Source organism: Scyliorhinus canicula, chromosome 1 (genome assembly GCF_902713615.1).
Source record: "Scyliorhinus canicula chromosome 1, sScyCan1.1, whole genome shotgun sequence".
NCBI lineage: Eukaryota > Metazoa > Chordata > Chondrichthyes > Carcharhiniformes > Scyliorhinidae > Scyliorhinus > Scyliorhinus canicula.
The window spans coordinates 50,446,939-50,570,831 of NC_052146.1; the positions used below are offsets into that span (position 1 = coordinate 50,446,939).

General features: G+C 46.7%; 1 protein-coding gene and 1 long non-coding RNA gene across 8 annotated transcripts; one reads left to right on the plus strand and one right to left on the minus strand.

Annotated features, from left to right (window-relative positions):
* The first annotated feature begins 499 nt into the window (after window positions 1-499).
* On the plus strand, window positions 500-41,167 carry sdsl (serine dehydratase-like). 7 transcript variants are annotated; one of them, XM_038790647.1, is made up of 9 exons: window positions 500-694; window positions 1,145-1,209; window positions 6,753-6,914; window positions 7,015-7,054; window positions 13,548-13,687; window positions 24,667-24,755; window positions 30,361-30,588; window positions 36,814-36,938; window positions 39,476-41,167. In XM_038790647.1, the coding sequence occupies exons 3-9, from the start codon at window positions 6,756-6,758 to the stop codon at window positions 39,667-39,669; spliced, it is 975 nt and encodes a 324-aa protein (XP_038646575.1). In that variant the 5' UTR covers window positions 500-694; window positions 1,145-1,209; window positions 6,753-6,755; the 3' UTR covers window positions 39,670-41,167. The 7 variants fall into 7 exon arrangements, with proteins under 7 accessions (XP_038646575.1, XP_038646584.1, XP_038646601.1 ...); XM_038790656.1 differs by having other exon boundaries at window positions 500-668; XM_038790673.1 differs by having other exon boundaries at window positions 500-647.
* Window positions 34,335-113,179, minus strand: LOC119962722. The gene is made up of 2 exons (XR_005459941.1): window positions 113,039-113,179; window positions 34,335-34,612 (listed from the first exon to the last, which is right to left on the minus strand). It is a non-coding gene; the product is annotated as an uncharacterized LOC119962722 (long non-coding RNA).
* Between the last annotated feature and the right edge of the window lie 10,714 nt (window positions 113,180-123,893).

Genomic DNA, 123,893 nt, shown 5'->3' on the forward strand with positions numbered 1-123,893 from the left:
CAGAAACTTCTTTACTCAGGGAGGTTGAGAGGAACAGGTTCAAATGAAAAGGTAGATAAAGTTGGGTAAGAGGAGTCTCAGGTAGAACATAAACACTTGTGCAGATCAGTTGGACAGAATAACCTGTTTTTGTGCCACCTTGGGTGACTGCGTGGAGTTCCTCCCTGTGTCTGTGTGGGTTTCCTCCGGGTGCTCCGGTTTCCTCCCACAGTCCAAAGATGTGCGGGCTAGGTGGATTGGCCATGATAAATTGCCCCTTTGTGTCCAAAATGCTGGGCGGGGTAACGGGGATAGGGGCAGGAGAGCGGGCCAAGGTCGAGTGCTCTTTCAGAGGGTCGGTGCAGACTCGATGGGCCAAATGGCCTCCTTCTGCACTGCAGAGATCCTATGATTTTGTGTGTGCTGCAGACATCCCATTGGAGTCAGCATTACTTTTATTCAGCAAGTGCACAATACACTTGTGCCAGACACTTGCACAGCTCACATCCAGTTAGAACCAGTCTTCTGCAACGGCGGAGTGCAGCTTGATAAGACCCTGGGAAAATGTCAACCTTCAGTCTGCCGGGAGCTGTGAGGCGCATCGTCACCAGCAGCTAATGCTGACAGAAACAAATAATATTTAAAAATTTACTGACTGGGCAGAGGTGGTGAGATGCCAAAAATATATTGTACGAACGGTGGATCCGCGATCAGTGCAAGTAGCTTTTTTTAAGCACTTGGTTTGAACATTTTTAACAATTCCACTTAATCTTTTCCAACCTTGCTTTTTAATAAAAATCAACGGAGGTCAGTGCTATGGGGGGGCGGGGGGGAGGGGGGTCGCGCAGTGTGGCTGCTGAGGGAAGCAGCTGTCTGTGTGACGCTTGTCCCAGGAAAGCAACGTGGCTCCGGGATGTCACCCAGCGCGGGGCGGGGGGAGTGCCGGGTCTGGGGGGAGGGGGCTGCCGGGGTCTGGGGATGGGGCTGCCGGGATCTGGGGGGACGGACGCCCGGGCCTGGGGGGAGGGGCAGAGACTCAGCGGCTAAAGGTCTCGCCCATGTTAACTCAGACAGACTTTAATCTGGACCTTGAGCTCAACTCAGTTTAACATCGATCGTCACACTTTAACCGGCTTTTTCTTAAAGATCTCTCTCCATTCCACAGGTTCCTCAGACTTCAGTAAGTTAGAAGTGAGCCGATCTTCCGTGGGATAAGTCCCCAAGCTGGAGGTAGGTATTTTACTGAAAACGCAACATTTACTTTTTTTTTGTGTTAACCCAGCCTTGAGCAAGTAACGAATTGCACCCGGGCAGCTCACGGGTTGTGGGATTGTCTGGTGCGCATTTCTATTCTAGTGACCAGCCCCCTTGCTGCCAAACGTCTGAAATGGAGCAGTTTTGGATATTCCGGGGCTGACCAGAGCTCCCCACGGCACCCAGGGAGAGGAGCTCAGCCATCTTCTCCTGAACCCTTTGGCGATGCAGCAGGTACCCTGGGCAGCCTGACACCCAGAGCTGCAAATTAGCAGAAACCTGGTAAGGAGGTCGAGGACCCACACCTCAAACTGCTGTATGCGTACAACCTCAAACCACTGGGGGGTGGGGATGGGGGGTGAAACAGGACAAGAAATCCGAATGCAGAATAATGAGGGACCCTGTGATCCCCACCTCATACTCAAAGCTTAACTACATGCAGCTTGACTGCAGACCAGGGGTCGATTTTTCATCAGTGAAGTTCATACGAGACTTTTGGAGGGCCGTTGCAGTCTCGACGGGCCAAATGGCCTCCTGCACTGTAGGGATTCCATGGTTCAATGACTTCATGCAACTTTCTTCTTTGTTTAAAATCAACCTGCGTAGAAACTGCACCTAGAAATGTGCTGTATTCATGCATTAACTTTGCTGTGATGTTCAAAAAAATTGAAGTTTTATTTTAAAAGTTGTAATTAATGTCATTTTTTTCTCTCCTACATTTTCTCAAGTTTCTCTCTGCACCTTCCAGCCACATGCTGCAATCTGGGCAAGAGGGTAGGAAGCCATCCTGATAATTGGAGGTGTATTGGGACAATCCAGGGAGCCATATTATTTTTGAATATCCCATGGTTTTTTGCCATCCATTTGCAGCATGAGATTACAAATGTTCTGCAAAGTCATCAAGCCATTCCTGACAACTGCAGCTTTGAGAACAGGAGCATTATGAATTGGTGCCTCTGAGTTATGATATTGTGCATTCAAGCCTCACTCCAGAGACCTGGGCACAAGCTTAGGTGGATGTAAAAGAACCCATGACACTTCCTCAAAGAACGGCAACAATATTAGTAGCATACACTATATTGTTAAAGAAATTAGCAAATTGACAAACATTTACTCTTCACTTTAGGTCTTGTCTAGGCATTTAATGTGAATTAGATATATAAATGGTCAAGATGTTCAACATTAAATTCTCAGTGCACTAATAAATTGTACACATGACATTGCATTTGAGCTTCAATCAACCAACCTCCTTTTGTGATTACTAGCTTTGAAGTGTCTGTAATAGTTTGTAATTATGTTGTTTATTGCAATTGCATTATCTTATCTCACTCATTTAGTCTTAATTGTTCATTTTGTAAAACAAAATGAAGAATTGGATTGTTCACCATTGATGAATTGATTGAAGGTGGATCAGGGCTTGAGAATCTTCATCCCAGAGTACTTAGGACAGTGGCCGTAGAAATAGTAGATCCATTGGTGGTTATTTTCCAAAATTCTTTGGAATCTGGAATGATTTCTACAGATTGGAGGGTAGCTAATATAATCTCGCTATTTAAAAAGGGATGTCAAGAGAAAACATGGAACTATAGACCAGTGAGCCTAATGTCGGTGGTAGGGAAGTTGATAGAATCCATTATCAAGGATTTCATAGCACAGCAATTGGGAAGCAGTGCTTTAATCGGACAAAATCAGCATGGATTTATGAAAAGGAAATCCCGCATGACAAATTTACTAGAATTCTTTGAAGATTTTTGAAGGGCAGCACGGTAGCATGGTGGTTAGCATAAATGCTTCACAGCTCCAGGGTCCCAGCTGGGTCACTGTCTGTGCGGAGTCTGCACGTCCTCCCCGTGTGTGCGTGGGTTTCCTCCGGGTGCTCCGGTTTCCTCCCACAGTCCAAAGATGTGCGGGTTAGGTGGATTGGCCATGCTAAATTGCCCGTAGTGTCCTAAAAAGTAAGGTTAAGGGGGGGGTTGTTGGGTTACGGGTATAGGGTGGATACGTGTGTTTGAGTAGGGTGATCATTGCTCGGCACAACATCGAGAGCCGAAGGGCCTGTTCTGTGCTGTACTATTCTATGTTCTATTTAACTAGTAGAGTTGACGAGGGAGAACTGGTAGGTACGGTTTATTTAGACTTTGACAAGGTCTCACATAGCAGATTACCATGTAAAGTTAAAATGCATGGGATTGCGGGTAGTGTCTTGAGATGGAAAGAAAGCTGGTTAGCAGACAGGAAGCAAAAAGTTGGAATAAATGGGTCTTTTCCCGATTAGCAGGCAGTGACTCGTGGGGTACCGCAGGGATCTGCTAGGACTCCATCTGTTCACATTATATATTAATGATTTGAATGAGGGAACTAAATGTATGGGGCGGTATTCTCCCCCCCCCCCCATGCTGGGTGGGAGAATCGTCGGGGCCGCGCGAATCGTGCCACGCCGCCCTGAACCCCGCACGTGATTCTCCCACCCCCCTGAAACCAGCGCCGCGCGAGTGGCGCCGGGCCACTCGGAGAATCACGGCGAACGGCGATTCTCCGGCCCGAATGGGCCGAGTGGCTGCGCGTAAACCGCCGAGACCCGCCGGCGCCGTCCACACCTGGTCGCTTCCGGCGGGTACTCGTCGCGAAGGCTTGGGGGGCAGCCTGTGGGGGTGGGGGGGGGGGGGGGGGAAGAGAGAGGCTCCATTCCCGGGGGGGGGGGGGCCTCCGGAGTGGCCTGGTACGCGATCGGGACCAAGCGATCGGCGGGCTGGCCTCACTGTCGGCGGGCCTCCTTTCTTCCGCCGGCGAGCCTGGATCCATCCACCATGTTTGTGCGGGGCGGCCTGGGGGAGGACGGCCACCGCACATGCGCTAGTTGGTGCCGGCTGAACTGCGCCTCGTCTTTTGCACGCCGCCGGGTCTCTGATGCCGCGCCGAGGCCCCGCCCCCATAAATCACGCGACGCACCTGCTAGCTCCATGGAGGGGGGACAATAGGGGTCTGGGAACGGCGCCGACGCCGGAGTAAAACACTCCGGTTTTTGCTCCGGTGTTGGCACATAGACTCCCGTTGGGAGAATCCCGCCCATGATCTCCAAATTTGCAGATGATACAAAGTTGGATGGGAGGGTGAGCTGTAAGGAAGATGAAGAGATGCTTCAGCAGGATTTGGACAGGCTGTGTGAGTGGGCATATGCATGGCAGATGCAGCATAATGTGGATAAATGTGAGGTTATCCACTTCAGTCGCAAAAATAGGATGGCAGATTAATTGAATGGGCGTAAATAAAGAGACGTGGATACGCAACCTTGGTGTCCTCATGCATCAGTCACAAAGTAAGCGCGCAGGTACAGCAGGCTGTAAAGACTATGTTGGCCTTCACAGTGAGAGGATTTGAGTATAGGAATAGAGATATTTTACTGCAATTGTATCTGGACTGGTGAGGCCACACCTGGAGTATTGTGTGCAGTTTTGGTGTTCTTTTTTTAAAAAATATTTTTGTTCTCCTTTTTCACACTTTCTCCCAAATTTACACTCAACAACAATAAACATTAAGCAGTAACGAATACAATGTCAATGGGCACAGGGTGGCGAGGTTGCTCTCCATCCCAACAGGATCCGTCTTCGGGCGATCAATGAGGCGAAGGGTACAACATCTGCTTCCGCACCTGTTTCCAACCCCGGCTGGTCCGACACCCCGAATATGGCGTCCCGAGGGCCCGGGGTCAGTTTCCCGTGCACCACTTTAGCGATTACCCTATAAACCTCCTTCCAGTAATCCTCCAGCTTTGGGCAGGATCAAAACATATGAATGTGATTCGCGCCCCTCCCCCCCCCGCAACGTTCACACACATCTTCTACTCCCTCAAAGAGGCGGCTCATCCTCGCCCTTGTAAGGTGTGCTCTATATACCACCTTCAGCTGTATCAGCCCCAACCTCGCGCACGAGGTGGAGGAGTTCACTCTCCGGGGCATCTCACACCAGAACCTGTCCTCCATACTCTCTCCCAACTCTTCCACTTTGCTTTGATCCCTTCCAGTGGTGCCTTTTCCTCTTCCAAAATAGCCCCGTAAACCGCCGATACTACCCCCTTCTCCAGTCCCTCTGTCGTCAGCACATCCTCCAGCAATGTGGAGGCCAGTTCCACCGGGAAGCTCTGTATCTCCTTCCTCGCAAAATCTCGAACCTGGATGTATCTAAACATTTCTCCCTGCTCCAGCCCACACTTCGCTCCCAGCTCCTTCAATCCTGCAAACTGACCCGCAAGAAACAAATCTTTTAGTGTCTTAATCCCCTTCTCCTCCCATTTCCGAAAATCCCTGGCTCAAATCTGTGGTCCCCCCGAATCGGCATTTCCCTTGGCCCTGCCCCCCCAACTCGAGGTGTTGGCGAAACTGCCTCCAAATTCTCAATGAAGCTATTATTACTGGACTCCCTGAGTATTTCCCCGGGGCCATCGGGAGCGGTGCTGTTGCTAGCGCCTTCAATCCCGACGCCCTAAGCAAACTCTAGTTTTGGTGTTCTTATCTGAGGAAGGATGTTCTTGCTATGGAGGGAGTGCAGCGAAGGTTTACCGTGCTGATTTGGGGATGGCAGGACTGTCACATGAGGAGAGACTAAGTCGGTTAGGATTGTATTAATTGGAGTTTAGAAGAGTGAGAGGGGATCTCATAGAAACTTACAAAATTCTGACAGGATGAGACAGGGTAGATTCAGAAAGAATGTTCCCGATGGTGAGGCAGTCCAGAACTGGGGGTCATAGTTTGAGAATAAGATGTAAACCTTTTAGGACTGAGGTGAGGAGAAATTTCTTCACCCAGAGAGTGGTGAATCTATGGAATTCATTGCCACAGAAAGTAGTAGGGGCTGGTTTAGCACAATGGGCTAAACAGCTGGCTTGCAATGCAGAACAATGCCAGCATCGCCGGTTCAATTCCCGTACCGGCCTCCCCGAACAGGTGCCGGAATGTGGCGACTAGGGGCTTTTCACAGTAACTTCATTGAAGCCTACTCGTGACAATAAGTGATTGTTATCATTAGTTGAGGCCAAAATGTGTAATTTCAAGAAGGAGTTAGATATAGCTATTGGGGTTAAAGGGATATGGGGGGAGGGAAGACTGGATCAGGGTATTGAATTTGCTGATCAGCCATGATCAAAATGAATGGTGGAGCAGGCTCAAAGGGCCGAATGTCTCCCTGTATGTCTCATCTGGTGTACAGCTCATGTACCTTTGAGGATGCACATGTACTAAAGCCACGTACCGTTCCAAGATTGTACATGGACTGCAGCCATGTACCTTTATATGGATGCACATGGACTGCAGCCATGTACCTATATGAGAATGCCCAGTCAATTCTTGTGCCAGATATTGGGGAGGAATGTGTAACTCTTTCTCTTGCCCTTGCAATGGAAAGAAGATATACAAAAAACACAGGACGAAGATTTAATTAGAAAGGTGGAAGAATAAAAAATTCAATCAGGTACATTTGTTTGAAGAAGTCAAATTGATTAATTAATTTTAATCTTTAATTGATAGACAATGGCAATGTCAGATCAGAAGTGCTTCCATATCTGCACACCACTTCATGAAAGTCTGCCACTCTCTAAGGTGGCAGGAACAACAGTCTACATCAAGCTTGACAATGTGCAGCCAACTGGCTCCTATAAGATAAGAGGAATAGGGCATTTCTGTCAAAAGGTAAGCAGCAAGAAAATATGCAGATTAATGTCTGCTTCACGTTGGAATTTATATTCATGTCTGACATGCAAATATAAAAATCTGTACATCACTTTTTTAGGCTGCAGAGAAAGACTGCAAACATTTTGTATGCTCCTCAGGTAAGTAATAACTTACTGGTGAGTACTTCACTCTGTGTAATTGTACGAAGGCCTGTTAACATGATCAAAGCTGAATTGAATATATTCTGATTTCAGAATGTATTTAACATATGTTGTGTAGGTGTTGTTGATTAGCAGGATTCAAACTGAATACCAATGGACATGTTTAATATTTATTTAGGGTCGTGGCTCTTGGAATCAGCTTGAGAGAATTGGAAGCGTAAAGCAAAAGCAATTTACCAATTCCGCGGTACATTCACTAATAGTGACAAGTATGTGAAATAATATCCTTAAACCAGGCACTGGCTGAAATTCTTATGCCCCCAATTTCGCACTGTGGGTGGGGAGGACATTGAATTAAAATGAGTTAATCCAGAGCCAAATTTACAGTGGAGTCTGAAGTGCGATTAATAGTTATTCTACAATCGTTATCACTGGGGAATCCCTGAAAGAGAAACATTTGTGATGGAGTAAATTTGAGATTACGTTAACCTCAGCTGTCTGCATCCTAACTTGTACTAACTCCTGTCCACCCATCACGCCTGTGCTCGTTGACGTACATTGACTCCAGTTTAAGCATTGCCTTGATTTAAAAATTATTCTCTTCTTGCTTTCAAATCCTGTCATGGTCTTGCCACTCTCTGCAATCTCCTGCACCATCACAGCCCTCGCGGGATTCTCCGTCCTGCCAGTCCCGTTCTCCGGCGCAGCACACCCCCGTCGACAGTGGGACCGTCCGATCCAGCAGCCGGTCAATGGGGTTTCCTATTGTGGCCATCCCACGCTATCGGCAAACCCGCGGGCATGGGTGCACTGCCGGCAAAGCGAAGGATCTAGCCGATGGAAAATCCCATAGCTGTGCTTCTCTAATACTAGCCATTTGAGCATCCCTGAGTTTAATCAATCCACCATTAGGAGCTGTTTCTTCAACTGTCCAGGCCCTGAGCTCTGAAATTCTCTCACTAAACCTCTAACTCTTCTGGGGAGACGGTGGCATTGTGTAATGGCACTGGGCTAGTAATCTAGATGGCCAGGCTAATGTCCTAGAGGCATGGATTCAAATCACACCATGAGTAGCTGGTGAAATTTAAAATCAATTAATAAATTTGGAATTGCAAGTGGTGACCATGTTGAATATTGATTGTTCTCATCTGATTCACTAATGCCCTTTAGGGAAGGAAATCTGGCATCCGTACCTGGTTTGACCCACAGCAATATGGTTGACTGTTAACTGCCCTCTGAAATGGCCTAGCAAGCCATTCTGTTCAAGGGAAATTATGGATGGGGAACAAATGTTGCCCCATGAAAATTTTTTTTTAACTACTTTGACAAAGAGTCATCCAGACTCGAAACCTTAGCTCCCTTTTCTCTCCACAGATGCTGTCGGACCTGCTGAGATTGTGCAGTATTTTCTGTTTTTGTTTCAGATTCCAGCATCTGCAGTAATTTGCTTTTTTTTAAAAACTACTGCTTTTTGCTCAAATGTATCCTTATCAGGCATACTGCTCAATGTTGCTTTATAATGATCCTGTGTAGCACCATGAGATGTTTAATTACATTAAAGGCACTATATAAATACAAGTTGTTGGCACAATGAAGAATTCAACTTTTAATCTAGAATTAGTTAATCCAGTGTAAATTAGAAAGTGAAAAGTCCTGTCATTTGGATACTCCTCTGATCGCTGATACTATATTGTAATACTGGTGACCTGGGGTGTGATTGAACTAATTGGGAGCACAGCAAGCACATTTAGCCGCTTGTTTCCCAGCGCTCACAGTGCCTAGAAAATCATAGCTATACAACACGAGTCGCATTGTATAGGAGGCCTCAGTGGGGAACGCTTGGTGCAGTGCCAGCTGGCACTGCCACCTGGGCACCCAGAATGCCATTTTGGCACTGCCAGGGTGCCCAGGTGGCACCTGGAACCACCAGGGCACCACCCTGCCCAAAGGACTTGCAGCTGGGGGTGTCCAATCCCCTGAGAGATCCCCATGTGTGCTGTTCTGTCTGATTCCCTATTTGTGAAGACCAGTACCAAACGGCGTTTGCCCAAGGTCTCCGAGGCAATGGGGATGAATCCCAAAGCCTCAGGTACCTCGGGAATCTGCGCAGTAGACTGAGACCTGCTGTCTCCCTCTAATATGCAGATTTGGCAAAAAGTGATTCCGCCCATTCATTGCAATGTCTTGCAAGATGGCGTTGGATCTCGCGAAGCGTTGTGAGCCAGATAGATCCCTGGCACTGGGTCTCCTGGCTTCTATCGCGCATGCTGCACCACGGCGAGCTGCTTCAGGACACGGCCATTGGATTGCGCCCGAAGTGTCATTTTAAGCGAGTTTGGTGGGGTGTTTCCTGCTGCCTTCTCGGGTGAGATCCAAACCTGGAATCACTCATACTTAGTTGTTTCTTTGGGTCTTGGGGAGATTCTCCCCAGTCTAGCTGAGGTAGCTGAACTCACCAGCGAGACCAGCTCCTCCGAGATCGAGGTGCTATTTTGAAAGGGTGCGCCGATCTCGAAGTGAGCTTGAGCATCCCCCACACTCCCCACCTATGGACCATACCACCCACCACAGACATGAGCATTACCCTCTCCCCAAGTGAGGACACCACCTATGGGGTCACTGAGGGCCCCGCCTTTCAGGCTCAACCCCCTATTGGGATTCCACCAACCTTTATGAAGCTCCTAACTCCCCTTCACCTCCCACCTTCATCTCTCCTTTCATTGGCATGGTCCCACTCAGGCCCCGATCCTTGGCATTGCCACCTTGGAATACAGGTTCCGTGGCACTGCCAGCTTGGCATCCCGTGCTCCTGGCAGTGTCAACCAGGTACCTTGGAAATGTCAGGTTGGCACTGCCAGGGTGCTAGGTTGGCACTGCCAGCATGCCTGGTTGCCAGGATTCTGCCCTGCCCTCTCCCCACCACCCAGGGGCTCTAATGGCCTCTGAGAATCCCGAGTAACCATCAAGCCTGGTCTCTGCTTGTGGAGAACCGCACTAATTGGCGGCCAGTGACTCCCGGGCGCTGGGTGACAGCGGCCTCAAGAAGGCTGCGCATATTTAAATGAGCCTAATAAGAACATAGGATTTGGGAGCAAAAATTGGCAATTCAGCCTTTCGAGCCTGCTCCTCCATTCAATCAGATCATGGCCATGCGGCACGGTGATGCAGTGGTTAGCACTGCTGCCTCATGGCGCTGAGGACCCGGGTTCGATCCCGACCCTGGGTCACTGTCAGTGTGGAGTTTGCACATTCTCCCCGTGTTTGCGTGGGTCTCACCCCCACAACCCAAAGATGTGCAAGGTAGGTGTATTGGCCACACTAAATTGCCCCTTAAATGGAAAACAAATGTAAAACAAAAATCAGATCATGGCCGATCTCTTTCTGGTCTCAAATCCACCTCCCTACCTTTTCCCCATATCCCTTTAACCCGTTTTAAAATCAAAAATATATCTTTCTCCTTCATGAAACCATTTAATGATTCAGATTCCGACACGCTGTGAGAAGTAGTTCCTCCTCATTTCAGTTCTAAATCTACTGACTCTCAATCTATATATGTGACCGCTCATTCTAGATTGCCCTACTAGGAGGAACATTTGGTCCATGCTTACTTTGTCAATTCCTTTTAGTGTTTTACTTGTGGTCAGCTGTGCTTGATGTGGAGTCGCGTCCCTCAAGCTTTCAGCCCCCAGCCCCCCAAGGGCGACAGTGGTTAGTACTGTTGCCTCACGGCACCGAGGACCCAGATTCGATCCTGGGCCTGGGTGACTGTCCGTGTGGAGGTTTCACATTCTCCCCGTGCCTGCGTGGGTCTTACCCCCACAACCTAATCATGTGCAGGGGAGGTGGATTGGCCGTGCTAATTTGCCCCTTAATTGGAAATTTAAATAAAAATGATAAGCCCCCGGCGACAGACCAGCAAACCGTCCCAGGAATTTCTAGCTATGGAAACAGTGCACCATGAGGTGCAAGAAGAGGATGGAATTGAAATAGAAATACACAGACTTGCTCTGATAGCTTACTTGCTAAGGGCTCTATGCTGTATGATATTTGAATTGTACAGACTTGGCAGGGTTTAATTGCTTGCTGGTTGAATAGTGGCAGGGGAACATTACAGGTGGTCTCAGCCCCATTGTCACTTAACTGCAGCACACTTTCCAACAGGAATCATTTTGACTGTGCCTTGCAGTGAAAAGCCAGAGTGTTTTCTTTTCGGTCTCCTCCCTAAGCATGTGAGACAATTTAAGTGCTGAGAGACACTCTCGAACTTGGGGGTCATAGCCTCAGGATAAGGGATTGACCATTTGGAAATGAGGACTGGAGACACTTTTACATTCAGGGGCTTGCGAGTCTATGAAATTCTCTACCCCATAAGGATGTTCAGTCATTGAGCATATTCATGGCTGAGACCAATAAAAGTTTTGGGATGGAACGGAAAAGTGGAGTTGATGTAAAAGATCAGTCATGACTTTACTGAGTGGCAGTGCCTGTGCTGCTGACCCCTACTCTTATTATCCGCGGATGACGTCATCACGCATATGCGTCAAACCCGTGAATGCGCGGGCCGCCATGCCCCTCAGCCGCCCCGCGGACTGATCCTGCGGGGCGGCGGAGGAACAAATAGTGCGCGGGTATCGGACCCGCTGCCCGCGATCGGTGCCCACCGATCGCATGCCCATGCCACCCTTGGCACGGCCACACCACGGCCGTGCCAATCGGTGCCACGGTTGTCTGGGACGGCACTTTGCGGCCGTTTTCACGAACGGTGAGAGCAGGTGAGTTTGCGTTCGTGAAAACGGCCGTAAAGGCCTGGGAATTCGGCCCATCGGCCCGGCGAGCAGCGATTCGTGTCGTGGGGCGGCCATGGGTGGGGGAGAATAGCGGGAGGTCGTGAAAAATGTCGGGAAGGCCCTGCCGCTATTCTCCGACCTGTCGTGGGCAGCGGAGAATCGCGCCCACTGTTCTTTAGGGTAGAGAATTCCAAAGATTCTCAAACTTCTGAATGAAGAAATTTCTCCCCATCTCAGCCCCTTATTCTGAGATTAGGGACAGGATTCTCCCAGTGCTACGAAAGCTAGTGATTCCAAACAAATCTGTTTGATTTTAACCTGGCGTTGTAAGACTTCTTACTGTGCCCACTCCAGTCCAACGTTGGCATCTCCACATCACATCAGAGAATATAGGCCCAATCTACTTGACATTTTCTCACAGGATAACACTCTCAACCCAGGAATTGATCTCACCAACCTTCTCTATCCTTCCTTAAGTACGGAGACCAAAACTGAACTTTGGATATGGTCTTACCTCGGTTCTGTACAATTTCAGCAAGCCTATATTCTTGAACTTCAACATTCTTGCAATAAAGGCTGACGTACCATTTGCTTTCTCAATTCCTTGCTGTACCGGCATGTTATATTTTCCGTGTTTTCTGCACAAGGGCACCCAAATCCACCTGAACACCAACATTTAATAGTACATGATTTTTCTAATCGCCCTACTAAAATGAGTAACCTCACATTTCCACACATTATATTCCATCTGCCACCTTGTTGCCCACCTATTTAGCCAGTTTGTATCCTTTTGCAGACTCGTGACCACCTCATACCTTACTTTCCCACCTAACTCTTACTTTCAGAACTCCATAGGTCCCTCCCTGACTGTGTTCAGTGCCTGTTAATTTGAACTAAATTCTATTCTATTTTGCTACACGGCATGTGAGCATTGCTGACTGGGCCAGCTTTTATTGTTCACCCCAATTGCCCTTGAGGAGATGGTGATGAGCAGCAGAAAAGTCGACTCTGGTCCGAGAAATTTGGTGCTCCTGTAAATGCATGAATGCTTCATGATTTCACGGAATAGAATAACCTTTTTACTAGTTCAATCAATAAAAAAATGGGAAACAGTGCAAAGTTCATACCAGTTAGAAGGAAATCCGTGGATGCTTTTAAGGGTTGGTGACAATTTTCTTTCCTCTCCTGAAGGTACTGACTCTATGAGAGCTGCTATTGCGGTATCTCTAGTTGCCCTGAAAATGCAGTAATATTGAACGGCTGAACTCCCGTAGGGAATGGTGCTCCGATGTTGTTGTTGGATAGGGAACATCCAGTGATGATGATGAAGACGTGGTATCAACATATGTCCAAGTCAGGTTGATGTTGTGTGACTCAAAGGGGGAACTTGAAGCTGCTCCTATCCTTGCTGGTGGAGGTGATGTTGAGTCATTTTAGCATCGTTACTGCCAACCCAGCTAGCCCAGCGTATGTAGGGGAAGGAGTGTGCAAACCTGGTCTGGATGGTTCAGTTCCTGGCTAGGCAAGGACATTTATCAACTGAATCTGAATCACCTTTTCCCCCCAAATGGTTACACCCTACTGATCTTCAATAGTTTGGAGTTTAAAACATGTTTGGACTCTGTACATGAAAAATTACAATGTGGCAATACTCATCAGTTGCCAATATTATTCTAATAGCTGGAGGTGTTTTGACCTTTCAGGAGGGAATGCTGGCCTGGCTGCTGCCTTTGCTGCTCAGAAGCTCCAGATTCCTGCCACCATTCTGGTTCCTAGTAGCACACCAGCGTTTACCATTCAGAAATTGAAAGAACATGGAGCCTTTGTGGAGGTTGTTGGGAAGGTATGTATGTCCTTGCCAGAACATTTTATAGGGCTCCATCCAATTGAGGGGCCTTCCTTAGTCGAGTTGCAATGTGGGAGGATGCAGGGGGAACAATGGGGCACCTTGGAGAAGTTGCTTTATTTCCAATTAATTTTTGTTGTCATTTTGTCAACATTGGGCCTGCCGGTAAGCATTGTACACATTGGAATGCTGCTCTGTCAGGCATGGCCTAGTTGCGAGCACTCTTGTGCCTGAGTCTGAAGGTTGTAGGTTCAATCTCAACTTCAGGTCTTGAGCACAAAAATGGAAGCTGCTGCTTCAATGCAATGCTGAGGGAGTGCTGCACTGTCAGAGGTGCCATCTTTCAGGTGAGATGTTAAACTGAGACCCTGTCCGTCCTCTTGGGCGACATAAAAGATCCCAGGGCCCTATTTCAAAGAAGTGCACGGACATTATTCCCAGTGCCCTGGCCAATATTTATCTCTCCAACAATATCATGTTTGTGGGAACTTCCTGTGTGAAAATTGGCTGCCATGTTTGCTACATTATAAAAGTGACAATACAGCAAAAATAATGCATTGGCTGGAAAGTACTTTAGGGTGCTTGTCTTGAATGTATAAGACCAGGATTTTACTGCCCCGCTAATGTGTGTCTCTCTCTCTCTCTTCCCCCCCCCCCCCCCCCCCCCCCGGCCTCACCCCCCACCCACCCAGCTGTCACATCCCCACCTTGACCCTTGGCCCCCTCCTCCCTGGTGGATGTGATTGGCCATTTAAATAGCCATTTACATCAGTGGGACGGTAATATTGCGCCGGCCAGGAGAGGCCGTAAAATCATAACCTAAGTATTTCTTTATAGGCCTGGTAATTTGAAACAAAAGCCCTAGAAGCCAGAAACATCCAACTTGTTGCATAAGTAACATGATGTGTGCAGCGTCTAATGTCAATGTTGCAGTGGGTTATTTGTGCCAGATCAGGGGCAAACCTGGTGAACAGGAATAGCTGCCCCATCTCTTGCTCTGCTTCAAAATGATTTGGCTGAGTAAAGTAGATTGTACATTCTGCAAGTGTGGCCCTGTACCATTTGTTTTCCTCCTAATAGGAGCTCTTCAGTGTTTGAATGCAAAAGTAACTGAAAGATGAATGAAATGAATATGTAATGTTCTAATTCTCTGCAGACACTGGAACAACCAGTGTTTTTTATTTTGTTCCGTACATTGCTCTTGGAAGTTTAGCTTAACAGCTGTGCCAGCAGTCTGAGGCATTTCAAAAGCACTCGAAAGTTAGTGGCTTGAAACAGCCAGCTTCAGATTCATTGAGCCTGCTGTTAAATCTGCTGAGACCTGCTGTTAGTAACAATTCCAATTCAGGCACTGCTCAGCATTGGTTCACAGGAGCCCAGCCCACTGTATTCATTGGCTTTTCCTGTCTTTGCCTATCCATTTGGTTGACTTTGAATTTTCTGGCTCGTTGAACTGAATGAACCTTACAAGTCACTCAAAGTTTTGTCTGGTTGAGGCAGATATTAACTTCTTTCTCTGTTCCCATGATATTATGTAAGAAAACTTTCACGCGAATGAGAATCGCTGCAGTAGAATAAAAATGAATGAAAAAGTGACACTTGGGTAGGAATGGACATGGAAAGTGTTGACAAGAAGAAAAAAGCTTTCTAAAAAGCAAATGAGAATATAGTGACTGTCACTCTTTCATTTGCTTCAATTTATTTTTAGTACAGCCCGCGAGGATTCAGTACTGAGTTGTCTCTGTCCATCTGTTTGCCGTTGTGTTTGAAATAGTTTCAAGGAGCTGGCCTATTTAGTAAGGAATTGGCATAAAGCTTGCCTCGGAGAATACAGAATCCCTGTCGGCCTTGATGTTAGCTGTTCTCTGTCATTGTTAGCACACTAGCTGCAAGAGCAGTAAGTAGAGATTTTTGTGACATCCCAATACTGTCTGGATTAATAAGCAGATCTACAGGTCACCCGGATAGGCCTGATTGAATGGGAAGGGAGTGTGAATGCGAGGAAGAACAAAAGAATAAAGAACAATACACAGGAACAGGCCCTTTGGCCCTCCAAGCCTGTACCGGTCATGATACCAACCTTTGCCAAAACCCTCAGCACTTGTGCCGTATCCCTCCAAACCCATCCTATCCATGTGTTTGTCAAGATGCCTTTTGAACGCCGTTAATGTATCTGCTTCCACAACCTCCCCAGGCAATGCGTTCCAGGCACTCACCACCTTCTGCGTAAAAACACCTGCCTCGCTCATCATAAACTTTGCCCCATGAACCTTAAACCTATGACCCCAGGTGACTGACCCTCCACCCTGGGAAAGAGTGCCTGCCCATCCACTCTATCCATGCCCCTCAATCTTGTGGACAAAGAAGGGAACATCACCTTGGGAAAACCTGTTTAATCCAGAGTTAGACTTTTGAAATATTTCCCTTCAAACTGGTAACACTAATAAAGACAATGTTAGTTTATAGAATCATCACCTACATTACAAATATAATTGTTAGCATTAAGACAGCCAAATAGATAGTAAAATAAGAAAAAATTGAATAGCACATAATGGTGGATTTTGAGAGTCAGTGGGCAGGATTCTCCGACCCCCCACCGGGTTGGAGAATCCTCGGGGGGGGCGGCGTGAATCCCACCCCGACGCCGGCTGTCGTATTCTTCCGCACCGGCCCCTGTAGGGCTCCACCATGGCCGGCGCGGAGAAGAGAACCCCCTGCGCATGCGACAAAATACGCCAGCCCGTCTGCAGGACCATGCCGGTGGTTCTGTGCATGCGCGAGATCACGCTGGCCGTTCGGCGCATGCGCGAACTAACGCCGTCTGTTCGGCCCTGGCTGTGAGTGGTGCCAACCCCTCTTCCGTCCACCTAGCCCCCGAAAGTTTGGAGAATTCCGCACTTTCGGGGGCTGTTGACGCAGGAGTTGTTGCCGCCGGTTCTCCCGCCGGTGTGGGGACTTAGTCCCCAGAAGTGAGAATCCGGGTCGCTCTGCAGCAAGGCATCACTTCCAGTGCCCCATGTGTGCATTGCAAAATCTTGGACCCATTGTTCATGGTTAGTTACTTCATGTATGCCATGTGCAAGGATCAGAAAGTCCACCCTAACATATCATCTCTAGTTTTGTAAGGTTATAAACACCTTCAGGAAAACCGATCTACATTCAGGGATCCAAAATACACAGAAATAAAAACAGAAAGTGCTGGAAAAACTCAGGAGCTCTGGTGGCAGCTGTGAAGAGAGAAGCAGAGTTACTATTTCAAGTCCAATATGACTTCTTCGGAACCAATGCCATCAGACATGTGGGCGCGATTCTCCGCAAATCCGGCGTGCCGTGAAGGCTGGCGTGAAACTGGCCGTGTTTCACGCCAGCCTCGGAGCTCCGTCCCGGGACCCGATTCTCCCCCCCGGGCAGGGCTAGTATCGGGGCCGGGGGAATCACGGCGACGCGGAGTTAGCGAACGTCGCTAGCTCCGCCCGCCAAGAGTCACGGCGGCTGACGCGCACAATGGCGTCAGCCGCGCATGCGCGGGTCGGACGGCTCCAACCCGCGCATGCGCGGATGACGTCATCACGCAGACGCGTCAAACCCGCGCATGCACGGGTCGTCATGCCCCTCAGCCGTCCCGCGGACTGATCCTGCGGGGCGGCGGAAGAACAAATAGTGCGCGGGTATCGGACCCGCTGCCCGCGATCGGTGCCCACTGATCGCAGGCCCATGCCACCCTTGGCACGGCCGTGGTGCAGCCGTGCCAATCGGTGCCATGGTTGTCCGGGACGGGCACTTTGCGGCCGTTTTCACGAACGCTGAAAGCAGGTGTGATCGCGGCCATGAAAACGGCCGTAAACTCCCCGGTATTCGGCCTGCGGAGAATCGCTGTTTGCCGTAAAAAACGGCGAGCAGAGGGGAAGGTGTCTGACATCTATAAGGTAATGCAGGAGGTGGAGGAGTCGTCAGTGGAGGAGCTGAAGGCTAAATGGGAGGAGGAACTCGGGGAGCAGATAGAGGACGGGACTTGGGCGGATGCCTTGGACAGAGTCAACTCTTCCTCCTCATGTGCGAGGCTTAGTCTCATCCAATTTAAGGTGCTGCACCGGGCCCACATGTCCGGGACTAGGATGAGTAGGTTCTTCGGGGGTGAGGACAGGTGCACCAGATGTTCGGGGAGTCCTGCGAACCACGCCCATATGTTCTGGGCATGCCCAGCACTGGAAGAATTCTGGAAGGGGGTGGCGGGGACGGTATCGAGGGTGGTTGGATCCAGGGTCAAACCAGGGTGGGGACTCGCGATTTTTGGAGTTGCGGTAGAGCCGGGAGTGCAGGAGGCGAAAGAGGCCGGTGTCCTGGCCTTTGCGTCCCTAGTAGCCCGTCGAAGGATTCTGTTACAATGGAAGGATGCAAGGCCCCCAAGTGTGGAGACCTGGATCAGTGACATGGCGGGATTTATAAAATTGGAAAAGGTCAAATTTGCCCTGAGAGGATCAATACAAGGGTTCTATAAACGATGGCAGCCTTTTTTGGACTTCCTGGCTCAGAGATAGGTAACTGGGTCAATAGCAGCAGCAACCCGGGGGGGGGGGGGGGGGGGGGGGGTGGGGGTGCATTATTGTAGTGTTTATTCTGTAACTTTATAGTGTGTTAATATGCGTTGTTGTTAAAATGCTGGGTTGTTCATGGGGATGGGGGGAATGTATCTGATTGTTAATATTATTGTTATTTTCGGTATTTTACTAAGGTGCGTCAATGTTGTATAAAATCAAAATTTCTCAATAAAAATGGTTAAAAAAAACAAAACGGCGAGCAGCGATTCGTGTCGGGGGGGGGGGGGGGGGGGGCGGAGGGGGGGGGGGGAGAATAGCGGGAGGCCGTGAAAATTGTCGGGAAGGCCCTCCCGCTATTCTCCGACCCGTCGTGGGCAGCGGAGAATCGCGCACTTCTTGGGCTGTATTTTGCCCCACCTCCTGTGGGATTCCCACCAAAATCGATGGTGGTTTGAACAGCTTGCCATACTTTACGGCCGTGCCTCCACCTCGACAGGACGGTAAAATTCCGCCTTGTGTTTTTATTTCAGACCTTCAGCACCTGTACAATTTGCTTTTATCAAAATAGGCAAACGTTAATAGTCAAATAATATTGGGTTTGAATTGTTTCTTTGCTCCTGGTACTACATAATTTGCAAATCACAACTTTGACTCATTTCTGGTTGCCAGGCAGTCCCTGATGGACGGAGAAGAGCCAGGGAGTATGGAATTCCATTAGGAGGTTGAATGCAAGTGGCAAGGCTGCCATGGTCCTGTTGCTTTTCCAATTGCAAACCTCTCAGCCAGGCTGCCCTTTCAACTTTGCTCCCTCTTCGACCTTGTACTCAGTGACACTGGAGGTGGTTACTCCACCTAATTTAACCTCCACTACTGCCACTGCCTTTGGTAGTGGGGCTGTGAACAAATGCACCGGTGGTTTCAGCTGATTTGTGTGAAGTTTCTAGTTCAAGGTCAAGTTTTAACCCTTTCACTGTGTCTCTTCCAGTTCCTGAAGCACAACCATCTGTGGCTTTTTTCCATGCTGCAGATGTTTCATCACTTTGAATGTTGAGACCAACATAACAGGCCGCATATTTGCATATCAATGCACCTAATTTCCATGACAACAAATCATAGTTACCTAAAGGTCCTCTCATTTATTTGCAAACTGCCGCATTTTGTTGCAAGTGAATTATATCCAAAGTAATAACAGCATTAAAGGACACATTAAATCATGGACTAAATGTGACTTCAGTTGCATGTAGGATATCATTTTATTCAAGTGTTTAACATTGTTAGAAGTAATCATTTTGGTTACACCGTATCATTGACAACCATGGGTATCATCTGTGAAACTTCTCCATGATAAAAATTTGGAAGGGAGATGGAGTGCAATGGAGAACAAAACTAACATGTTTGAGCTTTGTTTATCTGTGCCAAAATCGTGTTTGAGATAGGATGAAGAATCCACTTGTCTCTCAGCTACTGTTGCTGAGGCAGGGAGCCATTTCCTTCCTAATTATAAGAGCTAAAGAGGCTACCGAGCAATTGATTGATTGGCCACAGCATAGCTGGAATATGGCCATATACGCCAGTTTACAAGACAATCTAATCTCAATTTGGACTGGATGGTTTAGGGAGAGAACAATGTTTACTTGGCTTGTCAAATGAGGATAATTCTACCCGCCAGGATTTGAAGCCAAGACCTGCGTTAGAAAAAGCTGAATGGTTGGCGAAGGTGTCAGTTAATACTGATGTTTACATTTTCTTTCACCCTACCTTTCTTAATAATAATAATCTTTATTATTGCCGCAAGTAGGCTTACATTAATACTGCAATGACATTACTGGGAAAGTCCCCTAGTCGCCACACTCCAGTGCCACAGAGGGAGAATTCAGAATGTCCAATTCACCTAACATTATGGGCGAGATCCTCCGCAAATGCGGAGAATCGTAAAGGCTGCCGTGGTACAGGCCGTGACCCACGGCAGCCTTCACGCCCACTTCCGGGGCTGATTCTTCCCCCCCCCGGGCGGGGCTAGGAGCGTGGCCCCGTGCGTCACGGCGGTTGTTAAGGCCGCACGTCGAGCGTCACGCCGGCTGACGCGGCCGATGACGTCAGCTGCGTATGCGCAGGTTGGACAACGCCAACCCGCGCATGCGCAGTTGGCGTCTTTTCCCTCAGCCGCCCCGCAAGACGTAGCGGCTTGATCTTGCGGGGCGGCGGAGGGAAAAGAGTGCGTCCATTACGGACGCACGGCCCGCGATCGGTACCCACCGATTGCGGGCCTATGCCCCCCTTGGCACGGCCGTGGTACTGCCGTGCCAATCGGGTCCTCAGATGCCCCAAACGGGCATCTGCCGCCCGTTTCATGACGGCAGTGAGCAGGTGTGTTTGCTGCCGTGTTGAAACGTGAAGGCCCGGCCGCTTGGCCCATCGGCCTCGGAGAATTGTCTTGCCGTAAAAAACAGCGAGCGGCGATTCGTGGCGTGGGTCGGGCGTGGGGGGGGGGGGCGGGAGAATAGCGGGAGGGCGTGAAAAATGTCGTGAGGCCCTCCCGCTATTCTCCCACCCGGCGTGGGGGGCGGAGAATCGCGCCCTACGTCTTTCGGGACTTGTGGGAGGAAACGGGAGCATCAGGAAGAAACCCACACAGCCACGGGGAGAACGTACACACTCCACACAGACAGTGACCTAAGACGGGAATTGAAACTGGGACCCTGGCGCCGGGAAGCAACAGTGCTAACCACTGTGCTACTGTGTCACCCATTAAAGATTTTTCCCTCTGCTGGGCTATGGTTGGACGAGTGTTGGCGGCTTCGTGTTCATCTTGTTCTTCTCACCCAGCAGATGTTGGTTATACATGAATCTGGCAAGTGATCATCAGCATTTACCTCCCTTGTAGCAACAAAGCTGAATCTGGCTTCACTCTCATTCGCCGCCCCTTTGTAGAATCTGTAATGAGAAAAGCCCTTGTGGCCAGCAAGCCCACTCCATCCAGGGTTCATGTTGGAACCTTGATCTTATTATGGTTCTCAACTGTTTCCGTCAGAAGTGACGGGAAAGCAGAACCCTGGCTGAAATAAAGCAACCAGTGGCTTTGACTCCAAAGTGCATCATTTGGGGGTTGCTTTTAAGGAATTGTGTTATGGTGTCCATCCATTTCCCTACAGTTGTTTCCGAGCAAGATGTTAACTTGTGTACAAACACTGCTTGTTTGTCAAACGAGGAATTTGGAACCCCTGGGGAGATGTACCTGAACCACAGTCTTGATTAAGAACTAAAGAGGAGTTTATGCCTTTAGTAATTAATTATTTTATCGAAAGGACCAAATGGACCGATGTGTTTACTGAAATTTAATTTTGGTCCAGAATTGATACCATGATGGAGAACTGGGTATTGAAGAAGGTAGGTCACACACAACTTTAATTTCTGGGACCTTGGGTTCACATCAGGATGGAACATAAATCTCTGATAGAAACTGAATTCTACGTGAGCAGAGGTCAGCAACGTAAAAATGCCTGCAATTTGTCACTCTCGCTATGAGTAATGGCTTTGTGTGCAAAAGGGAAGACTTGGTGCTGGAGCAGGAGGAGCAATGCTGGTCAGGTAGGGGTTAGGGTAGATTGTGGAACAGAACAAAGGGATTGCTGTCAAAGTGCAAATGATGTTTTTTTTTTTAAATTAATTTCTTTCAAAAAACAATTGTAGAAATCCTCAATACATTTTTTTTTAAAGTATTGGCTTCACCACTACAGTTGGCCCTCATTAGCTTACGTTCCGGTACCGAACTCCCCGAACAGGCGCCAGAGTGTGGCGACTAGGGGATTTTCACAGTAACTTCATTGAAGCCTACTTGTGAAAATAAGCGATTATTATTATTACTATTATTAAGTTCAGTTTTGAGATTGAACAGTGGGACAACACTGACATCAGGGCAACTCTCGATCAAGAATTCCCCAATCTCAGGTAGAACGTCATGATGAGCAAGGTTTAGTGGCTTCCCCTTGGTGAACATGTCAGCTGTTCCCACTTTACCATCGCAAAGGAGTACTGGCAGCTGGGTGGTGGGGGCAGATCATGCCTCCTTTGGCCAGGGAATGGTTGATAGAAAACAGAGGCTGATTTGAACCATCAGTGGAGATGGAGACAGACTCTGCCCGTGTCTTCTTGCTTCGGTGAGAGTGGGCCATTGAAACAACTAAGCCTTATTTTCATTTTACTGGTGAGCTACAGAGACAGCTTTCTGCTGGTGAATGCATTTCAGTTCCGATGAGGTCAGTTGCATTTTAATCCAAGAACCTGGTGACATTAGTGGAAAATCACACATTTTGCTTAAAAAGTACCCTGTTGTTTGAAGTTCAACATTGGAAAAGGACCATGGCCTTGATTTTGTGATTCTGGTCCAATCTGTGCCAGAAATGGGTAGATGGTAATGCAAAACCAGCCAAAAGTGATTTGAGCTCATTGTCCTGAGTTTTGCACAATCAAGCCATTTGAATGATAAGTAGTTGTGAAGGATTTTATATAGATGCAAGTTCTTCCTGTATGAAAACTGCTTTGTTATTGAGGCACAATGGAAATGTTAAAACATGAATGTTTTAAAGCAAGTAGGTAAATTAAAATTACAGAGGGCAGTTGAATCAGCAACAACTTTCACTAATACGGGAACAATCTGGATTTCATGTGCTATGTGTAGCTTCAAAAACCCTGAGATTAAATTCATGCCTTCACCATGGCACCAGCTGTTTGTTGTTCTCTTAATGTGTGCTTTATTTTTTTTCTTAGCTTGGACAGTATGCGTGGGCAGGTTGTTCAAACAGGGAACCTGACAGCTGACCTGATTCTGAGCTAACAATTTTATGCCAGGTGGCATTGGATGATAATATATTCAAAATATCTTAAAGTACTTCAACCCAAGCGCATTGAATGTTCTGAGCAAGTGGTCTAACCTATAGAATGTCTACAGTGCAGAATGTGGCCAATTAGCCCGTCAGGCCTGCACCGATTCTCTGAAATAGCGCCCTACCTAGGCCCACTCCTCCGCCCTATCCCCGTAACCATACCTAATCTGCACTGATTAGGGGACAATTTAGCATGGCCAATCCACCTAACCAGCACATCTTTGGACTGTGGGGGGGGGGGGAAACTGGAGCACCCGGAGGAAACCCATGCAAACATGGGGAGAATGCACAAGCTCCACCCAGACAGTCACACAAGGTCAGAATTGAACCCGGGCCCATGGCGCTGTGAGGCAGCAGTGCTAACCACTGTTCACCGTGCCGACCCCTAGCTGAGCTGAGCGTCTAGCTGAGCTTCTTCAATCCCAATCCTTAGATTGAGGCCACTGAAGCTAATTATGGTACTTTTGTTACGATGAAGGGATTGAACATTGAACCTTGTTGCGGAGGCAGTGGCGTAGTGATATTGTCGCTGGACTAGTAATCCAGAGACCCAGATCCAGAGCTCCTGGGTTATGCTCTGGAGACCCGGGTTCAAATCCCACCATGGCAGACGGTGACATTTGAATTCAATGAAAGAAAATCATTAAGTCTAAAGCTGACAATTATTGATTGTTGTAAAAACGCATTTGATTCACTGATGTCCTTTAGGGGAGGAAACCTATCATCCTTACCTGGTCTGGCCTACATGTGACTCCAGATTCACTGCAATGGTGACTCTTAAATGCCCTCAGAGATGGGCAATAAATGCTGGCCCAATCAACGATGCCCACATCCCATAAATGAATTTTAAAAAAATTGTCTGGTACAGTGCCACACCAGCGCAGCATGGTAGCACAGTGGTTAGCACAGTTGATTCACATCTCAGTGGTCCCAAGTTCGATTCCCGGCTTGGGTCACTGTCTATGTGGAGTTTACACGTTCTCCCCTTGTCTACATGGGTTTCCTCCGGGTGCTCCGATATCCTCCCACAGTCCAAAGATGTGCAGGTTATGTGGATTGGCCATGCTAAATTGCCCTTAGTGTCCAAAAAAATGTTAGGTGGGGTTGCGGGGTTAAGGGATAGGTGGCCTTAAATTGGGTGCTCTTTCCAAGGGCCGGTGCAGACTTGATGGGCCGAATGGCCTCCTTGTGCACTGTAAATTCTATGAAAGCAGCTGAGCCATTGGGTAGTTCAGCTGGTTTCCTTTTCATTTCTTTCATAACTTCAATTCTTTACCTTTGAAGAGTGCTTGATGAAAGATTATTGGAACGCTCAACTGTTCAAATGTTTTTGTGTGACATCCAAATATTTGCCTCTGTTTTGAGACTGTTCGAGGCTTCCTTTGACACTCTGGAGCTGAGGATATCTTCGCTGTGCAGTCTGTCATGCACAGTGGATATTAGATATGGTATAGGAAAGAGGCAAACCTTGCTAGTACTTTGATTAAAGCACGATAGAGAATTATTTGATAAATAATAATCAACACTAATAAATCTTCTCAAACTGTTTTGCTAGGTTTGGGATGATGCCAATGAGCGAGCATTAAAACTGTCTGAAAATGACGGCTGGGTGTACGTTTCGCCCTTCAACCACCCATGGGTTTGGTAAGGATTCATCAAAGAATCAGAAAATTCAATTCAGTTAATTGATAAGAAAGGTGATGGAAAATGTCAAAACAGCATTAGTTCATTTCTTTATATTGTTCTGTTGAATGACACATCGTAGTTCAAAAGCTATTGAAGAATGTGTACTTACAGTTGAGGATGATTTATTTTGACAGCATTTTACTTATGGAGTTAAAGAGAGGTACAAATGTTAATTTTAACAGTCTTAAATCCTTGTATCTGAGAATTTTGGAAAATTAGATGTGATTGTTGGTGTCAGAAATGTTACATTGAATGCAGTGAAGTGCTACATTGCAAGGAATCTTGTATGGTGAGAGACACGTGGCCAAGAATTGGCTGCGGAGAGGGTGACGCAAAGTGCTATAAATAACGTAACATGTAGTCTGCAGTCAGTTACAATGACTGACAATAGTCATGAGACATTTGAAAGGGAATTACGCACAGTCAGAACAGTCAAATTGCCTGAGTCTGCTTTTCTGAAGTATACAGATCAAACTTTTTAAGCCCATCTGTGAATTGTTCGTGTCGCCCTCTTCAGAAAATCCTCAATATCTCCCATCGTCTATATAACTGGGCTCTGTATATTAAATGAGACCTAAGCAAGCTCGTGATGACTGGAATAACATATGTGTTCAAGGATCAGCTGCAGGGAATGATGCTATCAGAATGCTGTAGAGAGTGACTCTTAGTCGTGAGTTGGTTTCAGGAAGGGGTGGGAATGATCCATGAGCGTGGCACACCATCAAAATCTCAGGCAGGAAATTATACTGCTTTTCATTGCTCCATGTCATAAACACTTCCTTTCCACCCCATTTCAATTGTGCGTGTGATTGACAGATTACACATGTCAACTCGGACGACAATATTAAATTATACTATCAGGCAGTGGGCTGGATTCGCCATTGGCGGGCTCCTCCGGTTCCCCAGCAGTGCACTCACACCCATGGATTTCCCGACGGCGTGCGGATACCCACAATGGGAAACCCCACTGACTGGCTGCCGGGACGGAGAATCCCGCCCAGTATGTTTACCACTGTATCGTAACCATATGTGGATTAGCACATAGAAAAGAGGCTAGTTCTCCCACCACAACCTTTCCTTTAAATGGAGCCCATGAATCCAGAGTGCAAGTGCATTTTAGAGGGTGATAGCTTCATCTTTCTAAATAAGCTGCTAGATGCAAATGGTGCTCTTTAAGCACCTCAACATAGCTATGCTAAAAAGATTTGGTGGATTTATGATCTGTCATGTTGGCCATTATTGATCCTGCAGGTTAGTTAATTCCTGGATTTCTTACTTGAAAGCCAGATGTTTAAAGCAAGAAAACGCTTTGAAACCCACTCAGTGTGCTTGGCTGCAAAATGACACGGGTGCGATTTTTGCAAGGGATCTGCACACATTGGATTCTCCTAATGTTTCTCGCAATATTTTTGTGCTGTGTAATGTGCACTGCTGCAACTCCTGCTGTGTGATGTAATCAATCATCCACTTGGCAGATCTTGGTCTCCAGTATTTGCTTACTCACCCAGTGAAGACAAACACCATTGATGATCGATTGTCGTACACAAACTGACTGCAGTCCATTAACTTCTCTTTCCATTCAGGGTTTGATCAATTACTCCCACTGTCTGCTTTGCTGTTGAATTGCAGCACATAGACTCCTAAGTAAACATAACAAATTCAACCTAATTGAGACCCCTCCTTTTTTAATTATTATTATACCCAGTGTGACAGCCACCTCACCTGATGCAATGCTTGTTATTGCTGATCTTTCTTCGAAAACCTACTGGGTGGCACATCTGTGCATTTGGCACCAAACACCTGTTCTGATTCGCACGTGCTTTTTCACCATTCTATTTTTTACCCATGAATGCAGAGAAGCTACAGCTAAAGACTTTTCAGTGTGCATTCCAAAATGAAAAATTATAGAGTTCAACCAAAGGTTTGCACAGTGAAGTTGGTACGCTAATTCTAAATTTTTAAAAAAGCGAATATTTGTAAATTGAACTGACAAATTTTCAATTTTGATATTCCTGGTGTTTACCAGAACCTGCTGCAAGACAGAACCTGCTGCAAGACACATGCCAGTGGCTTCATCTTAAAGTCGTGTGCATGAAGATGCAACTATTGTTCTCTTCATTCATGCCAGACTGGTGCCAGAATGTTGTTTAGGTCAGAAATGCCCAGGCGAAGGTAGGTGGAGCAGGCAGTTATAACGTCCGTTTAACTCTGGGTTATTGGTTGGATCCAGGCCAGGCGGATTGAACAAAGTCTCTCTTCAGCTACAACTGTTCTGTGGGCAGGACTCTCCAGCCACGTCCGTCTGGAGAATCCTGCCCGAGGTCAATAGACTTCTCCATTGTCCGCATCTCGCCCGTGGCGATCTAGTGGCGGGCGGGGCGGAAGAATCCAGCCCCAAGTTATTTGAGTTGGATAGTCTCAACCCAGTTTCAATGAGCAAAATACAGAGTGACAAAATCTCTGAAAGTCATTGAAAAGATTTAAAAGGTATCTCAGCTGATTCACAATCTCACAGTTTAAGGGCAAGGGGTCTGAACAAGCCACAGACAAAACTGAACTGTGGGAAGATCGCAGGTACAGACATGAATCTGCAGGCGGGTGCTGGAGGAGTGTGGCACTGGACTCCAGGCTTTAGAGCAGCTCTATTGGAGGTGGCAATGTTTGAGGTGATTACAAGGAGGGTCACACTCTGTATCACACTGTTGCCCATCTAGATGGATAGGGAGATGGCCTTGCCGCCAGAATTTCAGTGGCTATGTTGCATTTTAAATTGGACAACTGGTATTAATAGTTTAGGTTAAGAGCACTCCTTGTGAGTCATTCAAGAGAATAATGAGCCAGCTGTTGACTCTTGTGTTGCAAACACATTTATGGACTGCCCCATTTCAGATTATGCGACAGAAAATTGCAGGAGGTAGGAAGCTTCTGGCAACATTGGAAGCTGGCAACTGGAATCTTGGGGCAGAATTTCCCGGCTCCTCTGGCCTGTGCGATTTTCCATTCCTGCTGAAGTAGGTTAGGTTTTGAATGATCTTCTGCATTTTACAGTCCTGCCCGCACTAGGATGGTGATGTCAAATTTCACCCTTGGATCTTCTTGAATAAATTCTGAATCTACACCCAAAGAATTCAACTGATCTAAAACATACCGAAATGAATCAAGTCCCTCTTAAATCATAAGTACAGTGATTAAAATGATTACTGCTTAAAAAACATTGTGTAGGATTTCAACGAGAGTAAGTGATTGGCCCCCGCCATCCTCAGAGTCGGCGCATAACTCCCACTGCCATTTAACGCTGCCATTGAGCGTTGATTGGCAGTGGGCAGTACTGCTGTCTGCCCTTGGAAAGAAGTACCACCCGATTGACTGTCAGCTCTTCAGCCCGGCCATGCACAGTGCTGCAGTTGCCATAAGCAGTACTGGAACTAGGTCTCAGAGGCCGATGGTAGGGGGCACCCTCGGAGGTCGGGAGGGGTGGGGGGACGATCACGGCATTGCAGGGTAGGCCAGGGTGGGTCCCAAAGCTCCAACATCCCGGAGGGGAGGGCAACTCTGACCTCTCCCCCCTCCCCCACCTCCCACCTGAAATGAGGAAAAGCTTTAGTGTCGCTTGACCGCGCTACCCATACTTGCTCCCGCCAGCCTAAAGATTGAGGCTGAGCAGGATAAGGCTCTTAAGTGGCCATTTAAGGGCCTTAATACGTGAAAGGGTGGGCTTCCCGCTTAAGGCTCTGCCCATCCAAGTGTGAAATTGCGCCGGAAGTGCGGGTTCCCGGGAGAATCCCATCCATTCAGTTTTATGCTCAGTGCGATCTGCCAGTTGTAATCTATGGATCTGGGTTCAACTCGAACTTACACTAATTAATGTCTCTGTCCTTTAGTTCTCGTATGCCTTGAACTTAGGAAGCCTGACACTGGCCCCTTTGTTTAAATCCATCCTTAATGGACATAACTGAAATCTAATTCAAGTGAGTTCACAGGGTGAAAGACAATGAAAATAGAAAACTTCACATTAGGACATAATAATCTGAGGTTAGGGCATGCTGTTCTGATTTTATAAACCTTGGTAGTTTTATGCAGTTTACAATCTTACTTGTGCCGTGCTCGAGAATACTTAACCATCAACATGCAAGGAGCTGCTGGTAGGTGCTTATTTCAGCCTTGCTGCTTATAAACCTGATACACCAAATGAGCTGACAGCTTCAATAAAGAAGTTTAAAGCGTGATTTATAAAATGATCAGTGGAGACAGGAAAAACTTGAGGGTTTGAAACTTCCAGCTCGCATGACTTGTGCTTTTAGATTCATCATTGTGGAAGCGATCTAGAAATGAAAGTTGATTCTGGGCGGATGAAATCTGAGTTAATTTTACTTGTACGGTTACTTGAGGCATTTCTCCAAAGCCACCTTTTACAGCTTTTGATTACTCAAATCTTACCCAACTAGATCATTTGTATTTTATCAATGGCCCCTTCTGGGGTCTTTACCAACTCTTTGTGGGGAAAGTTGTTGGCTGTGCTTCTTACTGAACCTACAAAAAATGTAGAAAGCACGTGGTGCAGGTAAATTTGCGGCAAGATGAGTGGATGAGAAATAACATTACGTAGTCTTTAACACCATACATGCCTCACTATAAGACTTTGAGTTTCAGCTGTACCAAGGAACATGGGTGATAGTTGCCACCACTGTGACCACCTACCAGATAAACGTCCGAATCCGATCTTAAACATTTTCCCTGGCAGATCAATGTCAACAATGTAGCTGACAGATTTTGCCGCATATTGAAGCTGCACTACATTTTTGTCATGACTCGGTTAAAATCCTCAGTGCACTCGGTGAAAATAATTGTAAGCATGTATTGTAGATAAATCATCCCTCAGAGTTAGCACTCTTGGGAGATTTATTTCACCTCAGCATTTTTAGCACATGCCAAGATACCTGATTGGAAAGATGCCCACACGCAGCACATGATTTACCATCCTCTAAATTCTAAATGTATGCCAAGGAAAATCCCTCCTCAATACTTTGTCGGTAGCGTTTCAACTCAAGCCAAGGAAAATCCCTCCTCAATACTTTGTCGGTAGCATTTCAGCTTTTTCTTTAGATTTCAGTCAGTGATTGTACAAGGGTCACGAAATAACAGATTTCTCTTCCATGTAACTGTCCTTAGAATCCCAACAGTGCAGAAGGAGGCCATTCAGCCCATTTAGTCTGCACCGACCCTCTGAAAGAGCACCCCATCTAGGCCCACTCCCCCACCTAACCTACACATCTTTGGCCACTAAGGGGCACTTTAGCATGGCCAATCCATCTAACCTGCACATCATTTGGACTGTGGGAGTAAACTGGAGCACACAGAGGGAACCCACGCAGACATGGGGAGAACATGCAAACTCCACACAGTCACCCAAGGCCGAAATCGAACTCGGAGACTCCTGGGGCTATGAGACAGTAGTGCTAACCACCTCTGTGCAGCATTATATTACAGCACAAAGTCATGATGTTTCTTGCTGAGCTTGGATATGATAGCTAAATACATTTTTTCTTCAAATTTCAATCCTAAGGGAAGGACATGCCAGCGTTGTGAAGGAACTGTGGGAGGCACTGCAGAACAAACCTGGGGCTATTATTCTGTCAGTTGGAGGTGGTGGCCTTCTCTGTGGCGTGGTAGAAGGGCTGAAGAAAGTAGGTTGGTGTGACGTGCCTATAATTGCCATGGAGACAAAAGGTGCTGAAAGTCTGAATGCAGCAGTGAAGGCTGGAAAGTTAGTCACACTCCCCGATATTACAAGGTATGGTGAAAATATTTACTGATTAAAACGGCATACATCCGTGCTTTAACTTCTTTGCCACGAGGATAAAGATATAATGGTAAATTTGCCAATCGTGTGGGGGCTGGGAGTGGCATGCTCACTCAAGGAAATGCAGGTCAGAGAATGCCTGTAACACTATAATGTTGATCTTCTGACCCGTACTCCCTTTGAGCGCAGCTCCCTGTTGACACTGAGGGCTGAGGGAATGGTGGATTTCACCCCGTCCTCCCTAAGTGATGCACAAATTAGAACACAAGTGATTCTACAGAGACAGAAACCCAGAGAAAAATATCACCTCCCGGCAACCAGTAGCAGTCACATTGATGGAATCTGGTCCTTCTCTTCAGGATTATTCACCTGAAAGGACGTTTTTGTATAGCTTGGTGCACTGATTGATATTTCAGATCAATTAAAACACTCCACAACATGGAAGCTCCTTAATCAACTTATTTGCGGAGCAATTACAAGTTGTCCAATAGTTTGTACTGCAAAATTGTGTTTATATTGTTTGACAGGAAAACTCCGCATGGACTGCTGCAAAAGTAAAAAAGGTGATTCCTAATCAACGTGTGGCTGTTCAGCTTGTTAGAAAAGGCGTTGCAGATCAATACGTCCCCGGACAGCCTCGTTACCTTTGGTCCACAAACTGTTGAAATTAGTTCCATTAGCTCCTGTATATTTCAGACAGATGATCAAAATCCCTTGTGGACTTGGATAAAAAGTGGCCATAGGCCACGTGCCCTCAGAAACACAAGGCCATACTACAGTATAACCGCGGGATTGTACTGTCAGCATTATAAAAGATAAATGGGATAAAATATCATTGTTAACTGCATTGCCTCTTTTAACAAAATGGTAGCAGAGAGATACAATAGGTGACACCTTACAAGTGTCGGCAATGTTAGTTAAAAGCAAGAAATTCTGACTACATGCATTCTCGGGAGCTGAAGGCTCATTATTCCTACATACTGCAAGTGCCATCTTACCTTGGAAGGTGTGCCAATTGCATGGGGTAGATTTCCAAAATGCTGAGTGGAATTCTCCGCTCCTTGCCGGGAATTCCAATCAGCTGGAGAATTCTGGATGGCCCAAAAATGGATTTGCGCCAGGCTGTGTATCTGTCCCGTCTTCAGTACCGCCTCGCTGGCCATAGCAGGTTTCCCGCCTGCATCAGCAGGAACATGCAAGCTGCTCCTTTGCATTCATTTGAATGTGATTAATGGATTGGAAGCCCGAATCTCCACCCACAGCCCTCCGTTATGCTCCGACCCCTCCAACAGGAACTCCACCAGGCAGGCTTTGTTGCAAGAATTGACACAAAAAGCACTGTCCTGGCACAATGGACCCTGATGGGGAAGGGTCAATGAGGTTAGTCCATTGCTCATGTGCTCGTTTGCTGCTGCCAGGCTTCAAAGGGAGGGTCCTCCAAGGGTCATAAGGGTTGGGTGGGCTCGGACTATGGGTAAGGTGTTGACCCTGGGGCCCTCTCCCGGGATGGGAGTCCCATTTCTGGACTGCCCCTTCCAGCACTGGGCAATCTGAAGATCACTCTTGGCATGGTGATCTCAGGTAGCCCTCTGTTCAAAATCATAATCCTTCTCTGACCTGTTTAAACGTTGAAGTGGCCTTCTCACTCTGAATTCCCTGCCTGACAGCTGATGAACTGATCAGACAATTCATTGAAGATGTGAGCCAGTAAGACGTTTCAGTCCTGTGTTTTTAAAACTGTTACTCTTTAAAGTGTCTGAGCCTTCCGAGAAAGCCCATTATACCGTAAAAGCCTTGCCATCCCTGCGATTCAAGGAAATGCTTAATATTCATTCAATTTCATGGTGTAGTACCTTTAATTTGCCTTTGATTGGCAGCTTAATGGTTTAAACGCTTTACCTTCGTGCTTCAATGCATCTGAAGTACCCTCCATTGATCCGAATCACAATATTTATAAACAACCTTGTTCTGATTGACAGCTGTTGGCCACTTCAACAATGCTAAGTGCTTTCTGCAGTCAGAAAAGAGGAAGTGAAAACGCTTGGTATTTTTGAAATGGTCAACCCTTTACCCACAGTGAGCCCACTCAATTCCCAGGGGTGGCACAGTGGTTATCACTGCTGCCTCACAGCACCAGGAACCAGAGTTCGATTCTGACCTTGGGTGACTGTGTGGAGTTTGCACATTCTCCCCATGCCTGTGTGGGTTTCCTCCAGGTGCTCCGGTTTCCAGAGTCCAAAGATGTGTAGCTTTGGTGGATTGGCCATGCTAAATTGCCCCTTAGTGACCAGGGATATGCAGGTTAACTGAGGTTATGGGGATAGGGTGGGGGAGTGGGCCCAGGAGAGTGCTTTGTTGGAGGGTTGGTGCAAACTTAATGGGCTGAGTGGTCTCTGCAGTATAGGGATTCTATGGACCCTTGGGGAACCCTTCCTCTACAGCCTAGCAGTGACAGAGGGGCAAATTGGCTAACCTCCTTGACTCCCTTCAGGGTCCAGCACGCCAGTCTAGGGTGTCACTGCCAGGGGGCAGTGCAATGTTGGCAGTGTCAGGAGGCAGGGACTGAAATGGAGGGCCTGAGCGGGGGGCTGGCAGTAACTGAGGATGGTGTGGGTGGTGTGGGCCGGGTCACTGTCGGGGGGGGGGGGGGGGGGGGGGGGGGGGGAGTGGGGTGATTTGTTATTCCTGTTGTGGGTGGGAGGATGTCCATTCTTGAGTGGTTGGGTGTGCTCCCTTTGTCAACGGGACGGCAACATTTGCACTGTGAGGGGGAGGGAGGCTTGTCTCGGGATGCTGGGATCGGGGCGCCCGTTTAATATGGCAGGGAAACCAGTGTGTTCGCTGCTATGCATAATTTAGCATAGCGAAGGTATGTAAATACCACCTTGGCGATGCTCCTAGTGCTAGTAGGACACAGTCCCGATTGTCCAATGGTAGGAGCACTGTGTCTGTGAACCAGAGAACCCGCCCAGTGTCTGGCATAAAGCCATCAATGCTGCTATAGAAACAACCCAATTTTCATTTCTAATTATTATCCGTTCGATTAAAATGTGCTTTTCATAATTAGAAAAGTTAATGCTTTTGGATCATTTGCCCTTAACCTGCAATTGTGCGGTCAGCCTTTCTGGTCTGGTGCTGGAAGCTGAAGCAGAGCAAGTACAGTACACCTTCTTAGAAAATGTCCTCAGCAGTCCTAACACTGTAAGAACTCAGCCGACTCTGAGACGAGACTAACCGTCATGGCTGACTGGGTCAGAATTATGCCTTTTGCGATGAAGCTCAGTGTTTCATGATGTTGCGACTTGCGACACCGAGCTTGGTTAATAGGTCAGTGATGTCAATAATCTGACACCATTGGATGTCAGTAAATTCCTGATGGTAAGTGAGAAAGCAAATGGACATCATGCGGAGAGATAGATTGTACAACTTCAGGTTAATCAATGCTGAAGGGCCATATTGGCTGGAATTCTCCGGCCGTTGGGATTCTCTTTTCCCACTGGCAGCGCATCCCCACCCACAGGTTTCTCGGCTGCGTGGGGTGGCTCCAATGAGAATTCCCATTGACAAGCGGCGGGAAGCGATAATCCTGCTGTCAGCGAACGGCGCGCCCCCTTGGCTGGGGGAACGGAACATCCTACCCATTGCCCAGATTTATATGCCAGTAATCCATGTGTTCTGAGTTTATTGCTACTCAGTGATAATACAGGATTTTAAAGAGATGTTTTGGCACCTTGCAGTTTCTGTAAACTTCTCATAACTTTAATGATCTTAAATTTTCTATAACATGAAATCATAGAAAAACGAATACCATTAACATTATTCAGTTGAGTAACAACGAACAGAATAAGAAACGAAATAGATGATAAACATTGTGGTCGATACAGGTCGATTCTAGTTGTTGACTTTTGATGGTGAATGGTTGATTCTTCGGTTCAGGTACTCTTGTTTGATCGAGAGATTTGAGTTATTTTTCCAGCTGCGGTCCTTTTCACTTCATTGCAGCGTTAATGTAAGCCTACTTGTGACAATAACAAAGATTATTATTATTGTTCTGTTGCCTGATCGACTTTCACAGTCGGAGAGAAAGTTTTAGATGATCCTGCAAAATCTGGCTATTCTGTGGGGGGTCCTACCTCGGTTACATTATCACAGTGAGTGGGGCAAGCTTCCAGCTGCTTTTCTCACAGCACAGACACACACACACAAACACACATACAAACAGACAGACCAACGTACGGGCAGTTCTCTCGGCTAGCTTTTAACTCATGTCTTTATGTATTTGAATTGGAGTTTATTTGTTGGTCTAGGCTATTATTCCTAGGGTCTTTGGATGAGATAGCCATAATGTTCCGTTGTCTTTACCAGAGATGGTAATCTTTGGATTATTTTAGAATTACCTTATGTGGGAGGGGAGGGTTTTCACTGTTCCTTCGAGAAAAACCCTGCCTGTGGTTAGCGGTACATTCTCAGCCATCTTTGGGGTCTGTGTTCAGGGTCGGTGCAAACACAGTGGGCCAAATGGCCTTCTTCTGCACCGTAACAATTCTGTGAAAACTTTGGTCTTTTTAAAGTCCAAATGTTTTGTGTGTAGTTCCAGAGGCACCCCACCGCCGACCCCCCTCCCGCAAATCATCACAACAACCCTTTACTAAAACCCATTAATTATGATAAACATGTGATTTAAAGTAGAATTTTAGGTTTGAATAACTAAATGTAGGGCGGCACGGTGGCTCAGTGGTTAGCACTGCTACCTCATAGCACCGAGGACCAATCCCACCCTGGGTCACTGTCCGTGTGGACAAAGATCAAAGAAAAGTACAGCACAGGAATAGACCCTTCAGCCCTCCAAGCCTGTGCCGACCATGCTGCCCGTCTAAATTAAAATCTTTTACACTTCCGGGGTCCGTATCCCTCTATTCCCATCCTATTCATGTATTTGTCAAGATGCCCCTTAAATGTCACTATCGTCCCTACTTCCACCACCTCCTCCGGCAGCGAGTTCCAGGCACCCACTACCCTCTGTGTGAAAAACTTGCCTCGTACATCTCCTCTAAACCTTGCCCCTCGCACCGTAAACCTATGTCCCCTAGTAATTGATCCCTCTACCCTGAGAAAAGGTCCCTGACATGCACTCTGTCTATGCTCCTCATAATTTTGTAGACCTCTTATCAGGTCACCGCTCAACCTCCCTTGTTCCAGTGAGAACAACCAAGTTTATTCAACCTCTCCTCATAGCTAATGTCCTCCATACCAGGCAACATCCTGGAGTTTGAAGATTCTCCCCATGTCTGATGTGCAGGGTAAGTGGATTGGCCACACTAAATTGGCCCTTCATTGGAAAATTTAAAAAAAAAGAATATCTAAATGTATTTTTTAAAATGTGGTAACTCAATTTGCCACAGAGTAAACACAATCAATTTGTGACAAATTTAATTTGCTTATGGAAACTGATCAGGCCATGAGAAAAAATTTATGAGAGAAAGCTTGAACCATGTACAGCAGGGTACCCATCAGAATGGCAACCTGGACTTTATTTCCAATGCTTGCAGAGTGTTTCTGGCATTTTCAGTTTTTATTTCAGCTTTCCAGTGTTCACTTTTACTTGTCATTATTGCTGAATTTGGTTTGTTCAGTTGCCTTTTATTGGAGGTTTCTGAGAATAATCAAACTTGGACTCCCTGATCCTCATGATTTGTGTGTGTGTGTACCTTGTGTAACCCCACTTCTTTGGTCCTACCATTGGCAGCTGTGCCTTCAGCTGTTTCTTTTTTTTAAATTTAAAGTACCCAATTCATTTTTTCCAATTAAGTGGCAATTTAGCGTGATCAATCCACCGACCCTGCACATCTTTGAGTTGTGGGGGCGAAATCCACGCAAACACGGGGAGAATGTGCAAACTCCACACGGACAGTGACCCAGAGTCGAGATCGAACCTGGGACCTCGGCGCTGTGAGCCAGCAGTGCCAACAACTGCGCCACCGTGCTGCCCGCCTTCAGCTGTTTCAGCCCGGAGTGCAGGAATGCCATCCATCAACCTCTCAACTTCTATCTTTTCCTTTTAATGATCTTCTTGAATTTGATGAGCATTTGCTCTTAATATCTGTCCCTTTTGTGTAGCATCTGTGAGTATCTCTATGTGTAGTAGTGTCTGCTGGTGTGTACATGCGTGCATGCGTATGAACTATTTCTTCTAACCTGCTGTTTTCTTCATAATAGTGTTGCTAAAACCCTGGGAGCTAAAACTGTGTGCGAGATGGCACTTCAGAATGCGCTGGAGCACAATGTTCTCTCTGAGGTAATCAGTGACCAGGAGGCTGTGCAAGCAGTAGAGAGATTCCTAGGTAAGACTTTATTTTCACATACACAGCAGGCTTCGTTCCACTTGCAGATAAAGCTGTTTTGTTTTAATTTGTAAAATAAGAATTCTGCTCTGCGATATGATCAGTAATGGATTAAGATTTGAATTGTCTCCTTGCACATCCCATTTTGAAGCAGAAACCTTCCTTGCAGTACATTCTGATTAAATGAAGGCATCAAATGTCAAATTAAATCAGTTTCTTTTCCCAGAATCTGGTGAATTGGTCCTGAGAGTTTCCTATTGCAATAATGAGAGCTGCTTTTTTCCAATGTGGGAAATTGATGCAATTTCCTTTAAACAAAATCCTCTTATTGTTATAAATGTCAACCACATTTCTTTTTGGTGAGGTGGTGGGGTGGGGGGGGGGGGGGGGGTGTTGATGTTAAATAGAAAGAATACTTGACACCCAAACTGGATTGATACTTGTGCCAGGTTTTATACTTCTGTTAAATTGTGATATTATTTTCAGTGTTTTATTGTAGAATAGGAGCACCACAAAATCGCACAAGCTGCGTGTTGCTCCTCTGTGGAAACAAATGTTTCCTCACCATCCAGCTATGCATTCCTTCCCAGTGTAAAAATGCAGAATCACAAAGGAGACAAATGTTCCTTTGTTAATTCTGACCTCACTAATCTAAAAGTTTTGAGTGAGCAAAACTAACTATTTATTCCTGGATGGCACAGCCAGAACGAGGATCTTTTCTTCGTCACACGGTTATCAAAAAGGTCACGCTGGATCCCAAAACCAAGATTTCACAATTCTGAAAAATAAATTCTGTATTTTAAGGAAGTGCTTCCTGTCCTCCTTTCACCCCACAGTGACTATTTTATTTTTAAAACATCTTTCAATAATTTTATCTCAAAAGCAGTTGTCCGTTTTCTGGGGGATTTTGGTAAGGTTGCATGAGTAGGTTATTGGAGAAACATTGATGAATAGCGCTTTTGATACTATCCGTTGTGGCTCTATTAAGCTTTAATACTCAATGATAAGTGTAGCCTTTGTAAACACAAAACACCCAAAAATCACTGATTCATCCTCACAAACATTGGGCGGGATTCTCCGGTACCCCGGCTGTGTGTTTCTCGGTGGCACGCCGTTTGTTGGCAGCGGGATTCTCTATTCCCGCTGCCTGTGAATGGGATTTCCCATCGAAGCCACCTCACACCGCTGGGAAACTTGCAGGAGGGGGTGCGCTGCCAGCAGGAACAGAGAATCACAATGGCCCAAAGAATTCCTGCCATTGTTTTGCTGTGTTTTGCTATAACCACCAACCGAAGCAATGAGAGAAACCAGGGCCAGGAGTGAGAAAGAGGTATGAAATAAAAAGGGGTGGTGGCAATAAGAGAGACAGAGGCAATTAGAGAATGGGAGCGTATGAAAGATAAAGGGAAAAAGACAATTAGCTGGGATTCTTTGGCCCTGTCGTGGCAGGACCCGCCACGGGGGATGCGACAGGCCAGCCAAAGGTCTATTGACTACCGGCGCGACTGGACGATCCCGGTGGCAGGCGGGGCCAGAAAATCCTGAGTGAAAGAATTAAAGATACTGAGGAAAGGAATAACATGGAGAATCAGTTACGGATAAGGATAAATGAATGAGAGGGAAAATGAGCAGGGCTCTAATCATAAAATCGTAGAATTCCAACAGTGCTGAAGGAGGCCATTCGGCCCATCAAGTCTGCACTGACCCTCTGAAAGTGCAGTCGAACCAGATCCACTCTCCCGTCCTACCCGCCCTATCCCCGTAACCTAACTTACACATCCCTAGACGCGTGGCAATTGAGCATGGCCATTCCACCTAACTCACGCATCTTTGGAGGAAACCGGAGCACCCGGAGGAAACCCATGCAGACATGGGGAGAAAGTGCAAACTCCACACAGACAGCCACCATGTCGTGGAAAGTAAGAATTAGAAAATACAGTTTAGATTTTAAGTAAAAGTAACAAAACAGAGTAAAAGTCATGGTGATGAATCACATTTTGTAATTTCATGTATAATATGCTTTATGATTGGAAATACCAGTGAGTATACCAGTACACTTCTGGCTCTCTGGTCAATGTATAGTATCACTATTCGCATATTGAACTTGAATACATTGGTCACCCTAATTGTAAATATTGTGTGCTCTTTGGATTTCAGTCAGCTACTACCTTCTGTCCAGTCCACAACCAGGAAAGAGACATAATAGGGGCAGTGGGTGGGAACACAGTTTGCATTTTAATGCCTGTTTGCTGATGCTGCAAGTTCTTTGACAGCTGATGAAAATGATTCTTCATGCTGTAATGCAAAATCAAGTGGAAGAAGTGGATTTTTGTTTTAAAAATCACAGTTTTGATATTGGTTTATATACTTTTTAAAGACAGTTCAGGACGTTATTCAATAGCCAGAAGGTCCACACTGAATATGATGCTGAATGTGATGCTGTCTTTGAGGCTTGTTCTCACACTAGGCCAGTGGCCTGAGATGATCGTTAAATCAGAGCTTGTGACCTGATTGTGAACAATTGGTTCTTTTTGCAGATGATGAAAGGTTTTTGGTTGAACCAGCCTGTGGCGCATCATTAGCTGCCATTTACAGTGGAGTAATACAGCGACTACAGAAGGAGAGATGGTTGGCACAGGACCTACAGTCAATAGTAGTCATTGTCTGTGGTGGAAGCAGCATCACAATGGCTCAGCTGAATGAATATAAAACACAACTGGGGGAAAGCTAAATAAGCCATTTTTCGGAACGTGACACTTTTATAAACTATTTCTGTCTGCCAGGCAGTAATCACGTGAAATCATAATTGTTGGCATGCAGAGGTACTTGATGAACTGACTGCATAGCAAGGTTCCCATGTCCTATTTTTCGTCCACTCTCTTCTCACCTATGTTTGTGATGCTTTCAACACTCTCCGTCACTTTAACAATTGCCAGTTTTGTGGTCCTGACTGTCTCCTTTTCACCATGGATATTCAATCTCTCCAAACTTCCACCCCGACACCTTCCCTCCACGTTTGTCTCCACTTCCTCTATGAACGGAGGCCCAACCAGTCTCCACCCACCCCCAGCCTAATCCGCCTGGCTCAATTTGTTTTCATATTGAACACCATTTTCTTTGACTTCATTCACTTCCTACAAATAATAAGTGTCACGATGGATGAATACCTATATGGGTCCTAGCTATGCCTGCCTTTTGGCTACGTGGAATAGTCCAGTCCTCCTCATCCGTTGCCTCTTTTTCTAGTACATTGGCTGTACCAGTGACGTTTCCTGCTCTTGTCCTGAAATGGAAAATTTCATTGACTTTGTTTCTAATTTCCATACTTCCCTCACCTTCACATGGACCATTGTTGGTTCAGCTCTTCCCTTCCTCAACTTCTCTGATGTGTTTGTGGGGATAGGCTATTAACCAATATTCACTATAAGCCCACTGAATCTCACAGTTTCGTCGACTGTACTTCCTCCCACCTTCTTCCTGCCAGAACATTGGCCGGGCTCCTCTATTCTGGAGGCTACGTGCTCCCACCAGCGGTTCGAGACTGGTCTCTGCAGGCGCTGGGAGTGGGGCCCAGGCATGTGTCTCTCTCCTTAACAATGCAAATGTGTGCATCGTAGAGAGCTTGCCGGACTTTTGTTAGAATCCTGGTATCGAGCTACCATTTGGAGAGGATGGCTTGGTCCTGTGATCCGTTGGCAGGCCTCCCCCACCCCCCACTACACTAATCCTGTTCTCCCCCCTCCCTCCCACTGGAGAGGCGGGGCATCCTCCCATGGGCCCCGCCCCCGCAGGAATAACAGGTCCGCCCCCACAGCATGCACACATGAGGGTGACCTGATACACACCCCCCCCCCCCAACAAAACCCCGTAAGACACCCCATCAGAGACCTCCTCCCCCCTCCAATCAGTCACCAAATCCCACCCCGACGAAGTTCAATTTAAGCTCAGGAAACAGAAATTCATCTTTTAATCAGGCACTATATGAACTCCACACCGAGTTCAACAATTTTATATCATAACCTCTGTCCCAATTTTTCAGACAGCAGATATTGGTAATGATTCTGTTTGACCCATTTGCATTTGGACCCATCTTTCTTGTTCCATTACCATCTTCTTTAGCTTTGCACCATCATCCTATTTGTCGTTTAATCTCTCGCCATCGACCCTATGACTGTCCTTTCCTTCTCTTTTCTCTCTTACCCTTTTTCCTGCATCAGTACTTGCCTAAAACCTGTTTCATTCCTTTTTTTTTTTTTTTTTTTATAAATGTTTTTATTCAGTTTTCGTATTTTATATTGAACAAATTACAAATTGTTAGGAGAGAGAAAAAAAAAACAAACAAAAACAAACACGCAAAAATTAACACACATATTTACAGGTAAGCATCTTCGTAGTAGTAACTGCGCGCCCCCCCCCCCCCTCCCCCCCTCAACATGTTTATTTAGCTTGGTTTTGGGCCTTAGCTAGCCATCGAACCCCCGTAACGAACCTGTAGCCCCCCCCCCCTCCCGCTACCTTCCCCCGACTATTCTTCCTCTTGTACATTGGCCACAAATAGGTCCCGGAACAGTCGCATGAATGGCTCCCACGTTCTGTGGAAGCCGTCGTCCGACCCTCGGATGGCAAATTTGATTTTCTCCATTTGGAGAGATTCCGAGAGGTCGGACAGCCAGTCCGCAGCTCTGGGCGGTGCTGCTGACCGCCAGCCAAACAGGATTCTACGGCGGGCGATCAGGGAGGCAAAGGCAAGGGCATCCGCCCTCCTCCCCAGGAATAGATCTGGCTGTTCTGAAACCCCGAAGACCGCCACTATCGGGCATGGCTCCACCCTCACTCCCACCACTTTGGACATTACCTCGAAGAAGGCTGTCCAGTACTCCACGAGTCTGGGGCAGGACCAGAACATGTGGGCGTGGTTGGCCGGGCCTCTTTGGCACCGTTCACATCTGTCTTCCACCTCCGGGAAGAACCTACTCATACGGGTTCTTGTTAAGTGGGCTCTATGTACCACTTTTAGTTGCGTCAGGCTGAGCCTTGCGCACGTGGAGGTGGAGTTGACCCTATGCAGTGCTTCGCTCCAGAGTCCCCACCCGATCTCCATCCCCAGGTCGTCCTCCCATTTCCTCCTTGTTGCGTCCAGTACGGTGTCGTCCCTATCTACCAGTCGGTCATACATGTCACTACAGTTCCCTTTCTCTAGGATACTTGCGTCCAGTAGGTCTTCCAGTAGTGTCTGTCGTGGCGGTTGTGGGTACGTCCTTGTCTCCTTTCGTAGGAAGTTTTTGAGCTGCAGGTACCGTAGCTCGTTCCCCCCAGCTAGCTGAAATTTCTCTGTCAGTTCGTCCAGTGTTGCGATCCTGTCGTCCGTGTATAGGTCCCTGACTGTCAGTGTCCCCCGTCCTGCCTCCACCTTTTGAAGGTGGCGTCGGTCAGTGCTGGTTTGAACCTATGGTTGTTGCAGATGGGAGCCCTGTTCGACATTTTGGTCAGGCCAAGTTGCTGCCGCAGTTGGTTCCAGGATTGGAGGGTGGCTGTCACCACTGGGCTGCTGGAGTGTTTTTTGGGTGGGGATGGGAGTGCTGCCGTGGCGAGGGCCCGGAGGGAGGTTCCCATGCAGGAGGCCTCCTCCGCACGCACCCACTCAGCTTCTGGCTCCTGGATCCATCCCCTTACTCGCTCGGCTGTTGCTGCCCAGTGGTAGAATTGTAGATTCGGGAGGGCTAACCCTCCCCTGGTTTTTGTTTTTTGTAAGACCTTCTTTGGGATCCTAGCATTTTTACCCCCCCATACGAACGCCATGATGAGTTTGTCCAGCGCTTTGAAAAAGGCCTTGGGGATGTAGATCGGAATGGATCTAAACAGGAAGAGGAACCTGGGCAGTACGTTCATTTTGATCGTCTGAACTCTCCCCGCGAGGGAGAGCGGGAGTGTGTTCCATCTTTGCAGGTCCTTTTTAACTTCCTCCGTCAGGCTGGTGAGGTTCCATTTGTGGATCCCTTTCCAGTCATGGGCTATTTGGATCCCCAGGTAGCGGAATTTATGTCGGGCTTGTTTGAACGGCAGCCCCTTTAGTGCTGCCCCCCCCCCCCCTTGCGGGTGTAATGGGAAGATCTCACTTTTGCTCATGTTGAGTTTGTAGCCCGAGAAGGCTCCAAACTCTTTCAGGAGCGCGATGATTCCGTCCATGCTGCTTTGTGGGTCCGAGATATAGAGGAGCAGATCATCCGCATAGAGTGAGACTCTGTGCTCTCTACCTCCCCTTCGGATCCCCCTCCAATTTTTTGCTGCCCTGAGCGCGATTGCTAGCGGTTCGATTGCTAGTGCGAACAGCAGCGGGGACAGTGGGCATCCTTGTCTGGTGCCCCTGTGCAGCTGGAAGTATTGGGAGTTGGTATTGTTGGTCTGTACACTCGCCATGGGAGCGTTGTACAGGACCTTTACCCAAGCGGTGAACCCTGTTCCAAGCCCGAACCGCTCCAGTACCTCTATGAGGTATTTCCATTCGACTCTGTCGAAGGCCTTTTCTGCGTCCAGGGAGACGATCACCTCTTGTGTTCTCTCCCCGGAGGGGGTCATTATCACGTTCAGCAGGCGCCTGATGTTCGCGGTCAGCTGTCTACCTTTGACAAAGCCCGTCTGGTCCTCTGTGACCACCTCAGGTACACAGTCTTCTAGCCTTTTGGCTAGGATTTTGGCCAGTATTTTGGCGTCTGCGTTCAGCAGAGATATGGGTCTGTATGACCCACATTCCGTTGGGTCTTTGTCTTTCTTAGGTATCAGCGAGATTGAGGCCTGTGCTAACGTGGGTGGCAACGTGCCCCTAGCTAGCGAGTCTGTGAACATCTCCCGCATGTGCGGGGCCAGCGCTGTCGCAAATTTTTTGTAGAAGTCCGCCGGGAATCCGTCCGGTCCCGGCGCCTTCCCCGCCTGCATGGAGCTAATGCTGTCCATGATCTCTCCCAGTGCTAGTGGTGCTTCCAGATCCCGTTTTCTGCCCTCTCCCACAACTGGTATGTTCAGTCCGTCAAGAAACCGGTTCATCCCAGCCTTCCCCGTTGGGGGCTCTGAGGTGTACAGCTCTTGGTAGAAGGCCTTGAAGGTTTTGTTAATCTTCTCTGGTTCTGTTTCCAACGTGCCTCTGGTATCTCTGATTTGCGCGATTTCTCTGCTGGCTGCCTGCTTTCTCAGCTGGTGGGCCAACAGGCGGCTGGCTTTGTCTCCGTGTTCGTATAGGGCCCCGCGTGCCTGGCGGAGTTGGTGTACTGCTTTCCTGGTGGAGAGCAGGTCAAAGTTCCTTTGTAATTCTTTTCTCTCCGCCAGGAGTTCTACAGTCGGGGCCTCGGAGTATTTATGGTCTACCTCCAGTATGGAGTCGACCAGCTTCTGCCTAGCCACCCTTTCCTCCCTATCTCTTTGCGCTTTGTAGGCTATGATTTCCCCTCTTAGTACGGCCTTAAGCGCTTCCCAGAACGTGGAGGGTGAGACCTCCCCGTTTTGGTTGATCTCAGTGTACTCCGCTATGGCCTGCGCTATCCTTTCGCTGAAGGCCTTGTCAGCTAGTAAGGCACCGTCCAACCTCCATTTGGGGCGCTGGGCCCTTCCCGTCTCTAGCCGCACATCCATGTAGTGTGGAGCGTGGTCTGATATCACAATTGCGGAGTATTCCACCTTGTCTATCTCTGGAAGCACCGTTTTCCCCACCACAAAGAAGTCAATTCTGGTGTACACGTTGTGTACTGGGGAGAAGAAAGAGAATTCTTTCTCCCCCGGGTGGGCGAATCTCCAGGGGTCTACTGCTCCCATCTGCTCCATATAGTGGCTGAGTTCCCTTGCCATGTTTGAGGTTTTCCCCGTTCTGGGGTTTGATCTGTCCGTCGTTGGGTCCTGTACACAGTTGAAGTCCCCCCCCATGATTAGTCGGTGCGTCGCTATGTCCGGGATTTCTGCCATGGTCTTTTGGATGAAGCTCGTGTCGTCCCAGTTGGGCGCGTACACGTTAACTAGAACTACCGGCGCCCCATCCAGGGCCCCGCTGACCATGACATACCGTCCCCCTGGGTCCGTAACCGTCTTTGTCGCCCTAAACATTGTCCTCTTGCCAATCAGGATCGCCACCCCCCCTGGCCCTTGCCCCATAACAGGAATGATAGGTTTGTCCCACCCAGCCCTTTCTTACCCGCAGTTGGTCCCGCTCCCTCAAGTGCGTCTCTTGGAGGAAGACTATGTCGGCCCTCATGTTTCTAAGGTGGGTGAGGACTCTAGATCTCTTCACTGGGCCGTTAAGTCCCCTTACGTTCCAGGTGACTATTCTGGTGGGGGGCTTCTGCCCCCTTGCTCCTGTGGGGTTAACCATATTTGTCCGGTGGACGCGCCCCTGCCCTCTGGGGTTTCCCTATGTTAGGGGGCCGTCCAGGATGTCCACTATCACTGCTCTCCCCATGCGGTCGGGTCCCTGCGCTCCGGGGTTCCCCCTTGTCCCGGGGACACCCGCCATGGCCGTCCACTTTGTGTCCGCCACGCGGGTAGTCCCCTGCACTCCGGGGGGCCCCTTCACCCACAGACCGTACTGGGTGGGTGCTTGCAGCAGTTCCCTGTTTCGAGCCCTTGCCTGTGGCACTTTGTGGCCCTATTCCCTTACTGGCCTCTTTTGTCCCTTCGTCCCTGCGTTTCCCCTCCCTGGTCTCTCGCCCCCCGGGTGCCCCCCCCCCCCCGCTCTATCCCTTTCGGGGATACCCCTGTGTACCCCTCCATTGCCCCTCTCTCCCCCATTCCTGTCCCCATTTGCTCTCCCACCTTTGATGGGTGATCCCCCCCCTCCCCTGCCTGGCGCCTTCCCCCCTGTTGGGGGTGCGCTGCGGCCCTGCTCTGTTGCGCGCCCCCTTCGCTAGCTTTCCTGCTAGCACGGTGGCTCCCCTCTCGGAGGTTGCTGTCCCGCTTCCCCTCTCCCCTCTCCAGTACTCCCGTTCCCTCGTGCCGGGGCCTGGCCTCCCACCTGGAGCGGGCCCTAGGGCATTGGGTTGTTTTCCGTTCTGGGTGTTTCTGCCAGGGGGGAGGGGGCTGGCTTTGCCTCGCCCCTCCCCACCCCCCCGTCGGCATGACGTGTCTCCTTGCCATGGGCCCCTCGTCCCTACTTACCTGTTTCATTCCTAACGGTATTGATCGACCTGAAATATGAACTGTTTCTCTCTCTCCACAGATGCTGCCTGGGATGTTGATGAGTATTTCTGGCATTTTCTGTTTTCATCCCATATACTAGTTGGGATTTTACTACATTATTCCTCCATGCTACCATGCAGCTTTTAAAGATTTCAAATATTATCAAATCCATCCGTGACAGTGTGCATTTTCTCACCGTCCCCTGGCCCCCCTCTCTCTTTTCTCACTGTGATTTACCTCTTGTGCTTTCCTCCAACTGTGACCTTACCCAGACAGAGGGAGATTGTGGCATAATGTAATTGTAAAATACTCTGGGGATGTAGGTTCAAATCTCAGCATTGCAACTCGGGAATTTAAGTTTAATTAATTTGGAAAAAAAAATGGAATTGAAAATAGTTGTAGTAATGGCATTTATGTCATAAAAATGCATCTGGTTCATTAATGCACTTTCAGGAAGGCATCCTTTCGGAAAGGAATTCTGGCCTACAAATGACCCCAGGCCATGGAAATGTGGTTGACTCTTAACTGCCCGCTGAAATAGGCTCGCAAGCCAGTCATTTCAAAGAGTATTAGGGATGGACAACAAATGTCTCCCGGTGATCGTCACATCCCATGAATCATAGAATCATGGAACAGAATCATAGAATCCCAACAGTGCAGAAGGAGGCCATTCAGCCCTTCAAGTCTGCACCGACTACCTGAAAAAACACTCTACCTAGGTCCACTCCCCCGCCCTATCTCCATAACTGTAACCTAACCTACACATCCCTGGACACTTAAGGGGCAATTTTTGCATGGCCAATCCACCTAACCTGCACATCTTTGGACTGTGGGAGGAAACCAGTGCACCTGAAGGAAACCCACGCAGACACTGGGAGAATGTGCAAACTCCACACAGTCACCCAAGGTCGGAATCAAACCCGGTTCCCTGGCGCTGTGATGCAGAAGTGCTTACCAATGTGAAAGGAGAAACAAATGTGTTCCCTCCTCTTAAAATTAAAACTAATCAGAAAAGAAAGACATTTTTGTTTTGGCTCTGCAGGCTCTCTTGAATGAAATAAGCACCAGCGTATACAAATTGGAAATTCTACGCATAAAATGCCTTCTGTGGTATTCCCACTCTTTCCCTCTGCTTCTAATCAATGCTTCGCGAAGGCCTGGTCTCTCCTGTTTTCTCAACCGATGAGTCATTGTCCAGTGGCGAGTGGGACTTTGATGGCACCACTGCCGCTGTATCCAGTAGTAAGGCGGGGTGTAATATTAGCCTTATGGCTCGGGAGTGACTTTAGGATTGGGTGAGGAGGGACAATTGGGAGTTTGGAAACCAATCGTACGATCACTGCATGGGTGAATGAAAGGGAAAGGTCCGAGGTGTTACGTGGGTAGAAAGGAAAGAACAGGTGGTAAATCTGAAGGCGTGGGAAGGTTCAAGTTAAGATGAAACTAGCCAATTGCTAATAATAATTTATGCAACCATTGGATTGGGAAAAATAATTAACAAATAAAAATGATTACAATCACATTTTTTGGGGGGAAGTTTGATGGTATTGTTTCCATCTGATATTGCGATTGTTGCGGGAAACCTGGCATTGCCGCCGAATCCGTTGAGCGTTGAAAAGCTGTTCACCACTTGATAATCAAGGGGAAATAACTGGCATCCAGTTGATTGTGTAGTGCCAATGAAAATATCGGCAGTTCTGCCTTGGTCCCTGCATTAGGTGATGCAGTGGTTTCAATGCTTTCCCTGGGGTTCTGAGGCTGGCAGGTAGATGAAAGTTGCTTCATTCTGATGGTTGCAAACAAATATTGGCAATACCTATCATAATGGTTTCGAAACAAAGTTTGGCATTTTTTTTGTAGAAAAGATGTATCATGTATAATCTATACCGGGGCGAAATACTCCGACCCCACACATGGTCGGAAAATCGCCCGGGGCCGCCGAAAATCCCGCCCCCGCAGTGGCAGAAATTCTCCGCCACCCGGGAATTGGCGGGGGCGGGAATCGCGCCACATCGAGCGGCGAGCCCCCTGCGGTGATTCTCCACCCGAAGTCCCGCCACTGGGAGGCCTCTCCCGCCGCCGAGGTTTGAACCACCTCTGGTGGCGGCGGGATCGGTGGCGCGAGCGGGCCCCCGGGACGGGGGGGGGGGGGGGGGGGGCACGGGGCGATCCGACCCCGGGGGGTGCCCCCACGGTGGCCAGGCCCGCGATCGGGGCCCACTGATCGGCGGGTGGGCCAGTGCCGTGGGGGCACTCTTTCTCTTCCGCCGCCGCCACGGCCCACACCATGGCGGAGGCGGAAGAGAATCCCCCAGCGTGCATGTGCCAGTGGTGACGTCAGCGGCAGCTGCCGCTGACGTCACCACCGGCGCACGCGCGAACCGGCGAAGGCCTTTCGGCCAGCCCATGCGCCGGGCGTCAAAGGCCGCTGGTGCCGGTTTTGGCGCCAGTCGGCGTGGTGCCAACTGCTCCGGCGCGGGCCTAGCCCCTAAAGGTGCGGAGAATTTCGCACCTTTGGGGAGGCCCGACGCCGGAGTGGTTTGCGCTACTCCGCTACGCTGGGACCCCCCGCCCCACCGGGTAGGGGTGAATCCCGCCCAATTGTACAATTGCAGATCTGGGGCGAAATTCTCTGACCCCACGCAGGGTCGGAGAATCGCCCGGGCCCGCCAAAAATCCCGCCCCCGCCGTGGCAGGAATTCTCCGCCACCCGGGAATTGAAATTCCTACATTGAATCTGGAGGGAATCTTCTTGGAGGCAAATTTGATTGAGACGATGAGAGAAATTCACTAAGTGGGGGATTTTAGGTCCCCTGGGGGCGGGGGGTAAAATGTGGCAAGCCCTTCAAAACTCCAATGATTTCGGCGGGAATCGAAAATCCCGCCAGCGTGAGAGGTCGTAAAATTTATTTTGTTTGGTTAAATATAGTTCTGAAGACATCTTGGAGAATTGGTGATAACATAAGAGGCGGGATTCTCTCAGCCCACGCCGGGCCGGAGAATCACTGGGCCGGGCGCAAATCACGCGACGCCGCCACGACTCTGGTCCGCCGATTCTCCAGAGAGTGGGGAATCGGTGCCATTGGCGTCAGGGCTGCTTTATGCGGAACCCCCCCCCCCCCCCCGGCAGTGATTCTCCACCCGGGATGGGCCGAGTGGCCGCTAGAAAAATCCGAGTCCCACCGGCGGCGTACACATGTGGTCTTACCCGGCGGGACCTCGGCGTGCATCCATCTGGGGGGGGGGGCCTGTTGGGAGGGGAGGGGGTCCGACCCCGGGGGGGGCCTCCGCTGCGGCCTGGCCCGCGATCGGGGCATACCGATTGGCGGGCTGGCCTCCTGGGCTACGGGCCTCTTTTTCTCCACGCTGGCCCCTGTATCCTTATGCCATGTTGTGTCGGGGCCGGCGCGGAGAACGAAGCCACTGCCCAATCGCGCCTGTTGCAGTGCGCATGCGTGCATTGGCGCCGGTCGCAGCGTGCATGCGCAGACCCGTGGCACACATTTGACCCGTGGGTCGCTCCAGTGCCGTGCTGGCCTACTGAGGGGCTTGGAATCGCTGCTCCTGGGGGGGACGGCGTTTACGACGGTATCAACACTTCGCCTCAGGATCAGAGAATCCCACCCCTGGTGTCTTGTATTAATGCACAAATCACTGTTGACATATTAAAATTGTGAAGAACATTGGACTAAAGACTGTATTGACTGAGGTTATTGCAATTGCTTTATTTTGTCTGGCACTGTAACGTTTCACAGCCTGTTCCTGTTAAAGATGATCTGTACTTAATATCCCAGTTGCAGTGAAGTCATCTCTCAGGAGTATTTTGAAAGGTTGTTTCATCTTGTTTTATGCTATGCGGCCAGTATTCCTCAAAAGCATGAAGCTGATGACCACAAGTTACTTGACTGCATCCTATTGTGGCTCTTACAAACTGCTGCCAAGTTGCCACTTACTCTGTATTGACAAGAGTTTCTGATGAGCATCAACCTGAGCACAGAAACATGGGAGAATAAACCAGAAGGGCATGAGGGCCAGGCTCCTGAAGCAACATATTTTACTTCCAGGTGACTCAGATAGTGCATGAATTCAGGCAGCCCATGCTTTGTCACAGATCACCTTGAATTGGAGAAAGCAATGCAATATACATGCAAACTGAAATGTGTGTGCCGATCTCCACTCACCAGCCAGTGACTGCTAGTGACATTTCTAATGTTATAAAAGAGATGATGGGACTGGCAACTGTTTCCTGTAAATGGAAGTCCACATTTAGTACAGCCAGCTAAACGCCAAATTTTTTAATCTTTTAGGTTTGGTGCGCCTATAAAGGGTACCAATGCTAAAAATGTAGCACAATTTGGGAAAATGTTATAAAGTCTGAAATATATTTTCACTGTTGACATGAACAGCTTTTTACGTACAAAAATATTTTCAATTTCCTTTCTTTACATTGAGTTATACCAACATTTCCTGCTTAACTGACTAGAGGAGGGCATGGGAGGAAATTTAAAAAGATTACACAGAAATTGTAAGGGAGACAATCTGTGTGATGTGTCTCAGCAATTGCTTTTCAAATGGATCACATAGTAATTCAATGAGTTTATTATTCCCTAAGGCTGTAATTGCTCTAATGTGTGACAGTGGAAGTGGGTGGAGGACAAACAACAAATGATTCTATTAATGAAATACTTCCCCAAATATAAGGGGACCTAAAACAACAAGTAGGGTAGTTGGAGATGTTTTTGAATGTCACTAATTTGGTAGTATCGCATGTACAATGTGAAGAGTACTCCAGAACAGAATTAAACATTGTAATACTATTAATTATCAAATGAAAGTATGTGTTATATTAACATATTAATAGAGAATTTACAATATCATTATTGCAACAATATAAAATACATTCCTTGTAGCATTTCCTGACTTCTTTATTATAATTTACTTTGTACTCCTGTTTGACCCTTTAAGTACTGCAACATGTAGCCGTTCCTGTATGTTGGAGAACTTTAGTCTTATTAGAATAGATGCCATTGCAAATCTTGAGCTTTTTTAAATGTTTGTTTATGTATGGATACCATAGCACAGAACCTGGATACACTACACAGTTATTTTTAAAAAATAAATTTAGAGTTCCCAATTTATTTTTTCCAATTAAGGGACAATTTAGCGTGGCCAATCCACCTAGGCTGCACATCTTTGGGTTGTCGGGGTGAAACCCACGCAAACACAGGGAGAATGTGCAAACTCCACATGGACAGGGACCCAGAGCCGGGATCGACCCTGGGACCGTGGCGCCGTGAGGCAGCCGGGCTAAGCCACTGCGCCACTGCGCAGCTCTCACTAACACAGTTATGAATAACTGATTCCCAAAGTGCTGTGTAGATTCCAATTAAATGAATAAACGTGCTGTTTGTACCTACTTTGTATTTGTTTTCATTGTGTAATCTGTGAATTGAATGTGAATGTCTATGTGATCTCTACTGTTACCTTTTATTTGTTCAACTTTACCTCTGCAAATGCTGAACCGGATTAGAGTTCAAGGCTTAATCCATACTTGTTTATAATATAACTGGTCAGCAAAGTTGTAGCGCTCAAACATTTTTGATCCTGCTCAGCTGGTGTAAGAATGGAAAGAGTGGAGCTGTTCTTCCACCACTCACCCACCCCACCTCCCAAATTATGAGGGCGTGATATTTCCCTATTTGGAGCTAAGCTGAAAGAGCGCCGGTTTCATCTGGCCCATCCAGATCAAACATTAATATTCAGCCGTCTTCATGTCCAAAAGGGATCATTTTGCTCGAGTCAAGATAAGATCATGAACCTCGATGAGATTGCTCACTTTTCTTTGGTTATGGTTTGAGATCTTTTAAAAGGCCTTTATTCGACGGAGGCTCTTTATGGACATAAAGGGCAGCCCGAGAATCGTCTCTTGTCAAATATTCTTGCCATGGAAGGTGGGTGGAAAATCTGCCAAAAAGGACAGGGTGGAATCCAAAACAATCCCGTTCTGCTCTGTTCTGACCAGAGATTGGCCCCAGTTGTCTCTTGCCTTGAATGGAACTTTGGGCCTATTCATGAGTGAAAGATGCCCAAACTCTCATCAGCTTGTTACCAAATTGCACTATTCCCACTACCTCATTATGAATTTTTTTTTTAGCAGACAATTTTATTGAGGTATTTTTTGACATTGTAAACAGTAACAATATACATTAGTGTGCAGTTACCAATTACAAAAAATGTAGTGCAAATAGACCCGCCTATTCTTCCCCCCCTACTCTACACTATTCTAACCCCCCCCCCTGATGATTAGTTCGCCACGAAGAAGTTGATGAATGGTTGCCACCTCCGGGCGAACCTCGATAGTGACCTCGTAAAGCGAACTTGATTTATTCCAAGCCGAAAAAGCTTGCCATGTCTGACAGCCATAGTTCGGTCTTTGGGGCTTCGGGTCCCTCCAGGCCAACAGTATTCGTCGCCGGGCTATCAGGGAAGCAAAGGCCACAACTTTGGCCTCTATCCCCTCCTGGACTCCCGGGTTCTCCGACACCCCAAAAATCGCCACCCTTGTTTTCAGTTCCCGGGATATGATGTCTGCAAATCCCTGCCAGTATCCCCTGAGTTTTGGATGCGCCCAGAACATGTGGACATGGTTCGCTGGTCCTCCCCCACATCTAGCACACTTGTCCTCCAGCCCAAAGAATTTTCTCATCCGGGCCACCGTCATGTGGGCCCGGTGAACTACCTTGAACTGAATCAGGCCGAGCATGGCACATGTTGCGGTTGCATTTACCCTCCTCATTGCATCTGCCCATACGCCTCCCTCCAACTCCCCACCAAGCTCCTCCTCCCACTTGAGTTTCATTCCTCGGTCCCTGTGTCCTCCGCTCCCATAAGTTCCTTATAAATATCCGAGACTCTTCCCTCTCCTACCTCACCTCTGGAAACTACCCTGTCCTGGATCCCCCTTGGTGGAAGGCGTGGAAAGGACGGGACCTGTCTACGTACGAAATCCCGCACCTGCAAGTACCGAAAGTCATTGCCCCGCGCCAGCCCGAACTTCTCCTTCAGCGCCCTCATGCTCGCGAAGCTCCCTTCCAGGAACAAGCCGCCCATCCTTCCCACCTCCGCCAGGCTCGAAACCCGCCATCCATCTTCCCCGGGACAAATCGGTGGTTGTCACATATTGGGGACCAGACCAATGCTCCCACTTCCCCCACATGCTTCCTCCATTGGCCCCAAAGCCGCCACCACTATAGGGCTGGTGGAGTACCTGGCCGGTGGCGGGAGCGGCAGGGGAGCCGTGACCAGGGCTGCCAAGCTGGTGCCCCTGCATGAAGCACCCGCTCCCAAACCGACCCCGTACCCACCATCTATTTCCTTATCATGGCTATGTTAGCTGCCCAGTAGTAGTTCCTGAGGTTCGGCAACGCCAGTCCCCCCTCGCTACGGTTCCGTTCCAGCATCCCCCTCTTTACCCGCGGGGACTTCCCCGCCCAAACAAATCCCAGGATGATTTTATTGATTCTTTTAAAGAAGGACCGCGGAATGAAAATAGGGAGACACTGAAAAATAAACAGGAATCTCGGGAGGATCGTCATCTTCACCGTGTGTACTCTCCTCGCTAGTGACAGCGGGAGCGCATCCCACCTCCGAAACTCGCTCCTCATTTGCTCCACCAGCCTAGACAAGTTCAACTTATGCATCTTGCGCCAGTCACGCGCCACTTGTATCCCCAAATACCTAAAACTTTCCCCAACCACCCTAAACGGTAGCTCCCTCAGCCTTTCTCCTGACCCCTCGCCTGCACCACAAAAATCTCGCTTTTTGCCATGTTCCACTTGTAGCCCGAAAACCAGCCAAATTCCCCTAGGATTTCCATAATCCCATCCATCCCTGCCGCTGGATCCAACACATACAAAAGCAGGTCATCCGCGTAGAGCGAGACCTTGTGTTCTATCCCCCCCTAGACCATTCCCTTCCATCCCCTTGCCGCTCTCAGAGCAATTGCCAGCGGTTCTATGGCCAACGCAAACAGCAGTGGAGAGAGGGGTGTTGCTCGTTCTGGGTGAGTGTGCTTAACACTCAATTTGGCTCTTGTTCTAAGCTCTGGAGTCGCCAGGTGCCGTTAAGACACCGCCATAAGCTTCAAGGTGAAGTTCAAAGCAATAAAACTGTACACCAATTAGTAAGTCCAAACAACTAGAGTTTATTATAATACAATTATAATAACTACCCATGCACACGCTAAAGGATTAAACTTACTCCTACCGCTAAAGAACTAATACTTATCTCGAAGGAACTGCTGGGTCAGGGAACAAGGCCTCTTGCTCTGCTCTGCTCTGCACTGCAGACTTCAGATTGTTATCAATTGCAAAGGGTGTCAGGAGTGCCTATTTCTGGTAGTGGTCGTCGTTAGGCACTAGTTGGTGGCTGCTGCTCGACGGCTGGAGTAGGAGACAGGAGACAGGAGACTGAATCATGTGTGGGACCTTTCTTTTATAGGTCTCAGGGGGTCCGCGCCCCTTTGGACGGACTCCCTTACCTGCTTGGAATCGATTGGGTCTCTTCCCAATCAATATGTTTGAACCCCCCAATCATAGGGCAGTTCCTCGGTCACTGGGGCGGTTCTTGGGACCTATTGTTTTGGGCTTCTCTGGCGCCACAGGGTCTGGCCTTCCATAGAATGTATCGATTTGTGCTTAACTTGTGTCCATTGTATCTGGGACTCGCCCGGTATCGCCTCATTAGTATGTTAACTGGTTTATTTTCACAGTGCTGTCTGGTTTCTGCAACAGTCAAAACTGGTTTCTGCAGTCGTCCCAATATACAATCGCCTTGCAAGCTGCTTGCTTTCCAACATGTCCATTTTCCCTGCATTCCTTGCAATCTTCCATTTTGTGTTGGGCGGTGGCCACCCCAGGTGGCTACAGGGGGCATCCCTGTCTTGTCCTGCGGTGTTGTCTAAAGTACTCAGATGTCGTCCTGTTCGTCCTTACACTAGCCTCCGGGGCCTGATATAGCAGTCTAACCCAGTCCACAAAGCCTTCCCACTCCACCCGGTCAAAGCCTTTTTGGCATCCATTGCCACCACTACCTCCACCTCTCTGCCCTCCGGGGGCATCATAATCACATTGAGTAGCCTTCTTAGATTGGCTACCAGCTGCCTGCCCTTAACAAACCCCGTTTTGTCCGCCACAAACACATCCGGTACGCAGTCTTCGATTCTGGACGCCAGGATCTTGGCCAGCAGTTTAGCGTCCACATTAATCAGGGAGATTGGCCTATAGGACCCACAAGCTTCTGGATCTTTGTCCCGTTTTAATATCAACGAGATGGTGGCTTGTGACATTGTCGGGGTAGCGCCCCATTGTCCCTCGCCTCGTTAAACACCCTAACCAGCACCGGCGCCAGTATACCCGAGAACTTTTTGTAGAACTCCACTGGATACCCGTCCGGCCCCGGGGCTTTACCCAACTGCATGGCCTTCAGGCCCCCCATTACTTCTTCAGCTCTAATCGGGGCCCCCAGCCCCACTATCATCCACCTCCCCACCTTTGGGAAGGTCAGCCCATCTAAGAAGCGCCTCATCCCCTCCGGCCCCGTGGGGGGTTCCGAGGTCAACAGCTTGCTGTAGAAGTCCCTGAATACCCTGTTCAATCCTGCCGGGTCTCTAACCCGGTTCCCTGCTCCGTCCACTACCGTCCCTAATTCCCTGGCCGCCTCCCTCTTCCTAAGTTGCTGTGCAAGCATTCTGCTGGCTTTCTCCCCATACTCACACTGCGCCCCTGGCCTTTCTGAGCTGCTCTATGGCCTTCCCAGTGGATAGTGCCCCCAGCTCCGCCTGCAGTCTCCGTCGTTCCCTAAGTAGCTGTCTGTCTGGCAGATGAGAAGGTGTGTGAGAGAGCGGGGACTCCGCATATTCCCTATCCGTCCGTATCATCTGCACCAGTCTGTTCATCTCCGCCCTGTCCGTTCTGTCGTTATGGGTTCGGATTGAGATCAGTTCCTCTCTCACCACCGCGTTCAGCGCCTCCCAGAGCACCGCTGCTGAGACGTCCCCTGTATCGTTGACCTGCAGGTAGTCCTGCATGCATTTCCCCACTCTCTCACACACCCTCTCCTCTGCCAACAATCCCACCTCTAACCTTCATTGTGGGCGCTGGTAACTTTCTTCGCAGACCTGCAGGTCGACCCAATGTGGAACATGGTCCGAAATAGTGATCGCCGAGTATTCTGTATCCCTCACCCCCTCCAAAAAGTCCCTACTCATAATAAAGAAGTCAATACGAAAATAAACCTTGTGAACATGTGAATAGAACGAGAACTCCTTACCCGTCGGCCGGCTGATTCTCCAGGGGTCTACCCTGCCCCCATTTGTTCTATGAACCCTCTCAGTTCCCTTGCCATGGCCGGGACCCTGCCCGTTCTGGAGCACGGCCGGTCCAGGTCGGGACCGAGGACTGTATTAAAGTCCCACCCATAATCAACTTGTGCGAATCCACATCGGGGATTTTCCCCAGCAGCCTTTTGGTGAAGTCTACGTCATCCCAGTTTGGAGCGTAAACATTCACTAGGACCACCTTCACCCCCTCAAGCTTGCCCCAGACCATGAGAAATCTACAACCCCCCCCCCCATCCGCAACTGTGCTGTCCGCCTCAAATTTACCCCGTTTGTTAATCATGATCGCGACCCCTCTGGTCTTAGCGTCAAGCCCCGAATGGAAGACCTGGCTAACCCAGTCCTTCCGTAATCTAATCTGGTCTGCCACTTTCAAGTGTGTCTCCTGCAGCAACATTACATCCGCCTTCAGAGCCCATAAGTGCGTGAACACACGTGCCCTCTTGACCGGCCCGTTTAATCCTCTAACTTTCCAGGTGATCAGCCTGGTTGGAGGGCACCCTGCCCCCCCACTACGCCGATCAGCCATCCCCTTTCTTGGGCCCACCCCCTGCCCATGTGCCACGCCTCCCCTGGTATGCCTCTTGGCAGCTCCCACCCCCGACCTCTTCCCCGTTACCTGGTTCAGTTCCCTCCCTTGTCAGCAGATCATCTCCCCCCCCCCCCCCCCCCCCCCCAGCAACAACCCCTTGTAACCTAACCCCTGCCATATACTGACTGTATACACACACACCACCTCGCTCCCGTTGACTAGCTCAAAGCAGCTACCCTGGTGGCTCTCAACTCCGGCGCCACCATGTCTCACACCTATTGTCCCCTGCTCCCCTCCCCCCTGCCCATCAACACCACCTCCCCAGAACTGCCCTGTTCGAGCAATCGCTCTGGGACCGAAACAGAGAGAAAACAAACAAAAAACAAAGCTCGCCTCCACAATAGTGCAATTCAAACTGTGTAATGAGGTGGGCGCTACCACCCACCCCCTCCCAACATTCCCAGAAAAATAGCAAAAAGAACCCGAACAGCCCCCAGCACCCAATAACTTAAACTTTAACTATAACTTTGGCTTTAACTTTAAAACTTTCAAACAGGCAAACACAAACACCCCCAATTTTAAGTAAAAGAGCATGCTGAACGACATCGCTAACACGAAGGAGAATCTGCGAACAAATGCAGACATCCCTTAATACACTCTAACTTGAGTCCATGGGTCCTCAGTTCGGCACCGGTCCATGCCCCTGAGTGAAGTCCATCGCTTCCTCTGGGTCATCAAAATAATGTTGCTGTTCCCGGTATGTGACCCAAAGCCGCGACGGGAAAAGTAGCCCAAACTTGACCTTTTTAAACAGGATCTCTTTAATTTGTCTGTAGACTGCCCTCCTTCTGGCCACCTCCTGGCTCAGATCCTGGTAGATGCGCAGGACACTTTTGTTCCATGAGCAGCTCTTTGTGCTCTTGGCCCACTGTAGAACTCGTTCCTTGTCCATGAACCTATGGAACCTGACCACCATCGCCCGGGGGAGGCCCCCCCCCCTCGCGGCTGCCTCACCTGCACTCTGTGTGCCCTGGCCAGCTTCAACGGACGCGGGAAGAAATCATCCCCCACCAGCTTCTGCAGCATGTCTGCCACATATGCCATGGCATCCACTCCCTCGGCCCCCTCCGGGAGCCCAATGATTCTCAGATTCTGCCGGCGAGACCTGTTTTCCAGGTCCTCCAGCCTGTCCATCAGCCTTGATTGTTGCTCCTTCAACTTTCTAATTTCCACGTCCGCTACCTTTTGGAAATATGCCTGCTCTTCCACTGTCTTTTCCAGTGCCTGGACCTTCTTATCCTGAGCGTCCAGCCTCTGGTCCAGTCGCTCCACCGCTTTCTGGAGCGGTTCCAAATTATCCCGCTTCAGTCCTGCGAAGCTCTCTTTCATGACCTGCAGCATGTTGCCCAGTGCTGTCTGGACTATACGTTCCGTGGTCCGTTCATCGGCCATTTTTCCTCCTACTTGAGCTTCCACACCACCTTTGGTCTTGTTCAGCCCCTTCTTCGCCTGTTTTCGCTCCCTTCTGCTCCTTAAGTCCATAAAACTCTATGGATTCAGATCTAGAGTGCTATTGTTTTTCACTCCAGCGCTCAAAAGTTCAAAAAGGTCAGGGGAAAAGGTCTTAAAGTCTGACCGGAGCCAGAGCCACCAAATGCGCAACTTACTCCCTCATAGCCGCCACTGGAAGTCATTATAAATCTTCTTTATTCGTTCATGGGACATGGGCGTCGCAAGTATTGCCAGCATTTATTGCCCATCTCTAATTGCCCTTGAGGGGCCGTTGAGAGTCAACCACATTGCTGTGGGTCTGGAGTCACATATAGGCCAGGTAAAGATGGCAGAAAGGACATTGGTGAAACAGATGGGGTTTTACAACAATCAGCAATTATTTCATGATCATTATTAGACTTTTTAATTCTGGATTGTTATTGAATTCAAATTTCACCGTCTGCAGTGGCGGGGTTTGAATCGAGCACCCCAGAGTATTCTGAGTCTCTGGATTACTAGTCCAATGACAAACCACTACACCACCACCTCCCCTATCATGTGATCAAATATTCTGCTGCAAGGTTGCTCTCGTGAATGTCAACCAAACCACAGCTGTTGTGAGTCACTCACTTTTCTTTCACTTGGTTGGTAACGAGAAGTCTAAAACCAAAATAAAAAATCAGGAATACTGATCTGACAGTCTTTTAAATTTTCATTAAACAAGACGGGGTCTGAATTACGTTGTGTGTCTTTTCAGTTGACTGGCTGTCCAGTGCTCCATTAAATTTGTTTTGGAAGTTAGATTTAGACAGTCTCCAGTTGGTTCTCAGTATAAATAGACCTAAAGCACAAAAGTGCTAAAACTGCCGTGATAGGGGCATTCTTACTCAGAGAAGCAACAAGTTGGTTGCCGCAGGAAATAAGGAAATGCAATATTTGTGCAGCAGAAGGTGTGCTTCTGAGTTGGGATAGAGAGGAAGCTTTATTTACTGACTCCGTCTGACCTGGAAGTTCCTGACTCTGACACTGGCTGCCCACAATCGAAGGTTTTGCATTTCTCACCACTGACCTTGATGAGCGCAAACAAATATAACAAAAGCAAAGGTTAAGAGGTAGAATATGCCATAATGTTATAAATGAGATTAGTCAATGTTCTTAGCCTTCCTCCACTGGTTTGTGAAATCATCTGAACGTTTCAACAGACCAAATGATCATGCCCCTCTCAGGAAAGATTCAGAGAAAAGCCAGGCAGGTACTTCACAAATCAGTTTGTCACTAATCAGTAATCATAGACATGGGAAAATTAATTGAATCATAGAATTTACAGTGCAGTAGGAGGCTATTCGGCCCATCGAGTCTACACCGGCCCATGAAAGAGCACCCTACCTAAGTCCACACCTCCACCCTATTAAAAGATAAAAGCAAATTAATGCGGATGCTGGAATCTGAAACCAAAAGAGAAAATGCTGGAAAATCTCAGCAGGTCTGGCAGCATCTGTAAGGAGAAAAAAGAGCAAATGTTTCTAGTCCAGATGACCCTTTGTCAAAGCTCCACCCTATCCCCGTAACCTAGCAACCCCACCTAACTTCTTTTGGACATTGTAGGGCAATTTTAGATTGACCAATCCATCTAACTTGCACATCTTTGGACTGTGGAGGAAGCCGGAGCACCCGGAGAAAACCCACAGGAGAGCATGCAGAATCCGCACAAGACAGTGACCCAAGCTGCGAATCGAACCTTGGTCCCTGGTGCTATGAAGCTAACCACTATGCTACCGTGTTGCCCGATTGGAAAGAAGATACAGATTTTCCATCTTTTCTTGGAGGGCATTAATTCCACTGATTGTGCAGTTTTATTGTTAATATTTTTTCAGGGAAATAAGCATTCAAAAGATGCTTTAAGAAATCAATGTTACCACTCAGTGAAGCAGTTAATACCAGTTGCTATTAAATCTACTGTCCTAGGCTGTTCTTGTTTCTCAGTATTTGTGTTTTTTTCTGTGAATGAGTGCCAATTACAAAGTACTGGTGGGTATATATATATACATGTGTCGTCAGAGTATTTTTCATGTCCTGTATTATCGCACAGGATTAATTTTAAACACAAAAGTATGTATGACCTATAGGGATTTTCAGCAATGAAGCTGTGATATGAGGTAGCAAAAAGTAATTTTGTTTTCAATAACTTGCTCCAGAGTGACCAAGTGAATGTAAAGCTAATGATTGACCCAGTGGATTACTGCAAGTTGCAACAGTAAATGATGGAAATATTGGGTTTTTCCCTTATCACATTGCAATGCTCAGAAAATATCCCTGAAATGAAAATCAGCCACTTATCACTTTGGAGCATTAGTTTTCCATATCTGCATTATGCCTACTATAGAATCATAGAATTTACAGTGCAGAAGGAGGCCATTTGGCCCATTGAGTCTGTACTGGCCCTTGGAAAGAGTACCCTACCTAAGCCCACACCTCCACTGTATGCCTGCAACCTAGTAACCCCACTGAACCTTTTTGGACAATAAAGCATGGCCAATCCACCTAACCTGCATATCTTTGGACTGTGGGAGGAAACTGGAGCACCCGGAGGAAACCCACGCACACACGGGGAGAAAGTACAAACTCTGCACAGACAGTGGCCCAAGCCGGGAATTGAACCAGGGTCCCTGGAGCTGTGAAGCAACTATGCTAAGCACTGTACTATCATGCCCATCCTTATTCTACAAAGAATAAAACTTCCTCTTGTGAAAGGAATTACTTTTTTAAAAAATCTTGCGTTTCAGTGCATGGTCTCCGAAAATGTTTTTAAAGCTTTAACATGGTCGCATGTATCAATTTTAAATAAAGCTTCAGGCACACAATAAAGAAGTCAAAAATGGCACCAATTATTATGAAACGACCCAGTCTGATTCTCAGGCACTGTTCCCCTGTCTTCCATCTGTCATGCTGTTTGTAACAGGGTTCACTTTTCAAAGTAAGGGCTCACTGAGTGAGTGAGGAGGGAAATTGAAGGGAATTTACATGGTGAAACTCTACGTACCCCCAAGTCCTGCCCATGCTGAACACATTGTGATCAACTAGTATGAATATCTTGGTTCACCACTGCAAGGTCAGTATATATTTGGAATGACGCGACAAAGAAAAACAAAATCTTTGTTCCACTATTTCTGAACCCCATATCGACAGATTGTTCACAAGCCAGGCTTAATGTTATGACCATTTGATTGCAAGTAAACTATCCTCTGTAGAAAGTATGCCTGGAGTGCCATTTTAAAGCTAGCATTGCTTCATATTTATGCAATTAAAACAAATTTAGCTAATAAAATGGATCAAAATAATAAAAAGCCCTTATAATAGCTCTGATGGGTTTTTGTGTATGAGAAATGTGTTATGCTCTTCATAGGGACTACATCCATTTAATTAGGTGTAAAAACCTGAAATATGATGTAAGAAACCGTGATTGTGTTTCTCTTTCACACCTGAAGCGTAGGCAAAATTTCTTTCAAGAAATAAAATGAGAAACAGATGTTTGGTAATTAAAGGTGTTTAGACGATGACAGAAAGTGCACAGGTACAGTGCCCCAGCTGTCAGTAGGAAATATGATTTTCATTCCCCCTTGAGTTTCTCTCCTTGAGCACAACCCTCTGCTGCTAGCACCTTCTTAGCCCAGTGGTAGTAGCTCCTTCTCAGCCCAGTGGTAGTAGCTCCTTCTCAGCCCAATGGTGGTAGCTGCTCCTCAGCCCTGTGGTGGTAGCTGCTCCTCAGCCCTCTGCTGCTAGCACCTTCTCAGCCCAATGGTGGTAGCTGCTCCTCAGCCCTGTGGTGGTAGCTGCTCCTCAGCCCTCTGGTGCTAGCTCCTTCTCAGCCCTCTGGTGCTAGCTCCTTCTCAGCCCTCAGGTGCTAGTTCCTTCTCAGCCCTGTGGTGGTAGCTGCTCCTCAGCCCTCTGGTGCTAGCTCCTTCTCAGCCCTGTGGTGGTAGCTGCTTCTCAGCCCTCTGGTGCTAGCTGCTCCTCAGCCCTCTGGTGCTAGCTCCTTCTCAGTCCTGTGGTGGTAGCTGCTCCTCAGCCCTCTGGTGCTAGCTCCTCAGCCCTGTGGTGGTAGCTCCTTCTCAGCCCTCTGGTGCTAGATCCTCAGCCCTGCGGTGGTAGCTCCTTCTCAGCCCTCTGGTGCTAGATCCTCAGCCCTGTGGTGGTAGCTCCTTCTCAGCCCTCTGGTGCTAGATCCTCAGCCCTGCAGTGGTAGCTCCTCAGCCCTGTGGTGGTAGCTCCTTCTCAGTCCTGTGGTGGTAGCTGCTTCTCAGCCCTCTGGTGCTAGCTCCTCAGCCCTGCGGTGGTAGCTCCTTCTCAGCCCTCTGGTGCTAGATCCTCAGCCCTGCGGTGGTAGCTCCTTCTCAGCCCTCTGGTGCTAGCTCCTTCTCAGCCCTCTGGTGCTAGCTCCTTCTCAGCCCTCTGGTGCTAGCGCCTCAGCCCTGCAGTGGTAGCTCCTCAGGCCTCTGGTGGTAGCTCCTTCTCAGCCCTGTGGTGGTAGCTCCTTCTCAGATCTGCGGTGGTAGCTCCTTCTCAGCTCTGCGGTGGTAGCTCCTTCTCAGCCCTGTGGTGGTAGCTCCTTCTCAGCCCTGCGGTGGTAGCTGCTTCTCAGCCCTGCGGTGGTAGCTCCTTCTCAGCCCTGTGGTGGTAGCTCCTTCTCAGCCCTGCGGTGATAACGCCTTCTCAGCCCTGTGGTGGTAACTCCTTCTCAGCCCTGTGGTGGTAGCTCCTTCTCAGCCCTGCGGTGATAACGCCTTCTCAGCCCTGTGGTGGTAACTCCTTCTCAGCCCTGTGGTGGTAACTCCTTCTCAGCCCTGCGGTGATAGCTCCTTCTCAGCCCTGTGGTGGTAGCTCCTTCTCAGCCCTGTGGTGATAACGCCTTCTCAGGCCTCTGGTGGTAGCTCCTTCTCAGCTCTATCCAGTTTGTGTCATATGTTAGAGTGTTTATCCTCCTGAGCGTTTCAGGGGAATAATCACCTAATTTAACGTTGCACAGAGAATTTTGCAATATGAGAAGATTTTTAATGCTGCTGGAGAATTAGCGTTGAACTTATTGGAACGTCTAAGATCCTGAGGGTAATTGGTGAGGTGAATACCCAGAGGGTGGTTCTTCTTATGGGGGAGACCATAATCAGGAGAGCTCGGGCGGGATTTCTGGCGCTTCCTGGCCAGCCCCCCCAAAGGCCCCCCTCTCTCTCTCTCTCTCTCTCTCTCTCCCCCCCCCCCCCCCCCCCCCCCCCCCCACAGCGGGTTCCCCGGTGGCAGGACGGGTGAGCCATGCAAAACACCCTGGACATCGCTGCGACCGGAGGATGCTGCTGGCAGCCAATGGAGAATCGCTTCTGCAGCCTGGAAACGAGCTGCAGCATGCCGGAAAATCCCAAAGTCCTTTTTAAAGCAGACATGAGGAGAAACGTTGTGCGGGATTCTCCGTCTGGTGTGGCGGACACCCGGGATTCTCCACCTCGCCAGCCAATGCGGTTTCCCATTGTGGGCAGCCCATTGGGAAATCCCCAGGCTGCCGGCAAAATGGAGAATCCCGACAACGGAGAATCCAGCTCATTTTCTCCCGAAGGGCCGCTGGTGGGTGGAATTCTCTTCTCCAGAAAGTAGTAGAGACTGGGGGCGTGGTCCAGTGGCCACGCTGCACCCAAAAACCAGCTGGTCGCAGCGCAGTGTGGCCAATAAAAGCCAGCAGACCTCGCTCCTGGGATCTACCCACCTCGCAAGGTCTCGCCGATCAAATGCGATTTTGTGAGACGTTGCGATGTAAATCCCGCCCATTTTAAAATGGCATCTCGATCTTTCGCTACACCGGGGAATTCCAGCGAGTGAAGCACTTCAGTGTGCACAATGGGGCTATATCCTGCTGAGACCTCTTATACTACGAGATTCGTGTTGCATAGTCATGTGTTTCTCGGCGCTGCGACCTCCGGGAAACACGTAGCTAAATGCGCTCACTGTGGGACTTTGTTCCCAATTAGTTGAATTGCGCCCCCTTTTGAATTTATTCAAAGCAGAGTTGGACAGATTTTTGTTAGGGAAGGAAGCCAAGATTTCTGGGGGAATGTGGAGTTGAGACCAAAGCCACCTCAGCCATGATCATATTGAATTGCAGAGCAGGCTTGAAGGGTCAAAGGGTCTACTCCTGCTCCTGTGTTAATGTATTTCACATAATTACATAACAAAAAGCCAGAATCCGTTGCATAAATATTTTGTATAGCCCCCTTTGCATTATTTGATTTTTTTCTATCGGCATGCCCAATAACTTCCATCGTTGAATTTTCCAAAGCATTTTGTTTTAATGATTAAAAAGTGATTAACTTCTGGGAATTGTTTCAGTAAGTATTGTTCAATACTATCAAACATGAGGTTGCTCCCTGTAACGCCGAACATCTTCAGTACTATTAACAGCTCCATTTGGTACAGTTGCTGCACAGATCCTGATTCGTGCTCGAGTTGCCATCTGCTGAAACAAGGACGCCACCTACAGGTGTGAAGTCTGAAAGCTTCCAAATCAGTTTATAATCCATCATATGCAAGCAACATTTTGACATTGATTTAATTTTAATGAAGATTACAACTGAACTTGATGCTGAGCTTGATGTCTTTTAGAACCTACTTCGCCATCGGAATGAATGACCTCGATACTAAATTAAACCTTACTTGAGAGCACGAGTTGGCCATTCAGTCCCTCAAGTATGTTTGACTGTGTATTGCAGCCATATATATTATGGTGCCCTGGATTCAAAGCTAGATCCATTTGCTACCTTTTAAATCATAGCTGATGTTTGTTGCTTCTGTACTTCACATAAGATCCTAAGACAGGAGAAGAATTAGGCCACTCAGCCCATCGAGTCTGCTCCGCCATTCAATCCCGGCTGATATTTTTCTCATCCCCATTCTTCTGCCTTCTCCCCATAACCCCTGAACCCCTTATTGATCAAGAACCTATCTATCTCTGTCTTAAAGACACTCAGCGATTTGGCCTCCACAGCCTTCTGCGGCAAAGAGTTCCACAGGTTCACCACCCTCTGTCTGAAGAATTTCAGCTGATTAAACAGGTTGGGCAAAATAATCACAAGCTGGTGACCACAATGCAGAAACTTCAGCCTATAACTCTCAAATTTTAAAAAACTTGCTGGTGGGATGTGACCATCCTTGGCAAGGACAGCATTTATTACCCAACTGTAATTGTCTTAGAGAGAGTGGCGCCGAGGTGTATTCTTGAATCGTTGCAGTCCATGATGTGTGTACACTCACAGTGCAATTAGGGAGGGGGTTCCAGGGTCCTTTATAAAAGCTCAAGTTTCGGTAGCATTTCCCAACAGGTGGTACGTTATGCCACAAATGTGAGGCGAAGTTCCCCTTTAACTTTTCCAGTTCATTGTTACCTACTCATCATATCAACCCTTCCACTTAATTCAACTTAGTAAGAAATTCTGAAATGTAATCAACTGCTTTTTAAGGTAAATAATTAATTTGTGCCAATCTCAGTCTATTTTGTGATTGGAACAATCTGTGCTCCAGGTTCTTGAGAAAATATATATACATAAATGTGTACACAGATACAGAAACTGCCACCATTAGGGGCTGGTTTAGCTCACTGAGCTAAATCGCTGGCTTTTAAAGGAGACCAAGCAGGCCAGCAGCACGGTTCGATTCCCGTACCAGCCTCCCCGGACAGGCGCCGGAATGTGGCGACTAGGGGCTTTTCACAGTAACTTCATTGAAGCCTACTCGTGACAATAAGCGATTTTCATTTTTCATTTCATTACTACTGTGGAACCTTGCTACTGGGACATAACATGACAGTCTCCAAATGGAAATTGTATAAGAATCTTTATTATCACAAGTAGGCTTACATTAACACAGCAATGAAGTTACTGTGAAAAGCCCCTGGAGGCCACATTCCAGCACCAGTTTGGGTACAGGGGGGAGAATTCAGAATGTCCAAATTACCTAACAGCACGTTTTTCAGGACTTTCATAGAATTTACAGTGCAGAAGGAGACCATTCGGCCCATCGAGTCTGCACCGGCTCTTGGAAAGAGCACCCTACCCAAGGTCAACACCTCCACCCTATCCCCATAACCCAGTAACCCATCCAACACTAAGGGCAATTTTGGACACGAAGGGCAATTGATCATGGCCAATCCACCTAACCTGCACATCTTTGGACTGTGGGAGGAAACCGGAGCACCCGTAGGAAACCCATGCACACACGGGGAGGATGTTCAGACTCCACACAGACAGTGATCCAAGCCGGAATTGAATCTGGGACCCTGGAGCTGTGAAGCAATTGTGCTATCCACAATGCTACCGTGCTGCCCCTACTTGTGGGAGGAAACCCACGCAGATAAAGGGAGAACGTACAGACTCCGCATAGACAGTAACCCAAGCCGGGAATCGAACCTGGGACCCTGGCGCTGTGAAGCAACCATGCTAACCACTGTGCTACCACGCCACCTGAGTTCCTCCTTTTGCCTCTGCAGGACAAGAAGCTATACGTTTCTGGTAACCCACAATTTTCAGAAGTGTAGCAGCCAAGATTTAACAATTAAGATTTGTTGTGCAGGATGGATTATACATCACCTTGAGTCACATTACTGTACTCACTTCCGATTGACAGATACTAAAGATCAGAATTTAGTTGTTTTTTTTTAAAAGACTGCAATAGCTAAAATATTAATGAAAATAATTAATTATTTGGCAAACGTGAGAGTTGATATAGTTGATGTAAAATGGAAAAGATCCATAAAGGATAAATGGTCCTTGATAAAGAAATGTCTTTAGTTATAAAAAGAAAGTCTCCAAAGCCTTCAAAAAGAAAGCCCAGATTACTCGAGGGACAAATCCAATCAGCGTGTGTCACTTTTGATATTAGTGTAACATCTTCCTCAAGCAGTAAATTGAAAATAAGCCTTACATCTGATCTTCTCTAGCGCCAAATGGTGCAAGAGCTCCAATTTGTTTTTTACTGTAAGTATTCTGTTTTAACAACTTACTTAATTTGAAGTCAGGTTGCGAAACAAACTTAATGATGTTACACACAAATATATAATGGCCTCGAATTCACACAAGTATCAAATAATCTACATTATAGAGAGAGAGAAGCTGGACAGAACTCAAAACAACCCAATACATGCATAAAATAACATTTGTGTTTGCTAAAAAGATGTCCCACCACGCTTCGCAATTTCTGATCAGTGGATCATTAAAATTACCAATTGTGAATCATTGGCCGGGATTCTCCGGCCATTGCGATCCACTTTTTCTGCAGGCAGCGCACCCCCGCCAGTGGGATTCCTGGCGGCGTGGAGTGGCTTCAATGGGAAATCCCATTGACAAGCAGCGCGAATATAGAATCCTGCCACCAATGAACGACATGCCGTCGAGAAGCAAGTGGCTGGGGGTCCAGATAATCCAGCCCATTGTTTGATTCCTCAGTTTAAAAAGAAATGAAAGACATTTGTTAAGATCCCTCCCTGTTTTCCTTTGCCCCTGTTTGCAAATACGTTATGAACTGACATTGTTAGAGCCCTGGAAATATGTTAGTTGTTTGTCCTAGTGAAATGAAATGAAAATTGCTTATTGTCACAAGTACGCTTCAAATGAAGCTACTGTGAAAAGCCTCTAGTCACCACATTCTGGCGACTGTTCGGGGATGCTGGTACGAGAATTGAACCATGCTGCTGGCCTGCCTTGGTCTGCTTTCAAAGCCAGCGATTTAGCCCAGTGTGCTAAACCAGCCCCTAAGGTGCTCATAATGAGGAATGATATGTGTGTAATAATTTGGGAAGCAAAACTTAAAAGAGATGAGGGAGGCGATGGCAGGAATAAAGAACCAAACCTGACCATATGAAGTACGTGAACAGAATTTACAAAGAATTTACAGTGCAGAAGGAGGCCATTCGGCCCATTGAGTCTGCACCGGCCCTTGGAAAGAGCACCCTACGCCTCCACCCCATCCCCGTAACCCAGTAACACCACCTAACCTTTTGGACGTTAAGGGGTAATTTAGCAGAGCCAATCCACCTAACCCGCACACCTTTGGCCTTAAGAGCAGTGTCGGTCAATAACTGGAACTTAATTCATTTTGGGACTACAGGGTAGTCCTTATGGGACTACATGAAGTTCCTTATTCTGAACTGTTCTAGATGGGCAGCAGGGTAGCATGGTGGTTAGCATAAATGCTTCACAGCTCCAGGGTCCCAGGTTTGATTCCCGGCTGGGTCACTGTCTGTGTGGAGTCTGCACGTCCTCCCCCTGTGTGCGTGGGTTTCCTCCGGGTGCTCCGGTTTCCTCCCACAGCCCAAAGATGTGCGGGTTAGGTGGATTGGCCATGCTAAATTGCCCATAGTGTCCTAATAAAAGTAAGGTTAAGGGGGGGGGTTGTTGGGTTACGGGTATAGGGTGGATACGTGGGTTTGAGTAGGGTGATCATGGCTCGGCACAACATTAAGGGCCTGTTCTGTGCTGTACTGTTCTATGGGCAGAATAATATATCCAGACTATTGCAGCCCTTTGTCAATTTTGATCCCAAGATACAGTTTTTAAATCAGATTAGAAAAGCTCATCTCTCTCTGGCCACTACTTCACTGTACAGCTATTTAATAAATAATAGTGAAAATAATTAGCCAGTGAGCATTGGTGGCATTTCCCTCTCATTAATACTTATATAAATCCTTGAGCGACTGGAATTATCTCCCGCGTTGTTTCGATTAAGATAGTTTTAGCTGAGCAATGTCTTTAGTCAATTTCCAAACTGTATAAATCAGTAAAACATCATGTAAAATCTACAACTCTATGGACATTAATTTTTGAAGTGCTTTAACAAACAAGGGTGGCCAGCTTATTTATTTTTTAACAACACACTAAGACTGCTTTCCTTGTACATTAGCAGATGTTACACTTATTGAGAGAATTAGCATAAAATTCCAAATTAATTAATATTGATGTTCAGCATAGTAATGACTGGAGCAGCATGAATCATATCACAGTTTTCAATTAGTAGCCTCTGTATTAAAAATAAATTCCCACCTGTTGTGAGGATAATATTGGGGTCTCTAAAGGTCACACGAACGAGCAATTGCGTGTGCTCAATATGTATAAGTTTCATTTTTCCAGTTGAACAGCATCATTTAGGCCAAGAAGGAAAGACAATCAAGTTTAGGATGAAATTATATTATCACTTTTGCAGTCATGGGAAAGGTTTTCAGTGCATAGTCAAGAGAAAATGGATTCAGGTTTGGTCACAATGATGTGGTGAAAGCTTTTCTCTGGTAGATATAGCAAGGATTCCACAGTAAAATGTGTTTGGATGGCTTAAACCCAGTTCACAAAGCTGTACATAACTGGGTGAGAATTGACACCAAAATAGCAAACACAAAGTGATTGGCATTGAGAAATGGCAAAAATTCACCTGGAGGATGATGTTCTGAGCCTGGAGATAAGCAGTTATTTTGTTGGCAGAATAGGTGTATGGCTTTTAAAAAATTAATTCATGGGGTGTGACCAAAGCCAACAGTGTTTGCTCATCCCTTAATGGCCTTTGAGAAGATAGTTCTGAGCCACCTTCTTGAATACAACTCAGTGGCTTGCTGGGCCATTTCGCAATGCAGTTGAGAGTCAACCGCATTGCTGTGGTTTGTGAGTCACACCCAGACCTGACCCAGTAAGGACAGCAGAATTCCTTCCCTCAGGTCATTAGAGAACTAGGTAGGCATTTTTTGCATCAAACTGGTCGCCATCAATGTTCCTGCTAAACTGCGCAGGAAGGTGGCTGCGTATTAATTGTCCACTTAAGGGTCTAAATTAACATCTGGGTGGAAAGGCCACTTTCCAGCCCTGGACTTTGGGCAGAGGCAAGAAAGTGGCGGCATCCCCAGCCCGCACCCACCTGCCTGATTAAATCGCAGAATTTACAGTGCAGTAGCAGGCCATTCGGCCCATCGAGTCTGCACTGGCTCTTGGAAAGAGCACCCCAATTAAGCCCACAACTCCACCCTGTCCCCGTAACCCAGTAACGCCACCTATCCTTTTTGGACACTAGGGGAGATTTTATCATGGCCAATCCACTTAACCCGCACATCTTTGGACTGTGGGAGGAAACCGGAGCACCAGGAGGAAACCCACGCAAACATGGGGAGACCATGCAGACTCCGCACAGACAGCTCCGCACAGACAGTGACCCAAGCCGGAAATCGAACCTGGGACCCTGGAGCTGTGAAGCCAACCACTGTGCTACCGTGCCACCCGATAATGCCCCGGCGCTAGGGTGGGGGTGGGCATTAAATTGCACTGCGTGTGTTCGTGCAGACATACAAAGCAATCTCAAGTCACTGCACAAAATTAAAAAAGGTCACACACAACCAAATTTCAAAGGGAGCATTGGTCACCTTGCTTTTTATTCTAGATGTAAACTCTCACCTCCTGTGGTAGGATTTGAATTAATGCCTCTCAATTATTGCGCCTCTGGATTAGTCCAGTAACCACTAGTTACGTGTATGCTACTCGATCCCTAAACATGCTAATGTTTGAAACTGACATGGCGAATAAAAGCTCAGAGAGTATTCCTTTACTAGCACTGATATCAATCGCCTTGAAGAAGAATCCACCGAAGTATTAACTGAGAAACATGTTTAAACTATTTGGCACAACTCAGTATGCATGGAGGTAAAGCAATCTTGCACAAGAAATTGGAAGCTTGAAATTACTGAGATGAATAGATGAATATTTAGTACAATTTTATAATATTACTTTCTCTGCTACTTTAATGGTGGCATTTAATATAGGATTAAGGAATCTTAAAATAGCAGACAAAACGGTATAATTTGAATGGGTTGAGTATTTATCTGTAATTAGCGCTTATCGTCTACATTTGATTTCAGACCTTTGTCAAATCTGCATAGCCCCTGCCCACCCTGGCCCCCCACCAATCACCTTTATTCCCTATGAACTTTCTACACTTGAATTTGCTTACAATCTCACAGATATTGGGAGCAAAAATTGTCATTGATTCTCCCAGCCCTGGGCCGAGCCGGAGAATCCCCGTGAACAGGCCACGCCGCCCCGACGCCGGCACGTGATTCTCCACAGAGCGGAGAATCGGCACCATTGGCGCCGGCGTGGTTGATGCGGCGACCGTCGCGGGCCACTCTATGTGGCCGGCCCGCCGATTCTCCGGCCCGAATGGGCCGAGCGGCAGTAAGAAAAGAGCCGAGTCCCGCCGGCGCCGTTCTAACCTGTGAGGGACGGGTGGCGGCTTTTGGGGGGAAAGGGGGGTCTGACCCCGGGGGGGGGGGGCCTCCAATGTGGCCAGGCCCATGATCGGGGCCCACCAATTGGCGGGCCGGCCTCTGCTGGGGGGCCTCCTTTCCTATGCACGGGCCCCTGTAGTCCTGCACCATGTTGCGTCAGGGCCATCATGGGCCTGGCCACATTGTAGGGGCCAGAATTAGCCGTGGGAGTGGCTTGTTCACTGTGTCGTAAAATGCAATGGCGTTTACGACGGCGTGGACACTGCCGCGGGATTGGAGAATCCCGCCCCAGATCTCAGGGACTCATATCTGCCAATTGTGGATTGAGGGGATACAAACGTATAAACAAGGAGCAAAAGTGGGCCATTTGGCCCTTCAAGCCTGCTCCACCATTTAATAATATTGGATAGTCACCTAAAATCTGCACCCGCTTGCCCCCAATAGCCTATCACCCCCTTGCTCACCAAGAATCTATCCACATCTTCCTTAAAAATATTCAAAGACACAGGATGAGATTTCTGCCCACTCCATGTGGCATATTTGCCGATGGCATGACGGCCTGCCATCGACCGGTGGTGAGATCTTCCAGTCCCACTGATGTCTACAGGGTTTTCCATTCTCTACACCCTCTGCCACAGGGGAATTTACTGCGGGCGGTTGTCTTCAGCGGAACTAGGAACTCCAGTTGGCAGGGAGATTTCAGCCACTGTTTCTATCACCTTTTAAGGAAGTGATTATGGTTCATAACCACAGCACAGTAGTACAGTGGTTAGCACTATTGCTTCACTGCGCCAGTGTCCCAGGTTCGATTCCCGGCTTGGGTCACTGTCTGTGCGGAGTTGTACGTTCTCCCTGCATCTGCGTGGGTTTCCTCCGGGTGCTCCTTTTTCCTCCCACCGTTCCCGCAAGACGTGCTGTTAGATCATTTGGACATTCTGAATTCTCCCTCCGTGTACCTGAATGGGCACCGGAATGTGTTGAATCGCTTTTCACAGTAACGTCATTGCAGTGTTAATGTAAGTCTTCTGGTGACAATAAAGATTATTATTATTAAGAGTTCCAAAGACTCAATGAGAGAATGAAAATTTGCCTCATCTCCATTTTAAATGGGCAATCTCTTATTTTTAAACAGTGATCCCTAGTTCTAAATTCTCCCAAAAGTGGAATTATCCTTTCCGTATCCACCTTGTCAAGACCCCCTCAAGATCCTGTATGTTTCAACACATTGTCTCTTAGTCTTCTAAACTCCAGCAAAACTTCTAAACTTACGAGCTAAGCCTGTCCAGCCTTTCCTCATGAGATAACCCACCCATTCCATTCCACCTTCATTGAACTGGTTCCAATGCATTTACATCCTTCCTTAAATACGGAGACCAATACTGCACACAGCACTCCAAATGTGGCCTCACTAGTGCCCATAACCTGGCCTTTTATGATGTATGCACTAAGACATTCAGATCCCTGTCGACCTCAGAGCTCTGAAATCTCTCACCATTTCGACAATATTTTTTATTCTTCCTGCCAAACTGGACAATTTCCCATTTTCCCACATTATACTCCATTTGCCAGATCTTTTGTCCTCTTCCCAACTTATTTCCCTACCTGGATTGGTTTGCTATATATTCTTTGACTTGTAAAAAGCCGAAGAGGAATACTTTTACCATTGATTTAAAACAAGAGACAAAAATAGATCTGCTCAAAAGCTTCGTCAAGGCTGCCTTAAAAAGTTAAAATTAACCTGAAAATGTAAAACAATTTGATTTTATTGCTTTGAAATCTTGACAGGACTGCAGTAATTATTTCAGTTTCCTCAAACCCTGAGCCAGGAGGTGGCAGCAAAAAGCTGTCTCTCAGCCGCACTAGGGTTTCTCTCATCGATTGAAAGAGAATTTGTTCCCTTTGCTACCATATGCAGCAAGGTATTGTTGCAGAAAAAAAGGAAGAAATTATTGTTGCAGGTTTTGCCTGCAGGAAAGGAGAACCACAAGACATTCCTCAATTCTGGAATACTCAAAGTGACGCGTCCCTTTTGATCCTTCTCATTACCAACAGGCAAACTGATGGATACTGTTTCAATTTTGATTATTATTGCTGAAATCGTGCTACCAAGTGTTGCATTTACTTTAGTAACACAGTCCTGACGCTTCTCGTACTATTATGGTTGTGTTTTGCTGGTGTCATTAATTCTATGTTATCTATGCCTGTTTTGCAATCATTATTGGAATATTTGTTCCATGTACATTACTGTTTTGTTGTTAATCACAGATGAGAGTTGCTATCAGATCACTGATGAGACAATACTCCCAATCATCAACACAGTATTACAAACCACCCAGAACACAAGCAGATGTTCATTTCATTTATAATTGTTTCTTGTAGCTGGCTCTACTGCTATTTAGAAATCACTAACAATGCGTTTTTCAATCTTTTTTAAATAAAAGACCATTTCATATGGCTTTTTTATACATAACAAATCATATTTTCATATTTAACACATTTGTTTCACATACAGCCAATAAACTTGATCTAATATCAAGGTTAATCTAAGATTGATATATATATATATATACATATAATCTTAATCAGACAGTATAAAATGAAGGGGAAAACTCTTAAGGAGGTGCAGGAACAAAGGGAGCTTGGTGTGTATATACATAAGTCATTGAAAGTGGCAGGGCACATTGAGAGCAGTTAATAAAGCATGTGGTATCCCCGGTTTATTAACAGTGAGTGCAAGTGGAAGAAGGCCATGTTGTACTTGTATAAAACACTAGTTAGGCCTCATCTGGAGTACTGTGTCTGGTTCTGGGTGCCAAACTGGAGGAAGGATGTGAAGAATCTGGAGATAGTACAGAGGAGATTCAGAAGAATGATTCCAGTGATGAACGACTGCAGCTATGAGGAAAGATTGAAGAGGTTTTGTCTGCTTTCCTTGGAGAAAGGAAGGCCTAGAGGGGACTTTATGGAGGTACTCAAGATCCTGAGGGGTTTTGACAGGGTAAATATTGAGAAAATGTTCCCTTTCAAGAGTACATCAAGAACTAGAGGACACATTTTAAACAATGGCCAAAAGGTGCAGAAGTGATGTGAAGAATTATTTTTCAATCAGTGGGTGGTTGGAGTCTGGAACGACGTTCGTGAAAGGGCGGCAGAGGCAACTTTCATTAAAGTATTCAAGAGGGAATTGGACTGCTATTTGAAAAGGAAGAATGTGCAAGGTACAGGAATAAGGCAGTTGAGTCGAATTAGGTAGAATACTCTTTCAGCGAGCCAGTGCAGAGTTGATGAGTCAAAGGGCCTCCTTTTGCACTGTAAAGATTATGTGATGTATTAAAGTAGTTCTTGTCTGATCATTGAATCATGCATCTATAACTTTGCATAATTGGTTACTAATAAGTGAACCTGTGGTCTGTATATTCATAAAGGCAGAGAGCCTCTCTGTCATTACGGAAATGGCAGTGGATGCCTGGATCTGGAAGTTCCACAAACGCAACATCGACTATTTTTTGCAGGGGGGCGGGGAATATGGGATCAGGGTAATGTGCACATCCATGGTTCATGGAGACAGCGACAAATGTGCAATTGCTTCAGGATGATCTGACTTTCGCTAGAGCGATATCCAAAACATGGAAACATGGCTTGTGTACTTTAGACCTGTTGGGAAGGGTCTAAAGCTGCTGGGGTTCTATGGATAGGCACGGTACCCTTTTAGATATGGTCCTGGAACACCTTTGGAGGAGGTCACATGTCTTTTGGGAGTGGTAAGGTGCACTTGGAATTCTTAAATGTAGACATGAATGTGTGTTTAAAAAAGTGCTTAAACTCATTTGAATTGTCAAGCTTATTGGAACTGTCAAAAGGACCAATCAGAAGAACTGTCAACAAGAGCTGCCTGTGGGGTTTCAAAAGAATCAGTGCTTGCTACTCAATCTATATGTTGACATAAGGCTGAGCGTTAACATTACAGGATTATTGCTGTATGACTCATTTCACAACCTTTCATGATCACAGTGGGGTGCTTTCACAGCTTGACTCACAGCTCCAAGTGGTTGTAAACGTTTAGAAGTGGGACTATGAATTCCAATGCTTGTTTTTGTAAGGGATTAAAGGACGTTAAATGGAGTGAAGGGAATTTTATCAATTAGAGTGTATTTTTAAAATAATTGACTCTTTAAAAGACACTTAAAAACTTTATCTAATCTCAACATGAGTCCTGAGGTCTGCCCATGATGGATATTGGATGAGTTGGCAAAGTCGGTGTCAGGGCAAAGGGTGGGGGACATGGCTTGGCACCAAGTTTACATAGGGGCTAGAAAGCAGCATGGGTTGGCATGGAAGGTATGATGGACCATGGAGGTGGTGGCATGAGGTGGCATGGGGAGTGTGTGGGGATGGTACGAGGGGTGAGAGCATTTTATGTTTAATGGTCTTTTTTTAAACTTTGGCACAGTGCTAGCTCAAACCTTCTATTCTAGCTCACTTTCCCACCCAGCCACCTCTGTACCCATTCCAGGGATGCCGCCATGATTCTCATTTACACCCAGTCCTTGAAATAAAAATCCAACCTTTCATGGCACTTTCTTTCATGTCAAGGTTGCAGAGATGGGAATTGTCCCGACTCTGCACTCCCGACCTGGGAGCAAAAATCCAGTCCTTAATGCAGTATCACTAAAGATAGCAAACCATGCGCTAGATATTAACAGGCATACTGAAAATTCAGTAAAATCATAGTTATATTTGATACGTCTTTCACATTTACTGTTACTTATCGTTTAGATTGAAACTATATCAAATAACATGATATTTAGTTACCATTTTTCTGTAGTAGTTTGTAGAGGACTTCTCCTATTCAATTTCTCATCGGGGTTGCCTTACTATTTGACTCAATGCTATCTAGTAGGGGAAATTTAAAGCTATTGGGCTCTAACATTAGTTTAATTTATTCAAAATCAGAAGGACAATTTTCCTTCAAACTGAGTTTAAAAATGCTGCCTGTATGTGAACGATCCGAAAGATCAATTGAAATGATGCTGTAGCATCTGTTAAACTGCCTTATTCTTACTCTAGCTTACAATGGAGGATTGGGGACAGGGGAGAGGTGGGGTGGGTTGAGGCCATAGTGGTTGTTTTCTTGACAGGCGTGTTCAACATTGTTTTGCATCTCTTCAGGCTTTTCAAATGACGTTGGACTAGAATTTGCTTTCTAAAATGTTGCTATTTTTTCAGGCATTATTACATAAGTACAGTTGAAAATGTAAAAGTGGGATACTGAGGTGAGGTTATAAATAGTGGAGAATATTTTTACTTATAACATACCCAAAAAATGTAATTTCAATGGATTGCACATTTTGAAATCATCTAATACTGCTGCTGTAAGTGTCCTGTCATTGAAATTGTTTCAGATACGGGCGTAATTAGAATTTGAGATAATGGTGTCAGATGGACAATATTGAATTGGCCGCCAATTCGAGTATGGTATACACCACCCCTTGGAGATTCCCCTCCAAGCACCCACCGTCCTGACTTTGAAATATATTGCTGTACCTTCATTGTGGCTGGGTCAAAATCCTGGAACTCCCTCCCTAACAGCACTGTGGGTTTACCTACATCATATGGACTGCAGCGGTTCCAGAAGGTAGCTCACCACCTCCTTCCCAAGGGTAATTAGGGTTGGATAATGACTGCTGGCCTAGCCATCGAAGCCCACATCCCATGAATTAATTTTTTGAAATGGCAGCAAATTCGATAGGGCTACATTATGCCACTGACCAAAATTAAAATTAGCACCACTCTGTTTATGCACTTGCAACATCAGAACAGTGAACCACTACAGCATTTCAGGTATCATCGTGGCACCTGAATTTCAGTAGAGGCTCTGAGCTACTGTTGGCATTGTTATGAATAGATGTTGACTTTGCTATGGTGCTATTAGTGCGCGAGCAGGGGCTGACACAAGTGGTTTCAACCTGGATGGCACTCAACTGCCGATGTCAAACTTTGTGCTCTAAAATTTGCCAGCTTGGAGTTACATACCCAAAGTACAAATTCCAACTGTGACATAAATACTATGTGAGCAGTTTGGGTTCAGTACGTCCACAGCAGAGTAAGGGCACTCAGACCTTCCCAACAAGGCAAGTTTTTGTTTTGCTTTTGCATTAAATTTCCAATTAGAAACCACTGCTCGGGATAATTTCAGAACTATTTTTCACTGTTGGCCAGCGTTACACATTGTTGGGTTTGCATGCAATCTGTTCAGCACCAGCTGTATGTCAGAGTGTAATAATGTGAATGGGTTTCAGACCGATTCAAGACCTTTAGAAACATCATTCAGAAGAGCCCATATAAATTGGATCTTCAACCCAAAGCAAACTAGGGCGTTGATGCAGCATAACTTCACCAACTCAGCAATGTCCTGGCCTCAGACCTCAGTTGGACACAACTACATTTTTAATGCCGAAGAGTTCCTCAGACAGAGGTCAAGATGTCATTTCAAGTTATCAACAGGCTGATATTTCTGTGGCTGAACTATTGTTCCCTGATGAGGTGGAATGGTGGTCATGTTACATATCATATCATAGAATTTACAGTGCAGAAGGAGACCATTCGGCCCATCGAGTCTGCACCAGCTCTTGGAAAGAGCACCCTACCCAAGGCCAACACCTCCACCTTATCCCCATAACCCAGTAACCCCACCCAACACTAAGGGCAATTTTGGACACTAAGGGCAATTTTATCATGGCCAATCCACCTAACCTGCACATCTTTGGACTGTGGGAGGAAACCGGAGCACCCGGAGGAAACCCACGCACACACAGGGAGGATGCAGACTCCACACAGACAGTGACCCAAGCTGGAATCGAACCTGTGACCCTGGAGCTGTGACGCAATTATGCTATCCACAAGGCTACCGTGCTGCCCTTTCGAAAGGAAAGAAATACTTGCCTTTATGCAGCTCCTATCAGATCCTCAGGATATTGTCAAGCATTTTATCACCAATGAGGTACTTTGAAATGTACTCATAAAAACATAGAAAATAGGAGGGGGAGAGCATTCAGCCCTTCGAGACTGCTCTGCCATTCAACATGAACGTGGTTGGTCCTCTATCTCGGCGCCATACTTCCATTCTCTCCCCATACCCCTTGACACCTTTAGAGTATATTTCCTTTCAAATATATTCAGTGATTTGGCCTCCACAGCCTTCTGTGGTAGATAATTCACTACCCTCTGAATGAAGATGTTTCCCCTCATCTCAGTCCTAAATGGCCTACCCTGTACCCTGAAACTGTGACCCCTTCTTCTAGACCACTCCCCCCTCCCACCAGAGAAGAGAACATCCCTGCACCCTGTCTGCCCAATCTAACGATTTATACGTTTCAATTCGATCCCTCATATTCTTCTAAGTTCCAGTGAATACAGGTGACCCAATCTCTCCTTGTAAGACAATCCTGCCATCCCCAGAATCAGTCCGGTGAAGCTTTGCTGCACTCCCTCCATGACAAGTATGTCCTTTATCTGATAAGTAGACCATAAGTTCCCAAAATACTCCAGGTGCAGCCTCACCAAAGCCCTGTACAGCTGCAGTGAGACATCCTTGCTCCTGTACTCAAGTCCTCTTGTAATGAAGGTCAACTTGTGAGACTTGAGCTCACAACCTCTGACTCAGCAGTTCGAGAATCAATGGTTATGGGGATAAGGCAGGAAAGTGGAGTTGAGGATTATCATATCAGATCAGTCATGATCTCATTGAATGGCAGAGCAGACCTGATGGGCCAAATGGTCTACTTCTGCTCCTCTTTCTTTTGGTCTTATGGTATCTATCAATTAGGTCATAGCTCAGGCTTGGGCGTTTGTGATTTCTTATATAAGGATTGAGGGAGAGGGTGAGGGGAGCCGAATGTCACTCGGCTTTTCCAGCAACTTGAGGTGCTGACCTCCATTAACTGAATGACCTCAGTCTTTCTTAAACATCTTCGAATGCACAGCTCAAGTGATACAAGAACAATAATTGAGAACCACAAAATATATGCAAACATTCCATAGGTTACCTGTGGGTAAAGACACTGTTTGATATCTAAATATCCCAGATTTTCTAGGATTGATACCCATAAGCTGGCAATGAGTTAGCTATGTTGGTCAGATCCAAGTGGGGTCAGTGTCTTCCATAGCTGAATAGTCTGCACATACATTCAGAAGAGATACAGGAGGTACAATAGTGCTTGTAAAATGCACCCTGAACACAAGATGCCACCTTCGGGAGACAGAGGCCAGTTTATCTCTTTGCCACCAGGTGGTAACATAAGGTAATGCTAATCTGTGTTTCTATTATTGACAACCAGTGGCATCCCAAGGTAGTACTTGATAGATTAAAAAGTATTTCTTGCAGTCCTCAGCTCTCCTCTCAAAACCTACAATTTGGTAATCTCAATACCCAACTCAAAAAGCACCTGGCCAGGATTCAAACTCAGCATCTTCTATCTCCCCTTACAGAACTCCATCAATGGGAATCCCTGATACTTACCTTCCGTTTGTCCACATCTCTCTCAAAGAGTTGTTTTTAGAATTAAATATTTCAAAACAATTACAGAATGTCAAAGCTGCCACACCTTTTGATGATGAAAATCAACAGTAATCAGGAAAATTATATGGCGCGATTTCATAGAATCCCTACAGTGCAGGTGGAGGCCATTCGGCCCATCGAGTCTACACCGACACTTGGAAAGAGCACTCTACCAAGGCCCACACCTGCACCCTATCCCTGTAACCCATTAGCCCCACCTAAGTCTTTGGACACCAAGGGGCAATTTATCATGGTCAATCCACCTAACCTGCACATCTTTGGACTGTGGGAGGAAACAGGAGCACCTGGAGGAAACCCACGCAGACACGGGGAGAATGTACAAACTCCACATAAATTTAACGGAAAGTTTCAAAGGGTGGGATTTACTCGCTGTTCATCTGGCGAAAGTTCCGGCCCCACGCTGACGCCCAGGTTTCCCACAATGAAGGGTTCTGTCACCAGGAAATCCCTTTGACAATGGTGGGTCGGTAAATCCTGCTGGCGGAATGCCTCCGCTGCCGAAAAACATGCGGCGGGGTGGTCGGCAGATTGCTCCCTTTGAAACTTTTCCGTATCCAGATTCTTCCCATATCTGCGTGGGTTTCCTCCGGGTATCCTAAATGTCATTTGTGATAGCTTTGGCAAGGGGTTTCTCCATGGTTTCTATCAGCGAGTTCTCCACCGCTACCGAGCCAAACTTAGTCACTTTTTTGGGCCCTGGGGAGGTTCTCTCCGGCTAGCCCACACTTAGAATTCTTTCATCACCGGCGAGCTGAGCTCACTGGCCAGACCGACTCCTCGGAGATTGGACCACCATTTTGAAATGGTGCCCTGACCTCTAACTGGGCTTGAGGGACCCCACATCCCCACATCCATGGGCAATGTCACCCCTCAGGTGGGCATTACCCTACATCACTCCAAGTGAGGACATCCCGCTATGGGGTTGCCGAGGGCCGCCCTTTTCATGCATTTCCACGCCCCCTTTCAAAGCCCCCCTTTTTCAGGATTCCCACCCTTCACCCCACTCCCCAAACTTCCAGAGGCCCCTTCATAACCACCCTTCACCACCCATCCTTCATATCCCCCTTCACCCCTCCTTTCATGGGCATGGTCCCCTCAGGTCCTGACCCTTGGCAATGCCAACCTGACACCTGAGTATCCTACACAGCCACCCTGACAACCAGACAGTGCTCCTTTCAGCTTGGCAGTGCCACCCATGCACCTTAACAGTGGCAGGGTGGCAGTGCAAAGGTGTCCAGGTGCCAGCGGGAGTGTCAGGGTGCCATCCTGCCCTGCCCCTGACCATCCAGAGACCTACAATTGCCTGGTGGACTCGCCCCATTACCATTCCACCTGGTCCATGTTTGTGCGGACTAGTACTAATTGACGCCCGGCTGAGGTCTCCATGGGGAGGCTGATAGATGCCGGGAATGGGTTAGATGGGCGGGACCCAGCTTGTGACATCTCATGAGATCTGGATAGATCTCGTGAAGAGTCGGGAATCCCGGGGGAGGCCTCTCTAAACGGGACGGGGCCGATAGATTGTATCCCTGATCTTGAACAAAAGTTGTAAAGTGAGTCTATTTAGTTTTGTGGTTAAAACTAGTTGAAATTTCAATATTTGTAAACAAAGATGCTAGCCATCTGTTCACATTGTAATTATAGAGTTGGCTGCCAATGTGTGCCCTACATTGGAACAGAGAGCCTGTATTGGCTCTTCATCCCTCTGCATTCTCTATTTCAGGTATTTATTCCAATATATTTTGTATAATATAAATAAGTGATTGGCTAGTTCCCTCATCCTCTCTGCAAGGTTATACTTTTATTCACTTATTTAGGGCGGCAGACTGGTTAGTATAATGCTCTTGTCGGATGGCCTGATTTATATTACAAGAACACTTCTAGCTAAATGATTAACAATTTGTTAACATTTACTGTGGGTAAACTGTACACAAAACAACAGATGAATAACAGTAATATCAAGCACAAATAACCTCTGTTGTCAGCTTCCTCAGTCAGTCTGAGGAGTCACCTGACTCTAACATTCACTTATTTACTAGTGAGACTCCTAGTCAGTCAGTGAATTGCAACACAACTATGATATCACTACATCCCCTTTCCTTTGAATAAATTAATACATTATCATCAAAATATTTACATGTGATATCATTAGCCTGTGAGTCTAACAGTATTAATACTTTAAAAAATTTTAAAAACTGGTTTAACGAATACATATATTAAAGAACAGCAAGCATAGTAAGCAGAAATAGACCAAATCTACAAATTGAGTCAATCAGGTTTTCTTCTGACTCTGGCTGCTCTTCTCAAAGTTTGACCTTGCTGCTCAGAACTTGCAGATTCAATGTTCTCCATGACATTCTCATGCTCAGGAACTGCTGAACCATCCGACACCACAGCTTGCATTGATTCTGACGTAGATTTGTCACCCATCGCATTATTGTGAAAGTCTTCTCTGGTTTTCAAGAATGTGCAATTATTTTTTTCTTAAAACCAACCCATCCTCTGCCGGTACATTGTAGGAACGAGGTGCTACCTCTTCAAGTACAATGGGCGTGATTCTCCCAAAGGGAAACTCTATGGAAATAGAGTTTCTTTGTCCACCTGATAGAAATCTAGCATAATCTTGTGTACCTGAATCAAATCTCCCCTCAACCTCCAAAGAACAAAGAACAAAGAAATGTACAGCACAGGAACAGGCACTTCAGCCCTCCAAGCCCATGCCGACCATGCTGCCCGACTAAACTACAATCTTCTACACTTCCTGGGTCCGCATTCCTCTATTCCCATCCTATTCATATATTTGTCAAGATGCCCCTTAAATGTCACTATCCTTTGCTGGAACCATTCTGGTAAATCTCCTCTGCACCTTCTCAAGAACCTTCACATTCTTCCTGAAGGGTGGTGGCCAGAGCTTTATAAAGATTCATAGAATAGAATTAGAACCGTAGAATTCCTACAGTGCAAAAGGAGGCCATTCGGCTCATCATGTCTGCACCGAGTCTCTGAAAGGGCACCCTACCTAGGCCCACACCCCAACCCTGTCCCTGTAACCCCATAGCACCACCTAACCTGTACATCCCTGGACATTAAGGGGCAATTCATCAAGGCCAATCCACCTAACTTTCCCTTCTTTGGACTGTTGGAGGACACCTGAGCACCAGGTGGAAACCCACGCAGACACGTGGAGAAAGTGCAAACTCCACACAGTCACCAAGGCCGGAATTGAACCCGAGTCTCTGGCACTGTGAGGCAGCAGTGCGAATCACTGTGTCACCAGATGCATAGTTTTAGTATCAATATTACTGTTTATGAAGCTCGAGGTAGAATTTGCTTTGCCAACTACTCTCTTAATATGTCTTGTAGATATAGAAAATCCCTCCTGACCTCCTGACCTCGTTAGAACTTTAAGCAACCTCAAGTTGTTCTCTTCTATGGTTCAGCCCAAATGATGATATCATCCACATACACATGCACACCTTTGATGCCTTAGATTATGTGCTCCAAGGCACAGTGAAACATTCCTGATGTCAAAATTATGCCAAGCGGCATTCTCAGAAAACAGTACCATCCAAATGCTGTATTAAAAGAACAGTATTTTGCACTTTGTTCCACTAACTTTAGTTGCCAGAAACCCTCAGATACGTCAAGTTTCGTAAAAAATTGTGCACCTACGATGTGATTTCCTCACGCTTTGGTATTTGGTAATGTTCTCTTTTGATATGCATATGCGAATATTGCCATTCTTTGTCTTTAAACAAACCATGGAGTTTACCCAAACGGTAGGTTCTTCTATCTTTCTGATTACTTTTAATTTGTCATTCTGTCTAGTTCCTTTTTGCGGCAATCCCGAAGAGTTGCAGGTACTCTGCTTGGTGCCTGTATCACAGGTTTTGCATCCTCTTTGAGTTACATCTTGTATAATTTGGTAGTATACCAAAACCTGCGAACACATCACTGAATTTGCTGATAATGTTCTCAGAATCGTGGGAGTGTTGATTTTTTTTTGATTTGATTTATTGTTGTCATATGTATTAGTATACAGTGAAAAGTATTGGGCGCAATTCTCCGGACTTACGAAAAATCGGAGAGTAGCAGGCGGCGTAAATTTTTACGGATACGCTGGTCCGACGCCCTCCCGCTATTCTCCCCCCCCCCCCCCCCCACGCCCGCCCCCGACACGAATTGCTGCTCGCCATTTTTTTACGGCGAGCAGCGATTCACCCCTGGCCGATGGGCCGATTTCCAAGGCCTTTACGGCCGTTTTTATGAACGTAAAACACACCTGGTCTGACCGTTCGTAAAAACGGCCGTAAAGTCCCGATCTGGGAACCATGGCACCGACCGGGCCCGCGATCGGTGCCCACCGATCGCGGGCAGCGGGTACTTAACCTGTGCACTCTTTCTCCCTCCGCCGCGCTGCTGGATCCATTCGTGGGGCAGCTGAGGGGCATACCGGCCCGCGCATGCGCGGATTTCACGCATATGCATGATGACATCATCCGCGCATACGCGGGTTGGAGTCGTCCAATCCGCGCATGCACGGCTGACGTCATCTGACGCATCAGCCGTCGCTAACTTTGGCTAGCGGGCTTAACGAAATTCGTTAAGCCCGCGATGCCGGAGTTCAAGGCCGCGCGATGCTAGCCCTGACCGGGGAGCAGAATCGGGTCCCGGTCGGGGGGGCGGAGGCTGGCGTCAAACGCGCCCGTTTTTGACGCCAGCTTCCTGATTTTTTGTAACTCGGGAGAATCGCACCCATTGTTTCTTGCATGCTGTACAAACGATGCATACCATGCAGAATATAATGTTACAGTTATAGCAAGGAGTAGAGAAAAGATCAACTTAATATGAGGTAGGTCCATTCAAAAGTCTGATGGCTGTAGGGAAGAAGCTGTTCTTGAGTCGGTTGGTACGTGACCTCAAACTTTGGTATCTTTTTCCTGACGTAAGAAGGTGGAAGAGAGTATGTCCAAGGTGCGTGGGGTCCTTAGTTATGCTGGCTGCCTTTCCGAGGCAGCGGGAATTATAGACAGAGTCGATGGATGGGAGGCTGGTTTGCGTGATGGACTGGGCTACATTTACAACCTTTTCTAATTTCCTGCGGTCTTGGGTAGAGCAGGCTCCATACCAAGCTGGGGTACAACCAGAATGAATGCTTTCTACGGTGCATCTGGAGAAGTTGGTGAGAGTCGTAGGTGACATGCCAATTTCCTTAGTCTTCTGAGAAAGTAGAGTCGTTGGTGGGCTTTCTCAACTATAGTGTCGGCATGGGGGGACCAGGACAGGTTGTTGGTGATCTGGACATCTAAAAACTTGAAGCTCTCAATCTTTTCTACTTCATTCCTATTGATGTGAACAGAGGCATGTTCTCCACTACGCTTCCTGAAGTCGATGACAATCTCTGTTGACACTAAGGGAGAGATTATTGTCGTTGCACCAGTTCACCAGATTCTCTATCTCATTCCTGTACTCTGTCTCGTCATTGTTTGAAATCCGACCCACTACTGTGGTGTCATCAGCAAATTTGAAAATCGAGTTGGAGGGGAATTTGGCCACACAGTCATAGGTGTACAAGGAATATAGAGGGGGCTGAGGATACAGCTTTATGAGGCACCGGTGTTGAGGATGATCGTGGAGGAGGTGTTGCCGATCTTTACTGATTGTGGCCTATGGGTTAGAAAGTTCAGGATCCAGTCACAGAGGGGGGAGCCGAGGCCAAGGAAATGGTGTTTGGAGATGAGTTTTGTAGGAATGACGGTGTTGAAGGCTGAGCTGTAGTCGATAAATAGAAGTCTGACATAGGTGTCTTTGTTATCTAGATGTTCCAGGGTAGAGTGCAGGGCCATGGAGATGGCGTCTGCTGTGGACCTGTTACAGCGGTAGGTGAACTGCAGTGGATCAATGCAATCCGGAAGGCTGGAGTTGATTGAATTGGATTGGATTTGTTTATTGTCACGTGCACCGAGGTACAGTGAAAAGTATTTTTCTGCAAGCAGCTCAACAGATCATTCAGTACATGGAAGAAATAAACAAAATTCAAGAAAATACAAGAAAATACATAATAGGGCAACACAAGATATACAATGTAACTACATAAGCATTGGCATCGGTTGAAGCATACAGGGTGTAGTGTTAATGAGATCAGTCAATAAGAGGGTCATTTACGAGTCTGGTGCCAGTGGGGAAGAAGCTGTTTTTGAGTCTGTTTGTGTGTGCTCTCAGACTTCTGTATCTCCTGCACGATGATTTGTGCCATGACTAACCTTTGGAAGCACTTCATGATGATGGATGTCAGAGCCACTGGACAATAGTCATTAAGGCACGCTGCTTGGCTTTTTTTTAGTAAAGAGATGATGGTCGTCTTCTTGAAGCATATAGGGACCTCAGATTGTTGTCGAGAGAGATTGAAGATGTCTGCGATTTCCACGCCAGCTGATCCGCACAAGACCTGAGTGCCCGTCCCGGTACCCCTACCAGGTCAGTGGCTTTCTGAGGGTTGACCTTCGAGAAGGCTGCTCTGACGTCTGCAATGGTGATCTTGGATACAGGTTCATCTGCGGCTTCTGGGGTGGAGGGATGGCTCTCGCTGACCTCATGTTCAAAGCGTGCATTGAATGCGTTGAGCTCATCAGGCCTTCATCGTGTAGCCCGTTATGTCTTGCAGACCTTGTCATAGTCGGCGGGGGGCCGTGTGGCTAGCCTGGGACTTGAGCTTGGTCCGATATTGTCTTTTGGCATCTTTTTTTTTATAAATGTTTTTATTCAGTTTTCGTATTTTATATTGAACAAATTACAAATTGTTAGGAGAGAGAAACAAAAAAAAAAAAACAAACAAAAACAAACACGCAAAAATTAACATACATATTTACAGGTAAGCATCTTCGTAGTAGTAACTGCGCCCCCCCCCCCCCCCCTCAACATGTTTATTTAGCTTGGTTTTGGGCCTTAGCTAGCCATCGAACCCCCGTAACGAACCTGTAGCCCCCCCCCTCCCGCTACCTTCCCCCGACTATTCTTCCTCTTGTACATTGGCCACAAATAGGTCCCGGAACAGTTGCATGAATGGCTCCCACGTTCTGTGGAAGCCGTCGTCCGACCCTCGGATGGCAAATTTGATTTTCTCCATTTGGAGAGATTCCGAGAGGTCGGACAGCCAGTCCGCAGCTCTGGGCGGTGCTGCTGACCGCCAGCCAAACAGGATTCTACGGCGGGCGATCAGGGAGGCAAAGGCAAGGGCATCCGCCCTCCTCCCCAGGAATAGATCTGGCTGTTCTGAAACCCCGAAGACCGCCACTATCGGGCATGGCTCCACCCTCACTCCCACCACTTTGGACATTACCTCGAAGAAGGCTGTCCAGTACTCCACGAGTCTGGGGCAAGACCAGAACATGTGGGCGTGGTTGGCCGGGCCTCTTTGGCACCGTTCACATCTGTCTTCCACCTCCGGGAAGAACCTACTCATACGGGTTCTTGTTAAGTGGGCTCTATGTACCACTTTTAGTTGCGTCAGGCTGGGCCTTGCGCACGTGGAGGTGGAGTTGACCCTATGCAGTGCTTCGCTCCAGAGTCCCCACCCAATCTCCATCCCCAGGTCGTCCTCCCATTTCCTCCTTGTTGCGTCCAGTACGGTGTCGTCCCTATCTACCAGTCGGTCATACATGTCACTACAGTTCCCTTTCTCTAGGATACTTGCGTCCAGTAGGTCTTCCAGTAGTGTCTGTCGTGGCGGTTGTGGGTACGTCCTTGTCTCCTTTCGTAGGAAGTTTTTGAGCTGCAGGTACCGTAGCTCGTTCCCCCCAGCTAGCTGAAATTTCTCTGTCAGTTCGTCCAGTGTTGCGATCCTGTCGTCCGTGTATAGGTCCCTGACTGTCAGTGTCCCCCCGTCCTGCCTCCACCTTTTGAAGGTGGCGTCGGTCAGTGCTGGTTTGAACCTATGGTTGTTGCAGATGGGAGCCCTGTTCGACATTTTGGTCAGGCCAAGTTGCTGCCGCAGTTGGTTCCAGGATTGGAGGGTGGCTGTCACCACTGGGCTGCTGGAGTGTTTTTTGGGTGGGGATGGGAGTGCTGCCGTGGCGAGGGCCCGGAGGGAGGTTCCCATGCAGGAGGCCTCCTCCGCACGCACCCACTCAGCTTCTGGCTCCTGGATCCATCCCCTTACTCGCTCGGCTGTTGCTGCCCAGTGGTAGAATTGTAGATTCGGGAGGGCTAACCCTCCCCTGGTTTTTGTTTTTTGTAAGACCTTCTTTGGGATCCTAGCATTTTTACCCCCCCCATACGAACGCCATGATGAGTTTGTCCAGCGCTTTGAAAAAGGCCTTGGGGATGTAGATCGGAATGGATCTAAACAGGAAGAGGAACCTGGGCAGTACGTTCATTTTGATCGTCTGAACTCTCCCCGCGAGGGAGAGCGGGAGTGTGTTCCATCTTTGCAGGTCCTTTTTAACTTCCTCCGTCAGGCTGGTGAGGTTCCATTTGTGGATCCCCTTCCAGTCATGGGCTATTTGAATCCCCAGGTAGCGGAATTTATGTCGGGCTTGTTTGAACAGCAGCCCCTTTAGTGCTGCCCCCCCCCCCCCCTTGCGGGTGTAATGGGAAGATCTCACTTTTGCTCATGTTGAGTTTGTAGCCCGAGAAGGCTCCAAACTCTTTCAGGAGCGCGATGATTCCGTCCATGCTGCTTTGTGGGTCCGAGATATAGAGGAGCAGATCATCCGCATAGAGTGAGACTCTGTGCTCTCTACCTCCCCTTCGGATCCCCCTCCAATTTTTTGCTGCCCTGAGCGCGATTGCTAGCGGTTCGATTGCTAGTGCGAACAGCAGCGGGGACAGTGGGCATCCTTGTCTGGTGCCCCTGTGCAGCTGGAAGTATTGGGAGTTGGTATTGTTGGTCTGTACACTCGCCATGGGAGCGTTGTACAGGAGCTTTACCCAAGCGGTGAACCCTGTTCCAAGCCCGAACCGCTCCAGTACCTCTATGAGGTATATCCATTCGACTCTGTCGAAGGCCTTTTCTGCGTCCAGGGAGACGATCACCTCTTGTGTTCTCTCCCCGGAGGGGGTCATTATCACGTTCAGCAGGCGCCTGATGTTCGCGGTCAGCTGTCTACCTTTGACAAAGCCCGTCTGGTCCTCTGTGACCACCTCAGGTACACAGTCTTCTAGCCTTTTGGCTAGGATTTTGGCCAGTATTTTGGCGTCTGCATTCAGCAGAGATATGGGTCTGTATGACCCACATTCCGTTGGGTCTTTGTCTTTCGTCTTTTGGCATCTTTGATGGATCTCCTTAGATCATATCTGGCTTTCTTGTATAGGTCAGGGTCGCCTGACTTGAATGCCTCAGGCCTAGACCTGGATCCAATCCATTGTGGATGCTATATACCAACTGCACTAGATTTAATTCTTCACAGGACTGATCACAGAGTAATGAATCCAAGCCCTCGGATACAATATAGAATGGGACAGAATAAACCGTGTTCTTCACCACCACACTCAGGTCACAAGTACCATAACATTTAATGCTTGAACCATTATAATCTCTCAGCGATCTCAGTGATTTCTTCTATTCGGCTGAATTTTAAAAAAATCTAATCAGTCATGCTGATTCAATTGGCATTGGCACCAGTGTCTAACTTCAATTGGACAACTATACCATTCATTCTAAGTGGTGGCAGCCATTTGTCCTCATCAACCGCACATATTTTAAATGGAGTATCAGCTTGCATTTTTTTAAGTGCTGGAGAATTTTTTGATGTCTCCAAAAAATTCTTCTCCTCTATTATTACTCCAACAAACAATGATGTTTCATCACTGGAGACTGTGGCCGGGATTCTCGAGCCCGCGCTGGGTCGGCTTTCAGTGCCGGAGCAGCGCACAGCACACTGGTGCCGTTCTAGCCCCCTGAGGACAGAGAGAATAACTGGGCCTGGAGGCCCGTTGACGCCAGCGTCGCTTGCGCGGGATTTGACACCGGCGTCAACACTTGGCCGGGATGGCGGAGAATTCCGGCCTGTGTCTTTCACTGTGCTGACTGGTTTGGGGTTGAATTTAGAGTAACAATTCTGACCAAAGTGACTTTTTTCCTTTGCATCTGGAACAAAACTTGCCAAATGCTGGACACTGCTTTAATTTGTGCCTTTGATCACATCCTTCACACAGATATACTTCACCCTGATCTTTAACCTATTTGTTGGTGTGCGAAGAGCTGCCGGAACCTTCCCGCCTATTTTTGGAAGTTTCCCGCCTTTCTGGAAAAAGGGCGGCAGCCGGAATGTTTTCCTCCAAGAAGATACCACCATTACCATTTTAGAATGCTGTGCTGTTAGCTCTTGAGCCTGACAAATCAGAACTGTTTGTTCCAAAGATACCTCCGATTCCCTCAATAACCGTTCCCTCAGCTTATTTTCATTCACACCAAACACAATCTGGTCCGGAATCATAGAAGATTCCACCGCAGAAAAATTACAGGTTTTCATTTTTAACTTTAATTCAGTGATGAGATGATCTATGGACTTTCCTGTCTTCTGTAAACATGATCTAGGCACATAGCGTTCATAAATTTAATTTATTCTGGGGCTGCAATGGGCATCAAATCTTCGAATTACTTCGCTAAAATTGTTACTGTCTTGATCATTTGCAAATTTAAACATCTTAAACAAACCCTGGGCCCTGCTGTTAGGAGCATTGTTACCTTACATGAATCTGATTGATTTTCTAAATTTATTGCAGAAAGAAACAGATTAAATTGTTGTTTACACAAATGCCAGTTGCTGTCCATATTGCCATGAAATCTGAGACTTATTGGTGGCTTCAAGGACTCCATGTGGCTTATTCTGGCAGTCTGCAAAATCTTCCAATCTCTGTGGACCTCGTGGCAGACTTTCTCAGTGTTTAATACCATCCAACCCTGGTACCATGTGATGCTCTTGTCGGATGGCCTGACTTATATTATAAAACCACTTGTAGATAAAGTTTTAATGATTTATTAACATTAACTCTGGGTAAACTATATACAAAAAAACAGCTAAATAACAGTAAGATAGAGCACAAGCAACCTCCCTCCAGCTTCCTCCAGCCAGTCTGAGGGGTCACCTGACTTTGACATTCACTTATATACTAGTGAGACTCCTAGTGGCCAGTAAGTGAATTACAACACAACCATGATATCACTACAGTTAGCACTGCTTCTCACAGCACCAGAGACTGGCCTTGGGTGACTGTGTGGAGTTTGCACGTTCTCCCCATGTCGACGTGGATTTCCTCCGGGTGCTCCGGTTTCCTCCCACAGTCTAAAGATGTGCAGATTAGGTAGATTGTCCATGCTAAAATTGCCCCTTAGTGTCCAAAGATGTGCCGATTAGGTAGGGTTATGGGGATAGGATAGGGGATTGGGCCTATGTGAGGTACTCTTTCAGAGGTAGGTGCAGACTCAATGGGCAGAATGGCCTCCTTCTGCATTATCAGGATTCTATGGATTCCAACTTTTAATTATAATTCTCTCATCCAGATTCTGCCATTCCATTCCTTCTACCTATGGGTTGGGTGATCCGAATCATGAACATCCCTGTGACTCCTATTAATCTTACAATGCGACTGGCCAACGGGAATTGGGTGGGATTGGCTGGAACCTTGAATATCGAGATGCTTCTTTATGCCATCAAATGACTGGCTGAAAAATGAGAAAGCTAAGGCAGTGACGGCAGCAATGACTGCACGGCAGTTGTCATTGGGTTTTTAAAACTTGAAATCTTTTGTTTGGAATGTCTTCCACTGCAAGAGTACAACGCAATCAAAGTGAGTCTTCCCTGTGCTGAAAATGCACAATAATCTGCATCGCTAAAAGCTGGCCTCATTGTATTATCATTTGAGACAGCGTTCTTGTTATTGACTCCGCCCCCCACCCACTGTGTCCCTGCATTTTTAAAATGGCACAGTGCAACCTTGTCTTCTCTGCTTTCCTTGAAGGACGTGATTATCTTCTCATAGCACTCATTGTCCTCCCACCTTGCTGCCCTTTCTTCTACCATTCTGTATTAGATTTAGTTCCAGACTGAAAGCACTGAACATGGAACAGAGCAGCAAACAATGAGTGATTGTTTTTAATTTCTAGCTCGGTACTGCACATTCTGGCTCTTTTATGTTGCTCTTTTGTCTTGTCATTCATTTCCAAATAGCCTTCTCTGAAACTGAATATATTCTCCTCCTAGCTGCTATCCTCACATTATTACTGTTCTGACTTTTCACTGCACTCCAGTCCCTTCCTAAACTGCAACTCCTCCTCGTCGAAACATTATTTATCCTTTTTCTAATGAAGATTTCTCCTCTGTCCAATTGAGACTTTCTCTGTTGTTTTCATTATTAGTACATCCTTTCACCACTTGTATAGTAGCCAGTCTCTGAATTGTTGTTCAGTATAGTCTAATATATTTCAATAATTAACTGTTTTAAATCACACTTTAATTGGTGTCTTAAAAAAAGGGAGGGGGGGGAGGCACAGTAGCACAGTGACTATGCTATTGGACTAACAATCCAGTGGCCTGAGCTAACAATATGCTAATACATCAGTTTAAATCCCACCATATTATCAACAATGAAATGGTAGCATCAGTAATGGTGACCATGGAACGAATGCCATAAAAAACAGTTTTGTATTAATACCCTCAATCTGCATTCCGTATCTGGTCTGGCCTCCATGTGATTCTGGACCAAAATGGTTGACTCCTAACTGTTTCTCAAATGGCCCACCAAGCCGTTCAAGAAGGAAGCTTACTACCACATTCTCAAGGGAGTAAAGGTATTAAAACCTGCCAGATTATTACTGGCTGGGGCCTAATGGCAATCCCACAATCCTTAGTGAGTATGAGCTCTCCGGAGGGTGAAACATCAATTGCTGTGGTCTGGGTTACTAACCCACTATGACCCTGAAAAGCCTGTGCCCATCACATGTGATGCATCCCCATATGTTATTGGGGCTGCCCTGTCCCACAAGTTGGAGAATGGAGCCGAGTTGCCGATAGCTTTCGCCTCACGCACATTGACTGCAGAGGAAAAGAAGTATGCGCAGATCAAGAAGGGCCTGGCGGTGCTTTGCAGTGAAACGTTTCTACCAGTATGTTTATGGCCGCCACTTCACTATTGTGACTGATCATAAGCCTCTGCTTAGACTTTCCCGAGAGGATAAGCAAATTCCGTCCAGTGCTTCTGCTGGGATCTAGCGCTGGGCTTTGTTGCTCGCTGCCTACGAGTATTCTCTAGAGCAGTGCGTCTCAAAGTGTGGTATGCGTACCGGTGCCGGTACGCGAGCCATCGTCTGCCGGTACTTGGAGTGTTTCCAGAAAAGAAAGAGACAGTAATCCTGGATTGGCTTATTTCGCTCACCGGTCCCTGGCACATTGAAAAAAATAACTGCCGGTCCGCCACATCAGATAGTTTGAGATGCACTGCTCTAGAGCATAAACCAGGGGCCCAGATAGTGAATGCCAATGCACTGAGCCGTTGTCAACTGGCTTCATGTCGACCCCAAGACCAGGGAGGTGGTTGCAACCCTAAATTTTATGGATTCCTTGCCTGTCATGGCATCGTAGATCCGTGAGTGGACCCAGACAAATCCAGTCCTGTCAAAAGTACTGCACACAGTCCTGTATGGTGGGCAGCACAGACAGCTCCCAGGCGAGCTGTGGACATTTTCTTCCAAGCTGTCAGAATTTAGCGTGGAAGACGATATCCTCTTGTGAGGGACGTGTGTGGATGTCCCGGAAAACGGACAGGAGCTGATACTAAAGGATTTGCACAATGGGCATCCGGATGTGACCAAAATGAAAATGTTGGCCCGGAGTTGTGTCTGGTGGCCAGGCCTTGACCCCAACATTGAGAAGGTGGCCCAAAACTGCTCCATTTGTCAGGAGCATTAGAAGCTTCCGCCAGCCGCGCCCCTACATCACTGGGAATGGCCAGGGCGGCCTTGGGCGTGCTTGCATGTGGATTTCACCGGCCCTTTTCAAGGACCAATGTTCCTTTTTTTTTTAAATTTAGAGTGCCCAATTATTTTTTCCAATTAAGGGGCAATTTAGTGTGGCCAATCCACCTACTCTGCACATTTTTGGGTTGTGGGGGCGAAACCCACGTAGACACGGGGAGAATGTGCAAACTCCACACAGACAGTGACCCAGAGCCGGGATCGAACCTGGGACCTCAGCGCCGTGAGGCGGTTGTGCTAACCACTAGGCCACGGTGCTGCCCCTCCAATGTTCCTTTTATTAATTGATACCCAATCTAAATGGCTAGCGATGCATAAGATGGTAGGCACAATGTCCTGCGCAACAATCGAGAAGATGCGTTTGTCTCTCAGAATGCATGGCCTCCCCGAGGGGCTCATCACGACCAATGACACTCCTTTCTCAAGTGAGGAGTTTGCGAGGTTCATGAAGGTGAATGGCATACGCCATATCCGCACCGCTCCATATCACCCGGCTTCCAATGAGTTTGCGGAGAGCGCAGTGCTGACATTCAAATGGGCCTACAGAAATAGTCTTCCAGGTTAATGGACACGAGACTGGCTCATTTTTTGTTTTCATACAGGACCACTCCATTTGCTGTGACTGGGGTAGCTCCTGTGGAACTCCACAGTGGAGAATCATCCTCACGATCTTCCTCTGGCGCTGCACTCAAAGTCTGCGCAGGTTATTGCAGAACCACTTGGAGATATGGATGCCGAGATGACTGAGGTTTTGGACTCTCACTCCGAGATGCAGGCATAGGATGCCTCCGAGGGGAGGTCCTCGATCCCACTGCCCGTGGATGTACAACCGTTAATCTGTTCATCGCGGAATCGTCGCTTGCCTTCTTGTTACACGTCGCCCAATCCAACGCCTCATGCAAATGGTGCCTGGCCTGCGGCAAAACTGGTCCAACACCCTCCTTCGCCAGGGTCTTCAGTGGATCCCTCGGACTTTGGGCAGGGGAGGGATGTTACAACCTGCCTAATTACTATTGGCCAGGGACTAATAACAATCCCACAATCCTTAGTGAGTATGAGCTACCCCCAATGAGGAGAGCGGAGAAATCATTAGCAGAGTCACCTGCATTAATAGAGCTGGCCAGTGAATAACCAGCTAGAGGAGAGAGCAGTGGTGGAGTACTGCAGTTGTATGTATGTAATTGTAAATAAAGTTATTTCTTTTCGATTTTGCAAACTTGTGCTGGATTTTTTGTGGCCCTCACAAAACTGGCGATGAGGGTAAAAGAGGATAGCTGTCTCTGCTGCTGAAGCCACCTCATTGGACTTTTGTTGAATACAGGTTAGAAGTTTTTTTCTGTTACACCATGCCTCTTTATGGACGTTTGATGTCTTTGATGTTGCGCTGGAAAGTTGGAACCAGTACGCACAACGGATGAGTTACTACTTCCGGGTGAATAACATCACCAAAAATGAGTGCCAGGCGGTCATTTTGCTCACCGCCTGTGGCCCGCATATGTTTGGGGTGATTAAGAGCCTGACATACCCAGCTGCACCTAACAGCAAGACGTTTGATGAACCTGTGACCTTGATGGGGCAACATTTTAACCCAACCCCGTCCTCGATAGTCCAGCGTTACCGGTTTAATACCGCTGAGAGGACCCCAGGAGAATCCCTTGCTGAGTTTTTATCCAGGCTACACAGGATTGCGGAGTACTGTGACTGTGGCGAGACCTTTTTCAGAAATGCTACGCGATCATTTGGTTTGCGGTATTAACAACGCAGCCACCCAGAGGAAGTTGTTAGCTGAGCCGACATTGTCTTTTCTACAGGCCATCCAGATAGTGCTGTCCCGAATGAGTGCAGAACGGGAAGTGCAGGAGCTACAGGGAATAGAGGTGCATACCTTGGGGCATAATGCCTTCCATCCAAAAGCGTCTCTCCGCACCTCTGCTGTACCTTAGGCGGGGCGGCGTCCGGATCGACGCCATTGGCCGTCGGACGTTCTTCCCCAAAGGGAGCCTTCTCCAGAACCGATGGATGAGGAACCATGTCAGTGTTGGACTTGTGGGTGCCAACCCCGTCGCGGACGCCGTTCCGACAGAAACTGGGGCCAGCCCAGGGGCCGTACCTTCCATTTAGATGAACCTGCAGGCATTACTCCCGAGAATGTGGAGACGGAGGACGACTGCCTGCAGCTGCATTGTGCGGCAGCTCCCCGTGTGGCCCCCATCAAGGTGACGGTATGGGTCAATGGTCACCCGCTTGAGATGGAGTTGGACATGGCGTAGCGGTCTCCGTGATTTCCCAGAGGACATTCGACCACATTAAGCAGGGTATACAGACCCTTACATTACATGTCAGGTTGCCTAGACAGGGGAATCATTGGAGATTGCTGGAACTATGATGACCTCTGTTGCTTATGGACGCCTGGAGAGGCATTTCCTGCTTATCATGGTGCGTGGCTGAGGTTGCGCCATTTGCGGCTGCACTTCAAACAGGTTTTGAAGTGTTAACGGAGGTACTGGGACTGTACCAGATGTATCCCAGCCCGGTTTGAGGAAGATAAAAAGGGCTGTAGCCCATATCCAGGTTGAACCCGGAGGCATGCCGCGTTATTTCCAGGCATGCCCGGTGCCTTACGCTTTGCTCGAGAAGGTAGAGGTGAAGCTCACTCGTTTGGAATCCTTAGGTATTATCAGGCCCATCCGTTTCACTGACTGGGCAGCGCCAGTGGTACCGGTAATGAAGCCAGATGCCATGGTTTGCTTGTACGGCCACTATAAACTTACAATGAATACGGCTTCCCGGCACGACCGATATCCAATGCCTCGCATAGAGGATCTCTACGCGAAGCTTGTAGGTGGTCTCTCGTTCACAAAATTCGATATGAGTCAGGGCTACCTACAGTTGGAGCTGGACCCTGCCGCACGGCCATATGTAACTATTAATACACACCAGGGCCTGTATGTGTATACATGGTTGCTCTTTGGAGTATCCTCCACCTGCGCTATCTTTCAACACATCATGAAGGGCATCTTGAGAGATTTACCGCATGTCACTGTTTACTTAGATGACGGTTTCATTATAGGAACTTCGGAGCAGGGTCGTTTGGAAAATTTGGAGGCTGTCCTTAAACCCTTCTCAGAGGCTGGGTTCCGTTTACGTCATACAAAGTGCGTCTTTCAGCTGAAGGAAGCGGTCTACCTGGGTTATTGGGTGGACCGCAAAGGTTTGCATCCCCTCACAGAGAATGTGCGCGCAATTCGACAGGACCCCCCCCCCCCCAACCCCCGGCTGACACTTCGCATCTTCTTTCTTTTCTCGGCCTCGTAATCTATTATGGGAAGTTCCTCCCTCAATCTGCCCAAAAAAAGGATAGATAATAAATACTGGTCTTACAAGCTATGTCCATATACCTGCAATGGATAAAATACATTTTCTTACATTTTACTGTTAAACCTTTACTTTAATGGCGTCTCCTTTTTCTGCTAAGACAGTGGGCTAAGACAGCTGGCTTGTAATGCAGAACAAGGCCAGCAGCATGGGTTCAATTCCTGTACCAGCCTCCCCAAACAGCCACCAGAATGTGGCAACTTGCGGCTTTTCACAGTAACATCATTGAAGCCTACCTGTGACAATAAGTTATTATTATACTTGTCACAATTTAGCATTTTTGACCACTTTCACACAGGATTAGAATGAATGTGCTCCTTCAATGCTTTTTTAAGCAAAGTATGCACCCACTTTTTAAAAAAGTATACAACTAAACTAAAGGTCAGTAACTATTGGAACGTTACTGGAGCTCGATGAAGAGGGATTTAAATTGGCATGAGCACATGGGCAGACAAGCATTTTGAAACAGAAAGGCTTTGGGCCTAGTCAGTCTTCCTAAAGCTGTTAAGGCTTGGGAAGTCAGAATTTTTGGAATGATGGAAGATATCTTGGTAAGGTCGAACAAGACAACTCACTGATGTGGGAACAATTCTTTATTTATGATCATTACATGAAGTTAAGTTCTACTGCTCAAACTAAGTGAATTTGATCACAATTGTGCTGCAAGTTCACTTGCTGTGTAATAAAACGGCTTTGTGAATCATTTTATTGTGACCACAGAGGAATCCACATGAGAGGGGTAAAGAAACTGGTCATTTATTACTGAAGTAACTATTTACACATTGTACACAGGTCCCAGTCGGGACTATTCTCTTTGGCTCCCATGGGCTGAGCCTTTACACGTTGGGCACGATCCGTCAGCCACGTTGTGATCTCGCTCGAGCGAAACATGGCCGCTGAATAACGGGAAAGGCGGAAAATGAGAACTGAGCCCGGCACCGAACTGTTTGCGATGTAACCGGCCCGCTCCCCATAGGCAAAATTGGGATCCCGCTGTTGCGTGGTGAGAAATCAATAATCACCATTTAAGCCATATTTCCATACACTTAACAGGGGCCACTCCACATCCAACGGCCTCCTGTAATTCAGCAGCCTCCCCAGCAAGTGGACACACTGGCGCCGATTAGTACTCCTTTTTAAAAACGTGAACCTGGCCAATGGGCCGCAGCGGGGATCCGAGGAGCTGAACAGCCATCTTCGTTCCCAGGCAATGAGCCAGGGGTCATTGAGCTTGCTGCCCCTGTGCCTGGGGGGAGGAGGGTTGGGGGGGGGGGGGCGGGGTGCAGTTGGCCATTATGGGGGGGCTGGGGGGGGGGCGGGCTCTGCGTGAGTGGGGTGGGGGAGGTCGGACATATCCGGTCCGCCATGCCAACACTGGACCATGTGTTTACCGTGGGCAATCCTAGCCCCTGCCTGTCTGCCCGACCACCCATAACTCCCACTAACCATGGAGGCCTCTGGCATTGTGGCTGAAGGCTATTGCTAATAGGGAATTGGCAATCAGAGTTAAGTGTGAATTTTGCATATTCCTAGTGGATCCCGGTGGTTGGGCATGCTGTGTCGCATGTGGGGCTCCTGCCTAGCATCCCAATCACAGCTTGATGCATGGTCACTGTGCTTGAAGATTGCGGGAAGCAATACCACAGACACAACAGCTAACCTTCTATCATGCAGGGAATGAGCCCCAGCCCCGGGCACATGTCCGCGTCCGGCTATTCGTGGGCAGGGTGTCTTGGGTTGGGGGCATGGTGGAGGGGGCCCATGTCTGGAGAGGGAGGTGGGGCATGGGATTGGTGTTTGGCCCGCTTCATGGAACAAAGAACAAGAGGTGTCTTGCTGGTTGTAGTGAGGGTATTATAATGTTCCTCATACAAGTGTACACCAGTGCCCCACCCTCCTGATGGTGCCATCCCGCTCTCCCTCCCTTGCCCCCTCCAAAACCCCACAATCCCCCCCACCATGCACACTCCACTCCTGACCATTCACCTATCGTTCCCCCCCCCCCCCCCACTTGTGCCCTCAGTGATCCTCGATGTGCTTTGCCTTCCTTGCTCTGCCGCTACATCTATCCGTATCCCCAGAGTGCACATCAAAGGTGGAGGCAGCCAGCTGCTTACTACATCCCGTAGCCTTCGATGTCCCTGTCGGGTTCATTTGTTGGTGGCACATGGACAGCCATGCTGCCCTGTTCTGGGTACTGGCTGTGAGACTCCCTACAAAGAAAACTCCCTACAGATGCTGCCAGACCTGCTGAGATTTTCCAGCATTTTCTCTTTGGTTTCAGATTCCAGCATCCACAGTAATTTGCTTTTATCCAGTGTTTAACTCACTGCCACTTCTCTTCCAGGAATGCCTACCCTGAAGAAGTACTGCTCTTCTCTCCAACAAGATTTCCATATGTCCCTCCCCCACTATCCGCCTCCACCGCTTTCCATTTCTCTCGTTAGTACTGGACTGGAAGATCTTTGACAAAGGGTCATCTGGACTCGAAACATTAGCTCTTTTCTCTCCCTACAGATGCTGCCAGACCTGCTGAGATTTCCCAGCATTTTATCTTTGGCTTCAGATCCCAGCATCCGCAGTAATTTGCTTTGCTCCCTCTCGGGGCTGGTTCAGCACACTGGGCTAAATAGCTGGCTTGTAATGCAGAACAAGGCAGCAGCGCGGGTTCAATTCCCGTACCGGTCTCCCTGAACCGGCGCCGGAATGTGGCGACTAGGGGCTTTTCACAGTAGCTTCATTGAAGCCTACTTGTAACAATAAGCGATTATTATTATGAATGTCCTGTCGCTAGCATCTCCCTCTCATGTCTCCATCAGCTCCGGGTAACCCTGTACCAGAGGCTCAGCATCAGGCTGGGACCCAGCTGATTCCTGGGATTCAGCAGCCCTCTGACTGCTGTCTCGCCTGGGGGTTCCCGCCTCCACCTGACGTACATCATCAGCAGCTGTGTGGTGCTCACCAGATTGTGCCCCAGAAGCCTGTCCACTAACATTTCCCATTGATGTGAGTGTCTCTGTGCTGGTGGAGGGTGGGGATGACAGCTGCGACGCATCGACTGTGGCATCCTCAGAGCTCTCCTCCGAGGTGGTCCCACGGGAGGCTGGGGAAGGGGCCACCCCCGATGGGATAGTGCCGCGGGATGGGTCAGTCTGTATGTCAATAAACTCACGTATGACAGGTCTTCTGGTGTGTGCTGTTGGATAGTCACCTCCACATTGGTGAACACTCTGTCCTCGACCACTCCCATAACCTCCAAGGCCCGTTCCTCAAAGGTTGTGAAGATTCTTATCTCCAATACCCCTCAGCCAGTCTGGACCCCCACCTGCCGATTGTGGGAGAGCTTTTCCTGCAGAGGCACAGAGAGGGCATCGTTAGCCGCATGTGCGGCTCACATTGGTGGTGGGGTGCGTGGCGTGAAGGGAGGGTTGGGGTGAAGTGAGGGGTGGAGGGAGGGGGGTGAAGGGTGGGTTAGGTGGGCAAATGGAGGGTTGGGGGGCTGTTTGTGTTGGGGATACGGGGGGGGGGTGCTGGGGGATCGGCTGGGGGGGGGGGTGTCAACTCACCTGTTCTGCCCGGTGTAGGTCGGTAACCTGGCGGCAGTGGAGGCCAGTCCTCCAGGTCACATTCCCCAGCTGACGGTCACTGTCACTTCATCCCAAATGGCACTGGCTGCCCTGTGGCTCACCCTCTGGGACCCTTGCGGGAACAGGACATCGCTCCTAGCCTCCAATGCATCTACTGGCCTCCCCAGGTCTGCATCTCCAAACCTTGAAGCTGGTCGTCTTGGCGCCATGGCTGCCAGCTGAGTGCGGGTTGGCTGTGCTGTTTTAGTGTTGACCTACCTTGTTAGCGGGTGGCTGGCGAACGCAGTCCTGGCAAATTGGCTGGCGAGCCTCCATTTGCGTTGTGGAGCCCATGGGGCCTCGTTAACTGAACAAATTAATGTTAAATAGTGTTGCTGGCCTTGCTGGGCTGAGTGCCGGGAAGCTCGCGGCAGTTCCCGCTCACACCTAGAAATCTTTCTGGAGAACCGCACCCAAAGTGCGGTCTAATCCGGTGAGAAACTCCCCAAGGCCCAGCCGGAAACTCCTCTGGGCCCAGCGGGAAACTCCCCAGGGCCCAGCGGGAAACTCCCCAGGGCCCAGCGGGAAACTCTCTGAATAAACCCGCCACAAATGAACCTAGAACTGTTTGCATTGAATTCGCTCATAGTGTCCACTGCTCCGTTGATGGGACCTCAACCCCTCAGCGGGGAAGCTCGTACTCAACGAGACTCACGGGGAGACTAATTGGTCCAACCTCGTAGGTCTTGTGCGGGCTACAACACAGATCAAGTCTTGGACACAAAAGTATTCATGTAAAAGGCACAAATATTCAGTCCAGGTCACAAGAGGGTGCTATTGTTACATCCTTGCTATTGTACAACCGGAGTGCGAGTCAATTCCCATTAAAGCAAGATCCTCAGACAGCAACTGATGCCACTGAGTCTGAGAACCCATCTATTGCAGGCTGCAATTTGTAACACCTTCGCTTACCGCTACCTTAGTTCAACAATGAAGCATGTTTCTGACATTTTTCTGGGAAGCTTCCAGAATCCAGAGGATCTAATGTTGTGGAATTTGCTTTTCTGATGTTATTCTCTAAAGACATGGGAACCCTTAGTATACAATATGCATTGTTTGTGCAGCTCTTATTTTACTTACATTTTGCTTGCCAGTCAGGCTCATTGGCCTAGATCCCTCTGAACGGTTCTGTCATTTGAATGTCACTGATCTCACAGCCACCTATATTCTTTAAAAAAAATGTTTTTTAATTTGTTCACGGGATGTGGGCATCGCTGGCTGGGCCAGCATTTATTGCCCATCGTTGAGGGCATTTAACCCGAGGCCGGATCAAACCCAGGTCCTCAGCGCCGTAGCAGCAGTGCTAAACACTGCGCCACAGTGCCGCCAACCTCCAAGTGTTAGTGTTAGCATGTGTCTGTTGACCTTGTCCTTCTAGATGGTAATGCACAGTAAGAAGTCTTACAACACCAGGTTAAAGTCCAACAGGTTTGTTTCAAACACGAGCTTTCGGAGCACGGCTCCTTCTTCAGGTCTGAAGAACCTGAAGAACCTGAAGCACCTGAAGAAGGAGCTGTGCTCCGAAAGCTCGTGTTTGAAACAAACCTGTTGGACTTTAACCTGGTGTTGTAAGACTTCTTACTGTGCTCACCCCAGTCCAACGCCGGCATCTCCACATCATAGATGGTAATGGTCATGGGTTTGGAAGGTGCTGCTTAAGGAACCTTGGTGAGTTCCTGCAGTGCATCTGGCAGATGGTACACATGGCTGCCACTGTTTGTCAGTGGTGGAGCGTTTGAATGTTTTTGTGAGGAGGGGCAATCAAGCTGTTGCTTTATCCTGAACGGTGTTGAGCTTCCTGAGTGCAATGTCATCAATGTTTAACCTGAACACTCTGTCCAAATATGGATTGGTGTCTTCCATATTCAGTGTCACTTCTGTTGTAAAATCCTGGAAGTGGGCGGGATGTTGGAGAAACTAATCTCATCATTTCCTCTATTTTCCACACCTATTTCCTGGTGAAATAAACTTTCAATATCACATTTTTTTCCACTATCTGCTTGTAATTTAATATGAAAACTTTATGTGAGTGACTCTGCAGAGCAAACATGACCATTCAACTAATTGCACAAGAGAACAATGTACCAGCTGACCTAACACACTTTTCAAAAACAAAGTATGTTTGGCTTTGGGTAACAGGAGAGCACAGAGAGATCAGATGCTGTTTCATAATCAAGTATACTGATGATCTGTAATGGGTGGAAGCTGGAAGGGTGAACTAACTAGCCCTTTTGAGCCTTCATTATAATGAATTACCATGAAGAAGTATCACTTCATTATAACCAGCTGAGTATAGGTGAAATTATATAGCATTCTGCCAGCCAAAATAAATGATATGTATAATAAATCAACATGTTGAATATTCTTGCATTTTAATAATCAGACAGTCTTGTCATTTGCATGATTTGATGTCAGAATATGAAACTTTTATTATCCATTCTCAATATTTGGGCTTCACTGGCAAAATTGCATATATTGCCCATCCCTGAGAATGTGGACTTTTGATTTGAACCATGAGTGGTTGATAGAAATCAGAGGACAGTTAAGAGACTATCGTGTTTGAGGGAGACTGGAATCATAAATAGGCCAGACCAAGCAAAAGGGTATAGGTGAACAAGTTGAGGTTTTGCATCAATCACAGATTCATGGCCACATTTACTGATTTAAAAAATAAACTATTTACTTCTGTATTTTGAAATTGAAGGTCTCTGGATTACTGGAGAAACATCACTATTATCCTGCTGCATCATATTTTAATAACATGGTGATAGTTGCTTTAATAACAAATACTAGCACTGAACAACTGTCTAATGTACTCATCTATGCACTTTATTCATTGTGATAATCCACTGATATGATCAATGACACCAACACCTATTTAAAACAAAGGAAAACCAACAATTTATGGATGTGTTAGCTTTGAACAAACTTAGGATCACAATTAATTTGTGTGACGACTACAACACTTTCAGAATATTGGACTCTAAGTATTGGTAATTCAAGGATTAAAAGCCTGGCGTTAGAGTGTGTTTGACTACACTGGTCATGTTTTTTTTTAAAGAATGCTGTTTTGCTGCGCCTTGGTGCTTTTAGCAGCCAGAAGGTGAAATTGACAACGTCTGGGCTAATGGGCTGTGGTTTGACTAGGGAAATCCCTGGGGAGTTAATGTGTTTGGCAACCTGCAGAGATCATTTGTTTTTTGGCTTGGGGAGATGAGGTCATTACTGGGTGGAGTCAAGGAATGCAGAGAGGCATTTTGATAAACTTTAGAGTGGCAGTTTTTGGAGAAAGCATTGGAGAGAGGAGTTGAATTCTGATCTGCCTGACGCTGAGTCCACAATTCACCCACAGTAAGATAGATTGACAGCTGTATGTTTCTTTACTTGTTATTTAATGGGAAATTGAGTAGTTGTGTTTAAGGGGTAATTGTAAGCTGTTCTTTTCAGGTGTGAAGTTTAAAAAATAACCAAGTCATATTTCTTCATGCAGTCATTCCTGCAGCAAATCATTCTTTCGCACAGTCTTTCAAATAGGCTAAATATTAGGGTTTCAGTGCAGTTTCCTAGCCTGGATCGTAATATTTATTATTTATGTACAGTACAGCATTATATGAAAAACCTATCAAACACTTGTTAGTGAATAACAAAATAACTTATGAACATATATAGAGGCAAACTTTGTTCTGTTCACAGAAAATATCCCTTGGAACAAGTGGGAGCAGCGGACAAACTATTTTTGCATAAATAGTTTAGAAATCGAAACTGAATGTCGGTTCCTTTGTCTGTTCCAAAGGACCAAACGGATTTTAAAAACCATACCCAGTAAGATTTATAAATGCAAACTACCACAGATGCTAAGAATCTGAAATAAAACCTGAAGATTTTGGAAACACTCAGCCAGTCTGGCAACAGCTGGGAGGAGAAACAGAGTTAACATTTTAAGTCTGAGACCTTTCATCACAACTGGGAAATGTTGGAAATGTAACAGGTTTTCAGTGTGGGAAGAAGTACAAAAGGGGAAGGTCTGTGAGAGGCTGGAAGACGGGGTAGAGTAAATGACAAAACATTGCATGGTGAAATGCTAAAGGATTGGAACAAGAAAAGAAACAACAGAGTTATCCAGAAGAGTTTTGCATGGCAGGATCCTGAAGAGCTGCAGTCCCAAAAGCAAAGTAAAGAAAATAAGAGAGGAGCACTGACTGGGAGCTCAAGGTCACGCATGCAGACTGATTTTGGTGTCCTGCAGAGCAATCATCCAGTCTATGTTGGGACTCCCCAATGTAGAGGGATCACATCATGAACAGTGATGCTATATACGGTGTACTAAATTTAAAGACAAGTAAATCACCGTTTCACCTGAAAGGAGCATTTGAGACCTTGGCAATGAGAAAGGGAGTGGTGAAAGGGTAAGTGTTGCATCTCCTGTGCCTGCATGGAAAAGTATTGGAAGAAAGAGAGGTGGCTTTGGGGATGATTAAAGAGTAGACCAGGTTGTCGCATCAGAAATGGTCCATTTGGTGTGTTGAAAGGGGAGGGGTGGATGTGTTTGGTGGTGGCATCACACTGGAGGTGGCGGAAATGGCAAAGGGTGATCTGTTAAATATGGAGGCTGTCTTGTTATGCTCTTGGCGTAGCATAAGCTGCTTCCTTGATGTGCACTCTGACAAAGGAAGGTTCAGAAGTGGAGATAACCTCAACACGTTTTTAAACTATTAACAATTCTCCTACTCGGATTCGCCTCTACTGTTAATCCTTCTATAGCTACTCAGACTGACGAACTAGTCTGCTACAATCCACGTGGTGGGTATGATGTTCAATCAACCCTGTGTCTGTACTCACTGAGTGTCTCCACTGGAAAGAGGAAGATCATGCGTGCTGTGTCCTTTATATATGGGTTGGTGTAATGCCCCCTTGTGGTAGTGTCACCTCTGTGTGTATCATGAATGCCCATTGGTCATGTCCTATTTTACTGACCTATTGGTTGAGTGTCTGTGTGTCATGTCTCTGGTACTCCCTCTAGTGTCTAGCTAGTCTACGTATACTTACATTAACCCCTTGTGTATCTACAGTGATGCATGTCACCACAGAGGCTTGTTGGGTCAAAGTTGAGGAATGGATAAAGGGAACTACATCGTGCTTTGGGAGGGAAGGGATGTGGTGAGAAGAAAAATGAATTAAATAAAAATGGGCATAGTTATGGTCCCTGTCAACCATGGTTGGGTTGCAGGGTTGGAGTCTTCAGTTGAGGACGAAGAAAGACATCTAAGAAGTGATAATATGGAAGGCTGCGTTGTTTGAATAGATGCAATGGAGAGAAGTTGTAGGAATCAGTGTGCTTATAATGGATGCTACTTGATAGTCTATCAAAGAATGTTACAAATATCCCACAAAATTGCAGGCATAGCTAGTGGCCATACCTTTTATTTGGGGAAAGTGGGTGGAGTAGAAGGAGAGGTTATTCGATGTAAGAACATGTTCTGGTGGCAGAGGAAGATGGTGGTAAATGTTGATTGGTTGGGTCTCAGTTCAGGGAAGAAGAGAAAACTCTTAGACCATCCTGGGTTGGAGCTGCAGAGAAATTAGGATACCATCATGAAAAGGAGGAAGTTAGAGCCAGGAAACTGGAAACTGAAGTGATGGAGTGCATTGGAATATACTTGAACTTATGCTAGTAAGAATCCAGTAAGAATTATTGAGTTAGACAGAAATTAACAGATTGAAATACCACTCTCAGAACAATTTACAATAAATAAGGCATTACAAATCAAAGCAAAGTGATACAAGTAGGGTAGAATGTACATGTTGGATAATATTATTAAAAAGCATTTAACACATTTCGCAAATAACACTGATAAGAAATGTTCAAGTTTTAAATTTTGAAAAATTATCTTGAGTTTTTCAGCCATAGAAGACATAGGGTAGCAGTGGAAGGGTGCTTTTCTGAATGGAGGTCTGTAACTAATAGTGTTCCGCAGGGATCAGTACTGGGACCTCTGCTCTTTGTAATATATATAAATGACTTGGAAGAAACCATAGGTGGTCTGATTAGCAAGTTTGCGGATGACACTAAGATTGCTGGAGTTACGGATAGTCATGAAGATTGTCAGAGAATACATCAGGATACAGATAGGCTGCAAAATTGGACGGAGAAATGGCAGATGGAATTTATCCATACAAATGCGAGGTGATGCATTTTGGTAGATCCAATTCAGTTGGGAGCTACAAAATAAATGGCAGACCATCAGGAGCATAGAGACACAGATCTGGGCATGCAGGTCCACAGATCCTCAAAAGTGGCAGCACAGGTGGAAATGGTGGGAACGAAAGCATATGGCATACTTGCCTTCATAGGACAGAGTATTGAGTATAAATGCTCGAAAATTATGTTACAGTTATATAGAACGTTAGGTAGGCCACCTTTGGAATACTGTGTCCAATTCTGGTCACCGCACGACCAGAAGGACATGGAGGCTTTGGAGAGAGTACAGAAAAGGTTTACCAGGATGTTGCCTGGTATGGAGGGTATTAGCTATGAGGAGAGATTGAATAAACTGGGGTTGTTCTACCTAGAAAGACGGAGGCTGAGGGGCGACCTGATAAAAATTCATATAATTATGAGGGATATATATATAGGGTGAACAGTTAGAGGTTTTTCCCTAGGATAGAAATAACAATTTCACAGTGAGGGGGGACAGGTTCAGTGGGGATGTGCAGGGGACGTTTTTTACACAGAGGGTGGTGGTGGCCTGGAATACACAGCCAAGTGAGGTGGTTGAGGCAGATACGTTAGCGACCTTTAAGACTTATGTAGATAGACGCATAAACAGCCGGGTTACAGAAGGATTCAGGTCCAGATAGAACATGTGATCAGCGCAGGGTCGAAGGGCATGTTCCTGTGCTGTATTGTTCTTTGTTCATACATTAGTGAAGGGGCATTATCAAGAAATAAATGAAATATCGTACATCTGATATCTGCTATGATAAATGCAACTATAATCATAAAGAAGTTACAATCTAGAATATATACATAAGGAACATGTGTAAATCTGAAATCAGGGTTTGATCACATGGAGGTGATCTTACACCAATTAATTTTGGCACCACAATCGATATAAATCCAGTGCTCTTTTAAATTAAATGTAAAAAGTAGCCAATAGCCCCTTGGGCCTCCTGGATATGCTTTACACTTTCATCCATCAACTTAAATGTTTGGATACAGCGAAGGTATTAATTACACTACGTAAACATTTAAAAGTGACTGCTAGGAATGGAGTTGGATGTATATCTGTGTATACATGAGAATTCTTACAAGGTAGACTGAATCTACTTGTCATATGAGGAGCAGTTGAGTACACTGGGTCTGTACTCGAAGTTTAGAAGGATGAGGGGGGATCTCATTGAAACTTACAGAATACTGAGAGGCCTAGATAGAGTGAATGTGGAGAGGATGTTTCCGCTTGCAGGAAAAACTAGAACCCAAGGGTAGAGCCTCAGACTAAAGGGAAGATCCTTTAAAACAGAGATGAGGAGGAATTTCTTTAGCCAGAGGGTGGTGGATCTGTGGAACTCTTTGCCGCAGAAGGCTGTGGAAGACAAGTCACTGAGTGTCTTAATGACAGAGATAGTTAGATTCTTTTTTTTAAAATCAATTTAGAGTAACCAATTTTTTTTCCAATTCAGGGGCAATTTAATGTGACCAATCCACCTAACCTACACATCTTTGGGTTGTGGGCGCAGACACGGGGAGAATATGCAAACTCCACATGGACAGTGACCCAGGGCAGGGATTCGAACCCAGGACCTCAGCGCCGTAAGTTGCAGTGCTAGCCACTATGGCACGTTCTGCCCAGAGATAGTTAGATCCTTGATTAATAAGGGGATCAGGGGTTATGGGGAAAAGGCAGGGGAATGGGGATGAGAAACATATCAACCATGATTGTATGGCAGAGCAGACTCGATGGGCCGAATGATCAAATTCTGCTCCTATGTCTTATGGTGGTGTGAACTGTGCATATATTTGCAGTAAGTATGTGTAAACATGTGTCTAAGTGTGAGAAAGAGAGAATGATGAGCAAAATGTTTTCCTGGACAGCAAACTTTACGTTTATAACAGCTGGAAACATGTTACTGCTTGGGATGAAACCTGAAAATACAGATGTAACCTTACTCAACACCAAAACTTTCATATTAATAATTTTCTTTATTAGTGTCACAAGAAGGCTTACATTACATGCAATGAAGTTACTGTAAAAATCCCCGAGTCACCACATTATGGCGCCTGTTCGGGTAAACTGAGGGAGAAATTCAGAATGTCCAACCTAAGAAGCATGTCTTTCAGGACTTGTGGGAGGAAACTGGAGCACCCGTAGGAAACGCACGCAGACACAGGGAGAATGTGCAGTGCCGCACAGACAGTGACCCAAGCCGGGAATCGAACCTGGGTCTCTGACGCTGTGAAGCAACAATGCTAACCACTGTGTTGCTATGCCACCCATTGCACACTCTCTAGATGCCCTGATTTTGTCGTCAGCAGTACAGCGATGGTACTTACTGCTGTTGGCAAAGAATGTTGCCCACATGGAGCTAGTGATCCCTCCATGATGGAATTTTCCTTCCCTGACATTTATTTGAATCTGCTGACAAGTCAAGGGAATTTCCAGATGTCCAGCAACAGTGATGGGATCATGCATGGTCAATAGCCAATCAGATTGAAGAATTTCCATAGACAGTAAACCAGGAAATTCAAAAGAGAGTCCTGGAATGGAAATGGAACATTTTGTGGACACAGCCAGAGTCCAAGGTCACTTACCACAAACCGTTAAATGCTCAGTGATTGCTGATTTCTAAATTACCTGGAGGAACTCAATGACCCGGATATTCCATGAAGGCACAATCGTCATCAAATTACTCGAATTTTCCCCTGCCTCAATTCTGCAGTTTTCTGAGCCCAACATTTCCAGAAATGTGGAGTGCAGTAAACCTTCAGAGCTCTGTCGCAACACTATAAAGAATCACAGAATTGATACGGCGCAGAAGGAGGCCATTTGGCCCATTGTGTCTGCACTATCTCTCCAAATGAGCATCATCACTTAGTGCCATTCCCCTGCTTTATCCCCATACCCCTGCACATTGTTTCCATTCAAATAACCATCTAATGTCCTCATGAGTGCCTCAATTGAACCTGCCTCCACCACACTTCCAGGCAGTGCATTCCAGGCCCAAACCACTCATTGCAGGAAAACGTTTTTCTCACAATACATTTCTTTTGCAAATCATTTTAAACTGGTGCCATCTCGTTCTTGATCATTTTACGAGTGAAAACAGTTTCTCCCTATCTCCTTGTCCAGCCTCATCATATTTTTGAATATCATGATCAAATCTCCTCTCAGATATCTTCTCTCCAAGGAGAAAAATCCCAACCTCTCCTCGTAACTGAAGTTTCTCATCCGTGAAATCATTCTTGCAAACCTTTTCTGCACTCTTTCCAATGTGCTGACATTCTTCTTAAAATGTGGCGCCTAGAACTGTACACAATACGCTGAGGTATAACTAGTGTCTTGTACATGTGCCACGTAGCTCTCTTGCCCTTGTAGTCTATGCCCTATTAATAAAGCCCAGAATGCTTATGTTTTATTAATTGCTCCTACCAGTTCTTAGCAATGTTACTTCACAGCACCAGGGACCCAGGCTCAATTCCCGGCTTGGGTAACTGTCTGTGCGGAGTCTGCACGTTTCCCTGTGTCTGCGTGGGCTTCCTCCGGGTGCTCCAGTTTCCTCCCACAAGTCCTGAATTGTTAGGTGAATTGGACATTCTGAATTCTCTCTCAGTGTACCTGAACAGGCGCCATAGTGTGGCGACGAGGGGATTTTCACAGTAACTTCATTGCAGTGTTAATGTAAGCCTACTTGTGACAATAATAAACACTATTATTATTATTATTATTATTATCCATCTGTCCTGCCACCTTCAATGATCTCTGCACACATACACTTAGGTCACTCTGCTCCTGCATCCCTTTAAGAATTTTACCCCTTATTTTACATTCTCTCTTCATGTTCTTCCTACCAAAATGCATCACCTCACATTCCTCATTGGACTTCATCTGCCACCTATCTGTCCACTTCACCAACTTGTCTATGTCCTTTTGAAGTTCTACACTGTCCTCTTCACAGTTTACAATACGTCCACGTTTCGTACCATGTGCAAACTTTGAAACTGTCCCCCTGCAGACCATGATCTAGATCATAAAAAGCAAAGGTCCCAATACCGACCCCTGGGGAACACCACTACAACCTTTCTCCAACCTGACAAACATCCATTGACCATTATTCTCTGTTTCTGGATAAGACTAGACGTGTCCCCTTTTAAGGCACTAACTGTCTTGAAGTATGTTTGAAGGTTCAGTGTGAATGTTAGTGAATGGGTAGGGTGGGTGAGATAAGTGGGTAGGGTGGGTGACTTGGCAGGTCGTCAGGGTGCAGTCAGGCAGAGGCTTAGTCGGGTCACATGAGGGGGTAGGCAAGTCTGGTCGGAGGGGTAGTCAGGTGGTTGAGGTGTGGTCAACAGGGGTAGTCGGGTCGGGGGGGGGGGGGGTTAGTTGGGAAGGTGGAGGTTAGTCAGTCTAACATTTCAGGTAACGCTGTAACGCAGAATCGGAGACAGTCACGGAGGGTCCCGGCGATCAGGGAATTATCCATGATATATTGAAACATGCAGAGGTCCGCAGGACAGCACTGTCCGGGGACCAGATGTTTGCAGATGTGGTGTATATTTTAAGTTATTTACCAACTCCTACCATTCATTCAGAATGCTGGCATTATTCTCTCGGTTGCAAATGAACATTGCATGCAAACCCTTGCCTCGACTTGGTCAAGTGTTATTGCAGCCTTTGCAGGCAGAATAAGACAGATCTGCAAGCTAACCACACCGGTTGGTCTGAGTGTGGGGAACTTTCATTGAAGTAAGTTTCAATTTGACAGATGTGCTGATCTGTGGCTAGGACCTAAATGCAGAATTGTAATTTTCATATTAAATTCTCACTCAAGCATACAGAGTACACAGAATGGTTGTGCCCTCTAAACAAGAGCGTGCTGCTCCTGATACCGCGGTACCGACTAATTTGCCTAAACGACAAGGCTCTCAATGAGCAAATCTTTCGCACACAAATCCTCGTATTTCCGCCCTCTTGCATTTTGATCGCAATCGTGGTCTTGTGTATATGGGATCAGGTTACTGAATGGGTCTTTTTTTATTGTAACACCGTGAACATTACACAATTGTAAACAGGGGCCCTTCAGCTGTGCGGTTCCCGACGTGACAATTCATCCTTAGCAATACCGCTTCCAGGATAGATCGGTTTGCTTTTCTTGCCCTGTTTGCCCGCGCGGGGGAGGTCATTCTCCCTCATTGTTTTATTGTGAGAAAAAACGAGCTCTTTTACAGGTGGTTGGAAGCTGCAGCCGCCCATATGTGTATATTAGGAAGCCCGTCAATGCTTACAAAGCAAGCAAGTACTTGCCACTTGCTAGATGCATATTTACCCTGAATGCTCTGGGCATGTGTGTTAGTCATTAGCTCTCACCAGGAGGTCTTTTTAATGGCCAACATGAATGGATAGAATGAGGCGTTTGCTAAAAATAGAAACGGGAAGGTTAACTTCGAGCGTACATTAAAATCATTGCTTACCATTCTAAAGTGTTTCTTCGCCGGCTTATACGCTTGAAAAGTGCCCAGTTTCCCTCACAAATGTAAGATCTGGGGTAGTATAAATGGGACGGCGTTCACCATCTGTAATACCAGTTAACAACTTCCTCACTCACGTTAATATAGCAGTTTGTGCTTCCTATTTAATATTTGTACTCATTCAATCCCGTGACTCATGTTTACATAAATAACTAAAAATCAGCAATGTAACCTGGATCAGACACGTGCGAGTAAAACGATTGTGGGGGGGGGGGGGGGGGGGGCTGCAATTATGAGATGGAATTATAAAGAAGGGGGGGGACAAACACCTGAGAGCCGAATGGCGCCAACGAGAACCGCGCGTTTTTCATCTCGTTTGCTTATTCAGAGAATGTGTGCATTATGTTCACGTTCGGAAGTGCTCGGTGCGGATGCTATTTGACGGAGAAAGTCGGCTTTACGCGGCTGCCAAAAGCTTTGAAAAGTTGGCGTCAAGCAACTCAAAAACGCGGGTGATAGGAGGTTATAGGGATTTCATTGCCTTAAGTGAAATTGACTCCCCAGTCAATTCCCGCCAAAAGATCAATTCCTGAGAGGGAAAGATTTTATCAGCGCTCTTCACTTGGCCTCTCTGCCTAGGGGGCTTGGTGGGGGGGCCGGGTAGATATCGGTAGCAGTTCGATGCGTTAAGTTTTTTTTTAAACTCTCCATGTTTTATTGATCTTGCACTAAAATATTAAAACAAGGCCCACTGGTCTGTATTAATATATATGTGATTGGTTGTAAGTCATGTTAATCAGCACAACATGAAAATGCAACACACCGGGCGCGATTCTCCGCACTCACGACGGGGCCGAGAATAGCGGGCGGCACAAATTTTTACGGCGACGCTGGTCCGACGCCCTCCCGCTATTCTCCCCCCACCCCCAACGCCTGCCCCCTGACACGAATCGCTGCTCACCGTTTTTTTACGGCGAGCAGCGATTCTCCCCTGGCCAAGGGTGGCATGGGCCCGCGATCGGTGGGCACTGATTGCGGGCAGCGGGTACTTACCCCGCGCACTCTTTGTTACTCCGCCGCCCCGCTGGATCAGTCCGTGGGGCAGCTGAGGGGCATTACAGACGGCGCATGCGCAGGTCTGACGCATATGTGGGTTGGAGTCGTCCAATCCGCGCATGCGTGGCTGACGTCATCATATGTGTCAGCCGTCGCTAACTTTGGCGCGTTGGCTTAGCGAAATTCGTTAAACCCGCGATGTTGTAGTTCACGGGGCCGCGATGCTAGCCCCGACCAGGGAGCTGAATCGGGTCCCGGGCGGGGGCGCGGAGGCTGCCGTGAAACACGGCCGTTTTCATGGCAGCCTTCACGACTCTCCGCATTTGCGGAGAATCGCGCCCACCGTTTTGGTTTTGTCTTTTCATTTCCTGCTATTAGTGGTAAATCTTCTATTTTACCCAGAATATCATACTCCAATCTCGGCGGTTGCGATTTTGCTCTTTAACCGAACTATTACAATACCATGGGAAACACTTGCAGCCACCATCAACATCCTTGACCGGAAACTTAACTAGACCAGCCAATTCTATGGTGAGTAACTCACCTCCTGACTCCCCACAACCCGACCACTATCTGCAAGGCACAAATCGGGAGTGTGGTGGAATACTCTCCACTTCCCTGCTTGAGTGCAGCACCAATAACACTCAAAAAGCGCAACCGGATTGAGGACAACCTACTTGATTGGCACCTATCTGCGACCTTAGACATTCATTCCCACCTTCACTGGTGCACAGTGGCTGCAGGGTGTACCACCTATATGATGCACTGCATCAAAGTGCCACGGCCGCTTTGGCAGTGTCACTCAACCCACAACTTCTACCTCCAAGAAAGATAAGGAGAGCAGGCACCCGGAAACAGCAGTGTCTTCACGTTCTCCAAGTCTGACTTGGAATAGTATTGATGTTCTTTCATTGTTGTAGGGTATAAATCCTGGAATTCCACCACATGGACTGCAGCAGTTCAAGGCTCACACCACCTTCTGAAGGGAACTAGGGATGGGTAACAAGTGCTAGTCCAGTTAGCAAAGCACACACTCTGTGAATGGTTAAAACAAAGCCATTTTTTCTTTGTATCAGGCAACCAATAATCCAATGGCCCTTATAGACACATGGAAAGACACAATCACTTATTTGGAGTGTAGTCTAAAGTTATATAATCAAGGTCAGATGATGCTATATACAAGAGAAGAATAAATGAATAGTTTGTCTATATCATGGGCACCTTCCATTACTCATGCTCATAGGACTTAATTTTCACAGATGCATATGAAACACTTATGATTTACAATCAGTTCCATTCTTGTTCACAACATTTGTGGAACATATAAAGTTAGTATACAGGTTCAGCAAGGAAATAGGAAGACACATGGGATGTTGGCCTTTCTTGCAAGGGGATTGGAATACAGCAATAAATAAGTTCTTGCTCCAAATATACAGTTGAGACCACACCTGAAATACTGTGTGTGGTTTTGGTCTCAATATTTTAGGAAGGATATGCTTGCATTGGAGTCAGCACAGCAAAGATTCACTAGGTTGGCCCCTGGAATGAGAGGCCTGTCCTATGATGAGAAGCAAAGTAAATGGATTTATATTGTCTGGTGTTAAGGCCATTAAGAGGTAGCTTCATTGACATTTACAAGATTTTGAAGGGACTCTGTGTAGAGTTTTCACATTCACCCCATGTCTGCGTGGGTCTCATTCCCACAACCCAAAGATATGCAGGGTAGGTGTATTGGCCACACTTAAATTGCCCCTGAATTGGAATTGGGGCTTGACAGGGCAGACACTGAGAGAAAAATATAAAAGACGGGACAATCTCAGCAGGCCTGACAGCATCTGTGGCGAGTGAAGGGAACTAACATTTAAAATCTGGATGACTCTTTGTCAAAGACACTGAGAGGTTGTTCCCCTGACTGGGAAATCAAGATCAAGGGACCACAGACTCAGGATAAGAGATCGATCATTTACAACTGAGATGAAGACAAATTTCTTTATTCAAACAGTTGTGAGTCTTTGGAATTTTCTAGACCCGGGCGATTGTGGAGGCTCCATCGTTGACTGTATTGAAGGCTAGGATTGGAAAATCTCAGGGAATCAAGGGCTATGGGGAGCAGGTGGGAAAGTGAAGTTGAAGCCCAAGATTAGTCATGATCATATTGAAGGCAGAGGAGGCTCGAGGGGCCGTGTGCTCTATTCCTGCTCCTCTCTCCTTTTCCTTCTTGTCAAACAATACAGATGTTAAACATTTGACCAAATCAGAAGGGGTTTAATGTAATCTACATACAACACATATCCTATCATTCCTCTTTCCACCTCTTTGGACATATTGTGCCAGCTGCATCAAATATTGCTGTTTCTCACACTCCTCAAACAATGTGAATTTGGTGACAACTAATTCCTTTCTGCTGAAACGTTTTTACAAGTTTTTAAAAAAATACAAGGTAATATTTTGAGAAAGGATCATGTTCTCTGATGCTATACTCTCTATATGATGTACATTACCTCAGTCCTCTCTAGTATGCCTGGCTTTATTCAGTTTTGGCAATATTTGAAACTGTTATTAGTATTTTTTTCTGCTTATACCCATGCTATAAGTAGAGAATATAACCAATTTAATGTAATATTTATTGATTATGGATGGCCATGCATGGAATACCGGCTCCTATGGAAAGATGATAATCTCAATGGTTGAACAATTGCACGTGCAATCTAGATTTAAAAATCTATGATCAAACCAATGACCTTCCTGTTTTTTCTGCTTCCACACCATCCTGTGGCATCTCAAGAGTTAGACTGTTAATTAGGACATAATTAAACTGGCGGCACGGTAGCGCAGTGGTTAGCACTGCTGACTCACAGCGCTGAGGACCCGTGTTCGATCCTGTGGGGAGTTTGCACATTCTCACGCTGTTTGTGTGGGCCTCACCCCCACAACCCAAAGATGTGTGAGGTAGGTTAATTGGCCGCGCTAAATTGCCACTTAATTGGGAAAAAATAATTGGGTGCTTTAAATTTTTTTTAACAGACATAATTAAATATAGTTTAGTACTATCCTGATGAGGAGCTGGATTGAGGTTGTCAAAATGCATTTTACACAAAATACTTACCCACACTAGATGGAGAAATTGTATTCTGACAAGTTGCAGAGTAAAAAGCCCACATCCAATCCACAGCACCATCCACTTGCCTAAACACTTCACATGTGTCTACACATTGACTGAAATAAAAATATTTTGCATTTAACCAGCAAAGGAGAATTTAAACCAAAAGTCACCACGATCCTATTATAAAGACAATGGCATTCAGTCATTGAATCAGTTGACCTGTTGCTTACAATGTGGCACTCCTCGAGCAAATTTTGTATTGTGAAGAAGCAACTGGAATGAAATGTGAAGGTTTATGTAACCATGGTGACAATGTTGTGAAGAGGAACATGATTTACTTTTTATTCCAATTTCTAAGTGAGAATATGTCTTCTATCATGGAACTGAGAAAAATGCATGAGGTATCCATTGTGGTTAGGGTGATGCTAGGATTCTATGTGAGGGAAAGTGCTTCCTCTCTTTGTGCTGGGCTAGCTTTAAGGTTCTTTTGGACACCAAGCATGAAAAATGACAAGCATCATTGTCATGAAATATGACACATACAATACCTTTTGAAGTGGATAGAGGATTGCTCTGGTATTCAGTACTAGTCATTGACCCATGCAGAAACAATGCATTCTCTACAGCTCTAAAGACCACAAGCTTAATTTTCATGGCATTGGTGCCCTTGGCTTGATACTTATATAGTTTGCTGAATACCACATTGAGGTTATCCCAGCCAAAAAGAAAAGGGTCTTCAAGTTCTGATGAGGAAAGCATTACTTGTGGACTGAATTATCAGACCGTGTTTTTGTAATCTTGGCCTTGTCGTTGTCAAGTGCCAATGTTGAAAAGCTGATTTCTGAGATGAAAATCTTTGCAGGTCAGAAAGAGAGAGCAAAAATGTCTAAGGAAACACTGAAATGATTTATAGCAAGCTCAGTATTTGAAAAATGTCTCATTTAAATAGAATGTGGATAGATCCACTGTTTTACTCTCTGATTTTTACTGTTTTCCCAAAAATGTTAATCAATGGATTAATCAATATCATTTTTTACATTGAATTAACACCAAATTTGAGGAAACTGAAATATTACAAAAATAATACCGAAACCGCATAAAGCATCAAAACATTGTTTGAGATGTTAACTGAAAAAACGTGAATGGGTAGAAATATAGTGGAGTCTCTAGTTTTTCTGCCAATACTGTATTGCCTGTTCACATCAATCAACCAAGGGACTATCCTCTCTCAATATGACATTGGAAAGCAAAGTTGCGGATGTAGAAACTGTAATGCATATATATTTCATGAATGTCAGACATTATCAAATGTTCTGTTTATACAATCAATTCATTGCCAAAATGCAACAATAAAATCCAGTCATTTGCTTTTTGCCGCGATTAAATCTCTGAAATCTATTCTCTAAGTGTGTACTGTGATACTACACCCCAATTGAGGGATTTCACTTTGCGGTTTCTGTCAGCTGTGGAAATTTGTGCTACTTCTGCATCCCACTAAACCCAATACAAATATAATTTATACTGATACTTATTTTGGTTGAATGCAAGCAGATAATCCCCTATGACTTGGTTTCTTGCATTTACTAAATTCTGTTATCTATTCTTGGCAACAAAGTCATAGACCTAGTTTATTATGGGTCTATATGTTTGTTGTTACAAAATGAGCACTAAAGTTAACAGTGTAGACTTGAGAATGCTGGTAATCAGGAACTTGACCCGAATGAAGAACAATATAGAAATAATAATTTTTGTTGCAGAAATATTGTGAAATGTGGTATTGCAGTATTGCTATAGCTTCAGGGTGCAACTGAAGCTGCCAAGTTTATTTTGCATGGGAATACCAGAGCATCAGAAAAAGAGCTGTACATATATAAACTGTGCTTCATAGTTATTTTACTATTACATTTTGTAACTCTGCTTCTTATTACTGTGAGTCCCTCACAAACCCACAATCTAGCATCACCCCTTGCCAACCTACTACCCTCAACCATTGCCTGGGGAAGGTTTGCATTTGCCAGGTACGAGAGTGACATATCATTGGGCCTATACCTGTGCAAGGGTCATGAGCTACCCAGCACACCATTGGCTATCAAAATCACAAGATTATAAAATAGTACAGTGCCCACTGACGAGGAAGCCTATTTTAGCTCATCCATGCTGAAAGATCGTTCAGACTTTCATGTCATAATACGCAAATGTTTGTTAAACAAATTGAACAAGGGCTGGTGTTTCCACTATTCTATTTTGCAACTTTATTTTGTGTTTTGATCAACCTTTCTGTGAAGATCAACTTGAGTAAAATTATAATTTTGCCATTTACTGGTTTGAACCTATGTGCCCTTGCCATAGTTCAGTTTGAAGTCCTATCCCGGATCTATTTTTTTAATGCCTCAATAAGGTCACCTTTCAGTTGTTTTCAAAGATCAAGGATGAAAAAGCCATGTGTCTCCAGCTATTGGTCTCTCCCTTGGGCAGTAGTGGTTATATAACCAATAGGAGCGTGCAAGCAAACTGCAGCTAATCAGATAGGTTTCAGTACTTCCAGAGATAGTGCTGTCTTGTTTATTGTAGCACACAGCCAACAAAGTTAAAGCTCATATCGCGCAGTTCATACAACATCAAATCAACACCATAGCACACAGTTCATTTACCCATTGAGCCATCAAGGTGACTTTCTAAGAATTTTCCACGAAGTACCACGATTTCCTCTTTCACGTTGCTTTGTTCAATGGTTTCATTTAATCTCCAAAAATCTTGTTTAAGTTATTGAACAGAACAACAATCAAAGCAACAGTAATATTCATTTATATAGTGTATTCAACATAATAAAATGGTTCACGGTGTTTCACAGGAGCATTACTGAACAAAATATGACACCGAGGCATGTAGGAAAGACTGGTAGCTAGTAATTTGGCCAAAGAGATAGATTTAAATAAACACCTTAAAAGAGAAGTCAGAGCTAGAGAGGTGAAAGGCTCGGGAAGGGAATTTCAGAGTTTAGGGCCAAGGCAGATGGAGGCACTGACAAAAATGGCATAACAATTAAAAATCAGGTTGCTCAACAGGTCAGAGGACAGCATGTTAGCATAGTGGTTAGCACAGTTGCTTCACAGCTCCAGGGTCCCAGGTTCGATTCCTGGCTTGGGTCACTGAGTGTGCAGAGTCTGCACGTTCTCCCCGTGTCTGCATGGGTTTCCTCCCAGTGCTCTGGTTTCCTCCTACAGTCCAAAGATGTGCAGGTCAGGTGGATTGGCGATGCTAAATTGCCCTTAGTGCCCAAAAAGGTTGGGTGGGGTTACTGGGTTACAGGAATAGGGTAGCGGTGTGGGCTTGGGTGGAGTGCTCTTTCCAAGGGGTGGTGCAGACTCGATTGGTCGAATGGCCTCCCCCTGCACTGTAAATTCTATGATTCCATAATTCTAAGATCTTAAGGAATTTGGGGCTGGAGGTGGTTACCAAGATAGGGAGGGGTGAAACCAGGAAAGGATTTAGATACAAGAATGATCATTTTAAAGTTAATGGTGTCATAGAACTCAATTAATATGTGATTATATGTGCATGGGTGTGAATTCAATGTTGGCGAATGCAGTGACTTCTCCAAACCAATCCTCCACTCTGCATTAACATTCACTGAACAATAATGCCTAAAAATTAAAGAAATGTTCAGGATTATTTTTGAAAAGCACTGATGAAGCCCAAGGGTACTAGTTCACAATGATTCAATACATTAAATTCTACTTTTATTACATGTGTTTGCGGAGTTTTCAACTGATATTTGTGTAATCAGATTTTGTGATTCTGACTATTTAAAATCATTGGATTATGGTAACAGAATAAATGTAAATTCAGTTTTTACTATATGATTTACCCATGCATGTTTAATTATGGCACAGATTTTCTTCCTGTTTGTAAGGGGGTAGCATAACAATGGAATGCAGCAAAAGAGAGATGTCCCACAGATTTTACGTGGTAGCTATTGGATATATTTGGATAAATTTGATTGACACCTAAAAGGCAACTCAGAGATCGCAAACATCCAACAAATAACTTTTCTTTAACAGTCGTTCAGAATAACACTCAAGGAAAATACACTTTTGTTGACCAAGCATTCAAACCATGTTGTCCATAAAGCTACTGTGAGATAGGAAGTATATGTTATTGGTGCATGAATATTAGAAAAGGGAGACACTTGTAAAGCAGACCAAGGCAGGCCAGCACCACGGTTTAATTCCCATACCAGGCTCCCGAACATGGGCTGGAATGTGGCGACTAGGGGCTTTTCACAGTAACTTCATTTGAAGCCTACTTGTTACAATAAGCTATTTTCATTTACTTATGACATGGAATCGTAGCGTTTTACTGGTATTTACGTGATCATATTTTGTGATAGGAGTATTGTTCAAACATTTACTTGGGTTCCATTTTTTTTAAGGGAAAAGAAAATAAATTGAGCAAATTAAAATCTTAACCTTAATTTTGGGTGATATTCCTCTGTTGTATCATTGAGAACATCACTCTATTCCACCTCCTTGTCCTCCTACTCTCAAACTCTGAAGCTCACCTTCTCAGCAATTCTTCAATCCACACCGCCGCATCTGACAATTTCCACTGCAGTTAAACTCTTTGCCCTTGGCAGGTACATTCTGAAACACCTCTAGGCTTTCACTAAAGTACTCCTTTCTTTTCACAAGGTTTCACACATCACAAGGAAGGGATGGAAACCACCAGAAGAGGCAGTTTCCCCCTCTGAAGAAAGATGCATTGACCATCATGAGCAGGGGAGAGGGTCACGATGTGGCACAACGTGATGCTGGAGGACGAATTGCAGATTATTATTTCCCACCTTATCCTCTTTTTCTTCCTTTTTTTTTTTGACATTATGCACAATCTTCTTGAGAAACTACAAATGCTTTGACCAGCTATACATATCTCTCTGCTCACCCTTCACTGTTAAAAAAATAGCCCTTGTTCCTCTGTTTAATATCAGGTGAAGAAATGTTCAATATTCCAGGAAGAGGTGGCCAGTATTCCGGAAGATACCTTGTCCCTCAATCTCACCCAAGCAAGCAGCAGCTCAGTAACTAGTACCTTGCAGATATGAGAGTGTAGCTTAAGAATGTAGACATACAGCAAGGTGTACCATATCGGCCTGCACCATGCCAAGATTCTGCAGGCAGCCAGACCCTCGATGATCAAAACTGCTTGAAGTTACCTACCACAGCTCAACAAGCTGTCAACCTTCCATGATGGTGTCACAAGGGAAAGATTGCGTAGGAGAACCATAAAGGTGCACATAGAATAGACACTGAAGTGTTTCACAAGGTTGGTTCTTATTTAATCATGTTGAATAACATACACGGATAGAATTGAGTTGTTGGATTTTTTTCTGGATTTGGTATTGGTGTTAATATTTGCAATAAGAAAAGGGTAAGACCCATAGAGAGGAAGTGATTGAAGTCAATTGAATTGTGGTTGTAAGGACAGTGGTTAGAAAGATTGCTGGACTGTTGGTGCATTGGGGATGGGAGGGAGAGTCCACTTGAAGTATATTTGGAGAAGGTGCTCTCAAAGAGTACTGGCACCTGGCTAATGTTGCTATTCCTGCTCCTCTTCCTGTACGTTTTGCTGCCCAGTGTCTAATTATGCCAATGTTATGCAGCAGTTGACCACACACCTGGATATATGGCCGTAGCTGTTCTACAAATCTCCTCCCAAATGGTCCAGCAATCTGGAAGCATTGCTTGAGCTTGCAGATGGTCTGCTTGAGGATATTTCTTGTAGCAGTATAGGTCTTGGTGTATACAACCTCAGCAGCTGTGACTAAGTATGGGTGATCTGAACCAAAGGTGAAGGGGATATCTCTCATCACCCAATAGCCAGCGTGTGACCTAATGGTCTTGTTGGAATTAAGGTGGCACAGAGGGCTGGTAAAGAATAAATGAATCATAACAGCTGCCAGAAAACTAGGGACAATTCTTCATGGTGCTTTTCCTGTTGCCTTCTTTTCTGTTGGATTATATTTTTCTGATAGCTGTGAGGTGGTGATGAGAAGCCGGCAAGGATATATGGGTGCAGTCCTTTACACTTTGAGTCTGGGGAAGCCTAATGAAACCTTGTGCTTTCTCCTCCTGTTTAATTCTATCCATTGTGAAACTGTTGTGTGTCCCTCCTGGCACAGAAAGCCTCGGTGATCGCCCACTTGCAGTAAGTTAGGAGATAGCACTGATTTGAGCTGTTTCAGCATGGAGGAAATCTGGTGCACAAAAGTCAAGCTCCAGGGTGATTGCAACAGCCAGAGGTGATACTGTCATATCCAGGTTTGAGCCTCCAGTTGTAGCTGCGGTAGGTGATATAGTTGACCTCATTCGTGAAGCAAAGGCGTTACTACTCTAAGGAGGAGCTTTGAGAGGTGATCACAAAGGATCCGCTGTGGGCAGGGCTTCCTGCGTAGTGTCCTCCTTCTTCATCTTTTCCCAGCTGCTTCTGTCCTCATCTGTTTCCTTCGATGCACAGCAAGTCCCTGCCCGCATCCTTACAATTGCCATCATTATTATCCCAAAGGTTAGCCATTGCTCAGTTGGTAACACTCTGACCTCTGAGTCAAAATGTTGTGGATTCAAGTCCCACTCCAGAGTAGTGAGTACAAAAATACACACTGACACTCAAGTGCAGTGCTGACGGAGTGCTGCATTGTCAGAT

Bases quoted from the DNA above. Each gene is read 5' to 3' on its own strand.
- sdsl (XM_038790647.1), top strand. From the start codon at position 6,756: ATGGCAATGTCAGATCAGAAGTGCTTCCATATCTGCACACCACTTCAT. The intron at 6,915-7,014 runs GTAAGCAGCAAG...TCACTTTTTTAG, and splicing joins TAGGGCATTTCTGTCAAAAG to GCTGCAGAGAAAGACTGCAA. The intron at 24,756-30,360 runs GTAAGGATTCAT...TTCAATCCTAAG, and splicing joins TTCAACCACCCATGGGTTTG to GGAAGGACATGCCAGCGTTG.